At 35.9% G+C, this 144,179-nt stretch overlaps 1 protein-coding gene and 2 long non-coding RNA genes across 3 annotated transcripts in view; 1 reads left to right on the top strand and 2 right to left on the bottom strand.

Moving 5' to 3' along the window:
• Positions 1-34,101: 34,101 nt before the first annotated feature.
• On the bottom strand, positions 34,102-36,034 carry LOC147833340 (uncharacterized). The gene is made up of 2 exons (XR_015511371.1): positions 35,440-36,034; positions 34,102-35,367 (listed from the first exon to the last, which is right to left on the bottom strand). It is a non-coding gene; the product is annotated as an uncharacterized LOC147833340 (long non-coding RNA).
• efna4 (ephrin A4) lies at positions 35,333-137,263 on the top strand. The gene is made up of 5 exons (XM_087286967.1): positions 35,333-35,927; positions 90,324-90,619; positions 102,218-102,286; positions 132,230-132,256; positions 134,746-137,263. The coding sequence occupies exons 1-5, from the start codon at positions 35,809-35,811 to the stop codon at positions 134,841-134,843; spliced, it is 609 nt and encodes a 202-aa protein (XP_087143093.1). The 5' UTR covers positions 35,333-35,808; the 3' UTR covers positions 134,844-137,263.
• Positions 137,264-144,100: 6,837 nt separating this feature from the next.
• Positions 144,101-144,179, bottom strand: part of LOC147840269 (uncharacterized) — a 2,308-nt gene continuing 2,229 nt past the window's right edge. Inside the window, exon 7 of the long non-coding RNA XR_015511359.1 lies at positions 144,101-144,179. This exon is cut by the window's right edge and continues 59 nt beyond it. This is a non-coding gene — a long non-coding RNA (uncharacterized LOC147840269).

The following is a 144,179-nucleotide window of genomic DNA, read 5'->3' as shown; positions in this document are numbered from 1 at the left end:
GTGATTTTATTATATCCGATATTTGTAATTCTTTAAATAATTTCAATATAGCTTAGGCTATATTATCTGGATATGACACTATTGTTTTGAGCCTACAAAAGTGGACACGAAATTTGTAAAGTTTAATGTCTTTCTGTTGTATTTATATAGTGTATTATCTTCAAAATAAATAAAAACAGTAAAAAAGAAAAGAAAAAAGCCGCTCTATGAAGGGAGCGCTCTTTTCCTCGGTCACACACACACACATACAGGCATCTAAACATGCACACACACCTTTTAAACTTGACAAAAATTCTCGAAAATCTTTACTGTCTATTGTGTCTTTAATATGGTGTAAAGATTATTATGCGTCATTGAAACATCAAGGAGGACGTAGCAAAGAAAAGTCACTTATAAATTAAAACTATTTTATTATTTTATGCAACAGCCTTACATTTAAAAGAGAAACATAAGGGCGATCCAACGCAAAAAGACCCCAGCCTATAATTTGTTCCAGATGTTTTCTTTCCCTTATTTATTTGTTTGGCGCATGTACTCATGTGCAATTGGAAAACTGTCCCGCCTCTCCTTTCACTCCGCCCCGAAGCCTGGCTGGCCCTCTTTGGCCCAAGGTATTCGGCGGGCCGAAAAAGGCCGGCCGCTGGCCCCAAGAAAGCCCCGATTTGGCCCGATTAGGCCCCGGAAGTGACAGTGGAAACGCGACTGGCCTTGGCTTGCTCGCTTTAGGCGCTATAGTGGAAACGCGGCTAATGCCACAACCTACCTGAGTATTGTTGCTGACCATGTCCATGCTTTTATGACCACAGTGTAATCATGGCTACTACCAGCAGGATAAGGCATCATGTCATAAAGAGTGAACCATCTCAAACTGGTTTCTTGAACATGACAATGAGTTCACTCAATCCAATAGAGCACCTTTGGGATGTAATGGAATAGGAGATTCACATCATGGATGTGGAGCCGACAAATCTGCAGCAACTGCATGATGCTATCATGTCAATATGGACCAAAATCTTTGAGGAATATTTCCAGTACCTTTTTGAATCTGTGCCATGAAGGATTATGGCAGTTCTGAAGGCAGAAGTGGGTGCAACCCAGCATTAGTAAGTTATATATATACATACTCCGGCCACTTTTATATATAATATTTGAACAAACAAACATGTATACACTTTATAATACATGTAATATATAAAATTTAAATATTAAAACAATTTAATATCGTTTTTACTCTAGTTCTAATTCAAATTCTGTTTAAACCAAAAGCAATTAATTTCAAATCAATGATATGGTCAGATATATTATGCACTTGCAGTGATGTATTATATATTACATTATGACACCACAATTTACTTTTATTATTCATCATACACCCGTACAAGCAAGTACTTAAATGCTTTGGCAATATTGCAATCCCCTAAAATAATTCCAATTAAACTTTATTGATACTGAGAGAGAACAAGTGTGTGTGTTTTTGTGTGCATGAATGTGTGTGTGTGAGTGAGAGAGAGAGAGAGGTGGAGGTACAGTAAAGCAGATCCTCCTCCAGGTAGGACGCAGCCAGTCGGCGTTATTTTTAAGAGAGCAATGGGAGAGACGGAGAGAGCGAGGGATAGAATGAGAGAGAGGAGGGAGGTGAAGATGAATGTAGTTAATTAAGATGAGCAGGCAGTGAAGACAGTGCAGAATTACACAAACACTAATTAGAGTCTTCGTTAGGGGGCACAAAATGAGAGCAGCGCATCCATCATCTCCCCTCTCCTCTCGCTTTCCTCCCTCATTCCACCCTTTCTCTCCTCCATCTTTCCTCTGGTTCCTTTATTCTGTTTCTTTTTAACATTTTATCATCCTGGTGTCTCAGTTTGTGCTTTGTGTTTGTGGCTTTACAGTGAGATGATGACAGGACCACAGTATCACTCCCTCATCATCATAGTCATCCTCCTCCTCCTCCTCCTCATTTTCACCTTTGCTCTCTCTGATCTTCTCTTCTTTTATGATGGACACAGAACTCAGTGTCAGCACAATTTTTATTGTTTCCCTCGTTCTCTCCTAGCCTGATAGTTTACTGTCTCTCATTCTATCTCTATCAATTTATCCATCTATTTTCCATTCATTCATCCGTCTATCCTTCTGTCCATCCATCTGTGCATTGTTCATTCATTTATCTATCAGTTTATCCATCCATCCATCCATTCTTCCATCCATCCATCCATCCATCCATCCATCCTTCATGTCTTCTTCTATCAGTTCATCCATCCATTCATCCATCCATCCTTCTGTCCATTTATCTGCCCATTGTCCATCCATCCATCCATTATCTATTTATTGTTCTTTTCTTTATCTATCAGTTTACCCATTAATTCATCCATCTATTATTCTGTCCATTCATCTGTCCAACAATGGATGGATGGATGAATAGATGGACATATTGATGAACATCCATCCATTCATCTATCCATCCATCCATTGTTCATTAATTTATTTATCAGTTTATCCATCCATCCATCCATCCATCCATCCATCCATCCATCCATCCATCCATCCATCCATCCATCCATTGTTCATGCCTTCTTCTATCAGTTTATCCATTCATTAATCTATATATCCTTCTGTCCATTCATCTGTCCATTACTCATTTATTAATCTATAAGTTTCTCTATCAATTTATATCTATTCTTCTGTCCATTTATCTGTCCAACTTTTTATCCATCCATCCATCCATCCATCTAAAAAAGTTACCTTGCTCTATTTATACAGAAAAGTTTAAGTGTATTTCTATACTTTAATAAAGTTTTATAGAGTCAAATGTTTAAATCAAAATATATAAAAATTAAAGCAATGGATAATAATAATAATGATAATAATAATAATAATAATAATAATAATAATAATAATAATAATAATAATAATAATAATAATAATAATAATAATAATAATAATAATAATAATAATAATAATAGGTTACAGGAAAACAGGGTTATAGGATGTAAACCTATATATATTTCCAGCTTTAAATTGCTTTTTTAAATCTGAGTGACAGGGTAATTTAACCCTTTAATGAAAAATCAATTTAAGACATAAATGAATGTGATGTCACAATGCAATACATATGCAATTTCAAGGATTTGTTGATGGATCTCCCTAAGTGAGAGAAATGGATATAAACGATCAAAGTACAGCCAGAGGGGGACGTTATGATGTAACTCAGTGAGCTAGATCTGAAAATATAGATCTCATTTATGACTAATGTCAGAAATATGGAACAAATGTGAGATATTATAGTTTTATAACCTCCAGCATTCGCAGGCTGATCAGCACCAGCTGGGTGACAGAAATTACAAATCAAATCTGACTGTCTGAACAAGCCGTCTGAGGGGGGGTTGAAGCAGGACTCAAATGACATAACAGTGCATGTGTGGTTTTATAAGTGCAGGACTTTTAACTTTTTGGAAAAATAAAAAAATATATGTTTTATTCAGAAAAGCAACCGAAAGTGTATGAACCAATAGCAAGATAAAGTAAAAATAAAGAGACAAATAAAATAAAATAACATATGTTAGCTAATTTATAGTGTGGCATTACAAATGTTAATAAAATAAAAAATTCTAATCAGAAAAGAAAATTAACACAGTCATATGGTATTTTTTTTTTACCTCTTCATGTTTTTTTTATTTTTTTATTTTTTGCACCATGATTAGTGTTTACAAGTGTTTTTCAACAAAGCTTAGGTAAAAGATACGTGCATAACTAAATTTCAGAGAGATAAAGTTCTTGCTGACATTTTGTTGTTCACGTATCTTTCATCTTTTATCCTTTATCCTAACTTTAACTTATTATTGCCTAAGAATTGTAAGGTTCTATCTGACGTTTTTGTCAAAATTTAGTTAAAAATGACAACTTATTTACATTACATGTTTTTTTTATAAGTTGCTTAAAATTTGAGACTTTTTATTTAAAAAACAAAAAAGGTTTTATCTATAAATGTGAACTCTATAGCTTGACTCTATAAGGTTCTTTCTATCAAATCAAATCAAATCACTTTTTATAGTCACATCATAAGTCATCAGTTTTCTTTGTCATTTTGCCAGACTGCTTTGTTGACAGTGGGAAAGCCAAAAAAAAAAAAAAAAAAACTAATAAAGTAAACTAATAAAGATGTGTAAATGTGATGATTTAAAAGCATTTTTTGACATTGAGATAAAATGTTATAATTTACATTGTTTAAAAATGTTTTATTAAAAAACATTAAATTAAATTACATTTATTAATAAAATATCTTATTAAACGTAAAATATTTTCATTTGTGTCTATATAGTCACATTTTTTTTTGTATTTATTAAACTCATTTGCTCATTGTTTTCTTTTAAAGTCTTTAAATTTAAATTAATTTTTTTAATTTTAAGCCTTGAAGGGCAAATAATTAATTTAATTTTTTCATATTCAATAAATATTCAATAGTTTATATAAAGCAGAAAATTCAACAAATATTACCATATTAAAAATTAACAGCTGTACTGGACAAAATCTTAGCACAGCCTTGTATGTTTAATTTGAACAAGAAATAATATTCATCCTAAAACGTTAAATAAATGTTATAGAAAGCAAAAAATGATCTCAAACACTAATATATTGTTACAACACCAATTTTAGCAGATAGAATATTGTAATTCCAAGCGAAAATGGGCTTTTTAGAATTAGAAGCTTCTATCCGCATTTGCCCTGTCTTTTTTTGTTTACTCCAATTTGCAAATGTAAGAGAATTTTGATAATTTACATTTAAAATACATTTAGGGTCTCTGTCATGTAAATGTATGAAAGAGAACTGTCAGACATATTGTTTGTTATATGGAATGCATAAACTGTGAAGCTCAATCTCTTAAAATCATTTAGAACACAGATAGAACCTTCTAGTTCCAGTGTGACGTTATCTTAAGTTCTAAATCTTTTTAGTTAATCTTCAATTTTGGTCACACTTTATTTTGATGATCCGTTTGTTGTATTTTAGTTACATTGCATCTACATGCCAACTAATTAGATTAATTAGATTAGTTTATAAGTACATTGTTAGGTTGAGCCTGAGGTTAGAGTTAGTGTAAGTACTGTTGAGGGAGCAGTATCAACAGATATTAAACATACAGTCTACTAATACTCTAAATGGATCATCAAAATAAAGTGTTACCTTATTTTTAACTATCTTTAGTCTTTGACAACTTTATGTATTTGTGGTTGTGTGTGTGAGTTTACATTCAGTACAGTACAGTACATATTGGGCTGTTTTATTTAGAGCATTATTTACTCAATTATTTGTTAAAAAGTTAAACTTAATAATTCAGAAAATTAGTGAGGTTTTGTTACTTGCCACTGTTGCCACTGGCTTGCTTGGTTTAGGACTTGTGGAGCTGCAAAATAATGGATTTGCTATTCAGTGTTTGGACTTTCAGCAGTAAAAATTAAACTCTGAACTGAACTAAACTGAACTTCACCTCTGAAAACTGGACAAACACAGTTTCAGTTTACTAGAACTTCTTTGTTAGCTGCTTTGATGCAATCTACATTGTAAAAGCACTATAGATATAAACACTAATTGAGTTGATTTCTAAATAAGCTAAAGGTTTATTATATTTAAACAAAATCTTTTTAAAATAAAGCATTAGACATTTTCCATCTGTTCAATGCAAAATGATAAATTAATAGCCTTAAAAAATACAAATTTCCTAAGAATTATTTTAGACAAAGTAGATTTCTAAAATATTAAGTAAATTTATAGGTAAAAAATCTATGCATAAATTAACATAAATATTAATGTACAGTAATAATACAGTATGACCTGATCCAATGATGCCAGCAATTTTTTTTATGTTTAAATAATATTGTTGTTTAAATGTATTCAACCACATGCAGTTAGAGAAAAACTCATGTATAAAAAAAACTGTTACTTCCATTAACACAGTTGCCATTATAGATCTGTTTAATCTACATATTTAATTTTCTTTAATTACAGTATCCGATTTTCCTAATATGTAATTAGAGAAGTGGCTCTTTCGCAGTTGTTGCCATGGTTTTGGATTTCTGTTCTGCTGGGTCATTAGCTGCTTTAATAGTATTCTTCCTGAAATAGATAAAAACCTCTCTCCTTCGAGACATTGCATACGCTCAAAGAAATAATGTCTCATCTCTCTTACGACACTGCGCTAATGTTATGTCTAGACAATTTCTGCTTCTCTCCAGGCGCTTTACCAAGAAATGACGGGAAGCTTGATTAAGTCACACGGTGGGTTTTAGTGGTAATGTGCCCGCAGTGCCATGCTTTAGTCAAATGTTTCTCTTCTTTACTCTTTCTCAAAGCACCAGGAGGTTTAGTGTGATATTTGCAAACGCGGCGGTGTTCCCTGATGGTGAATTGTGCGTGTATGTCAGAGGCATTTGAAAGTCCTCAAACACCGTCACGAGGTTAAATCACGTTTATCGGAGCTGTACGAGCATCTCGGCTCATTTCAACTGCGATTAACTTCGATAAAATCAATAAACTGTGTCTGTGAGATTCAACATTTTGCCAAACACAAAACGTAAAGCTTGTTACTGCTGCTAGTTTCAATAGTATGTCAGTTCTTCCTCTCAGAAACAAGCTGCCTAGTTTTTTCAAAGGGCAAACTAACTTGTTGATGTTTGAGCTCATGGAATAAATTCACACTTACCTGAAAGACCCTTTCTGTTAAATGGTTAATTGTATCGAAAAAAATGTCATTTCATGTCAGTAATTCATGTGATCTGCTGTCATTTTGGTGCCAGAAAATTTTTTTTTATATAAAAAAACCTATTTGTAAAAGATATTGTTTTTAGCAAAAATATATTTTTGTTGTGGTTACTAAGTCATACCGTATGTGTGGTCAAAACTATTTTGTATTAATATTGAACAACTCAAATATAACTTTTCTTTAAACAAAAGTTGTACATTGTTACTTCTACAAGATTATTTGCCAGATTTACTGGGTTGATATTCATTCATTTTCTTGTCGACTCCCTTTATTAACCCGGAGTCGCCACAGCGGAATGAACCGCCAGCTTATCCAGCACATTTTTACACAGTGGATGCCCTTCCAGCCGCAACCCATCTCTGGAAAATGGCTTAATATTATTTATTTTAAATATATCTGACTACAACCTTGTTAATGTTCACTGCAAACATAGTTAGTCTTTTATTTTTGCAAAAACAATATTAAACTGCATTTTCATTTAAAATTTCAGTTCCTACAAATGTTTCAAAAGCAAATTCAACAATGCAAAATGTTACAATTTCCTACTATTTTTGAATATTTTTTTTATTCTTTTTGGCAATTTGCATTCACTTTGTGAAACATATTAATCAAAACACTGCAAACTTTAAAGTGGAAACAAAAAATAAATATGAATATTAGCAGTGGTATATAAAGAACAGTGTTACTTTCTCCCCACACTGTAAAACCTAACAGTCAAAAATGAAATAAAATGAAACAGTCACTAAATGAAATAAGTTAGTTTAACTTATAATTTAAAAAAAAGTTAATTTGACTCAATGAAAAAGTTATCGTTACTCATGCACTGAATATATTAAGCAGAACTCTAATCGAATGAGTTATGAATGTATTAATTATATTTTTGTTTTAATTGAACTCCAAATGAATACCAAACCATCTGTATAAAGTTGTTTTGGACTTAATTCATTTAAGTTCTCTGAACAAATTGTAATTGATAACTGAACTTAAAATGCTACTAATACTCTAATAGTTTGATGATATCAACACAGATGAAACATGTGTTTGTGACGCATTATATAAGTTTACAGAACTCAAACCATTTTGTTTCAAAACTTAAATGGTTTGCTGCAATCAGATTCCTCAAACAGTTTGAGTTAACGTGTCGCATTTTACAGTGCAGGAACTCTTGCTATTTAAACCTGATTTACTTTTAAACTGAAACTAAAACATTTCAAAGTCAAGGATGCATTATTGCACTAAGGTTGTTCATTACAGCGATGGATGAAAATAGAAACACATCTTGTTATAAGGAAAAAACAACCGCTTTAGTAATTTACTTTCTGCACTTAAATCTTTTAGACTATGGATGTTGTGGATATGTATGTATCCCAATGAATGTCTTGCTCTATGTATCTGTCACTGAATAAAGATAGGGAAATGGGAAGTGAGATGAATACAAAAAGAGACATCAAAAGAGACAGCAGCTTAAGCTGAGAGTAAACTATTTAACCATTTCACCCAGCTTTGCTCTGCCTGTCAGGTCTGGCTGACTCTGATTGAGTATATGTGTCTGTGTTTACATTAGCAGAGTCACAAAAAACTAAGCAATACAATAGTGCATTCTGTAAAGCACTACTTGAAACACTGGTTGATTTAGATTTGACTAAATTGATTTTTAGTATTGCAGTGAACACTTTTGGTTTCATTCTCTCTCCTCTCTTCCACCAATCCATCCATTCTCCAAGGCCTTGCTCTCAGATCTGCTTCTTCTCATTCTGCCTTTTTCTCTCTCTATTTCCCTGTCTCTCTCTCTCTCCCAGGATCTTTAGCTTGATTTATTGCTTCTTGTTGGAAAGGTTGGCGTTTTAATAACTCAAGTCCTCCACACCAGAACGAGAGAAAATCAAAAATCAAAAAAACTTCTCTAAGCACAAAATAAACATGTGGAAAACTGGCTCTGTTTTTAAGTTGTCCTGTTTTTCCTTCTTGTCTTTTGGTATTTTTTGCCACTATTATTTGAAATGCTTAACCATTTTGATAAGGGAATTAAAAATGATTTAGGTCTAAGAAAAATCTAAGAAAAGATAAGGTCTAAGAAAATAAAACTTTTGCAGTTACAAAAAACAATATATAAAAATATATACATAAAATTATACATATAAATACAATATAAATAATACAATATATCACTTTTTTAAACACACATGACTACATAAACATATGAATGTTATAGTCATTATGTTGAAACACCTCAACTTACTTTAATAAGTTAAAAATATTATAATATTTTGCAATGTATTTGCATTTTGGCTTCATCTCAATATTTGATCATATAAAAACACAGTAATAACATAAATTAATGACTTAAAACAATGTATTTTGTAATTTTATTTTTAGTTAAAAAAAAAGAAAAATCCTTAAAATATTTAAATATATAATATAAAAACTGTAAAATTTGCACTAGAACTTGTCACAGAACCTACTGGACCCTACTCAAAAGACATAGTATCAATCCCTCCTTTAGCCCTATCTGTGATAAATGTCCTGACCAGGAACTCGGATGTTTTTTCATACGATGTGGGATTCTGGACAAGTACAAAAAGTTTGGATTGAGGAGAGTGTTATCTTATCTAAAATGATTTAATATCCTGTAACAGTAAATCATTCCATAATGATTATTCTATGTTGAATGTTACCATGCTACAAAAAAAAAAAAAAAAAAAAATTAGCTGGCCGTCTTAACTTGCTAAAAAAAATTGCTAGCCCAACATTGGCTTCCTTCACATAATTTGGACATGTACAAGTGGTTGGTACAACTTCAAGACATTATAATGATGGAATTATCCACAGCTTGAGTGAACTTGGTACTTTAAAGATCTGCTGACAAAATCTCCATGGTTATTGCACAAAGCAATGATCAGGATCCAGAATGAATGCCTTATTTTGTATAATTGTTTTCAATTGACCTTCCATTCTTGACCCGGAACTTTTTAAGGCTTTTCTGTTAACTTCTATTCATTGGATACCCCAGTTTAAAGATACCCTTAGAGGAGGGGGAGGGGGTAGTTGAATTGATATACAGTTGAAGTCAGAATTATTAGCCCCCCATTTAATTTTTTTTTTCTTTTTTAAATATTTTCCAAATGAACAAGGAAATTTTCACAGTATGTCTGATATGAATGTTTTTTTTTTTCTTTAGGAGAAAGTCTTATTTGTTTTATTTCAGCTAGAATAAAAGCAGTTTTTAATTTTTTACAACCTATTTTAAGGTAAAAAATTATTAGCCCCCTTAAGCTATATTTTTTGATAGTCTACAAAACAAACCATCATTATACAATAACTTGCCTAATTACCATAACCTGCCTAGTTAATCTAAGTAACCTAGTTTAGGCTTTAAATGTCACATTAAGCTGTATAGAATTGTCTTGAAAAATATCTAGTCAAATATTATTTACTGTCATCACGGCAAGGATAAAATAAATTGGTTATTAGAAATGAGTTAATAAAACTATTATGTTCAGAAATGTGTTGAAAAAAAATCTTCTCTTTTTTAAGTATGAATTGGGGAAAAATAAAAAGGGGGGCTAATAATTCTGACTTCAACTGTTTGTGTGTGTGTGTGTGTGTGTGTGTGTGTGTGTGTGTGTGTGTGTGTGTGTGTGTGTGTGTGTGTGTGTGTGTGTGTGTGTACTGCAAAAGGCGTTTTAAGTGTAACTCATCATTTCAGAAAGGCTTGAATAAACTCCATCACAAATACATTAAATAAACTTACTTGGGATTTTTGACTATTTACCTGTATTTTAGCTTCATCCGAGTCTGTTTCTGTCACTGTGCTGTTTATCTGTCCTAAAGCATGATGAGAAGCAGACATGCACATGAGAATGGTGGGCGATAGAAGCAACTCATTTGGATTTAAAGCTACGGGCTACAAAAACAGCTACAATGTATTCAGACACCAAAATGGGCAGATTCTGAGGCTATAATAAATTATCTGATGAGTATTTTTGAGCTGAAATTTACAGACATATTCTGGAGACACCAAAAGCTTATCTTACATCTTGTTGAAGGGGTAAAATAGGTACCTTTTAAGTAGAAATCACATCCAAAAACTAAACGTGTGGTTTCACAGAGAAGCCCCTGCAAACGTGTGGGTGCATGTGATCTTTCATGTTTGTATTTAATTATTTTTCCAAATCCCCGATCACTATTAAACAGCATGAAAGCCTATGAAAGGAGAACCGTCCTAATAAAGGGCTAATGGATAAGAAGAGGAAATAATGAAAGGACAGAGTGGGAGAAAAGCGAGAGTGATTTCCAACACTAAAGGAAGACTTTATATAGAGGCCGATTATTCACACTGATCATTAGAGAGAGATATCACTTTCACTCATTTACTGAAAAGAGCGAGAGAGTGGGGAAGAGGAGAAAAGGGTAATCATTAGAATGATATCACTTTCCCTCTGTCTCTAATGAGCGACGGAGCGAAAGAGAACGAGAGAGAGATTGAGAAAGCAGACAGACAAATAGAAAGAAAAACAGCCTGGCTGAATGGATGGACGAACAAATGGATGGACAGAGTACAAACCGAAACTACTGCCTGCATCGAAATCTGTTTGAGTTGATGGATGTATATATTGTCTGCATCATGACACGTAAACAAATAAGTGGAGTCATGTTATTATGTATCAGGCCATTATCCCAATCAACCGCCTTCATGACAGCATAATAATATTCCCTCTGCCCACACATTGCTGTGCGTTAACCAAAATGGAAATGCATTTTAAAGACACGCACGCGAATACAGACACAATCAAACATCGTGATTATACACATAAGCCTAAATCAATCCCACTGCCTCGCATATTTACATATGCGTGAGCAATTAACAAAGCTTGAGGAGACAGACTTAATTACAATACATAAACTGGGATTAACAGAAACACAGTGAATTAGAGTTTTAATTAAACAAATTTATTATTTATTTTGCAAACACGGGACCGGGAACAAGTACGAAATGAGGGAGAGAGAAATCTGCACCATCATCTCAAGCCTATATCCAGTCCTCCGGCTCTGCATGTGCCCTCAGGGAACAATTAACTTTTACTTCCCATCAGCACGAGCCGCCCATGCTCCCTAAACCCACTTTAATACATCCAGCCACACCTACAAAAGATGTCTATCGCACCCTAACCATCCAAAATTATGTCTTCTATAAACATGCGCCTTATTCAAATCTCACAAGACCACAAATCCAGTCGTTATGCAGTCTAATATATGTCCACCCTTAAAACCTTGGCCCTGGTAAAGCCCTAAACCCTCGGCGGACCACTCATTTTCAGAGAAGACAGAGCGAGATGAAAGAAGAGTCTAAATTAATTGCCTGAGCACTACACTGGACTATGTGCTGACAATGCTTCCCAGCACTGCATGAACAGGATAGGGGTGAGAAAGACATTGAGTAGTTACTCTGTAGGAATCAAAGGCTCCTGGGTAATAAACATTATGCTGGGCCTCCATATATATATATACACACACGCACATACACACAGCCGGGATGCTAACACACACACTACAAAGGGTCGAGGATCTCAACTGGTGGGTGGTGGATGTGTTCTGGGAATTGCAGAGCACAGGGGAAACAGTGCTAAAATGCAATAAAAGTATAACTGAATACATAATCACTTGAAAGGTTGAAGGTACCCATGCTTTTTGTTGTCGTCAAAGAGAACAAATGCTGCCAAATTGCAGTTATTTGGTAATGTGGCCCTGTGTGTATGGCTGGTACAAAACATTTTGTATTCCGTTGCGCCATTCTTTAATTGGTTTATGTAAACATAATCCCCTCGTTTGTACTTGCCCTCTTCCGAGAGGGATTACAGTTGACCATTCTGGAATGGAAGGCAGGCGCCAAAACAAGAAACCTAAAAATGACACAGTCTTTACTGTCATTAGCTAGTAATTTTCTTGTGGCTAAAGGCGTGTGGTTTGCCTACGTGATCTTCCTAACTAGCCTCTGTTACAACCTCCTATTTAGGTCATGGCACCATTGTTTGCTCTTTGGTTTTATTCACCCTTTGCATAGCAGGATGCGATCCTGAATTTCTCAACGTAGGCTCATTCTGAAAACTTAGCCCTACTGTATATATGTTTCTGGAGATTGCAGATTATGTAGCCAGAGCTATGTATGGCTGCATTTCATCTTTAAAACAAATGATATGAAGCCGTTCCTTTTCTCACTAACCGGCTGACTGCTTACCTGCATGTGGACAGCTTTTACCAGTTTATCAGGTAGCTTGACACGTACACTGGGGCACTTGACATGCAGAGTGGAGTTTAACACAATGACAGGGTTCAAATCCGGTAAAGAACATTTCCAGAAAGCAGATATGACAAAAACAGAAGCCAATAAACAAGTAAATAACATGGTGAGAATGTGGTAAAATCTGAAAACCTGGTAAAAATCAGGAAGTTCTTCTTTTTTTCTGGATTGCTTTCAGTTGTTTAGGGAAGAGGGTGACCAGGTCAATCAGAGCTTTTCAAAATACTATTGGTTGGGTTTAAGGAAGGGGGAGGGTGGAGGGATCAGTTGGACGGTCAGTCAGTCAGTCAGTTAGTCAAGAGTTAGTCTCTAGCATGAGAGGCAGGTAGGGTAAAAATATAACAAGCTAGTGCACCACTTGATGGCAGGTGAGGGAAGTTGGGGGGTGTGCTTACATTCACACCCACCAAACCTCACTCCCATCTGGGTCACGGCACCAGTCTATCTCTTTAGTTTTACTCAGCCCACTCTAAATGGGAACATTAACTTTCTTAAACCTCCTATTTAGGTCATAGCACCAGTGTTATTGCCACTTTAGGTTTTACTAACCCTTTGCTGAGCGGGATGCTATCTTAAATTTCTAGAATGGGAGGCAGGCAGGGTAACAAGATAACAAGCTAGTGCACCTCTTGATGGCAGGAGAGTAAAGTTCTCACTAGTTAGCTTACATTCACCACCCAAACCTCACTCCCATCTGGGTCACGGCATCAGTCTATCTCTTTAGTTTTACTCAGCCCAACTCTAAATGGGAACATTAACTTTCTTAAACCTCCTATTTAGGTCATAGCACCAGTGTTATTGCCACTTTAGGTTTTACTAACCCTTTGCTGAGCGGGATGCTATCTAAAATTTCTAGAATGGGAAACAGGCAGGGTAACAAGATAACAAGCTAGTGCACCACTTGATGGCAGGAGAGTAAAGTTCTCACTAGTTAGCTTACATTCACCACCCAAACTTTTCTCCCATCTGAGTCACGGCACCAGTCTATCTCATTAGTTTTACTTTGCCTACTCTAAATGGCATTTGAGCCACTGTTTTAATAGAAGACTGGCAGACTAACAACAAAAAAGGCAGCATATAATGCACATCTTGAAGCCAGAGAATGATGTTTACCCTCAAAGTTCTTTCTAGCCAGCCTCTGTAACACTCTCACCCTCCATAAATGTCAAATCCATCTGGATCATGGCAACAATCTAACTCTCTTGTTCTACTCACCCCACTACATATGAGATTTACACCAGTGTTTTCAGCAAGGAAGATGGCACACATTAACAAGAAAATTAAGGCAGCATATAATGCACATCTTGACGTCAGGGGATGATGTTTACTCATAAAGTTCTTTCTATCTAGACTCTGTTATACCCAAAAGGTATAAGCTGGGTCACAACACTACCCTCCAGTTCTTTATGCCACACTCTTGAACTGGCATAGAAGGTGGGTGCATCAACAGGTATGCCAATGAACGCAGTGTCTGGTATCAGTTGCTATAGAGCATCTTTCCAAGTCAAAGAGTTCACTCGCTAGCCTCCATTACATGTTCACTTTTAAACTTTACTCCCACTCAGGTCACAGCACCAATGCAACACATCCATTTCTACTTGCCTATCTCTCCAAGCAGGACTCAAAGCAGGGTTTCTGGTGTAGGAGGCAGGTATGCTAATAAAGATTTTAAGAACCTCAGCTTGTGATCTTATTAATGCCTGGGAAATTAGATTTTTACTATGGAAGATTGGGGAACCAACAAGCATACCAAAGAGTATAGACATAGAATCAGTCACTAGTGTGCTACTTCATGTCAGGGAAGTGAGGTTTCCTGCACAGCTTTATTAGCTAGGCTTTGTTATGCTGGGTACACACCACAAGATAATTTAGCTTATTTTGAGCTGTTTTCTACCTTTCCAACAACAATAGATAATGTCTTGATTATCTTGGTTGACCTAACGATTATTGTATCAGATTTTTCCTGTGGTGTAAGATGTGTTAAGCATGACATACAAAAGAAAGACATAAAAAAAATCCAATTAGAAAGCAAGCTGACAGAGGACAGAAGCATAGCACTCATGCTGCGTCAAGTGATCTGCGTGACCCAAGGCGCAAGCAATGCGCGTAGTCATACATTTATACTTCTGCGTTTCTGTTACTCTGCAATAACACTTCCGAAATCCTACCTGGCAGTGAGGTGTTTATGTTTCTCTGTATCAAGTTTCATCGCTGGTGTTTTGTTTTTTTCTAAACGTTACCTTAATGTACAAGTGGCTTAAACTAGCTTTTTTTGAGGTTGGAACCGATGGACGTGCAACAACTTGAATCATAAGGTAAATACAAACCAACAGTCTCCATCCGGAGTTCCTTCAGGGGACTCCACACTTGTAAACACTCGCTGCATCGATCTTGCGTGGCTCTCACCTTTGTGGCTCTCACCACATTTGTCAGCGCTACTAAGCCGACCAATCACAGAGCTTGCACTACACGTTGATGCGACGTGTAGTTACATTTTTTTGAGAGGTGCCGGCACCAGCGCCGGTGGCCATAGCAAGGGCTATGCGTCCATGCGTAGGCTGTGCCGTAGCATACTCGTGCATTTGACGCAGAAGTATAAATAATCCTTTAGACAACAGAGATGGTGGTTCAGCTTGTCAATTTGTAGTAATAGAACAAACGTTTTTTTCTTTCACTTATTTATTTGTCTGCCATGTTTATTCACAAATCTTGAGAGATTTGGTGAGATTTCCTGTATTCAATTTTTTTTTTTTTTTTTTTTTTTTGGTGTGTACCATATTCTGGCACACCACACAGAGAGGGAGCCCCCATAAAAATGAAAGTTTCCCACACACATGCATCACCCTACTTCCCCCTGCTCTCAACTTATCGATCCCCCTCTCTGCTCTCTCTCTCTCTCTTAAACTTTCTTGGTTATTCTTATTGGTAACATTGTGAGCTTTGAATGAACTTCCAAGTTCTGTTGTTATTACATTGACAGTAAGTCATTAATTTACTGTACCTCAATTTAATGCATATAGCACATCCTGGAGAGTTCTTGGCAATCTTATAAACTACAAGATTCAACAGTGGAGTTACAGTATGAATTCCAGTGAATTTGAAATACACTATGAAGTCATTAAATTACCAAAAGTAATTACAGTGGGGGAAATAAGTATTGAGGGGCGACACGGTGGTGCAGTAGGTAGTGCTGTCGCCTCACAGCAAGAAGGTCACTGCTTTGAGCCTCGGCTGGGTCAGTTGGTGTTTCTGTGTGGCGTTTGCATGTTTTCCCTGCGTTTGCATGGGTTTCCTCCAGGTGCTCTGGTTTTCCCCACAATCAAAAGACATGCGGTACAGGTAAATTGGGTAGACTAAATTGTCCGTAGTGTATGTGTGTGAATGAGTGTGTGTGGATGTTTCCCTGAGATGGGTTGCAGCTGCAGGGGCATCCGCTGCGTAAAACATGTGCTGGATAAGTTGGCGGTTCATTCCGCTGTGGCGAATAATATTCCCGCCTGGGCATATTATTTCTAAATGAGCTGTTGACATGGAATTAAACCAGGTTTTGGTAAAAACCCAAACAATACAAACATAAAAATATAACAAAACAAAATAACAACAACAAAATCTGAAAAATTAGTTATGTGTAATAACAATGGAACGACTGAACAACTGACTGGACTAGTGAAACATATTAAATTACATAAAACACTTTTTGGCAGCTTAAAGATACTGTACCTGTCAGGGTATGGGGGTGGATGGAGAGGAGGCGAGGACAAAAATGCAGGAAATGAAGGATTTATTAAAAAAATAAAACAAAAACAAAACTCAAATCTCAAAAAACACAACATTATACTACACACTCAACTAGACTTGATCTGGATCTTGGCATGACACACTACTTTAAACCACTGTTGTAGATCAGATACCAGCAGACCTCATACAACAGCGAAGGGAAACAATCAACAACAGACCAGCACAGAACAGAGCACACTAGGAGAATAAACAGGAAAGACAAATCAATAAACAGACAGGCGGACAGGTGAAAATAATAATTACAAACAGGATAACAAGGTGGGCGGGACAAGACGCTAGACAAAAGAACAACCATGTGCTTACGTACAAACAGGACTAGATCACGCAGCCAATGAGAGAGCTCATTGACTGCATGCTCACATAAAACAAGATACACGTGGTTACGATGTAAACATAAAACCACGTGCTACACAAGAGAACACAAGACACAAGCAACGATACATAAGGTACCCACACTGCGCTCACATATGCGACGTGAATGTTCCCTCCCAGCGACATCTGAAACCGAAACCAACTGAGATGCTGAGAATGAACATCACGCCGAAGACAAAACAAAACACGAGGACAAGAGTGTGCACCCATACTACGTACGGACCTCGTGTGCCAGCATCAAGCCGGAGCGCGCATGGTCCGACCGTAACCGAGAGGTACTCGACCCAAGGAAACTCCAGCCGAGAACCACAAATAACATATGACGTGAGTAGTGGCAGAATCCTGACAGTACCTCTCATATGAAAAATAAAGTCACATGCATTGCTCAGGTGTGAATTTTTTTCTGAGATTTATAAAAAAGGGTGTAGAACTCTTGATGGTTTTGTGGGTCTCGTCTATCAAATCTGAGCTTTAATTGATATTTTCTATTGGATTCAAGTCAGGTTATTGGCTGGGCCATTCTACAGCTTGATTTTGTTTCTCTGAAAGCATTTATGAGTCTCCTCGACTGTGATTTGGATCATTGTCTCGCTAAAATGTCCACTTTAGTTTCATCTTCATCATACTGATAATATAGATGTTGGACTGAAGTATCTAATATTAATTTTTCAATAACAAAGAGCAGAGGGTTGCTGAATACCTACTGAGAGGTTTCAGCTGCTGTCTGGGCTTTCACTGCTTTTTTACAGCTCCCTTTCTTCATGTGTTCAATATTTTTTTCCTGCGTCATTTTATGTTATTACACATGAATTAATTCGCAAACTATTTTTTTTATTTGCATATATCGATTTATTTGGTTGTTACCAACATCCAGTAAAAAAATCAAGTCAACAGCACCTTCAGAAATATATTGTCTGAGAAAAATGATGTTCAATAATTATTTTCCCCACTGTATATATTTCAAAGCTCCAATGCAGTTGTAGCCACATTATTTGTTAACTTAATTTATGATGCATAGAACTGTACATCTCATGATATGCTCTATTAATTTTTAACAAAATAAATTCTGGGTAATCATCTGATGTCTTGTAAACTTTGCTTCAGATGCTGTACTTGTACTTGTGTGAATCATAAACATTCTCTCCCAGGTTGTATACTGTATTCTCAAGCTGTCATGATGATGTACTTTTATTGTCTAAGCGCTGTCATATTTGAACAGCTCTGGCAGAAGTCGATCCCTGTCTGAAAAGTGAATGCCCAAAGAGGTAGCGAGAGAGAGATGAGAGTAGATCGCCAAGGCAGCTAAGAGGAGCGATGAGAAGGAACTTAACAAGGAAAAGAAAGCAAGAAACATCCTCTGAATACACTGGGCATCACTAGGAGGTTGCCAATAACAAGTGTGGGAAAGACAAGTGTGTGTAACCAGGAAACACAAGCAGAGAATGGAAGACTCGAGTATGGACAAGATAAGATGTGCAAGTAACATGGTAATGAGTTTAATTGCCAGGGAAAATACACTGCAACTTTGAGGTTTACTTTATTATTAATAATTTTACCATATACCATAATGTGGTAAAGTATGTTTAGAGTAAGAATTGTTTTATATTAAGATATACAGTACTTTTCAGGGATCCTATAGAGAAGTATAGCTCCAAATTTGTTATTAATTATTATTCACAATATTTATTATTCTACACTGTGTTTAAAACCAGATTTTAAACAATTGTCAAAAATTAGTTAATAATTTTATAATATAATAAATATAATATTATTTATTAATTCAAAACCAATTTTGGTGAAAATATTTTTACATAGACCTGTAATATAAATAAACAAGAAAATAAATGTGTTCTGATTTCAGTAAATAAAAAACATTGTTTAATATAAAATTAATAATTCATAAATTAAGCAATTAATACTTAAAATTATGTACTATATCCAGTTTACCAAACAAGCCAGTTTTCACATCACATTCATTCATTTTCCTTCAGCTTAAGGCTGATTTATACTTCTGCGTCGAGTGATCGTTGTGACCCACGGCATCTGCTTTGCGCGTAGTCATCCATTTATACTTTTGCATGCTGTTTGTGTTGCTCTGCAATAACACTTTCAAAACACAAGCTGGCAGTAGGCTTTTATTTTTATAACACTCCCATTTTTCCTGAGAGTCTCTTGTATTTCAGATCCAATTTCGGCTCCCTCCCGCTTTATCGGAAAACTCCCATAATTTCACCATACACCCCCACCTCCCTGGTCATTAGCTTTTTGCTACACCCCTGGGTCGCAGACTTTGGTATAGTATCCGATCGCAGCTGACACCTGAAACCCGTTGCACAATACAGTTATTCTGACACCTCCCCCCGATACCAAGATACCAGCCACCACCACCCCCTGGTCTCCAGGATTTTCAGAGACAAATGTTGACAGGTGGTTTTATGTTCCTCTGTGTCGTGTTTCTTTGCAGGTTTTTATTTTTTATTTTTCTAAATGCTACATCAGTGTACAAGTGGCTAAAAGCAGAAGAATAAATCAGCCTTTAGTCCCTAATTTATCACCACAATGGATTGAAACGCCAACTATTCTGGCATATGTTTTATGCAGGGGATGCCCTTTCAGCCACAACTCAGTACTGGGAAACACCCATGCACTCCCTCATTTACAGATACACTCATACACTATGACCAAATTAGTTTATTCAATTCACCTATACCGCATGTCTTTAGACTGTGGGGGAAACCGAAGCACCTGGAGGAAAGGCACACGAACACGGGGAGAACATGCAAGCTCCACACAGAAATGCCAACTGACCCAAATATTATTTGACATATTTTACATGTTTTTTTTAAATATATTTTATTTTGACACATTTTCTGTTCACCATTTCATCATCGATATAGCAAGTCACACAACACAAATGACACTGTCCCTTCTTCAACTTTAATATCAACTAAATGCATAAATATAATATTACAACGGCTCTGCATTATGAAATCTGAATTTTCATATTATGATGAGAACATATGAACAGAAATATGTTGATTTACTGTTATTAAAAAAAGGCCATTCATCATTTCTGTCATACGCAGACAGCTGTTCATTTAATTTCCAATATTTGGTGTTGTGATGTGCAGGTGTGTGTTGTGTGTGTACTGGGGGACAGAGACAGCAGGAAATAAGCGGCCACGCGGATGAAGGCATCAGTCAGTACATGAGGAGACACACTGAGTTTCAGACAGGATAGAGCGAGTGGCAGAAAATTGAAGGGGAAAACGGAGCGAGTGAAGGCAGAGGGGGAGAGGAAAGAAAGCGGCAAAAAGAACATTTTGTAAACAGGTCTCTATAGTAACCAGTGCATAATTTGCTTGGTGGGAGAGAAAAAGGAAAAGAGAAGCGTTTACCGGCTCGGCTTGAGCGCACCACTGTAATTACCCCTCAGAGAGAAGGAGAGAGAGAGAGAGAGAGAGAGAGAGAGAGAGAGAGACAGAGACAGAGACAGAGAGACAGAGAAACAGCTCAACCTGTATGCTGGAGAGTGAGTGTCGTCCTGCTCTTTCACATGGTTTGGATTGGCAGGGCAGTATATTTTTTTCTTGCTTGGTGCTTTTCTTCATTTACCTTGACAAAAGCTCACACACTATTTTCTTAAACAAAAAGCCTTAATGTAGCAACAACTGACAGAGGCAGATGACCATAAATATTAGTTTTGAAATTCATTCATCAATTTTCCTTTGGTTAACCGCCAAGTATTCCATTGTATGTTTTTCGCAGCAGATGCCCTTCCAGCAGCAACAACCATACACTCTCACATTCACACAGTCACTCATACAGCCAATTTAGCTTATCCAATTCACCTAGCACGTGTTTGGACTTGTGGAGGAAACCGGTGGAAACCCACGCAAACATGGGGAGAACATGCAAACTCCACAAGGAAAAGCCTTGCTGTGAGGCGACAGTGCTAACCACTGAGTCACTGTGCCGCCTAGTTTTGTAATTGTACTTTTTAAAAAGATCTTTAACATTATCCAATTATTATTATTTTATTAACAGTAGCAGTAGTAGTAGTAGTGGTAATATAGAAGTAGTAGTAGTATTAGTAAAACATATTTTAAACATGCAGTTTAACTTATTTTATAGTCATAAACCGTTTTTATATTTACAATCTGATTAAATCAAGTTGAAAAACATTTATTGATGAAAATCACAATTGATAAATATTGAACTTTAAAGAATTTTATAATAAGAACAATATAAAATACCTCTATTATTAGCGTTGAAAATAATAATAAAAATAATTTAAAAATAATAATAATAATAATAATAATAACAACAACAAAAACAACTCAAAAACTTTGTATATTATTTTATAAATTAATTTAATAATACAGTAATCAACACACTGCTTCACTTTCAGCTTAGTCACCAATACATTTATTATAAATATAAAGATTACTATATTCTTACTACATTCCTACATTCTTCTTCTTCTTATTATTATTAGTAGTAGTAGTAGTGTTAGTATTAATAATAATAAATTCTTCAAAATGCATTATTTAAGGAATAGAAAATATTTTATTAACTCAATTATAAGTCAGATATAAAAATACAAAATTAAAATGACTATATATTACAGTTAAAGTCTTTTTTAAATGTTTCACTATTTTACTTTGTTTTACTAATAAATATTTATTGATGAAAAACACAAAAAATAAATATTAAACTTTTAAAAAATACTTCTATTTTTATTGTTATTATTATTATTATTATTATTATTATTATTGTTAATATTGTTAAAACGTTTTATAATATTTATAAAATTAATATACTAAATTAATCAGCACACTGCTTAAATTTTAGCTAAGTCCCCATAATTAATAGCTTTATTATAAATATAATGATTACAACATTCTAAATGCATTCCTACATTCTTCTTCTTATTATCATTTATTCGTTCATTTTCTTTTCAGCTTAGTCCCTTTATAAATCTGGGGTCACAACAGCAGAACTCCACACAGAAATGCCAACTGACCAAGCTGAGGCTCAAACCAGTGACCTTCTTACTGTAAGGCGACAGCACTACCTACTAATTGAAATATATTATAATTTAATAATAATAAAAAATAATAATAACAATAATAATAAAAAATAAGAAAAAGAAGGTGTGGCCACACCTTATTATTAATTACTAACATTGTTGTTATTATTATTAAATTCTAATACAATACAATATTTCTTGATATTGTAATCGCTAGTACAATATTTATTGATTGAAATGTTTTTATTAACTTGATTATAAATCAGATTATAAAAATACTAAATTAAAATGGTTATTACAGTTACACTCTGTTTAAAAATGTTTTACTACATGTTTTACTACTACAAATAATAATAATAATAATAATAATAATAATAATAATAATAAGATGATGATGATGAAAATTCTTCTTTATTTTATTATTATTATTATTATTATTATCATTAATAATAATATTATTATTATTATTATTATCAAACTTGGGGTGACATAGGGCGCCGTGTGTAGCGACTTGGCCTCACAACAAGAAGGTCACTGGTTCGAGCCCCGGCTGGGCCAGTTGGTGTTTCTGTATGGAGTTTGCATGTGCTCCCCGTGTTTGTGTGGGTTCCCCTGGGTGCTCCGAGGTGTTTCTCAATGTTTCTCTGTGTTAGGTGTTTCTCAATGCTGGGTTGTGGCTGTAAGGGCATCCATTGTGTAAAACACGTTATAAAACTTATTATCATTATTATCAAAATTATTATTTATAATTATTATAATAAAAGCATTCTTTGACATATGATAATGACACATATCACATTCTCAAGCATTGTTAGAATTGACACAAAAGTAACCAGCCAACTGGCGCAACTCGACAGCACAGATTTTTACTCTCATTTGGCACTTTGGCAATTAATTTTCAGCCCTGATAAACAACGTCAGAAAGCAAGAAAACAACACCAACCTTCATAAAAGCTGCATTCAGTTCCATTGTCTGTTAAGAGCCAACATCACACACCATATCAGGCCAAAACCAAAGCCAACCATAAACCCATCAATGCCAGGTCTCATTTGTCCTTGCTATCACACTTTTTTCATTGAATTTGTAAAAGCAACAGGACAGTTTAGAGAGTGTAACGCGAAAGGGAAACCAGTTTCTCTGTTTCTCCCCCTTCGAGTTTGTATGTGGGCAGCCTAATTAATTGAGCAGTGCCTCTGCGAGTCTGTGTGTGTGTTTCACGCCGGCTGAGAGGAAAGTTAATTATAGAGGGCCGAGTGGTGTGTACGGCCTGCTTGATTACAGTACGGTGGATTGGGGAAATGTGTGTTTGTGTGTGTGTGAGAGAGAGAGAGACTGTCAGTCTGCGGCCGTACAGATAACAGGATTAACTCTCCCCTGACAGCTGGAGTACAACAGGGACGGAGAGAGAGAAACAAGAGAGAAATGAGGGAGGCGACTAGGACATAAGTGACACTGATAGGGTTGAGGGATTTATGGAGAGAGAGGGAAAGGCCCACTGCTGTCTTTTCTAAGAACACTTACTACACTCACGCTTCTTATGCTGACTTTATAAAATGAGCTGTTCGGGAAACTTCTAAAAAAAGGAAGGGGAAATTACTTAATTCACTTAATTACTTAATTCAAATGACCTAAAATCCTCAATATTACTATTATTTTGTTTTACAATTAGGGATATTTAAAAAAATGTAACAACAAAGGGTTACAGTGTGGTGCTTGTAATTCAAAACGCTCAGGTTTAAGTTTGGTGAACAGATCACTGTAAAAATGTTGGGTTCCACATAATTCCTTCATGATGTCCCACCAGAAATTGATTAAGTTAACTTAATTGTTTTTTTGCTAATTTAAGTAGATTAAACATAAAAAGTTGACCCCCATTGGCAGATCTAGTTTAAATGGCACCGGGCAAACCATCTCATGTACAAATGTATTTACATACAGTAAAGAATCTGTGCATAACTTGCATAAACTATGAGTGATTTGCTAAGAAATCTATTGCATGAGTATTAAATGACAATTCTATAAAATACAAAAAAAAAAAAAAATGCATATGTAATTATGTTGTCTTAGACCCGACTCATGGCCAACAATTAATGTAATTAGGTCTTACCTCCCTGACTCATTATCCCTTACTTCAGCTTCAGAGACATGCTTAGTCAAAATAACACCATCGTCAAATTATAACTTTAGTTTTGTCGACTTGCAAAACTTACCGTGTGCACCTCTGCATACAGGTAGGGGTGGGGGGTTGCACCGTCTCCCCATGCTGCTCCCCAGTAAAATGTGATCACCCATATTGCCCATGCCGAAATCCACTACTGTTGACCCCAAAAATATAAAAGAATTATGTTGATTCAGCTCGTTTTAATTAAGTACTTTGAACAAGCAGCACATTTTTTTTTTAGAAAAAGCTCCATAAAACAGATAAAACCAGTGCAAAATTGAGGCAAAACTATGTGGTTGCACTTTTCTCCTACATTTGCTTTTTAAAACACACTTGTTTAGGTTTAGGGAAGGGTTTAGGTCAATGATTTGCAAAATGATCTATACAACAAGCCGTATAACTAGCCGTATTAAATTTTATTTATTCTGAGGATATGTATTTTTGATATCAACAATTTAATCCTTGTTATTAACAATCAACATTCTTCTTATCAACAATTCAGTTTTTGATATCAAATAAGGTCATTCCTGAGAATGAAAAAAAGTCAAAACGGCTTGCCATAAGCTCGTATTTTAGTAGATGTACAGCACTCCAAAAATTATTTTTGCTGCATGTTGTACCACTTACATTATTTAAAATGTGCTAAATCAACACAATTCTTGATTTATAATTTTTTGGAGGGACAACAATTGTTTTATGTTCAATCCACTTAAATTTGTAAAGTTAACTTAATTTGTGTTGGAACAACATGAAGGAATTGTGTGTAATGCAGCATTTTTTTTTTTTTTTTTTTACAAAAACCTGTATCTGAATCGTACAAAAAATATACCCTACACTCCACAGTGACAGCAAGAGTTGTCACTGGGGCAGCACCTTTTCAAAAGGTACTTATTTGTACCAGAAGAGTCCATATGTGAAGTTTTTTTCCTAGCAGCTGTTAGCACTATGGTTTGGGATCTGTAGAGCTGCGCATCGATGGATTTGCTCTTCAGTGTTAGGACTATCAGTAGTGATTATTAACTACACTGAACTGAGCTTAACTGAACTGAACTTAAACACTGAAAACTGAACTACACTGTTTTAATTTACTATGATCTTCCATGTGAAGCTGCTTTGACACAATCTACATTGTAAAAGTGCTATACAAATAAAGGTGAATTGAATTGAATATTGGTCCCTCAAAGGTACATATTAGGTGCATTTGGGTACTGATATGTACCTTTGAGGTACTACTAAGGACTCGTTAAGTACAAATATGTACCTTTTAAAAAGGTACTGCCTCTGTGACAACTCTCGTACCTTTATTTCTGAGAGTGAATGTATTTCAGATTTGCAATAATTTAGACAGCGCTCTTTAGAGAATTTGACATCTGAAAAATGTGCAACAAAATGTACTTGGAGCAACATATTTAACTATGCACAAATACATATTTTCAATGAATATGTTTACATGCAATACACCTACTATTTTAATATGATTAAACAATACTCTGATTAAAAGTCTACCACATAAAAATTGATTTTTGATTACCTTAATTTGACTAAAGTCATAATCTAAAATACATGTGGTGTATGCCTACTTTATTTGCTGAAGTGCCGTACAGACATGAACTGTATACCTCAATCAAACTATTAACATTTTGTAATACTTTTCAACAGGATGCACATAGTCAGACATTTGACGATTAGCAAATGAGAATAGCTTTTAGCAAGAGAGCAAATTTTTGGTGCGAGAGAAAATGAGGACTATGCTGAAAATCCTCCTACTAGTCCTTACTGCGTACATTCATCCAGTACTGTACCTCTGAGTTTGCTCTGGAGGTATGAGTGAAAAGTTCATTTCTTGTCGGCTTAGTCCCTTTATTAATCCGGGGTCACACAGCAGAATGAACCGCCAACTTATCCAGCATGTTTTTATGCAGCGGATGCCCTTCCAGCCGCAACCCATCTCTGGGAAACATCCACACATTCACACACACACTCATACACTACGGACAATTTAGCCTACCCAATTCACCTGTACCACATGTATTTAGACTGTGGGGTAAACCCGAGCACCCGGAGGAAACCCACGCGAAGGCAGGGAGAACATGCAAACTCCACACAGAAACGCCAACTGAGCCGAGGTTCGAACCAGCGACCTTCTTGCTGTGAGGTGACAGCACTACCTACTGCGCCACTGCCTCGCCCTGAGTGAAAAGTTTGTGAATGAAATGGCAGAGGTGGCCTGTTGCTTGAGAATTTGTATCCACCATAGTCTGTTTGCATGCTCAGTATGAGAAATGAACTGCAGTTGAACTTGTCGCAAAATCAAAAATTAAGAGCCCAAAAAAAACATATGGTGCCAAGACGAACAAGAACTGTTGTTGTGTGAAAGGCATAAGGAAACTATAGTTGTATGCTAACGTGATGTTTTTTTGTTTTGTTTAGTTTTTTTTGTTTTTTTTTACTTTATATTTTTAAATATTTACTATATTTTACTATCTATTTTAAAAATAAAGACTAATAATAATAATAGTAATAATAATAATAATAATAATAATAATAATAATAATAAGAGACAATAAGACCATAATAAGAGATCAATTGGTTTTTTACAGAAGCGAAATGTTTAAACCTTAGTTTATATAGTTTTCAACTGATGATTTTATTTATTTTCTCCTTGGAAAAATGTATAATCTATATGATTTCATTAACATTTTTTAGATAACAGGTAGACATAATTATGGAATATTCTTATGAACTCACATAATATATCCACCATTTTCACTCAAGAGTGGGCATAGCCATCGCAAATTAAATGTGTCAACACTTCTAGTCTCTTTCACTTCTGTTAATTTCCAGTCATACAAAACAGCTCGCTATGCTGCCTATGGTTGCAAACAACATTATTTTAATTGTAATTTATTGCCATAAATAAATTGGGTTTAAGAGCAAGTAATTTGACCATTAAATTTCTTTGCTGTTCATAGTCTTTTACCCATATCTGCGACTGAATCACAGGTTTTGTGCAATTTCAGAAAAAATTTCACTTACACATTACAAACTAAAGTGGATAAGCCAGCTAGAAATGATCAGATGATGTCACATTTTGGTGAGGTGGTATCTTCAATCTTCTGAAGTACTGTTGCTTTAGTAGTGTAATACACAGTATAATCTGAATATAGTCAGGTAATCGTCATCAAGATGGCGTCGAGCATGGCCGCCGTGTTGCAAGCTCCCAACCAATCCATACTTGAAACAATACTGCCTACTACTATGTGGACACCTAGTCATTGCACATATCGCTGTCAATTTTGCACTGTCGTTGTATTTGCACTGTCGTTGTATTTGTACTGTCTGGAGCCAGCAACTAAGCTTTTCACTCATTATAGCACACGTGCTGCTGATGATGTGACAATAAAAGTTTGGTTTAGAGGATCAATCTTAGTTTTCAAATATAAAATTAGCTGAAGACAGTATAGTTTCATAGGGAACAATTGTTGCTGCATTCTCTACTCTTTTTTGTGTAAAAAACAGGGAAACAGAAACAACAAGTTAAGCAAAGTTATTAAGGCTGCTGATGGAGGGAGATTAAAGAGCTGTATCTATATTGCAACACATAAAACCTTATACTCAATTTGCCAACATTATGCTGTTGTCAGTGTTTAGGCTGTGCAGCAAAAACAGGTAGACCTGTAAAAAAAAAAGCTGTAATGTTTACTAGACTTAACTTTATGGTCATCAATAAAGCTAGAAATGTATACTGTAGCTAAAAACCATTCTCTTAATTCCTTGAGAATGTTCACACACTTGTCATGTTTATAAAACAAAACCACCACAAAACAATCTAAAAAACATTTACAATCCTATCAATGACCAAACTTCCAAAAAAACAAAGCAAATCAAAGAGGTCAAAGTCTGGTGTTTGAAAAAAAGAAAATATTTTGTACAACACTAATTTACATTCTATCATTTGCGAAATATATATATATATATATATATATATATATATATATATATATATATATATATATATATATATATATATATATATATATATATATACATATATGTGTGTGTGCTTTCTGCATTTTTCTAGAAAGTTGGGCCAGGGTTAAAAAAGGAGCAAAACATGCTCAAAAATGTTGAGCTCACTGCAGTCAGAGATGAAAGATTCATGAAATTCTTCTGTCATTCGTCCTTGTGCATTTGCATCATGTCTGGAAAAAAAGACAACAAAAAAAAGGTTTGGTTACTGACTTGCTCAGATGACATCTTTTGTCTCACAGGACTGTCTTCTTCTCTTGGTGGAGCTGGTTGTATCCGCTCTGATAAGGTGATCACAGGAAACCATCATACAGCACAAACCATCAGATTCCTGAAGAACAGCACATATAGAAACTCAGGGTGGAACAAATAAATAAATAAGACCATGTTTCTGCAAATACTTTGGCATCTTATGTTTTCAAAGTCAATGGAGAATCCAAAACAATGCACATTTTAAATATATTTTCTCCATAGACCTCCTGGTTTACCATCAGGCACTCTTGGCTGAAAACCCTAGTTTTAAATTATTAACATACTCCTACCACACACACACAGACATGATCCAGACTAACAACATTTGGTGTGTACTTGGATAATAAAAAGTATAATCAATACATCATAAGATAAACAAGCACTCCTGGTGTATAAAAACAAGAATACTGGCCAAAGGCCCAAACATGCTCACTACAGTATATGATCATTTTGCACTGCACTGCCTCATGGGGTGTTAGATCAGGTTCGTGTCCAAAGACGGCTGGAAGAAACTGTCTGATGATGATTTTCCTCTTACAGTTGGAGAGACTTGGTTAACAGTGAACCAAGATTTTACTAAAGTAAAAAAAGTGAAAGTATTGTAGTAATACATTGTTTTCTTCCTTATTGTAACCATGGTTCAACAAACCACATTTAACCATAGAATTTAAAGTAAATCTGTGTTTATATATACACGTTAAAAGAGAGAAACATTGCAACAATTTAAATAGAGCTGCACAATGTATCGTTTCAGCATTGATATCACAATACACAAATCTGAATCTGTGTTCTATTGTTTTCATATGTGCTTCAATTTGTTCATTTTATTTTGGATATTTTTGTATATTTCTTATATTTATGCTGATGCACCTTACAATTCATACAGAATCATCCCAATCGATGTACAACTATTTATTATTATTTTAAAATTATTTTTACAAGTTCTTCACAAATTGAGTTTTTAATCATCTTGAGAAATTATATTAATATCGCAATATAAATTGCAAAGAGGTTTTTTTTTTTCTCCAATATCATGCAGCTCTAACTTTCACCATACACTGTAAAAAATGCAGGGTTCCACACAATTCATTTATGTTGTCCCAACACAAATTTATTAAGTCAACTTAACACTTAACACTATGTGGATTGAACATAAAAAATAAGTTGTCCCAATTTAATTTTAAGAATTGTGTTGTTTCAGCTCAGTTTAAATAAGTAGTTTGAACGAGCAAAGATAAATATCTTGTTTTGAGTGTAAAATGATTTCACTATGGGCATCTTCAGTACTTTAGGGCCCCTGTCCTGCAGAGCTCTAAACCAAATCAAACACATCAGCCTGAAGTTCTCTAGCTTTCTGCTGATCTTTAAGACATCGATTGGCTGGTTCAGTAGCAAAACTCGGCAGGGCAATGACCCTGATTTTGTCCATTTAATAGTCAGGTGGTCAAAACTGAAAGCTGTTTAAAAATAAACTACATATTTAGAGGAATATTGGAAACTAGTAGCAAGTCACATCCACACAGAAAAAAAAAAAAAAAAATATATATATATATATATATATATATATATATATATATATATATATATATATATATATATATATATATATATATATATATATTTCTATGGAAGATAATGGCTACAAGTTTTCAACATTCTTCAAAATGTCTTCGTGTTCAACAGAAGAAACACAAATCGGTTTGGAACCGGGAGGGTAAAGGATAAATAATGAAGAAGAAAAAAAATCTTAATTTTGAGGTGAACTTTATCTTTAAATTGTCCTATTGTGAAACAATGGTTTCAAAAAATTCTTGCAAAGCAAGTTAGCAAAGATCAGCAGAATGACTGTATTGACACACAAATCCCTGTATGGATTATTGTATATATGCACACTGAACAACCTCTCTAGGAAAAGGTCCACACAATTCACAACACACATGTGTGAACAGGAATTTGTTCTTCCCCGTAATTGTTTTTCCTGTTGATTCATGATTTTACAGCCTTCTCCATACAACCAAACCATTTCTATCTTCATTTTGCAAAGGATTAACCTCACAATCAGCAGCAAACCTATGATCCATTAGTAATGCAAATTCTAAAAATGCCTTGTCATTCAAAGAATCATTGCATGAGCTGTAACACACATTTTCTTTCTTTCCCAGATGAGAACATGATTGCTTATGGTGATTAGTGAGAATGCTCTAGTGCTCTAATGTTAAACATTTTGTATCCCATAAATAGTAATCCTTATTAATTGGTAATATTTTCAACCATTACCATTTCAAGAGTGAATTCCATATTAATAAGGTCATCATTACCAAAATGTTGCATGTGGCTGTTTTTTTTTTTTTTTTTTTTTTTTTTTACCTTAGAGCAGCATAAAAATTTATTCAGATTCTGGATTACAACTTGACTTTTTTTCTTAAAAAAGTGTGAATTTCATGCTAACTATGAGGACATTTCAAAACAGTATTGCTGATTCAGAATATTTCAGACATTTGGACATATTGGATAAGTGGAGCAAAGCCACAGCACACTGAACAACTTGATCTTCCATAGAAAAATGAATCTGATAAAAAGCATGCTACATTTTTGTTAAAGAAAGTGTGTTTTTCATGTGGGAATGTAACTGATTTGCTGATATGCTGCAACAGTTTCTTTTAAATACTTAATGTAGTGAATTTTGATGTTCTCGATGGCAGAGCAGGGAAGGCATACAGCATTGTCGCCAAGGTGGCCAGAGCGAACTTTGATGTTCTCACCGCCTTCAGTGTGAACACACTGTAAGGGTGTAGGGACCCCTTCAGAATGCGGAACACATCCAATAGTTTCTAGAATAAACTACAAAGTCAAACAATTCAACTATTTTAGCGATTCATACCTCGATGTAGAGCTATCTGAATGCAACTGACTGTTTTTGCTTGTTCATCTGACCTAAAAAAGTATAAAGTGCAACAGAAGCTGCAAAGTTTTTTGAAAATTCCGAAGCTTTCGGATAGTAAGCAAACAAAAATACAAACAACAAACAATCTAATCTTTGATGTTTTTTTCACCATTATTTTCTTGATCTACGAATCTTTTTACAGAGCATGTCTGCTGTCTGTCAGCCTGTGCTCTTGTTCAGCTCACTAAAACTACATAAAACAAGAGCAGGGTGAGGCAGCAATGCAAGTTTTGGAACAACACCTGATTACAGGAGCAGGAAACACACATCAGAGCGGCTCCTGGAGGAGCACAAGGTGACTGTTCCCCGTTTAGCCCCGATTCTTAATTACCGCAGCACTGCTGAGACTCCCACACAATAGCCCAGACCCGGCCCGCATGGACCACTGGCACCCAGATCTTCATTTATATAAATCAGAGCTCTGCTGCGCTGCAGATATGACCTCCACAAGGGCTCTCAGCTGTGCTCTACCACCACAAAAGCCTGGAAATATCCTGCTAATTATGAGACAGGACAAATCTGTGGTCAGGAAATGGCACAGTGTCAGATATGAAGGTCCAGGCGAGAATACCGCTCTCTGGTGCATACGTCAGCCATTATCACGCTGTTTTATTAATTAGATAATAACAGAGGAGGCCAATTCGGCCTCTACGGGTGAGACCTTTTGTGTAATTACGAGATCGAGGGAATGAGAAACTTCTGCTTCGATGTCGGGGGACAGTGAATCCTCCAGAGGGACAAATCACACAGGGAGAGACTCCGCCGCACAATCATGTGATATTAATGAGAAGAGGACAGGGGAATTAATAAATTGTGCCATATCGAGGGGAAGACTTGGAAGAATTAGCAAACCGAATATACCCACCACCGCGCTTCCCGACATCACTATCTAAGAGTGATGGGCCCGCCGCGCTGCTGCTCTTACCTGCCTCACATTACTCACAGCATGGGTTGGTAATTTACCACGCACAGATAATAACCTGGGACCACCGACTGCTGGCGCACATGGTGGCCACAGTGATTACCGCCTGAACACGTGCTCTCCTGGGATCTCCATCGTCAGCAAGGTGAATTAATTTTGCCTCTCCCTTACCTATCAACACTTTCACACGTACACAGACAAACAACAAAACATGTCGACTCCCACAGAGACAAGCAGAGACTAGAGCAGAAGTCTCCAGAAGCTGACGTGCACCTCCAAACAACTTCAAAGATACAAACTCAGGCACTTCTGAAGTATGGAAAGATGTCAAGATGATTCTGGGATTCTGAGCAAAGGAAAAACACTCTGAAAATTGGGTTGTTTTAACACAGTTTTAGGTCAAATATTTACAAATCCAACTGTTGGCTTAAATTATTATATTGGGTTTGTCTATATTTGACCTAAGATTGGATTAAAGGGATTGTTCACCACCCAAAAATGTTTAAACTATTTACTCACCATCAAGTTATAAACCTTTAAGAGTTTCTTTCTTCTGTTGAACACAAAAGAAGATAATTTGAAGAAAGCTGAAAAATGTAACCATCAACATCCATAGTAGGAAAATCAAATATGAAATTTAGTGATTACAGATGTCCAACTTCATCAAAATATCTTCTTTTTTGTTCAACAGAAGAACAAAACTCATAAGGGTTTTCAAAAAGTGAGTAAATGGTGACAGAATTTTTACCTTAAACTATCACTATCACTTTAAATAAAAATGCAGAAAAACAGAAACAACACATTGGGCAGGACTAAAAATAAGAGCTTGAATTGGACTAATGCTGGTAAACACTAAACACGTGTAAGACATTCCCAGTGGTGAAGGAAAACAGCCTTTTTTCCCCTTTCGTGAATAACCAGTTTCTGAGGAGGAGAATTAAGGTGTGTAATAACTGTGAATAATTCTCTGCCAAACAAATGTCCTCATTCTGTGGGTTCTGCTTAAATGGTACTGAGCTAGTTATACTGGTTAATAAGCAGCCCATTGTTTGGTGACATGGCAATAGCTTAACAACATATTACTCATGAGAAGCAAAAATAAGCATTTCAATTTAGCTGCTAATAACAATAGTACTTGTAGATGCAATGGAAAAAATAAATAAATAAGAGACTGCTTAAATTCCCAGTTTGTCTGGTTTTATGATTTATAGTGTAGTTTATGTGTTTGAATAAAACGTGTTGTTAGTTTTATTCTGTAAGCAACTGGTTACAATTCTTTTTCCAAAACTCAAATAAACATTGTCATTAAGAGTCTTAATTCATATAAATGCATAAAATAATAATACAAAGGTGCCATCTTTTCAGATATTGTTGTATTCAGATGAAAGAATAGCAATGTTTTAACTTCAGAAGAGCTAATAAATCAAAAAGTGGTGGAATAACCCTGATTTTCAATCACAAAAAATGGAACCATTTGTTATTATATAATGTTTAAAGTTGAAAACATTTATTATTGGTCAAACATTTTATTTAAAAAACTTTCTATCATGGGAAAGCTAAATATGTATCCAGTCTTAGTGTCACAAGACCATTTAGATATAATTTTAATGCTGATTTTCTGCACAAGAAACTGTTATTATTATGAATGTTAAAATAAGTTCTCCTGTTTACTATTTAGTTTGTTGTTGTTATTTTTTAACTGTGTTTCCTTCAAAATACAGTTATTTCAGTTATTTGGGCAAAATATGGATAAACCCAGATCACTGGGGAAGGTGGTAACAACAGCCAGTAAGTTGGGAATAAAATTAAAGAGCATTGATAGTTTTAAATAAGGTTATCATGATAGTCTATGATTAGAGACATCCTTTATCATACAACTTCTAATTATTACCATCAGGATGCGGATATTGAGTTCCCAGATGCAAAAACAATAGGATAAAATGATCATTTATACCGCAAGCAATTAAGCTTTTAAATTTCTCATCTCTCGGTTGCAGTTGATGGCTAGTAGACTGAATTATTTATTTAGAGGCACCATATTTTTTAAATGATTTATTTATATAAATGCCAAATGTGAATCGTCAGATGTATCTATAAGTGTATGCTGCAAATGAAATTTCCCTACGGGGACAAATAAAGTTAACTAACTAATTAAACACCATCCGAACAATAACTTTATATAAACCATTGGGTTTTTCCATATTTTACTCAAATTGGGTTTGAAACAACTTAACATTTTTAAAGTAGAAATAGGAAGTTAAAATAAAAATAGCATTTATATTAAATCTAAATATTTTGCAGAATAATAAACATCTTTATTGTTATTATTATTTAAAATTATTTAATTCGCCCATGATGAATAATACTAAATATTCTCTTATAATTGAATATAAAATTATATGTTACTCTTCATATGCCAAGAATGGAGAACTGGATGCTGCACGGTTCATTTATAATCATGTTACAACATAGTTCACCGTGTTGTTTTTATGACCATGTTTCTCCTTTATAAAACTATATTTTTTCTATCACAACAACAGTGTAAATTAAATCAAACAAAAAGGACTGCCCGTGGCAAAAAGTTCACGAGGAAGAAACTTTTGTGCCACATTCAGCGAAAGTGGAGCTGTCAGAGCACTGCCCAGCACACCTTTAAAAACTATGGAATGTTGGCTCCGCCTCCTCGATCGCCGATTGGCTCAAAGTTTGAATGGCACGCCCTGGTGTCCTCCGCCCTGCCCAGAAACGCTCTCCAGTCACTCCTAATCACTGTCAACTATCAACGGCCGTGATTGAGCGCGTCCTGCGGATACAAACAATGGTCAACTAATCCCTTCACTAGAAGTTTGGAGTTGTTGTCAAACTTGGAACTTACAGACAAACACTGGATTTACATTTGAAGATAAAGAAGTTCTTCTTATTTCAGCGTAAAGTGGAATACTTCTCTTCAAAAGGAAATACCAAGCGTCCCAAAGAATCTCAAGAATGTTTCTATATGAACTTATCTCACACGTCAATATATGTTTTGTAACTTGCTAAACATGCAATCCTTTAGTTGCATTTAGTAAGCAGAAAATGCATCTGTTTCTTAGTAAGCGCCTTCCGAGTTCCTAACGCCTCGGGATCAGTGTTTCTACTCTAGCTGAATGAAGTTTTGCTGCTGATTTTGACTCCAAACTGAGTCTCCGACAGTTTTCAAAACTCGTTTCATCATCTGCCCACAAGGGCTTGGTCGACTTCAGTCATGAACACGCCAAGGTGCTCTGGAGTTTGCGCGATGATGAGACTTCTGGCGCTGTTTATACACGTTTTGTCAACGACTGCAAAGAGGCACGTTGTATACTGGAACTCTACAAATACACGGTAGGAACACAGTTATTTTAATTCGCACTCATCCTGTTGACTGTTTCCAATTAACCTCATTACGCAGGATTGCGGTTGCGGTCCCTGTGCGTAACGCAGCGCGCGGTGCTTTTCAGGAGCTCAGCCCCAGTGAATGTGAGGTGACTAAGCCCAAAAACGCTCCCAGATTTGTGTTGCTTCATGCCTGCAACCTAAAACACACCTGCGCCTATTAAAGGGTTTAAGTGTGGTAACGTGTCCTTCCATGTCTCACTGTTTCCACCAGGCAAACTTTGATCTGTTTATCCTTAAAGGCACAGGCAGTCATTTTTCATGATTACAGTTCTATGCACAAAGAAATCAATTAATAACATTTTTTATAAGTATAATGTTCAGGCAAAATAATTTGTGATCAAAACTAGCTGGGGTTTCATTGTAGGCATTGTAGGCACCTTTCCAAGGTGCTGCCATTTTTAAATCACATGACTATGCATCTGAATAATTATAACTAATTACAAGTGTGGCTAGTTGGCTTTAATTAGCCTTTCAGTGAGCCTTCAAACTTTTATATTGTGTCTGTCAAAGGGATATCATTTACTCACTGTGTACTTGTTCCAAACCTGTTTGACTTTCTTCTGTTGAACTAAAAAGAATATATAATATATATAAAGCTGTTAACCTGTAACCATTGACTTCTATTATATCTGTTCTTCCTACTATGGGAGTCAATGGTTACAGGTTTTAAGCTTTTTCAAACACTTATTTTGTGTTCAACAGATTAAAGAAACTTGATAAATGTTTGAAAGCACTTGATGGTGAGGAAATAGAGTACATTTATTTCTTATTGAACTATCACCTCAATAATTGCTGCAGCATTACACATAAAAGTAACTCTAAGTCAGTGGTCACCAAACTTGTTCCTGGAGGGCCGGTGTCCTGCAGATTTTAGCTCCAACCCTAATCAAACACACCTGAACAAGCTAATCAAGGTCTTTCTAGGTATATTTGAAACATCCAGGCAGGTGTGTTGAGGCAAGTTGGAGCTAAACCCTGCAGGGACACCGGCCCTCCAGGACTGAGATTGTCTTTAATATAATGAGCAAAAACCAGTATGTTTAGTAGTTTTGATTACTTGGTATATCGAAATGTATATGCCAAAAATGACCACAGTCATACAGATTCTGAATTGTGAGAATGAATAACATTAATAATCATTAATTCATTGATTAATTCATTAATTTGTTCATTAATTTTTCTTCGACGTAGTCCCGTATATTCATCAGGGGTCACCACAGCGGAGTGAACCTCCAACTTATCCAGCATATGTTTTACAAAGTGGATACCTTTCCAGCTGCAACTCAGCACTGGGAAACATCCATACACACTCATCCACACACATACACTGTTTCCAATTTAGTTTATTCAATTCACCTGTACCGCATGTATTTGGACTATGGGGGAAACCGAAGCAACAGCAATTCAACTGATGCTATATATCTATTGGTGGATGCAGTAACATGTATGTTTTTACTTCATGCATGCTGTTTTTTTCAATGGGAAAAAGTGTATGAAATGCAAGTGCACTTGCAGCGCACACTTTCTAAAACTGGTTTTGCTAAAGGGATAATTTCCAAAGTATACTGAAATATACAATTGAAGTTAATGGCTGTTGGAAACATTTGGTCTTCTTTTGTGTACAACAGAAGAAACTGAAACTGGTTTAGCACAAGTAAAATCAAAATATTATTAAACTGGTATAAAAGTATATCAATAACATCAACAATGGCTATTTCAGACTATGCAAATTAGATCAAATCTGAGAATATCCATTAAATGGGTGTTTACGGAATGGGACTGAGGAAAACAAACAAAGAGGATCAAAACAAAAACAGTTTCCGTGTGAAGCGGCAGCAGTTAGTAATTATCGTGTGTATCTGTGTTCCAATTTCATTAATTGGGATCAAGGGTCAGAGCTTTTGTATCTGTTGAAAGGGAGAATCTACTATATGCTGTAAAATCCAATGCCCTCCAGCTCCTTACAGTCTGGTGAACAATTTCTCTAGGTTTGATCAATTAGTGCTGAATGTAGCACTAATTAAATAAATCGATGTTAATGATGTGTGTACATCGGCTCTCTTCCTGTAGTGCCACAGATCTGTCCCCTGTCTTACTCTCTAATGGTTTAATTGGTGTCATTTGTCAGTCTGATGACATGCTCACCTGCCACTCCAGGTGTTATCTGCGTCTGGATTGGCTGTGTGTGTTTTTAGGACAGCCTGGAGGGCCAGCTGTGCTCCGCCCCTGTCAGAAACACTTGGAGATGGGATGCTGTCCAGATGGACTTGCTTCAGCAACATGTCTCATGTAGTGACACGCAGATAGATGTTGTCATCATTTACTCGCCCTCATGTCAATCTAAAAGTCTTTCGTTAATTTTCAAGAATACGATTGAAAATATTTTTAGTAATGAATTAATTTAATGTAATTAATGTTAGATAATTTGTTTATTACTAACATGAACAAACGATGAACAATACATTCATTCATTCATTCATTCATTTTCATTTCGTCTTAGTCCCTTCATTAATCAGGGGTTGCCACAGCAGAATGAACCGCCAACTTATTCCACCATATGTTATAATATGTTAGTAAATACATATCCCATATTGTATTGTAAAGATTTACCAATATGTTTAAGATTTCTGGTTTCCCCCTGAAAGTCTGTTCATTCAAAACCCTAATGTTTCAGTAACAAAATCCCAAACAAATCCATATCAGTTTAGCAGTTTATCCCAGACTTTTTTTTTACCCAAATTAATGTGTTTTCAGTTATTTTTATTTTCTTTTTTTAGTGGACAGTTGAAATGCATAACTGTTTCCACCTCGTATTAACTTGCTTTCAAATACATCTCTTGGGACCACTCAAGCTGGATTATTTTCTCACTTTTGCAGAAGTGATCAGAGCAATGAACTTGTACAATTAAATGAAAAAAAAAACAAATTCACCTGGTCTCACTTGAGATCCAACTACGAGGATCCATTATTTATGTAGTGATTTTAAAATATCTAAATAAATGTGGTTTAACTCGACAAAGTTTAAATCCCATTTAAAAAGTGTGCTCCCAGTTTTGCTTTCCAGCAATACGTCACCAATAATAACATGTTCGCTCAGTAGGCAGAGAGAATGTGGTGTTTAGTGGCTCTTCGAACACATTCCACTACTTGTTCATTAAATATTGTAAAAGCAGTCTGTTTGAATGTGTTTTCAACTACCTTCAAATTTGGTAGAAAGTGGACATGCTCAAAACGTTTTACACCCCGTCCTGTATTTAGTGTTGTCTCCTTTTGATCAGATCAACAAAAACACAATTAAGGTATGTACAGGGCCAAAGTGAGCTGGAAAGCAAGTCAATGAAAAGGATTTAGAAGGCAACTTTGATCGTAAACTATGTGTATAATGCATTGAAATTTGAATACCTTGATTGAATAACTTGTTTAGCACATACTAAGTCAGTAGGCCGAAAGTCAATCTGATCAAATGCATTTTATATTTGTTTTGTGGAAGTGGTCTGCCTGGTGACTCTAGCTTCCTTGCTAAATGGCCAACATAGATTTTTATTGTGAGATTAGTTGTGTTTATGTGCTTAAGGAAGGCTGAAAAACAGCACATACATGTTCGGCGCCATGTCTGAGTCTACTAGATCCATTTAGAGGTGCACCCAGCTCTTCGAGTTCATCAACTCCTCCAGAAACTCTACCTGGATGATTGAGACTTTCAGTGGTGCTTGTGACTAAAGGCTACTTCTGTGTCAAGCGCATGCGTATGCTCCGGTGCAGCCTTCTCGTGGTCGCATAGTCCTTGCTGTGGCTGACGCTGACGCTGACGTGCACCTCTCAAAAAAACCAACTACTCGTCGCAACAACGCATAGCACAAGCTCTGTGATTGGTCGGCTTGATAGCTGTGACCAGTGTGGATGGACCGAGAGCAGTGCCAATCCATTGGAGCAAGTGTTTACAAGTGTTGAGTTTGTAAAGTAGCTCTATATGGAAATTGTTGTTATGCGTTTATTAGGGATGTAACGGTATCAGAATTTCACGGTACGGTAATACCTCGGTATGAATGTCACGGTACGGTATTTATTGAATCATTTACAGGAAAAAACAAAACTTATGAAAATACTCCAAAAAAGTGCCAAAAGTGTCAATGACATACAAATTAGCCATCTATCTGTAAGCTTTGAAACAGGAACTTCAATTTTAATAACAAAAAAATATTAAACCATGTAAAAAAATAAAGTTTCAATTTAGTATTGTTGAAAACTCATCACATTCAACATTTAATCACACTCAGCCCATCTACCCAGATGAGAGCTCTGCTAGTCGGACTTCTCATCAAGCATCTCCCGCTGGATCTAATCTCACTATATTTATTAAACGGGATATTTCATTTATCTTGTTGTCTTTATCTAACGACATATTCCCTGACTTTGGGCATTGGAATCTATTACTTGTTCTCAGGTAACGTGTTTTGGCTGAGCGCAAAGATAAGTTAATGATTAATGTAACCACGTACATTCTGTATATTGACTGATCGCCTTTATTTCCTATAATGTAAAAACTTATTGTATGTTATACTTTTAAAATGGCCATTATCGATTCTTAAATCTGATACTCAGCAAAAGAGAGGCTGTGTTTCGTATTTTCACTGAAATTGAAAGGAGGCAGTTGTTATCGGCTCCGTTTTGTTATAAATATCCACACAGTGAAGATGACGCTCATCTTATGCAGCACGACGCCTCAACATGTCTGCTGTCTAAGTTGCTAATATTAAAATGAAAATCGGCAGTTCCTTAAATCATGTTTACAATTTATTGTTGAGAAAGTGAAACAACAAAGCCAGGGTGATGTGAATGAAGTTATAAAGTACACTGTTCCCTTTGAAGATTTACCCGTGTCCTCGGTATAGTCTGCTTTTCCATATCAAACTGAGAAGAAGAGACTGCAGCCTTGATCAAACTTGCGAAGTCTGAACTTACACGGAGAGAATGCAGGACTTAACTGTGCGTGTTAGGCTACTTAATATTCAGGAAAAGCCCCAATCAGAGAGGCAAACGTCTGCAGCCCCGCCTCAGTTTTCAGATGTCTCCGTTTTCCATCATCCACAATGACACGGAGCAGCAGCGTTTCAAGAATGAAAACGGCCTCTCCAGCGTTTTCGAAACGCTCCGTTTTCGGCGCTCGAGAACTCCGGCGTAGTGTGGACGGATGGCATAACCGTAGCAAAACTTATGCGTTTTCAAACTAAAACGCATTAGTGTAAACGGGGCCTTAGAGTTTTCCAGCTCTTTTCATCCCCGCTTCTAGCAGCACACTCCATTTCCGCATTACTGGATCTGTAGCGACAACAGACCGCAAGGGATGATGGTCAAGCATGGGCTGATGGGTATTGTAGTTTTTGCTACCTCCCGTTCGCTTCATTCGCCTGAGCAAATTTTCTCAGAAGACCTATAGTTTTACCGAGTCATGCGACTTCGGTAATATCGAAAAAAAATAATATTGCGGTATGACGGTATTTACAATACCGTTACATCCCTAGTGTTTATCTTATGATTAATGTCGATGCACGTCCGCCGTCTCCAGCTTCTGAATGAGGGAGTTTTAGCTATGGGTACACTAAGGTAGCGTTCAGAAAAATAAAAAACGCCTGCGAAGAAACTCAACACAAAGCAACATAAAACCCACAGCCAGCTAGCGTTTCAGAAGTGTTATTGCAGAGCAACACAAACAGCACACAAAAGTATAAATACACGACTACGTGCAAGGCAGACGCCATGGGTCACACTGATAAATCAGCCCTGAGTCAAGTCCAGCTTGATGTCCCACACACTGAAAAATATCAGTAATATCCAGTTCGTGTGTGACTTTGTAGACAGGTTTCCACGAGTCTACAACTATAAAAATCATGGCTTGACCAACTGCAATAAAACATGTTAGAGCTATCAAACATGGTAAACAATGAAAGCACGGCACTTGTTGACTGATAAAGATATCAAAACCAGCACTGTAGACCTGAGTAGCTCAGTTAGATAAGTCAGTTGCTTCTCGCGCAGAACCTTTTAACTTGGGTTCGAATCCCGTTGATGACATGTCAATTATTATAATTTCTTTACATTAACTTTAGTTTTGTACTGTTTTGTCACAAATATTCAAATCAATAATGTTTACAATAACACTGACACCAAGTAATAAGAATATTTATTCAGTAAGGGCATGTTTTGTTTCTGTGAAAAAGTGACGAATATGCCAATCTGTAAACGTGAATAGTTTACATCTGGAAAGGGTCTCAGTTAACACGGACACCAGTTAAACCGTGACACCGGCTTCATTCAGTTTACTGTTAAGAGTCCTCAAGCAGAGGTTTAAACCGTGTAGACTTGACATTATGTCTATGATTACAGCGTACAAATGGCCCTCGTTAAAATATTGAACACATTGATGCAGTATGCCTGGTGTTTCCGTCTGGTCCGCGACCTTTATAAACTCCAAACACCGACCACACGTAAAGCTAATCTGCGTTAAGCTGCTCATGTGTTCGCCACAAAACGGGCAAAACAACCCTCGACTGCTGTCCATGTTCGGTCACCATAAACTTTGTTTATGCCATGTACTCCACAACACGAATTTACCGCACTCACCAACAACAACAACTTTCCACCGCGTCACTCCCGGTGTGGTACATTCCCTTTCCGTAAGGAATCTGTAATTGTAAATTTGTTTCGGGACTTGTAAAAGTGTTTTGCATCTTGTTAATTTTTTTCTAAAATGTAAATTTGTTTCGTCCTTCGTAAAATAGTTTTTCCTATGTAATTGTGTCTGTTGATAGGTAAAAATGTTTTTCAAAATGTAAATTTGTTTCGAGCTTTGTAAAAGTGTTTCACACTTTGTAATGTTGTTTTGCACTTCCCGGCCATCGTAGCCATTCACACAGAGCGCACATTTGCGTTAAAATTTCTCGAGAATATTTTTTTAAAAGTCCTTTTAACTTGACTCCATGTGTAATAACATGCACTTATGTGCATTGTGCTTTAATAGACATGAGCATAACAGTCATGGACATCAATTAATCCTGTGTTTATATTAAAAAACAATGGAAAAGTAGCTAATTTAAAAATAAAGGATCTTTACTGACATTAATGGTTCCATAAAGATCCTTAACAGCCATAGTTTTTTCATAGTATTTTCGTTCAACAGTCGGTTCTTTGCAATGTTTAAAATTTTAATGACAAATATATATGTGTTCTTTGACGAACTTCTCACTTAAACATATTTAAAGAACTAAAAATAGTTTTTCTAATGGTTCTTCGGAAAAAAAAACTGCCTTTTAAAATTGTAATTTTTTTGAAGTGTGAAGGTGAGTAGATTTAGAATTTAATGAGTAGATTAGGCGAGTAGAATTTTAGCCTTGTAATATGCTTGGAAGTAGTTATTTTTTTCATAGCTTCTCAGAAAAAGAGGGCTTTTGTGGTTTTACAGATGTGTGGTTTGACATTCAGTTTAGTTTTAATTTGATAAGGACTTTAATTTTCCCTTACCTCGTGGGCTCATTGATTTATTTTTTTTTAATTCTAGCACAAGCATAAACTGACATTTGCATTCAGGGTTGGTGTGTCTTCATGTTTAGTCTTGTTATGCAGTGTTGTGGTTTATTAACACAGATTTAGGCAACGGCATCTGCAGACTAAACATCAACTCCTTTGCTTCACGATTCACACCAGTGCTGGAAACTATGAACGCAGACATTGATTTGATGTTTACACCAAATGCTGCAGTATAACCTGATTAATGAGGCTCGCTTTTAGATACATGAGTGCTGCGAGGTAGACACGTCTCACCACACACTTTTGCTTTCTGTCTAGTGCTGTGTATGTGAGATATTTTTCCTCCTTCGTAATCTCCACTCCTGCCTTTCAGTTGTAACCAAACTGTGAACTGCTGTGAGAAACTTGTTGCTGTTCGTTTATCAGCTGACGTTTTAGATGGCCTGTCAGGTGGATAAAGCTTATAATATGTGCTTTGCTCTTATCTGTCACGGTCTCTCAGCTCAGCCATTTATTTCCTCATGTTTTCTTATGATTTGAACTAAAAGTTTGAAACCTGATGCAATGGCTTTGTGTGGACATACTGTCTTAACTCACAGTCAAAGATTTGTTTTTTTTTTTACTCAAACATTTTTAATTCACACACTGCTGGCTTTGGAAAAAGATACTTTAAAGACTTTGCTGTTTATTTTTATCTGTGTTATGAATAGTGACTAAAGTTTCCAAAAAGGCATTAGGCCTATTTAGGGTTTAAATTATGTGTGACATCCAACTTTTTCAGTCATGGGTTAGCTTTGTGTAAATTTTTAGTTGTTCATTACAATGTTTTTAGTTAAAGGTGCTATATGTAAGATTTGACTCTTCTAAAGCATAAAAATACCATAATATGTTTGCAGATATTTAAGAAACATGCTAAGTGAACATATGTTTATCTGAAAAACAATACTGAAGTGAAATATTCTGCTTTGAAAATGTGCGTTACTGTACGTGCCTGAACAGCTGTCTTTGTTTTGGGTTTTTTAACCCGGCCACTGCCACTGTAGCCAGTAATATTTCTGCACCCCAGGTTGCCTAGGTGGAACACCATGGCTGCGTCCGAAAGCGCATACTTCCATGCTATATAGTATGCTAAAATCACAGAGTTCAAAAATCAGTATGCGAAAAGTACCCGGATGACTTACTACTTCCCCCAAGACTGGGGAGTGTGCATCCCATGCATGCTGCGCTATCCCATAACGCCCCGCGAGATAATTCATGAATGGAAGTGAAGCAGCGCAACTGACCCAGGTAGGTCATGTGACCGTGACAAAATGGTGGATGTAGTACGTCCGAATTCCATTCATAATTTTCACATTCATACTGTATAGAACGAACTTTTCTAACGGCCGAGTAGTACGTTTAAATTCAAATGCAGTCTACTGAGTAGTAGGCGGTTTCTGGCGCAGCCCATATGTTTTATTCATTTAATCAGGAGGGCTCTTAAAGTATGCATCTGTGACCTCCGGTGAACAGTAGCAGACTCCGAAATAAAATGCAGAGTGACATGAGGTTATTTATTAGCAAACTATATAAATATATTACAAATGTAAACATTAGGTTAGCAGGTTATATTGTAACCCCGTGTCCTAACAACATGGTATGTAATGAGTAATAAGCAATTTAGCTGTTTTCACCAGACAAAACATGTTACAAATTTAAATACAGCCATTCAGAAGCACAGCATAGTGCACTTACTGCACTTAATCAAAATGGCAAGGTTTATAATCAAAGTAATACATATTTAACCTCTTTAACATTATTAAATGTACATGCTGAATCACTATGTGTTGGCTTGCATTATTTCACAGTTCTAAAGTTCCATTTTGTTTTATTTACAAGATCTGAGGTGAACTATTTGCTGCTGCTTTCAGTAGTATGGCAATAAATTTCACATAAAATGGCATTCAAACTCACATTATTAGCATTTATATTGCACATGAGGTGTATTTGGGGTAATAAGTTTATCCTGTTGTGAATGCTGTTCAGCTGTGAAGAAGCCGTTTATAAAATAGAAATTCAAGGCGTTGGTTAGGTCAAACTCCTTCTAGTATGAAAAATATTTAATCTATCGTGTGCCATTGCTTTTAACTAGAAAACAGTTTAAATCAGCCATAAATCAATCTGGCAACCTGCACTTGCATGGACTCATCAAAGGGGGAGCCAAGTTAAAAAAATGTGTTTTGACTCTGGAGTTCAATTCCTAGTTTCTTAGCAAATCATTTTGGTCATTGAAATCAGGTGTAAACATGCGACAGGAAAGCTGTAGTTTGTTTAATAAAGCTATACGGAAATCCAGTGAGATGTGTTTTACTTTTTTCCAGATGTCAGTTTGCTTTATCCATCCAAAATATTCTGGAAATTCAATCTTCACTCATCATATCGCACTGTTTTTAAATACCTATTTACTACAACTTCAAATCACTTCAAAAGCAAAAGCACCCTACCTAATCCATTATGTTTGTTGTGAATAAACTCCAGACTCTCAAAATTATCATAACTTATGTTAAAGTTGCAGTTGTTATGTATGTTAATAATTATTTTGTTTTAAATTATTCAAATTAAATTATTATTATGAAATAACTATTTTTTTAAAGATTTTGAATTACTCCATGTCTTAATATTGACAGTCCTAAAAATAATGAAACTGTTAAAACTTAAATGAAATAATTCAAAATGTAAATAAAAGCTAATAAAAATGTATATTAATAATCAATATTACAGCACCACTGAGTCATTGACAATCTTGCCGTTTGGTGGCCCATTAATTATTGTGACAGTTACTGAGTTGAGCTTAAGGACTGTGAATGAATCATAGAGACGGATTTTGTGAACTAGATCAGCTAATTCATCAAAAAGATCCAGCTAAAAGAAAAGAACATTCTTGTGCCAAGAAGAATTAGCTCTGATGAGATTTTCGTATATTATGTACCATTCAGTATGATTGACTTTGTTGCGTAGGCATATTCATTTATACATAAGTTCTGAAATTATTCTGCTGCCTGGATGCTTCCTAATATACTCATTGTGACTGCTTGGAACAGAGATACAAGTGCATTCTTCAATATATCTTCAGGACAGAATGTTTTAATTAAATGATTAGAGAATCTGCATTTTTGAGGGTATGAGCTGAACCCTACAGGCACACATCTGTGATTTATTAAACTTCTACTTTGACCAATTTCAACTTTACCTTTAATATCTGTGCGTGTGTGTGTGTTCATCTCTTGTGTGTGATTCACTTGCTCAACAAGTTTGGACACATTTCTAATACTTTCGAAATACCAAGTCTTCTCAGCACCTCCCTTTAATCTCTTACGGCTATGTGTTTCAATGTGGGGTGCAAAAAAAACAACAATTTTTTAAAAATTGCTCATTCCAAAATACACCAACAATTAATACCCAAGGAACTCTGAATAATTTCAATTGCTTTTTTGCATAATGTGTGTTGGCATGAGTGTGAATTCATGCGTTTTAACACATCAACCCCCCATACACACACCCCAAATACAGCGTAGTATGTTTTGTGCTTGTTTCAGTAGCAAGAGGCGGGATCGGACCTCTCAGGCAGCACGGGGGCGAACGCACCCATGCGCATGCAAATTTAAATTAAAGCTTGAAGATCATCTGTAATTTTGCTCAATCAGGGCTGTCATGATTGGACCCCTATGCACGGCTCGTGCTTGGCGAGGACTTCCACAATTTTCGGATAATCTCCCTACTACTTCTATAAATCATTAGCTACGAGAACCTGTGAACTGTAATCAACAAAACTACTCAGAAATAATCACACTCAGGCTCGCATTCAAAAGGAAGTAAGAAAGTGAACTCCCTGCTGCTCTCGCTCGCTCTCTGGTTATTATGTGGTTGACTGTAAAGCTTAATGCATCGTAGTGGGTTGTGTAATTATCCATATGAATGGGGCTATATTTACTTCATGTTTGTTTTCGTCTGTCTTGCCCATAGTCTGCCCGTAACCTTCAGCAATCTGCAGCGCATTATCATCAACAGCATTTCCCGATAATGCAGGATGACCTAAGACATAGTTGGGCTAAATAAATCAAAAGAAAGTGTTGCAAAACAGGAAATATTCCTCAACCTTGTACTCGACAGCTTCAACTATGTCCTTATCACATTTTTCCCTGCTGTGTAATTCTGAAATATTTTCCGAGAAACATATCCTCGATATAGTCTCTGCTATTTTTTATTTGATGGCACGTTTTCCTTTCTTTGTATTGCAATATTTTCTTTGGCTTGACACATTTGAGGGAAACTTGCTTTCAAAATGACTCCATCCCTAACTCTGCATCTTTCCTCAGTGGTTTCCTATCAGTCTGTACTGTAAAGGCCACCTGTCCCAGTAGGCATGACGAGATTTTGGAGGTTCATAAAGAGACTTTACAGGTAGACTCTGTCCTATGGCTTGTTCCTGATTCGCCAAGGTCCAATCGGTCTCTTTGAAGAAGTCCCAGCTGATATAAGTTGATGGACTAAGCATGAAACGGATATAATCTCATAAAAGGGGTCTTGAGCAGTGGAATTTGGCCAGACCTGGTCAGGGATAACCTTTCAGTCTACCTTGGAGAAAGTCATATTCGGTGGCCTGTTTAATATTGTAATTTGGTGATTATATGAGTTTCAGATTTCTCTGTGTGATTGTGCAGGACCGGCTTCCCAGTCATCCCGCTGCACACGGTGAAGAGAGAGTTCCCACATTTTCTGCCTTGCCTGGATATTTGGCTAATACCCACCGTACAGATGTTATCAGCAAGTACACTCCATTATCTCACACCTCCACATTGGCCAATAGCGCTTCCCTCAGCGTGACCACATCAATATCACTCACCAGTTCCCTATCCTTTGCGTGCCTGGTTTTGTGAGCATGTGCATGTGCATGCATTCACCATTCTCTTATTAGAAACTGAGTATGTTGCCAGTCTGTATGCCAGCCAGTGGCCTGAATGTGTCTTTTGGGAGATAAAATGAAGTTTTAAGTGCAATGTGTAAATGCATTTTCCTGGAGCTCGAAGAAATAGGTTGATATTTGTTAAAGGATTTTTGGAGCCACAGTGCCTGTGTACCTGTGCCAAGACCAAGCAGCTACTGGCTCTGAAAATGAAACATTTTGGAGCTAAATTGCTGTTTTTTTTTTAGTTGGCAATTACAGAATGACTTGACATACAAGGTTGTTCAAAAACACTTCAGCTCATCGAGCGCCTCTTACTTGAATCCAAACAATAGTTTTTAGCTTACAATAACAGTAGTCAGTGTTAAAGGGATAGTTCACCCAGAAATCAAAATTCTGCCACTTTTTACTCTGCAATTAATTATTCAAACACTTTTTGAGTTTGTTTCTTCTTTTGAAAACAAATTGGGGAAAAAATTTAGGGCTGCATAATATGTCATTTCAGCATTGCTATATTGCAGTGTGTGTGTCTGCAATAGTCACATCACAGGATGTTGAGTTGAGATTGCAGTCGATCAACAATTGAGAATACATGAGATTTGTAGAGTCATTGCAAAGTATAACCACAACACAGTGAAACTTTATCATTTGCATGTGTTTTAAAGGCATTTCAAGAGAGTGTAACACATTTGGGCACAATAATGTACAACATTTGTAACTTTAATGAAGAATAAATTTTACTAAATTATTAATACAACGAAGACAGTGTTATTTTAAGTTACGTTATTATATTTCTGTCTGTTTATACTAAGGCTGTGCGATTAATTGAAATCGAATTGCAATCACAATTTGAAACATTGCAATTAGTTACTCGGAAGAGGCTGGATATATATATATATATATATATATATATATATATATATATATATATATATATATATATATATATATATATATATATATATATATATAATTTAATTTCTGCAGCCCAGAGCAAATGTGTGAGTGCCGGTGTACTGACATTTTATCCTACCCATCAGATTATGCTATACCAACACTGTATTTGAATGGTTCTAAGGTAAGAGTTAGGTGTTAGGAAGGTTAGTGTAATAGTACAGCTTCATATCACACTAATCCACATTACAATTTACACTGATAGCAAAATCTGATGGGTAGCATATTGCATCATCAAAATGTTTACCATAGTTTTGAGAGGTAGGACAATCTGACAATGTTGGACAAAAAATTTTAAGAGCTATTACAGAATTGTTGCCACGGCTTGCAGATTATTGAGCTAAAGCTTGACTACAAAATGTAATCGTAAATCAAGTAGCAATTGCAATATCTGTTAAAAAAATCGCAATAAGATATTTACCATCGTTATACAATAACTTGCCTAATTACCCTAACCTGCCTAGTTTAGCTAATTAAGCCTTAAATGTCACTTTAAGCTGTATAAAGTGTCTTAAAAAAGTCTAGAAAAATTGGTATTAAAAATTATTTACTGTCATCAAAAATAAATTAAATCAGTTATTAGAAACTAGTAATTAAAATTATTATGTTTAGAAATGTGTTGAAAAATTCTCCCCATTAAACAGAAACTGGGGAAAAAAATAAACAGGGGTGCTAAGAGGGGCGTTACGCAATGTTGATCACCTTTGTTTTGCTCCCCCTTCAGCTGTAGAATTTGTGTACCAGATGCAGAAACCCAGCAAACAATTTTGTGGTAAATAGACGTCTAATAGACATCTTAACGTAGACAGCTTGGCTAAAACAAGGCTAAACTTGGGCTGTCAGTGAAAATCTAATAGACATCTAAGAATAGGCCAAAACTAGACTAGTCATCAAATAAATGGATTAGACAAACTTTAAAAGTGTAGTCATTCATTTCTGTTTATTTGATATTCTAGTTTTGGCCTATTCTTAGATGTCTATTACATTTTCACTGACAGCCCAAATTTAGCCTTGTTTTAGCCAAGACGAAAAAATGAAAAAAAAAAAATTGCTCGCTGGGAGGCACTGCGCTATATACTGTAACCCACGTGTCGACCAAATCTTAGAATGGAGCGCACACCACTGTTCAAAATAGCTGAATATTCTGTTCTATTTTATCTGCTTATGGACGAACCACACATGGACAGAACATTTCTAGTGTGCTTCTTGCAATAGCGTACTCTGCTGATTGGTACCAGCAACCAGCATTCTTCAAATTAACTTATTTTGTGTTCAGCAGAAGAAAGGAACTCATAAAGTTTAAAATCCACACGGGGGGAGAGTAAATGATGAGGTCATTTTCATTTCTGAATGAACTTTCTCTTTAAGTGCTTGAAGGGCGTTAGTAATATAAAACCAGATAGACTATAATAATTAGTGTTCCAGCAGTTGTATTCAGGATTTTTTTTTTACCTTAATAGCATCAAACTGAGAATCCTGATTGCACATTGTATGTCATAATATTTATAAAACCGAATCATAAAGATTCACTTTTTTGCAAATCACTCTGTTTATTGTTGCACTCAGAAAATACTGGCATTTACAGGATTATGTGAGTCACCGAGTTCCTTTTTATGCTCATAAATGTTTGTTTTTTTGTTGCATTTATGACCATTTTGTTTCCATTCTGGAACTCTGACAAAAGCAATCTCCTTTTTATGGGCCCAAAAATATATTTTATTATCTACAGTAAGCAGCTCAACTGATTCACCTCCCTAATGCTATTGAAGCATAAAGACACAGCATGTGGTAATTGCACTGCATGCACATTTTCACTAGGCCAGGTTTTTTTTTATATATTTATATATTTCTGTAGTTTTTTCTGGTGGGGAGTTGTTCACACCGGTTAATGTTTGATGAGGAATGCAGGGGTGGATGTGGCAGTGGTTGAGGTTTCATAACTGAAAACAGAGTTTTCTTCTTTTCTACTGGACTTAACCTCAGGGTGCCCTCTTGGAAATACCTCCAACTCAGTACCTACGCCAACACTTCAACGGGCAAACCAAATTATAGCGGGATATGGGGGTTTTACTGTTTGTGCAATCGTATTAGCCTGGCTGGGAGATATTGCATTTCTAGCGTCGCCTGTTGTGAGCCTTCAAATGTGGACCGGAAATCTTATTGTTTTGGCTTTCAATATTACACATGCAGAATTGTTTAAAGGAAAAGCTACTTTCTTCAGGGACACACTTGTGCAGCTTTCTTTCCTGTGGGGGATGTAAAGTATGGCCTTTCTCTTTGAGACTTTGATCAAATGTGTCGTCCTCTTTTTTTTTTTTTTTTTTTTTTTGCTGCTAGTAATGGACATGTATTATCTGGGATACAGAGCAGTGGCCTGGCCTGACATTGTTTGAACCAGAACTGTGTTTCAGACAGTGTTTCCCACAGGTTTGAAATATTGCTAGATTGAAACGCATCCTTTACCCACGGCACATAAATCGTTAACTACATGTGACAAAATAATGTGGTTTTTAATAATACTTTTCTTTATTATGAAACTGTTATATACTTTTCAGTGGATTAAAGTTTTGAAAAAGGCTGTTGAAATAAAAAAAAAATCACAATTTCTCTTATTTATTTGCTATTTCAGAGCTATGTGCACAAAGTTCAAGTTGGTTTTTTGGCATGCCATTTAGTACAGTATTACAAAAGCATTTTAGATATGTATAAAATATGTAATATATCAACATCATCAAATTAATAACATATACAACAAATGAGAAATAAATCACAGGGAAAATGAATAAAAACAGACAATATCTCTAAAATGGATGTTTATTGATAATTAATTAATTAATTAATTAATTCATTCATTCATTCATTCATTCATTCATTCATTCATTCATTTATTCATTCATTCATTCATTATTATTTAAATAAGGAAAATGAGTTGACAGACTGTTTCTTACAATGTATATATTAGCCAGTTTAGATGTAAATTTGTTCTTTCCGAGTATACAGTTTTTGATGATAGAATCTGTTATTTAGGCTACTTGTTCTCTCGATCTTACTGCTGTGCGTGCTATAAGCTGTGAAGCCAATCGGAAAGTAGTATTTAATAAAAGAGTAATGAAAAAACATAAAAACTTTATAAAGCGAATACAAAAGTTGACGCCCAGATATTAAAGGAGATTTAGAAACACTGGCCGGACACATTTTTAAGCCCTAAAAAGACGCATATTTGGGTCTCTGCAGAGCATGTAAGTTTGAAAAAGTTTTGTTGACAGTTTTTGTGCAAACACAATGAGTAGTACGAAATGTGTAGGGCAAGAGAAGATTTTTCACTGGTTAATCGAACACAGATGTTTGTTTATCTTAGGCGGATTAAAAAAAAAAAAAAGTGTAAAAGGATGATAATAAAAAAAACTGTCAACCGCCCAAGTAAGGTATACAGTATATGGGAAGCACTGCTTTATATAAACCCGTGTTGGCAGAATTGATACACTTTCTACCCTTTTATTTTCCTCCTCCTCTCCTATTCAGAGACTTTTTATTACTCATTCCCATTTTGTGTCTAATATGTTGCTCTAATTGGGTGTGTGTGAGCATATCTAAGTTCCACATTATAATTTCTAGAGTTCGGTAGATTTGTATTGAAAGAAAAACAAAAGACATTTGTATTCCACAAAGATGCATTAAAATGATCAAATGTGACCTAAAGAGTTTTACATTGTTACAAATCATTTCTGTTTCATACAAATGATGTTCTTTTAAATTTTTTATTCATCAGAGGCTCGTGGAAAAATGTATTGTGGGTTTTCACAAAAATATTCATGATGATAATAGTTAAAGTTTTTTAACAGAAAATTAGCATATTAGTATAAGTTTTTAAGAAAATAAATGTGGCACTAAAGACTAGAGTAATGATGCTGATAATTACACCAATGCACATTATATTTGATTTTACTGTATTTTAGAAATAAAGTATTCTTTCTTTCTTTCTTTCTTTCTTTCTTTCTTATGATTTCATGTGGCAAACCTTTGTAACAAGAATTATATTATGCATATTTTCTTCTACACATTTATATTTTATAATAACAAATGATTTATTGTCTGCAAGAAGCATTATTTGATATTTATATTGTGCAAATAAAGGGCAATAGTCATTTACAAGATGTATTTTAGACTTCTTATAAAATACCCTATTAGGAGTGGAAAAGTTAATCATACACCAGCCAATAGTCCAGCATTTGAATTGGCCATTCTACCTAGTTATTCATTAGCAAAAAAAGCTAATTATGTCACTATTTCATTAGCTGTTGTTATTTTGTCACAATATACCTGGGTAGCTCAATGTGTGCTGTAATATGCTGATGTCAAAGGACAAGAAATTGTTTAATTCAACCTACAATAATTAATTACATTTTTGTTTGTGAATAAACCTAGTAGACCTCAAGTTATTATGTTAATAATTTGTATGTTTTTGGCCCTGTCTATCCGTATATTTTACATTTTTATAATACCCATATAGTATAAAAAAAGGCCATTTAAATGTCCGTGAACACATTAATATTTGGTTTGACTGAAGGGTAGCAGTGTGTGCATTTGTGTGTGTGCATAATGGGCGTATGTTGATTTGTGGTTCAGACTCTTATCTTTCTGTCAAACCACTTCTTTATTCTTATCAATATTGTTTGATTTTCTCTACACTATATCTTGCGACTTGAAAAGTAGCAATTTGCTTATCTGATTCCAGCATCACCCCTTTAAAGTCAACATGAAATCAGAACTGACCCTATTTTCTTAATCAATGCATGTTCTTGGTTCTATTTTGAATGATTCATCTGTGCACAATTTTTCATAGAAAAACACACTCTCTGTCAACTTTATTAGGTATTCAGCACTGCCGTAGTTTTTTTCTGACTTTGATTTAGCATGTTGCTACATTCCTTAAAGATTTTGGACTATACTGACATGTTAGTAGTACCACATAACTGCTGAAGATTTGTTGGATGAACCATGTTGTGAATCTACCATCTGGAACATCTGAAAGGTGCTCTATTGTTCTGAGATCTGAAGACTGTAAAGGGCAATTGAGTTTAGTGACCTCTCTGTCATGGTCAAGAAACCAGTCTAAAGGGATTTAATCTTTGTAACATTATGTGTTGCATGGTATGTCATATGAAGCTCCACAAACACTTTTGTGCACAAAAAAAAAATTGTAAAAATGACTTGCAGCGGGGGAAATCACCAATTTTCTCAGAAAACATATTTATACAGGTGCTGTTGACCTTACATTTTTCACAGGATGTTGGTAACAATCCATATGCAAAGTTTACAAATTAAGTCATGTGTAATAAAATTAAATGACACAGGGAAAAGTATTAAACACATGAAGAAAGGGAGCTGTAGAAAGGTAGTGAAAGCCCAGACAGCAGCTGAAATCTCTCAGTAGTTATTCAGCAACCCTCTGCTCTTTATTATTGAAAACTAATATTAGCTGCTTCAGTCCAACATCTACGTTATGAAGATGAAACCAGAGTGGATATTTAAGCAAGACAATAATCCAAAACATAGGCAGGGAAACTCTCAAATGCTTCCAGAGAAAGAAAATTCCAGCCAATCATCTGTTCAGATTTGGTAGACGAGACCAAGAGAACCGGTAAGATTTTTATTGTTTAAGGACAATGTTCCTTTATGGAGGATGAGGGAGCTCTCAGATGTCATCTAAATTATTTTAATTTGTGTTTCGAATAAAAACTTGGGTCTCAGGGGGATGAAAATGTGTACTTAATGAAGTGACCGATGACTAATATTTCTTCAAAAATTCTAAAGTTTTTTTCTGAGAAAAGTTAACCAGCAGCCAAAACATTTGTCATAGGCTATATCATATATCAGCATATATAGGCATATATCCGTTTTCTGGATCCAATCAGTTGCCAAAGGATTAGGAAGTATTACTTGTTTTAATCTTATTGCAAAGTGTAAGAAATTACAGAATATGGCTTGCGAACACCTCACACTGACGTAAAACCTTCGATGATGCATCGTTGACTCATGTTTTATTCTGCAATTCATCAATGTTTGCTCCTTTTAATAATCCACAAACTGGCAGAACATCCTGACAGTCCATCCTCTTCCCTGCATCATTTCTGCTTCCCTTTTCCTTTCACTCTCTCTCTCTCTCTCTCTCTCTCTCTCTCTCTCTCTCTCTCTCTCTCTGCTGAGAAGGAAACACATTTATGGCCGTTCTGAAGGAGCTGAAAGAAGGCGAGCACATTGTTTGGGAATGGCAGGAGGAGAATCAACAGTTTTGAGAGCCCCTCTGGGGAAGAAGAGGAGAGCGGGAGACGGGGAGGAAGAGACGTCGGCTGCTATTACTATCACTGTCACTGCGCAGTCGTGGAGAGAAACACCCGCGTCACGCTTGCTTACCCTAAAGCAAGGACATTTGGGGAATAGTGTGTATCAAAATTACCATATTGCCAGTTTGGTTTGGATTGTTTGTATGATTTGTGTGTGAATTTCCAATATTTTATTTTCCACACTGTTTGTCTTTCTGTAAGTTTGTGGGAATACGAGTAGATGTAGTTGTAGACGTTGTTTACCTTATTTTTGTCTGTAAAGCTGATGAACATGATTTATTATTATACTTTTATGCTTTCTACATGTGGATCTTTTAATTTTGAAACCCATTTATTTATTTATTTATTTATTTATTTATTTATTTATTTGTGTCCAGTGAAGTTAATTCAAATTGTATTTTTTTATAATTAACAATAGTATAATGATTAAAAATATGCATTTATTGTAAAATATAATATGTAAATGTAATAATAAATAATTTAATATTTAACAATTATTTTAAAAAAAATATTGCAAAAAAATTACTTGTCAGAAGAATTACATACATTTTTATTTATTTATTTATTTATTTATTTATTTATTTATTTATTTATTTATTTATTTATTTGTTTAACCCGGGATGTACTATTGTGTTCCAATATCTCTTCTACCAGGGAGTCCTGGTCAAGACAGGCAGCAAAGGCAAAGGTTACAAAAAATACATATCAGAACAAGTAGACACACACAAAACTAGTATAAACCATAATCAATTTTTAAAACGTGCACTGTTCTAAATTGACAGTCTAAAATATTTTTTAAATATAGTAATAGAGGGTACGGATTTCATATGTAGTATATCTTGAAGCTCATTGAAAAAACACTTCATGGTCTTTGATGATAATACTAAATACCACAAAGACATTACACTGTTGCCACTGATTATTAAAGCACAGAATAGGTATTGGGTTCTGAAGTCAGTATTTTAATGTGTAGTAAACATTTTGCATGTGCACACATTGGGTCAAAAGCTTGGGATGTTTCTTAATGTGTAACGTTTTTGAAAGTCTGTTATGCTCAACAAATGATCACAAATACTACAATTTAAAATAAATATTTTCTACACAAATACATTTTGAAGTGGAATTTATTCCCATTATCCAAAGTTGAAGTTTTCAGCACCATTGCCTCAGTTTTCATGACCCTTCAGAAATCACTGTAGGAAAGAGATTAATAACTTTATTTTTGTGCTCAGATATTACTGATGTTCTTTAGATGATCTGTGTCACTTTTTTTTTCCTCTCAAACGTGACACATTTGATTTGTCAGGATTATCTGGTGGACAGAATGTAAATAAAAAATAAATAACATAAAACTTTTGAAATGTACATTTAGATGCGAAAACTGGGTATTGAATGTTTTTGTAGTATTTCTGTTATTATAGTACTAAAAATGTCAATAACAGTCAGTTTGTTAAACTACAAACTTAAATTTTCAACATCATACTTTGTAAGCAATGACAAATCTCTCGCAATGCAATCTGAAAGTGTAATTAAAATGTCAATGTATTTTTATTATTTTCAATGCCTTTTGAACTTGTACTGATTTCATATTACATTTGTTACTCATTCCCGTTTTTTATGCAGGTTTGTGGCATATAGGCATGAACCTGTTGTATGTTGGAATAGGATGGTGTATTTTAATGTGTTGTTGTATCTGCCTCGTCTCTTGTTTGTGGCTTTAGTTGATGTACCTGTTCAGGCTGTGTAGAGGAATGCATGCTATGCTTGTAATGCCGCTGGTCTCTTTTGTGTTGTTTGTAATGGAGTCTTGTGAGCTCCTGCAGGTCTGTGTTCCTCTGATGGACGAGTTGTGATAACTGTTGCAGCTCTTTAAAGCGGCAGCTCACGATTCTCCGCTTATTAAACAGATTTGTCCTCTCTGTGTGGAATAAGCAGAGCGCAATCAAAACAGCCGCGCTGATGATGAAAACTGACCTCTGTTCATCAGGCCGATCTGCTGGTTTACTGTGTCCAATCACTCAACAGATTTCCTGATCCGCCGCTCATGTGCTGGACTGGTCTGCCAACACCAAGATCAGATGCTCTCGTTTGTTCTGAAATTACATTTATAGATCTGTCTATGGCATCTAGACTATGCTGGAAGATCTAGCCTGTTAAACGGGTTCAAATTGCTAGGTTGTTTCAGCCTAATTTTGAGTCAAACATAACCAAACCCGCCATTTGTTAATTTTTGGTTACATTTTTAACCCAACAGTTAGATTTGTTCATATTTGACCCATTTTTTGGGTCGAAACAACACCATTTTTTTGTAGATAGTACTATAAAAACAATGTAATTTCTAAAATTAAAAAAGTTCAGTCTAGGTAAAAATAATTTCTTTAAAAGTATTCTCAAGTTTGTAGAAATAAAATTCTGAACTTAAGGGCGTACTTGGAATTATTTGTTTGGGATAATTCTTTTAAAAAGTAGCATAATAACATTTGAAGCCAGAATTGCACTGCGATTCTGGCCAGGATGTGGTTGTCTGAGACAAATTTTGGAAGTACAAAAAAAAATTCCATAAATTCCAGTATAAAATCTGTAGTCTTTCATGATTGTTGATTTGACGTGTTCATCAATTTTTCTGATACTTTTCTGCAGTTTGAATTCAGCTACCAAGACCGTCACACTAAGCTCCAATAGAACGCAGACTAGGGCTGCATGATAAATCGCATGTGAAATGATGTGCATTTTGTCAGCAAACCCAGTTGTGTAATCAGCACTACATCTCCAGCATGTGAGATGATGGAGCAGCATTTATCACACTGAGCCATAGCTTACCATGTTTAGCTAGTGTGAATGTGTCTTCTGAACTCGGGTGCACACCAACGAACCGTACCCAAGTTCCCCCTAAAGAGGTGGTCTGGGGTACGTTTCCCGCGAACTCTGGTTCAGTTCACTTCTGGTATAAATGCAATCATACCAAATAACGGAAGTGAACCGCCAACAATACAACAAACTTTTGTTTTCATAATGTTCACTTGTGTGTGTGTGCATGTGTGCGTGTGTGTGTGTGTGTATCACGTACTGTATTTTGCTGACAATGAGCATGGGCAAGCACAGTGATAATGTCTGCTTATCTCCTCCAAAAACAGCTTATTTTTGCGGTAGATCTGAGATGGACGCGAGTCGCTTTCTGTATTTTCAAAAAAGGTTCAGTAAAAGTGAAACTGTGATGTGCGGACGTCTTTCGATTTTTGCGCTTTACTTTTGTATCCGTTAACTGGTAACAGCTGTACACAAAACAGAGGCTTGATGACGCAAGGGTACTGGTGTTCAGAAAGAAAAAAGACAGTGTGAACACAAACCAACCGAGAAGGTGGCAAAAGGGGAACAATTGAACTTGGGTACAGTCCAGGCATTTGAACCAAGTGTGAAAGCACTCTTAGTCATGTAATATTTTATAGTTTTAATGACGAGGGCATTATGCATTATTGAAAACATTTATCATCAGGAAAATAGAGAAATCAAATGATGTAATAATCATGTTGAATCAATGCAAGCAGTTCAAACCACCTCAGGGGAAATGACGAAATTGGTTGGGATGTGTGATGATATGTTTTTATCATTGTGACTTCCTATGGCATAGAGGGTCTATCTGGGTAGGATTGAGGGTTGGATCCACCTTAATCTTAATTGTAACAGGAAATGCCGGCTATTGATTTATATGGTCCCTTTACAAATCTTATGGCTGGCGTTTTAAGGAGGCTGCTGCTTTGGACTGGACTTTTTGTTTTGGTTGTTATATCTAATTATTTTGCACGTCCAACATTGCTACACTACATTAAATATTCATGCATACACCTACATCCAAAACACCACTGATTCCTGACTACTTTCCTGAAGTTAAAATAGGATCCAAACCCCTTCCATTTTGAGACCCACCGCAACTTGACATGGGAGTGCGGTTTCCCCGCCCCTGAATTGATTAACAGCCACATATTAACATGTCTCTGTAGTAACGTGTATAATCATATCCACAAGACAGGACGTGTGCAAAGCAACTGGGATTAAAAGATCTGTTCAGCTCTCAGGCATGTGGGAACAGTGGGCGGAGAGAACTAGCATTAAAGGCACAGGCCACTAAAACAGCTACATTGTGTTGAAAGCAAAATAATCCAACATTCTAAAAGGTATATTGAATAATCTGATGGGTGTTTTGAACTGAGACTTTACAGACACATTCTGGATACACAAAAGACTTATCTTAAATCTTGAAAAAGGGGTAAAATGCCTTTAAAAGGTGCCTTAAATTTGGTTAAAACTGTTTCCATAATAAATTGTTATAAAATATGTTTTAATAATATCGGCCTTTCATGGGTCTCTCTCTTCTTTTCTTACTGTACTTCCTTGTGAGCCATGGGGCATAACAATCATCAAGGAATGTTATGAGTTAAATGAAGACCACATATTGTTTATGTTGCTCTGTATGAGGTGTCATTTCAGAATGTGGGTTACAGAACGCTGATGATGGATTGATGACGTCAAACTCCAGACGAGGCTTGTGTGTGTGTCTTTGTTTGGGGCTACAATCTGACAAGCTAAACTTCCAAATTAAAAATGACTCAACAGTGTTACTCACATATGTTAACTAGTTAAGCATTTTTTTCTTCATCCAATACATGAAAACGCACGAAAGTAAAAATTGCATACCTTTTACACATATATTTTGGGTTATTTCAACCCGAATTTTGAAAAAATATAAACAAACCTTAAAAATGGGTTAAATTTGAGCTATAAATTTAATAACCAATTTTGGCTGTATTGTACAAAAGTTTAGGAAATAATTTTTTTAATAATACAGCTTGCTTAGATATTTCATTGCAAGTTTGAGCAGATTTGCAAGTGATACAAAAACATTTATCTCCAAGCATCATTTTTGTAAGATGATGGATTCATATGAATGAGTGTGTCTCAGTCTGCATCTGAAGGGACAGCTGGACTTGTGTTAGAGATGTAATGTCATCTGAACAGACGCCAGCGGAGCCTCCCATTGTTCTAGCAAGAGCTGCTTGTCTGTAATCCTAAATTAAGTGGATAATTCGCTCTCTGCATGGGGCAGGGGGAAGCCGGGGCTACACAACATGTGTCCTGCTTGAACCCACACCGACTCTGTTGTTCAGAATTTTGTGGCAGTTTTGAGAGTTTTGTGCTTGAAGTGCGTCCTCAATGTTTATTGGCCTCTGCTAATGGTGGCTTCACTGCAACTAGAGCTGATTCTCATATACTGGCATAATGAGATTGTATTATTTGTTTGATTTAAAGTTTAATGTATATTTTTATTGGAATATAAATAGAAAAAACATTTCATTTGATGTCTTATGTCTGCTGTATTGTACTGTATTGTATTGTTTTGTATTGTATTAATTATTTAACTGATCAAATTTTATCTTTATAAATGTAGAAATAACAATAACAATTATGGCAATTTAATTAAAGTCATAGTAGTATTAGGCGACGCAGTGGCACAGTAGGTAGGGCGGTCTTCTCACAGCAAGAAGGTCACATTTTGCTTTATTTAGTTATTGCTTTTATATTTGTATTTTTAATGGAATTATACCTGTAGTAGCTGTAGTATTAGCAGTATTTTTTAATATATTATTTAGTTAATATTTATGATTTTTTCTATTTGTGAGTTTCATTTTCACTTTGTATTTAAATTTTGAATATTTTTTAAATATCTAACAAGCATTTAATGTACAGTTATTATATATTTATTCATATTTTTTATAATATATGTAATTTTTATTTTATATAAAAGTTTTAGATGCTATATTATTAATTTGTATTTGACTTTATATTAAATATATAATTGTATTTTGTTTTTTATTTTTATTAACTTCTATTAGTGTTATTTGAAATATTTTTATAAATTGTTTGGGTAAAATTTTATATTTTATCTTGTGTATTTGTTTTGTGCTTTTATTCGATACATTTTATTCATTTATTAAATTTAAAAACATTTTTATTATATTTGTAATTTTTTATATAATGGTTAAAGTATTTTAAATTATTTAATATTTATTTTTATTTTCTTTTTTAATTAATTTTATTTTCAGTAAAACATTTGTTTTATTATTGTCATTTAAATTATTCCTAAACTCTTTTCTCAAATCTTAAGTCTTTTATGATATATAATCTAGGCATGGGCCAGTACAAGATTCTGATCATGGTTTCACGGTATTACTGCTCTAAAATATATTCATTTTAAATGTCTGGGTAAAAACTTTTTTCCCCTTTAAACACAATGTATTTTATTTTCAGAAATATTTTTTGTAACAGGTGTCAGGATAAATAATTCAAATGAATCATTGACTTCTGCTGTCTTCATTTGTTTACAAAAAAAATGGTTTCTCTACAATTTAAAAAGGCATCTTTGGATATTTTTTCTGCTGAAGATACTGTTGACCTAAAAAAAAAAAAAAAAGTTAAGTAAATAAAAAATCTTACATATACCATAGGAATGGTATAGCAAAACATTTTGATGGTTTTAAAACCACAGTATGCCTTGAAAACGGTTATAGTCCCATGCCTTTTATAATCACACTTCATAGGACAAGCATTTCTACAATTGTTTTTCATTTTGCAATACAGAATGTCTGATTCCCTGGTTAGTTAATGTCTGGTTCTCTTGTAGTCTTTTGAGCAGAGTGCCTATAATGCAGTCTGTGGATGCTGCTTTTCCCCCTCTTTTTTCTTCTTTTTTTTTGTCTGGGCTGAGTTGTGCTCTTTGTGACCTGTGCTTGTTCAGAGGTGCTCGACTCTCCTCCGGCTGGCAGAGCTCAAGTCTGCCAAACACCAGCACTCTTTCATGCCCTTTCAGCTCAGGAAAAACCAATGTGAATTTGAATTTGAAGCGGTCTGACAGAGGAAGATGGCGAGGAGGGGCTGCCGGAGAGATAGAGAAGCTTTCCAGGAGAGAACGGGATGAGAGCGAGTGTAAAAGAGAAAGGCCAGTTTTGTCCCATGAGATTACAATGCAGTGACCGTGAAAGTGCTTAAATAAACAGTGTGCGAGAGAGGAAGAGCTGCAGGAAAAGAAGAGACGACGCTGGGAAACAGAGGAAGTATAGACACTGGAAACTGTTGACAGGGAAGTGGAGGGTGAAGATTAAATGACTTAAAAGTTTATCAAAAAGCTACAGTTAATACAAGTGAGGGAAAGAAGGAGAGAAATGAAAAGAGAAATGGAGATTGTGTGCATGCGTGTGTGTTCACAGTTGTAGTTTGGATGTTTTGGTTTGTTTGGTCTGGACCAAAAAGTAGTGATGCACAGATCTTGATTTTTAATGACCATTTTTGTTTGGATTGGCCTATTCTGAGACAGATTTTCCACATTTTTTTTACGCTTGATTCAACACTAGATTTTAAAATAAGGACATACATTGCTTTTATCACTAATTTAACACAATAGCTTGGGCTGGACATAATTTAACCACCTCTATCACATGGGAATTCTTTTCTTTTTTTTTTTACTAGTGGCAAATTTGTATTAATTTGTAAATCTAATTTTTATATTTTAGTATAATTTCATTTTAGTATAATTTGCTTTTAGTATAATTTGACATCAGGGGTGGGGTTTGGGGGCATGCATCCTTTTAAATATCATATGTTTTCATACATGTATTTGCCTCTTTTCTGACAATATATAAAATAGTTACATCATAGATTTCTATAGTAGTTTAGTAGTTAAAGATTTCTAGAACTAAAAAAATTATTTTAAAGAATATCTCTTGGATTTACTAAAATTTTTGTTTTTTAGTTTTCTTTTTATTTGTTTGTTTAGTTTAGTGGTTATAAACCATGAATTTGAGCTGAATATAAACAAATTAGGTTGAACATTATTCAATTTAATTTGCTTAAATTCAACACAAATTGTTTGCAACAATTTTGCAGAAATCATTCCTTCAGTGTTAAATTAGGTATAATTTAAAATATGAAGTTAAAATTAACAATCTGACTTAGTCTTTATCTTTGTCTTATACTTAACTATAACTATGTACAAAACAAAAATCAACAGACAGGCTAAATAAAAATGTTCATTTCCTGCTGTAGTTGGCTTTATGGGTGTATAAAGAATCAGAACATTTTGAATCAAAATCCTGTTTTTGTTGTATTTGAAAATATTTAGCATATTAGGTCTTCAAGAACTTTTAAAAGACTATTAAAATAAAATTTTAAACATTTTTAAAAGTTTTTTTCAAACGTTTAAGAGATGAATATTTATTTACTATATTTAGCAGTGTCCATAAAAACTATATTTGGTAAATGTCTATATATTTGAGTTGGTTTGGACGTGGACTGAGATCTTTTCAGGGTTCTCAAGCTGCTACTTGTATTTTTACTGTTAGAACAAATTCTGAAATGTGTTTTCTATTTAGATATTTAAACATTAAATTGGGATGGTATTGGTGTAGAAAAAAGGAACATATTAGCATAAAATAATTCTGCAATAAAAGCTATTACCTTTACACCACACTTCAAACATGAGTTGAATAATATTTTAATTGAATGAGTTGAATGCTACAACATGCATTTTTTGTCTCTAGCAGTTAATACGTCAATAAAACTGCATGCTTCTGTTTATGGTTATAACGAGTGACATATACTGAGCTTTACTCTAATGCTGAGACTGCCCTGACATATTGAAATGGGTGCCAATAAAAACACTTAATAAAGGTGCAATAGAGTTTTTTAGGTGAGGCAAAAACATGTTTATATTGTACAAAAATGTGACATTTAAATGTAATTTAGAATTGTAGGATCAGGATGTACCGTAAACTAAAATTATTTAACTTGCTCTCTAACCACTTAGCCATTCATCAAGGGCAGGAAGGACATTCTGTACCAGTAGAGCTACAACTCAGTGTTCATGTATGCAAGTACTTGCATGACAAGAAAGATTGCAAAATTAGTATTGTTTCAGAAGAAAGTATGACTGCTTATTACTCTTACTAGAGTCACAGCAGTGATGCAAAGCCATTTTCAATTAAGTTCAACTGTATTTGTAGAGCTCTTTTCACAATAATTATCATTCCAATGCAGCTTTACAAGGCTATCTATTTGCAATGGCTTTGCAATGTGGTGTTTACTTCAACCAGAATCTGTGGACTGGTGTGGCGTCATTTTATTCAAAACCAGGCCAAAATGAAGCTTGTTTCTGACCATCATTGGTGCGTAGCAATGAAGTAAAGTAATTGGTGGGTGTGGCTCCAAGGCTCCACCTTCTTTGCCATGTAAATTTCCAGTTCATTGTCTCTGTTCAGTTTTGTCGAGAGAACACAGTGAAAACATTAACCCACTAGAGAGCTGCTTCTACCAAATTAAAGTTGCTATTTGAGTTGAAAATGAAATGACACTATTTCTTATGTTTAATGCTTTAAAGCAATATCAGTTGCAGGTGATATAGTGAATTTATAAAGCTCACATGACTTGATCGGAGCGCCGAAATGTAAGGCAATGGCAAGCATCCAAGTTGCTAATATTAGATGGTTTCTTAACTGCTGTTTGTCTGTTTATATTGTTTTACCTGTAAGACAAATGCACGTATTTCAGGCCAGGCTCTTTGAAAATACGTTTCTCCAAGTATGTTTTGTCGCACATTCCAGATTAAAAATCCACTAGAGGACACTTCCTATGTTTTTGCAGATCTGAAATACTGAAATACGTTTTGCTGTACACAGGGCCGGAGCAAGCTGAACTGCTGCTCTAGGCAGAGGACGATCACGCCGCCCTCAACCCCAATGTGAAAATGAAAGTGACCGATTATGCAAATAAAGTGAGATGTCACAGACCTCTATTCTGCCGCCCCATGCACGGATATACTGAGGACACACGGGTGCTGATGGAGGTGTTGCTAACGCTGCCCTCTCTATTCTGTCGGCTATGCGCGAATATAACTGAGGACGCAGGGTGGTGAGGGAGGTGTCGCGGGCATAACTGAGGATGCGGGTGGTAAGGGAGGTGTCGCGGACGCCGCCCTCTCTATACTGCCACCCTAGACAGCTGCCTAGGTCTCCTCTATTGACGCGCCGGTGCTGGTTGTACATTTTAGATGCAGATCCACGTAAATTGATCTCAGCAAATGAGCCTATATGAAGAGTTCAGCTGCCATCTAGGCGCCGTCTGAAATTTTCTCAGCCTCCTTTGTTTATGTTGAGTTGTTTTTATTCAGGTAGTGTGGTGGTGCAGTGTGTAGCGCTGTCGCATCACAGCTATAAGGTTGCTGGTTCGAGCCTCGGCTGGGTCAGTTGGCTTTTCTGTGTGAGTTCTCACATGTTCTCAATGTGTTCGCATGGGTTTCCTTCGAGTTCTCCGGTATTTTTTCTCCGAGTAAAAATAGTCTGTAATCTACAGTATGTGTGTGAATGGGAGTGATGGGTTACAGTTGGAAAGGCATCCGTTGCGTAAAAAATATACTGGACAAGTTGGTGGTTCATTCCGCTGTGGTGACCCCTGATTAATAAAGGGACTAAGCCTGAAAGTAAATGGATGAATGAATGTTTTAATTTAAAGACAATGAAAATAACTTATTCTTTGTCATAAAAGTGAAATTACTGAACCTACACACAGGAGAATGATAAACATGCTCATTTTAGAAGAAAATTTCAGATGGCTTTTGAAGCATTTAGAGAACTCTTCGTTTAGAGATTTACAGGTGATGCAAACACTTTTAATTGCAAATCATAAACACTGTTTATATACTGTTTTTATAGACACACAGATGTAATTCATGTTGTGCAATGAACAGCACAAAAATAATAGTTTTTTATCAATGATATGTCTATCGTTTACAGCTGGAACACATATTTCCAATGAGCAACATTACTCGAGCATTAAATGATGCTTCATAAATCATTCTAATATGCTGATTTAATGATCATAAAACATTTCCTATTATCAACAATGGTAAAAACACCTGTTCTACTACTTAAAAAACAAGATTTTTTTTTTCGTAAAAACTATGACATTTTATTTGATCATTTTCACTCAATAGAAAGTTCAGAAGAAACTTTTAAACACTATATTTGGAAAATCAAATATAGCAAAGTTAAATAAAATTTATAAATAAAATTGCATAAGGTTAAAGTCAGGCAAAAGAAATTTCCTGCTTTCACAAGTGGATGGCTAGTAAGCAAATGGACTAGGAAGAGAAAAGAGACCAAACATGCAGCGCTAAAAAAGGGAGAGAGAGAGGCAAGACTTCCTAGCCTATCAAAAGTGTGACCCACTTTCGCAATGATGGATGCCCAAAGCCAGTTCAGATTTATCGTTATTGCTTATTTGCTTAGCAGGCGCCCTTTTCAGCGCCGAGCGGGGTTGAACACTGGAGCGCGTATAACTTCGGTGGCTGCTCGCCTTAACCCACTTTACCGAAGACATCTGGGCCTGCAGACCACAGCCGCAGTCCTACAGGCAGACACCTGTCTCTCAATGCACTTTCCATTGTTTGCGCTTTCCTTTCTTCATGCCTGCCGTCATCTTTCCAGACCTTTTAAAGGCCCCCTCACTGCAGAGAACGGTAGCTTAAGGAGGAAGTAGTATTTAAAGCGAAGGTTTTTAAAACAGCCTAAACCATCATTAGTTTGAGGTTTGGAAGTGGTGATGGAGGAAAGGGTGGAGCGCAGAGGGTCTGGCGCTGCTCCCGGATCCAGATTGGATGAGTCCCAGGCCACTGCACCTCTGGCCTTACATACCCCCTGGACACCCACATGCACAGATCCACATATGTTCATGTGTCCATTATAACAAATAGATTACTGCTTTCATTGAGGGTGCGGCGAAGAAGGTCAAATCCAGTCACACAAATCTGCTTTATTTGGAAAAATTTGGAGTAATGAATTAAAAGTAGGGGCGCACAGGCAAGATAAGGCAAAGTGATTTTATTTACTGTATATAGTACATTTCATACTCAGTGTTTATTTAAAGTGATTGAACAGGGAAAAAAAGATACAAGTGTAAGGAAATTTAAAAACAATAATGAAAGTGATTAAAACAGATAAAAACAGATTAAAATGTGTTAAAATAGGTTTTAAAGGAATGAAATAGTAAAGAAAAACATAATAGTGTGATCTGTGGGATGTAGCACAGTGCTTATTCAGTAGGCACAGCTAAACACACGTATTTTCATTCTTGATTTGAACGTGCCTAATGTTGGAGCACATCTGATCATTTCTGGAAGCTGATGGAGCAGGGGGCATAATAAGAGCGGATTCACCCTTCTAGTTTATTTGATCTGAGTGATCTGTTAGGGGTGACGCAGTATCACAGTAGGTAGTGCTGTTGCCTCACAGCAAGAAGGTCGCTGGGTCGCTGGTTCGAACTGCGGCTCAGTTGGCGTTTATGTGTGGAGTTTGCATGTTCTCGCTGCATTCGCGTGGGTTTTCTCCGGGTGCTCCGGTTTCCCCCACAGTCAGACATGCGGTACAGGTGAATTGGGTAGGCTAAATTGTCCGTTGTGTGTGTGTGTGTGGATGTGTCCCAGAGATGGGTCGCGGCAGCCGCTGCGTAAAAACGTGCTGTATAAGTTGGCGGTTCATTCCTCTGTGGCGACCCTGGAATAATAAAGGGACTAAGCCAACAAGAAAATGAATAAAAGAATGAATGATCTGTTAGGTTTTCTTTTCAGCGAGCATATCTGTAATGTATTAGGGACCTAGGCCATTTAGTGCTTTATAAACAAGTAATTCTTTAAAATCTATTCTATTAATGTAACTGGGAATATAAAATCTATGAATGTAACTGGGAGCCAGTGTGAAGACCTGAGGACCAGGGGCGTTGCTAGGGTCGATAGAGACCCTAGGGACCCCCAACGCCCAAAAAAGGGACAACCCCCCTAATTCTGAATAATTTGCATATATTTACATTATGATGCATATATTATTGATTACAGTTTTTTATTACACTAAAACTTAATATTAAATTAAGTTAATAATTAAATTATTAATAAAACAAATATTAAGCTTCATCAGTAGTTAGAATTATTCAGTTTCGTGAAACAGTAGCATTATTACCTCATCAGCTTCAGCTCCTCAAAATAATGAACGAAATATGGGATTTTTTTAAAAACTTGTCGTGTGACAACAGTCTCACTCCCACCTGCCGGTAGAAACAGGTCCTGCTAAACAGCTGACTATTTAAATATCCAGCACAAAAGCTGCGTTAAGTGTAATGCGTTGTGGTGATTGTGGTAATTTTAAGTACTTTGATAATAACAAAATAAATGTTATACAACCTATTTTTTTAAGTGCAACATATTCTAAATGATCAGGGGCTTTTGCCAATATATCAGGGGCTTAATGTCCTTCAGGTTTTCTGGTTCTATTCAGAATCCTAGCTGCAGTGTTCTGGATGAGCTGCAACTTAAAAGCATGAACAAGTTTCTCTTAGTATGTTTTTGAGATGATAGCTGACTTAGTTACTTCTTTAACATGACTACTGAAACTCATATCTGACCCCAAAATAACACCAAGATTCTTGACCCTATTTTTTGTATAATCTATGTTCCTAAATGCAATCATATCTCTTTGTTTAACTGAAGAAAGTTTTGGCACATCCAACTTCATTTCATGAATGCATTGGCAGAGGGTGTCAATAGGGCTAAATTCATTAGTCAGTAAGGCTAAGTAGATCTGAGTGTCATCAGCATAGCTTTTAAATTAAAAATAGAGGTTCACATCTCACCAGACTGTGCTATAGACTAATGTCTGGGAATAATAAGATGCAAAAAAAAACAAACTTTGAAGCGAGAGGAGGCTAGTACTAGCTTGGTAAATGCATGAACGCACACAGCAAGAGCAGTCTACAAAACGACATGACTGGAAACTGCAAACAATGCTTTCATCAGATCTCATTTACTGCTGAGACAATTAAAGGTAGATATATTATTTATGTTTGTTATTATTCAATTCAATTCAATTCAATTCAATTCAATATTAGCATTATCAATATTATGGTGGATATATTATTTATGTTTGTTATTATTCAATTCAATTCAATTCAATTCAATATTAGCAGCCAATGTAAGCATGTAGATAATTTTGTAAGGTATACAAATTTCAATCACTTTACTTAATTACAAAATTGCATCAAGATGTCATTTTTCAGGCTCTGTGGGTCATGCAGATTAGTGTGGAAAAGCAAAAGCAGTGTTAAATATGGCCAAATGTGATGTTTTTATTAAAATGTAAAAAAAATAATAATAATAATAATAAACTAGAACCGTGTTGTGTACTTTGTTCAGTTGAGTGCTCACAACATCTCGAATGTTTCCAACTATTTGTAAATAAAGAGAAAATAATCTTAACCAAGGATACAAACCGTGTCCTGCAGTTGCCTGGGAATTGCGTCTTGTTTGTGCATCAAAAAAATGTAGGTATACACATTCACTCATCGATCACTCATTTATTAAACGGCTTCAGAACTGTCTGGATATTCATTCATTCAGATTTATTCATGTATTTGCTTACTCTTGATTTATTTTAATTATATGTACTTGACTTTCCTTACAATAAAAGTCAACGATGTTCTGGGTTGCTTTGGACCCTGCTGACTTCATTACATAAACAAAAGTCAGGTTTGAAGCGATGTGAAGGAGTGTAAATGATGCCATTGTCAGTATTTTTATGTGAACCATCCTTTTTATTCTGCACCTTCCCAAAATATACTCTCTAGTTGCATCTCCATTGTTGTTTTATTAGTATATAATGAACAAAACAAATCCCTTTTCTTGCTCTTGGGGTTTCTTTCACAGCCTAAAGTCGGACCTAAGTTTCTTTCATGGTATTAAATGGCTGAAAAAGCCCATAAAAGAGCTTTAAAATGCTTAAGGTTATTCACTGAAAAGCTATTATTTTATATAGGTATTAGCTTTATCTGTATTCAGCAAGAAAAGCAGCCAGTGTCCACTTCAATAGTAGAGCATCAGCAGCAAGGTTTGCATCGAGAAGGCCATTTGCTAATCTTCCTCTTTCAGATCCTGACTTATGCACACACACACATGCTCGCACACACCCCATGTTAAAGTCATCCCCTCCTGTTCTTTGTAGTGCTGCGGGTCCTGCTGACTCTCGGTGAAAGGGCCGCTGTGCTAACAGGCAGAAAATAGAGCCGGCTCTCTGTTTGAGTTCTGGCCTCGAGAGCCCCGGGCCGCACCGTTGCCCAGTGATAAACGCATTTCAAAACAGGGGGCACACAAAGTCTTCCGGTGCTTGGCGAAATGCTAAAACACCCCCCTCATTCATACGCATTCCTTTTCAGGCGACTTTACAAACGTATCTCCTGCAGCTTTAGCAGAGGAGCAGCCAAACCTCCATGGCTGAGCTTCTGCTTGGCCTTTCACACTCGTTTACACCGCTGTATGGTGATTACAGGAGCATGTAGGTCACTCTTCAGCGTCTGTGAGGAGTGTATCAGCCTGAATGGGTGAACGAACAAGCCTAATGAACGAATTAATGAATTCAATTAGGGAACAATGGGTCTCGTTTGCTAAGCATGCATACTTGGGTTTTCAAGCGGGAAGCTTGTATATAGGGATGTTTTTATGCAGGAAATCAAGACTGAAGCTTGCTTTCATTCGTTAACTCTATATAATATTTATATACACACACACACACACACACACACACACATATATATATATATATATATATTAGACTTGTATATATCGAATTGAACTGAATCGATGGTATGATAATCGTAACCGAACCGTGAGACAAGGGTAGGTTCTATATGAGGTAGAAAGACCTGTACACCTATATATAGGTGTAATATATACACCTATATGAGGTGTATATATTACACCTCATATATATATATATATATGAGGTGTAATCCTACCCTGGTCTCACGGTTCGGTGTATATATATATAAATATATATACGTGCGAATTGAACATTGAGACGTACACTGTTCAATTCGGTTACGATTATCATACCATTGATTCAGTTCAATTGGATATCACGGTTTATCACGGTGCACTGATGATGCTTTCCATAAACCATTTGCTATTTTACTTAGGAACACAATAATTATTGTATTCAAATTTGTATTTTATGTATTATTTGCAATACAATTTTGCACTTTAATGCAAGCTGTATCTTTATTTTTACCTGCTCAAAAAAAGCACTCTTTGAACTTATTAAACTAAAACTAAAGTACATGGAAAGAACAACATGAGCATTTATCCTGCTTGCTTTTTGAGCATTGTCAAGCGAGTTGTTAACGGTCTATGATTGGTTTCACGCTCAACAAAAAGCGGTCTGCTCCCTTGCCATAGTAAACTATTTCAATATATTGTATATGAGATAAATGACGTCAGTATATAATGCAAAAATAGCTTTCACAGAACTATGGGCAGATTCGTTTTTTAACTGCTTTTTTGGGTAGCAACAGAATAAAAATAGTAATAGTTGTTAAACTCAAAATATTTTTTAACTTACTTAAAAATAATTTAAAATAGTACTGCGTTGTCACAGTGGCACAGTGAGTAGCACGATCGCCTCACAGCTAGAAGATTGCTGGTTTGAGCCACGGCTGGGTCAGTTGGCATTTCTGTGTGGAGTTTGCATTCTCTCCCCGTGTTCACGTGGGTTTTATCTGGGTGCTGCGCAAGAATGCAAGAGTGTAAGGAAATTTCCCAGTGTTGGGTTGCCACTAGAAGGGCATCCGCTGCAGTGTAAACATATGCTGAATAAGTTGTTGGTTCATTCCACTGTGGCAACCCCTGATGAATAAAAGGACTAAGCTGAAAAGAAAATGATTGAATGAATAAATTAATAATACTGCAAATACAACCCTATAAATAGCTCGTTTTGTCTAATGTCTCCAGGTTCCAAACATTACGTTCTATTTTAATTCATTACTAAAGCAAAATTTGAACCTTACTAATCTGAATCTACTAAAAAAGAACAGATTTTTTTCACTTTATAGAAATGAGTCTTTGTGAACACGTGCAATCATTAGCAACCAGAATAATGGCATTTCTAGCATCACTTTTTCAATGACCAAAAGAAATTCCCTTGTGTTAGTTTTTATAAAATGCCACAGACAAACGAATCCAGCTTAGCTCAGTCACTTGCGTTTGTCTTTGTCAAGTTCTCCTCAGCACAACCATACAAATTAATTTTCTAGGCTGTACTTACAGCCTTCCATGCCACAAAAGGCTTGTCCTGAAAAATGTTGAAATCAATATCTCGAATTGCTGCACCTGCAGAACAACCTTGTTCTGTCCTCGCAAACTAAACTCAGTGCTGTTTTGTTCTTGATGCTACTCCCTTATCTCACTCTCAAAATCATGCAATTTCAAGCGAAAAATACATTCTTGGCATAAACTTATGTTGTTTAGTACTTTGTGGAGAGCCAGCACCTCACAGGAAACAAACTAAGCCCCAAACCACATGTGGCCCCACACCTGGCGTCTTTGGAGAGATAGAAAGAGGCACGCAAAATGTTGGCACCAAAACGGAAGCTTAAGGTCAGGAGTCCTGTTTGTTTTTGCGTGTGTGTGCTTCCTTCACTACACTTTGGAATAACATCCATTAACAAAGGCTTTGGATCCTGCTTCCCAATGCTTTTAGGAAAGAGAGGGAGGGAACGAGACCTGAAGGAGACCAAGTCAAAAGCTTAAGAAGGTCACATGCCTCAGAAAAACGGTCATAGAAAGAGTGAGATAATTAAAATGTTAGTTAAATTGTTGAAAATTGTTATCATGCACTCAACCTCATATAAGTCTAAACCAGTTAGGATTTTGTTCATGATCTGAAGACAAGTGTATATACCTGTACATTTTGAATCCAAGAAATTTCTGTCCCTCCATTTCAAGTTAATTTAACACAAAACATAGTTTAAAAAAATAATCCACTTGACTTGAGTGGTTTATTTTTATTTGATTTGATGATGTAAAGAAGTTTGAGGCTTGTGACCTGTAGAAGACTCTTTGTCCTCTTCGTATGCACCAGGTACTTTCTTATAAACACTTCATCTTCTGGAAAACATTGTGCAATACTGAGTGTGCTTTACACAGGTTAGTGGGTTTGACAGACCACCTGTACTAGACTAGCTCACTTCTCTCCCTCTTTCATTTGTAAATATTCATTTGCGCAGTTATAGCTGTTGCTGGAACAATGACCCACCGTCATATTTTTAGAGAAGTCTATGGTGAATGCCTATGATCTATGTTCTATGAGGTCTATATCTGTATTAATGTGGACACTTAAATGCATAGCAGCATTGTTCATTTCATCAATGGAAATATGGGCAAAAAAAGTAACTGGCTTTGGATAATATTAGCCAGCATGGATATTATTAGATGCTAACGGTGACTTTACATTGTACGATTAAGCCAATACTCTGATTAAGATTCTACCATGTAAACAGCGATTTCTGATTAATTTTATCCAATTAAGGGAGTAAGAGTTTAGTCGCTTTATTGAAGTGCAGAACAGATATGTAAACATCTTCATCCAACTATTACTGTTGTGTAGGATTTTTGCCACATTTTGCAACACGATAGTCTTTACACACACGGCTGTTACACTATTTTCTGCATCTACCGAGTCAGTGAAGGACCACAGACAGCTGCATCGTGAAATGCGAAAGTTTTTTTTTTCTTTTCCATATGGCGTGCGATACCAAATTCCAGAACAACACTCTTCCAGAAGGTCATGCTCTTATGCAACATCTCATTTGTCATGGGGGCATGCATGAAATGTTCCTAAATAAAAGTGAAAGTAACAAACTGCAGTTGAGTTTACAAATTAAAAATGAAATGCCCGAAGTTACATGAAATTCCGGAGAAAATGTGAATAACGTGGTGACGCAATGACATTAATCAAATTATGTGCATGTAAAAGGGATCATGAAAGAAACATTCAAAAAGCAACTTATGTAAACACCTTAATCATATTATTGTCCTATTCAGATTAAGTCAAATAATTTGATTACTGATGTCCACGTAAATGTAGTCCGTGACTACATCAGCACGCAATAGCATTGATGAAAAGAAGATTACATTAAAAGCCACATAGCCAATATTTCCAGACAAAACACCTCTTGTTGGCCATATGGCATTAATGGAGCAAAGCATTTTTTTTTTCAATTGTTTTCAATGAAAGTGCTGGATTTTTGTATTGAATGCCAACAGCATGGTGAACTGCTGAGCATCTGTTTTACACACAGTACTGAACACCCCTTTTTAAATGGTCCCACAGTTGAAATGCTTCCTGCTGTTTGTTTTTAGAAGAGCGCTGGAGTTTTTTGAAGAATGCTGGAGTTTTCAGCTGCGCAAAAACCCTTCTTTGGACATGTGCCCTAATTGTGCCTGGCTACTTTTTTATTTACATGTTTGGCCTTGTTTTGTTGTTTTTGGCCTTGTTTTGGCATGTTTTTGTTTTTCACATGGTTTCATTAAAAACTGGCTGACCAGTGAGATTGCCGCTTTTCTTCACATGGATTGAGCTGCTGAAATCAGTAGTTTTGCCACGACTTGATGGCTCTAAAGCCTGGTTTATACTTCTGCTTCAAGTGACCGGCGTAACCATCGGCACATGCAACGCCCGTAGCTGTGCATTTATACATCTGCGCGCTGTCTCTGTTGGTCTGCATTACACTTCCGAAACGCTAGTTGGCAGTGGGGTGTTAATGTTCCTCTGTGTCGAGTTTCTTCGCTGCTGTTTTGCTTTTCCTGAACACTTCCTGGATGTACAAGTGGCTCAAACTCGCTCATTTTGAGGTAGGAACCAGTTGACATGCAACAACTTTAACTATGAGGTAAACTCAAAACAAAACTTTCCATCCGGAGCACCTTCACGGGACACACGGGACACTTGTAAACAATCGCTCCATTGGGCTAGCGCCTTTCGCGTGGCTCTTGGTCCCGTCCAGACTCGTCAGCGCTACCAAGCCGACCAATCGCAGAGCTTGCTCTACTCGTCGTTGCTCCGTGTAGTTACATTTTTTGAGAGGTGCACGTCAGTGACGCCGACAGCCACAGCGAAGGGCTATGCATCAACGCCAAAGCAAACGCGTGCGTTTGACGCAGAAGTATAAATCAGCCTTAAAGCTCAACAGAGTCTGAACTCATGGATATTGCAGGTCTTATTGGATTCGATGGTTAGTTTATTCAAGCTTACACATGAACCAGTGAAGTTTGATCTCTGTTGTTATGGTTGAGCTTCTCTTTCTATTCACTGAACAATTTTGTTATTTGAATAAAGTCCTTGATCTGTTGTTTTTCTATTTAAAATAATTGTATTAAACCACTTTATTTTTATGCTTCAATTTTTATCTCTTTATGGACGTTTTTAAGCATTAGACTTTGTGGAGAATCTCAGATTTGGTTAAAATATCGGTGTTCTGAGGATATAAAAAATTCTTTGGGTTTGAAACAACATGAAAATGAGAAGAATGTTGCCATAATTTAGAATTTAGCAGGTAAAATAGCCATCTAAAGGGGTAAATACAGGGTACCAGATGGCCAAAGTGGGAGGCCAAGTAGGTGTTTGTCTGAAGTGCCTTAATAGTCAGGTTAGACACAACATGGCTGAATGAACAAACACACATGCGGTCTGAAACGGTCGAGCACATCAGAGCCACATGAGGAGCTTAGCGCCTGTTGGGTTAGCGCTTGGGCTAACATGAGGTTTGGGGATGCGCCACATGCTGGAGCTTAGGTGGGTTTATCGCAGGAGGGGGCAGAAGAGAAGGACATATTTGTGGCAGAGGGTTGTTTTTTTTTTTTTTTTCGTGAAGATGTTTGAATGTGTTTTCGGATTTGTGATGGTTATGCAGGCTGTGCACGGCTGCCTTCATGTGGCTGACATTCCCTAAAGTCTTCCTGCTTTTCTCTGCATAACTTTGTATTTAGTGTTTGCTAATCCAAAAATACAAAATGCAGCATGAATAATTTGGGTTATAAAAAAGTGTTTACAACTCTTTCACAGTTCTCAATTTCTGTTGTTAAATCACATTATGGAAAACTTGAAATGATTAATTATTCACTGGTGTGGGATTTAGTGATGTCAAGTAGAAAACAAAGTGTGATTATATTAAGACATGTTAATTCAGCATCAAATCTTAGCACATTAGAAAGATTTTTGAAACTGTAGACTGGAGTAATGATGTTAAAAACTCTTGTTATTACAGGAATAAATTGTACAAAATGTGTATTGAAATAGTAGGACAGTTTGTTTATATATTTGTTTTCTGCGACATATGATGAACATTCTTTCAAAAATACAGACCCCAATTGGTTTTGTGTAATGTGTACTCATACATATGTATATATCAGACCCTGTTTATCATGGTGTATCAAAGCATTAAGATAGCTACAGTACATATGTGGGAGCATCTGTGACTTCACTGGTCTTGAATATTGTGGTGCAGTGGTGCATAACTGGCTTTGCTTCAGGACCAGAATATTTATTGGGCATCATTTGGCAACCCACCATAACACCAAAATTGTTCATTATACAAAATTGAGTTTTAATAGTCTTATGCTTTCGGCAGCCAATAATTCATTGCACCGAACTCATTGTGGTTGTCACAAATCATGTTACATGTAGCCTGGATCATATTTTATTTATTGTGTAGTTTTGTTCATGCATTCGGAAAATAAGGGTGTGTCACGCAATCTGTGCATGTTGGCAGTCATCATAATTGGAGTAACTTTCACTGTGTGATATTGCATTTCATCAAAGTTTAAATGTATGCACAATCTTTGACAGCATCAAAAAACAAAGTGATTTCTGTTGGAAATAAAATGATCATACTGCTTTAATTTATCATTCGTATCCAGCATCATTTTTCTCCCCTGCTCATGCGTGTGCCAATCAGAACAGACCTGCACCCGTGGTGTCTCTGTGAACCCTTCAATGTGGTAATGTTGCACAGTTGCGTGATTTTTGAGTTCTTCACTGTTGGTTTTGAAGCCCTGTTTCAAACGGGCTCTAACAGGGCTGCATCTGCAGCGTGGCTGTCAAACCCCAGAGACTAACGTGACCTGATGAGAGAGAGAAAGAGAGCTCCAGATTGGTGGAGAGAAGGCGAAGAGAGAACATGCAAGGTTGAGGGTTAATGGTGAATATGAGGATGACTTTGATACAGGTCATATGCGCGCCACATGAAATATTCCTGAGTGGAAAAGCAGGTGGCAGCTGAAGGAAGATGGAGCAACTGGATGAAAGAGCGCTGTCAATATTGATCAAGGAAAAAAAAAAATCTCCCAAAATAAAAATTCTGTGTTTTTGATTGAAATCACCTCATTTGCTCTTCCTCTCGTGACTCGTGTGTGATGGAGGGATGAACCACTGACTGAAAGTGCAGTGGAGCGTTGAAACCCCTTTGGGGAATGAGTACCCTCTTTTTTTCTTTTGTTCTCTCTTACTCGTTCTCTTTCTCACCCCCTCAACTCCCCTCAGATGCCTCGCCTGTTGCCAAGGCCTCAAACTGTTTTTTTTTTTCACTCTTTCCTTTGCTCTGCATGCTTCATTCCCATGCTGGTGTCCTCCTTGGAAGAGTTCAGCTTGGCGAAGCGTGCCAGCCCACCTCGGGTCTTTACCCCTCAAACAAATCCTCCATCCTTCCTAACTTTCTCTCAGTTCTTTGTCTTCGCTATCTATTATCTTCTCAAAACTTTCCAAGACCTTGTCTTCATGTATTTTTGCCATTCTTTTATCAAAAGTTCTCAGATAAACATACTATTGGCTGCCTCAGGCAGCTCCACATAAATATGCCCTTTTCCTCAATGTTTGGCTTTGGAGTTCTTACAAGGTTCCTTCATGGTTAAGTCCATCAGGACCCCCAACTCTTACCTTTACCAGTGCTAAAGCTTGGGGAGCCAATCAGCTCACCTCCAACTTGACCCGCCCTATACCTCTCTTTCCTTTCCCAGCATGATTTTTTCATGGATAGCCAAGCGTTTTCTAAACACTGGCAGCATAACTTACCATGCCTTTTACACTCAGTGTTGAATGTTGCCAATTTATTAAAAGCTCTGACTATTGAAGCGCTTGCAGCTTGGTGCATCATGGACTGGGTTCGCGTTCCTGTAGTGCAAAAAATGCATCAGTGGACATGCATCCTAAAAGTGCAGTGGAGCATTGGAATTTCGCACTCTGTATTGTGGCTGAATAACCAATAAGAGTGATTTTCTTTTGCCTGATGGTAGATGCTGATTCTAGTTATAAGCTGAAATGGGCCAATTGCTTCAACGTTAACCCGATGAGAGATGACATGTGGAAAAAACAAAACAAACTAGCCTAACTAATGCTGACTAATGGCCCGACACTGCCCAATGTACGAACATTGGCTTGTGATCCTAGCCTGTATGGTCAAGCCATCAAGAACTCTCACCTTCATCAGTCCTGAAGATCGAGAAACCAAATTTTGGTTGCAATTCATATGCATGAAACTTGAAATATTACTAAGTGGAAAAGGTTGAGGCTGATTATGGTGCAGGGAATAGGGTGTTGATCAGAAAAATTTGTTTAAGTAAAATTGTTTTCACTCAAATGACCTTGTTTGCTCTTCCTTCCATCATTTGGGATAAACAGTGGAGCTCTGGATCCCCCTTGACAACGAGTACCCTCATTTTTGTTCTCTCAACTGTTTTCTTTTCCACTTCTTACAAAGTTACTTTATGGCCAAGTCCATCAAGCCCCTGGACTTTCAGCTTCACCCGTCCTGAAGCTCAATTAGCCAATCAGCTGCATCTCAACCCAACCCACCACCACCGCCCTTTCTTTTCCCAGCAGTTTTTTGTATTTTTCTGTGGACAGTCTAGCATTGTTGATCAATTATCAGGTCCATTGAGCAATTATGTTGCAGCGTAAAGTAAGACTGAAGCGAGATTGCGTAGCTCACTTGGTATGCGTGCCTTGTCGAGGCTGTTCTGTATTCCTCCGCCGTGGTTGTGAAATTGTTCGTGTTTTAATTATTCTCTTTTATAAAGGGATCAAAGGTGCTGCTGCCAGGGTCGGGCCCTATTTTCATTCATGTTTGCGCTCAGGCGTATACTCCCACACATGATTTTTTTTTAGATTTACTATGAATATGTTCTATTATTAAAACCGTGAAGCGCCTGCTGTAATGGTATAATGACTTCAGTTTGGCTCCAGCACTGCAGGATTTAATCAGACACATTATATGTTGTAGACATTATATGGATCTTGTAGGATAATCTTCTGTGTCTGTATTTAATCACTTAATGATTTAATCATGCAAGATCTCATGCCTCTTTAGTCTTTGCTCATGCATAGCAGGTCTGTGGAAAAAAAACATGCTAATTAATTAGAGTTTATCCAAAAAAAGAAAAAAAAAACTTAATGTTGCTTCAAACTAGCTTGACCTAATTTATTTTATATATTTCAAATGTTTTGAAGAATGTTGGAGCATTTTCATTAACATTGACCTTCATCTGTGTAAAAACACAGAGATTTTTTTCATTGTCTTGTATTTTACAGAAGAAATTATGTTAGTTTAAGTAGTTTGAATGGCATAAGGATAAACAGGTTTTACATTTGAAGGTGACCTTCATTCTTGCTTTCTTTTCTTTCAGATAATCAAATTGAGTCATTTATATTTAGTCATTTGCATTGTTGATTGTTCAGCTCTGAAAATAAATTAGGGGATCACCTCGAATTTATTGTCAGTCCTCCTAAATTAGGCATTAACATACACGTCTTGAGTAAAATGTTTTCAGAAAACATTTTATCTCAGAAACTAGTGATAATGTTTCTTTGGGATTTCATTTAGATCATTCCTGTGCAGAATATGACAATAGGTCAATATAAAATATAATTTCCACATGGAGGCGGCAAGGTGGCTCAGTGGTTGGCTCTGTCGCCTCACAGCAAGAAAGTCGCTGGTTCGAGTCCCACTGGGCCAGTTGGCATTTTTATGTGGAGTTTGCATGTTCTCCCCATGTTTATGTAAGTTTCCTCCAAGTGCTCCGGTTTCACCCACAATCCAAAGATATCCACTATAGGTGAAATGAATAAACCAAATTGGCTATAGTGTATGAGTGTGTGTGAATTAGTGTGTTTGTGTGTTTCCCAGTACTGGGTTGCAGCTGGAAGGGCATCCACTGTGTACAACATATGCTGGAATAGTTAGTGGTTCATTCCGCTGTGGCGACCTCTGAGATAGAGGCCAAAGGAAATATATAAATATTCATTCATTCATTTTATCTTCGGCGTAGTCTCTTTATTAATCAGGAGTCGCCACAGCGGAATGAACCGCCAACTTATCAAGCATATGTTTTATGGATGGAATGCCCTTCCAGGTACAACCCAACACTGGGAAACACCCATACACACTTGCAATCACACACATGCACTACGGTCAATTTAGCTTATTCGATTCACCTATAGCGCATATCTTTAAGCTGTAGGGAAACCGGAGTACGTGGAAAAATCCTAGAACATGCAAACTCCATACAGAAATGCCAACTGACCCAGCTGGGGCTCGAACAGCAACTATCTTACTGTGAGGCGATGGTGCTGCCCACTGTGCCACCGTGACTCCCCAAACAATATAAATATCATAGTATACACTTATTTTTTTTATCGCTGCTCTTATTGTATTGTAATTAATTACACAGAATTGGCATGTGTCTATGACGGAGCTATTATTCTTTTTCTTTAGTAAACTAAGAATTATCCTTCATCATTCATTATTCAATCAGTGCATGAGTTGAAGCGTCTCAAGTCCAAGTCCAGCTCCGTCACTCCACCATTGGAGAGAAGCATTCGCATTATCATTGTGCTGAATATGATCATGATTACCACATGGTTTACAGACCCCCACCCCCTTAAACTCAGACCATTTTCATTTTTCAGCCATCCTGACAGATCCTGACACTTTAACCTCTCTGCTGATTGCTTTATGTCTCCTGTCCTTTATATCTCCATTTTTTTCTCTCTCTCTCTGGCTCCCTCACCTTTAAACTGTCAGTAACCCTCTAGTATGTAATATGCTTAATTTTAGTTGTCACCTAATTAAAGCTCGTATTTACCTGCGTGTGTTTGTGAGAATGTGGGAGTGTTAATTGAGATGTTTTATGCAGCTCGGGGTGTTAAACGCAGCACAAAATTGATCAGAAGGCCTTGTGCGAGTTACATTTGACTGATTCCTGATCGATTCGGTCTGTCACAGAGATTGATCACCAATACTCAGTCACGGCTATTGATCAGCTGGTGTCATCGCTGTGTGAAGAAGAGGAGAGAGGGAAGTAAATACACTTCCTTCACCTCTTTAATGCATTTTCATCTCTGCCACACTGTAAAAGAGATGCATACAGAGACTGGAAGATTAGCTACATGTACTTATTGGTGCCTGTGAATTATAGTTACTGTAGGTCGACTATTTTAACGAGTGTGTAATGCTGGCTGACACTGTCAAAGTTCAGCATTGGGATTCACTCAAAATTATCTTATTATGTGATGTAGTTTTGATGACCTTTTTTGTGCTGAATGTTTAAATATACAGTTCTGTTTTGAATGTTTTCTGTTTTGCAAATCACTTGATTAATTGACAGCTGGTTTTATCATTAAATGTTTCTATTATGTGGTTAAACTTTCTTGTTTAGACTTAATGAACACTGCTTTACAGTATACATTTTTATGTTCTTTTTTTACTCCTTTTTAAAATATATTTGAATGCTATTATATTCACTATTTATAAATTTTTAAAATTCTGTTTATTTCATATGTTGTTGCTCAGTTAAAAAAAATGGTTAAACAAAAAAAATACTTCTAATATTCTCTGGTAGAGAATTTTATTTTATTTTATTAATATTTACCCCATTTATTGTTTAATGCTTGTTAGTATGTTTTATTTAAATAGATTGTTAACTGTTAAACAACAAAAAAAAGAAACCAAAGCCAAAAAAGAAAACGTGTTATTGATTTACTCACCCTGAGGCCATCAAAGATGTTAGCTGAACTTATATTCACTTGAAAATTAAAGAATAATTTTATGCTTAATGTTTAACCCTTTAGTAATTTTATAATGTGCAAGTCAACAGCTATAGGCACATTTAGAGAAAAAAAAAACATACAAAAAGTAATTAATACATGACTTTTAGGTTTACATGGACATCAATAATCAAATGATTGGCCTTAATCTGAATAAGGCAAGAATATGATTAAAGGGCCATGAAACCCCGTTTCAGCAGGGTGTTTTCATACCTCTAGTTTGGAAAAAGTCAGAAAAGTGGGTGTGTCTAGCTCTGTTTAGGTAGGAGTGTCAGGAGAGAAAAAAGGGGCAGGGTTTGAATAAAAATGGGAGTTTTCATTTGGCCATGCGCTGATTTTTACAGAGGAAAAACAAACACACACACACAGGGGAGAAAGACTGTGTTTAATGATGGTGGAATGTTTGATACCGCACGTTGTATAAGAGAAAAAAACCTCTGCATTTCTCGATAACTCAGATGCACTCAGTAGGTCAAAAAGCCGTGTGTGTGTAGACTATCCTGTCACAAAATGCGGCGAAAATTAAACACGACGGTCGGAAATAGTTTGCTTGCAGTGTTTACATGTTTATACTCGGAGAGCAGCAGATCTTTCAGTCTAGAATATTGTAGTGATGTTAAAGTAAACTAAGTAACTTAGAAATCATTTTGACTAAGGTCTGTTTTTAAATCCTAAAAGAGTACTGCTGACGATACGAACTATAACTTTGCCATCTGAATGAACAAAGAAATGGCACTGATTGCACACACTTACCATATCTGTAGAGACAGGACAATCAACACATACTAGAGCAGGAGACAAGCAGCAAATCCGGATCTCACAATTTACAGATGCGAAAAGCTCTCAAGTAAAAAATGTTCCGTACAAACGTATTTCTGCCGCGTGTCGCGTGCACTGATCCATGCGTGAGTCCAGTTGTGCTCTCATAGAGGGAAATTGAAAACAAAACCTTCGTTGCAGCACATTATAAAAGCAACACTGACGACCCATATCTTCAAACAATTCTTATTCTTTTCCCACTTCTTCTGACAACACTCTTGTCTCTCTGCCGTCTGAACACTGTTTCAGGTACAGTCTTCGAAGCTATCATGCATATTAATGAAGGTGCACGCATACACATTAGAGCGCGCTGATGGGTTTGAACCAAGTCTTACTCATGAATTACTGAACACTTAGAGACGCAATACAGTACTCCCAGGTATACGTTGATTAACGTAATTGCATCACCACACTATCCACGTTCCTCGGAAGTTTCATTTAATTTCGGGTGTTTCATTTTTAATTTTTCAACTTTTATTGAGGAACATTTTATTCATTCATAGCTGTTTACATGATAGACTCCGAATCCGAGTGTTTTCTCAATTGCATTAAAATCAGAATATTGGTGTCCATGTAAACATACTCTCTGAAAATGTTAACACTGTTAATCTAAATACAGTTTAGAGTTAGCCTTAATATAATTTAGATCTGCAGTAAACTTTTTATTGCCATTGAAACAACATAGAAGCGAGCATGTAATAAACATATCAAGACATTGAGATCATGAAGTAAAATGAGTATGCTTGGAAGAGACTGAACATTATTGACAGCATAATTAACTCTTCATCAGCAATCCTAAATAATGTCAGGTCTGCAAATAAATCTTTTTTTTTTTTTTTTATCTTGGAAGAACTTGTTAGTAAATTAGCAGAAAATGTTAAATTCATAGAGATTTCTCTTGAAGTTTGTACTTTTATAAATGTAAAACAAGCTTTGCTTCATCTGAAAGTATATTTAACAATGTATTATGTGAGACAAAAGTGAATTACCCCCACAAGTATTTTTTTTTCTCTTTTTTCCAGTAGAAATTATATATAGAAAAAAAGAAAACAAAAACAAAACAATTACACTTCTACTTAGCCAAGTTATAATAAAAACCCATATTGCTAGCGGTGAGAGCCACCTTAAACAAATATCTAATATCCATTGTCATCTCTAATGCAATTAAACATGAAAACTGATCCTGAAATGAGATTGTAAATGTATCATCCTGTGAAAAACAAGGGGAAAGGTCAAACAAACTCCATTTATTCTGCTCCAGCGTTCATTTATTCAACTGTGACACCGCAAGCGTTCACAACATGAGATGGTGTTCCCTTCTGATGGGCCTGATTGATGAAAATTACATTTGCTTGACAGCTAATTAGCAACTTATGGATGTCTCACCACTGGCCGAGCTTGCAGTATTTGAAAATATGACATTTGCTGTCAAAGCTTGGATGGACTGCAGCATGATCACTTGATGAAGAGCTGATCTTTATTTTCATTGCAAATCACTGCTAATTAGGGGTAAGCGACATCTTATCATTTGCAATATATTGGAAAAATTTCATTATGAGAATTACTGTGATTTAATAATGATTAAACCTACCATTTTAAATTGCTTTTGTCAGGACTGTACAGCATAATAAAATCGGCGCACGACAAATCTAAATGTACTGTAGTACTTGTGCATTCTTGTTTTGTTCAAGTTTAACGACATACTTTTCCTTTAAATCCATTTTCTGTTGGAAATACCTTTTTTTATTTAAAAAATGAAGGAGAAATGTTACTATCTAAACAACAGTAATCAGTAGATAAAAATGACACATCCACGTTGCAACTCCAACCAGCTCCAACTCACATCTGCTTAATAGTTTCTAGTCTTGCACAGATTGATTAATTGTATCATGTGTGTTTCGCTTAGGTTAAAGCAAAATTGTGTTTGAAAAAATCCAGTTTGAGACCTACTGTATGCCCTAAAGGGACATGCTGGTGGAAAATACATGCGAGTCCAAAGAAAAATATTTGGCAAATATTTAACATTCTCTCTCAAAGTTTTAGCATACCCAGGAAACTTTGCATTTGTTTTGCATCAAAAAACTTTTGTTTTTCCTTGCAAATATGTTTGCTTTGCCTGGCAAATAGTATTTGTTTTCTCTTGCAAATCTTTTGCATCTCCTTGCAAATGCAGTAGCATTCTCTTGCAAAATCTGTTTAGACAAACACTTTGTTCTTTTGCATCTTGCAGTAGTTGAGAAAGCTCTGTGCATTCATTAAGGACAAGTTTATAGAGTTTTAAAAGCATTAGAGATGTACTCTTCTAATAAAAAACTAAATCTGTAGATATTTTATTACATAAATATTTCTGTTTTATTCTATTTATCTATTTTCACATAAATGGCCAAAAACCAAACTTGATCGAGGGTTGTAGGCTGATATAGCAACTTTATAGCAACATTAAAGTTGCCATGGGCACATTCGTAATTGATTTGCTGATATTTTAAAATAACTATGAAACATTGCTTTGTAATAACTAATGCAGTATTATTTAAAAAGTTTACAATTACCATATTACAGTAAAAATGATCACAAACACCCTCAATGGTGAGCATTGTACAATTCATTATTATCTATAAAACTTGGGGATCTGCAATGGATAATTTTTCATGGTGCTGTTGAAATTAATACTTTTATTTCTGTTTTAAATCCTGCCGTTGGTCATGACTGCCCTTTCTGCTCGCAGAGAGAAACTGTTTTTCATGCGTTTTATGAAATTTTCTAGACTTAAGGCTTTGTTTAGTGTTTTACAGATTTTTTTGTGTTTTTTGGAGGAACATTTTCCACAAAAAAAGAATATTTGTGAGTTTACATATGTTCAGAGGAAGCATTTAAAATGTCAACTTCTTAATTTTTTATTAGGACAAGCTAAAATTGTGCTATACAGTAATATATAGCAAACAGAAATTAAGGGAATGTGAGTTACAACTTGTTGGAATTTTTTTATTATTATTATTCTGTCAAAACAAGAATTCTTGATTAGACAGAAGTTTTTTTTTTTTTTTTTTTACTTCTAAAAATAATTATAATAACAATTCCTTGCATTTTATATAACGCTTTTTTGGACACTCAAATCGCTTTACACATTTTTTGGGGGGGGAATCTCCTCATCAACCACCAGTGTGCAGCATCCCCCTAAATGACATGACGGAAGCCATATTGCACCAAACCGCACACCAGCTGATTGGTGGAGAGGAGACAAGAGTGATGAAGCCAATTATTATGTGAGAAAGTTAGGAGGCCAGGATGCCGGGGTTAAACCATCCCAGTATGTCTTTTTCGAAGGACATTCTGTGATTTTTAACAACCACAGAGAGTCAGGTCTCATCCAAATGATGGCGTTCACTGAACAGTAGATTCCCAATCCATATACTGGGGATGGACCAGGTGCAGCCCTGCTTAGCTTCAGTGGGTGACAACTGTGTGAGTTGCAGAGATCTAGCTGCCGGATAACAGACTTCTGTACACTATGGACTTTATGCCCTCTAGCTTCCAGTATGAATGACACATAATAGTTTAGTTTGTGCTCCCAAATCCCTATTTTTTGGTTTAAAAAAGGGAAAGATAATACTTTTTTTCTCTAAAGATGCAACTTTTTATCTTAGTGCATGAATTATCATCATTGATAATATCTCAAGAAATATAGAAAATATCATGAAAGGTCCTCATCTTATCCATCTGTAATCTCAGCTCTGTGTTCTAGCTGTGAGTTTTCACCACAGATTTAAAGGTAATTTCGTAACTAGGCCAGAGATTATGGGTCAGGTACCTAGTTTACTCTCTAACTTTTTTTTTCTGTTTCTCCATCTGTTGGGCTCCCTCGCTCTTTCTGTCTCTGGACTGGAGTCATTCATTAGCCTTTTTCCGTCGTCTCTCCGTCCACCCACTTGACCCAGGATAACCCTCCTCCTTCTCTTTCCTCCCCTTCTCTCCTCCTCAGACTTCCTCCGGCTCCTTCGCTCTGTCGCTTCTCCACAAAAGAGTCCCGGTGACAGACCTGGACCGGCCAGCTCGCTCTCACATCCTGTCTTTTCTTCTTCTCCTCCGTGGCCACCTCTCATCCCGCGCTCGCTTTGGTTCTCTGGCACGTTTGCGGTGAAGAAAGACCAATTAAAATCCATCTTGTCTTCTTGCTGTCTCCCACCAAACTCTCTCTAGGGCCACTAATTAAAAGTGAGCCCTTTCTTTACCTCCCTCCATGTGTCTGTCTCTCCGCTCTCTAACTCTTCCTTCTTCTCTTCCTTCTCTCTCTCCATTCAACTCTCTTCTGTCTCGCTTCATCTGCACTGCTCCTGTGCTCTGCTTCTCACCTGCTTTGCCACAGTCTGGAGTTCATCAGCACTTCTTAAGTACCTGTGAACTTCACTGCAAACTTTCTTTCTCTTGTCCGTTCTTTATTTTGGATCCATCTTCCTTACTTTACTTTACTTTACTTTACTTTACTTTACTTTACTTTACTACTTACTTACCTACTTCCTTACTTACTTATTTACCTACTTATGTACTTACGTACTTACTTACCAGTTGATTTGAATGTTATCACTCAATTGAATGAGCATTATCAGTGGTTATCAGCTGATAGATATTGGGTAGTAGGGGCCTTCTGTACCTACTAGTAGTCTCAGAAGGCTGTTATCATCCATCCACATTGTTAATCAGCAACAGATCACATACAGTTGTGACCAGAAGTTTATGAAATTTATTTATCAAATTTCCCATTAATTGTTTTTATTAACGTCTACCCCAACCCTAAACCCAACCGGCACATTAATGTAAAAACAGATCTGAATCTGGAGTCTTCTCTATTAGTATAGCTGATTAGCCATGTGGATGGATGATAACAGCCTCCTGAGCCTACTAGTAGGGTTAGAAGGCCCCTACTGGGCCATATCTATCAGCTGATAATCACTGATAAAGCCCATTCAATCCAGTGATAACATTCAAAGCGGGTATACTTACTTCACTTCTTTCTTTCTTTCTTTCTTTCTTTCTTTCTTTCTTTCTTTCTTTCTTTCTTTCTTTCTTTCTTTCCTTCTTTCTTTCTTTCTTTCTTTCTTTCTTTCTTTCTTTCTCTGTTATTTTTCTGCCTAATTTTATTTGCTTATTTGCTATATAATTCATTTTTTTCAATCTTCATCCTTTTGTTTTATATCTAAATTGTTCCTTGTTTTTGTTCAAACTTTTTCCTCTTTCATTTGTATTTTTCTTTTTCACTTACTTTTGTTAACTATTTTTTTTTGTAATAAGCTTGATGTTCTCTCTTTCTCTTTTTGTATTTTATTTATTTTTTAGTTGTTTCATTTTTCTGTCTTTTATTCACACTTTTGTCTCTTGTTTTTATATTTTTCCTTTGATAAGGTCCTTCATTTGTTAATTTTATTTGCTTTCATTTCATGAGTTTCTTTTTTTCTTTCTTTGTTTTTTTCTTTTCTTTCTTCTTTTTTCTTTCTTTCTTTCTTTCTTTCTTTCTTTCTTACTTTCTTTCTGTCTGTCTGTCTGTCTGTTTCTTTCTTTCTATCTTTCTTTCTTTTTTCTTTCTTTCACTTTGTAATTTGTTCTTTCTTCTTTCGTTTGCTTGTTTGCTATATTATTAATACTTTTCATTTGATCTTCTTCCTTTTGTTTTATCTCTATAAATTGTTCCCTGTTTCCTTTTTTAATATTTCATATGTATAATTACTTTTATTAACTTTTTCTATATTTTTGTGCCTGTTATTTCTTTTTATTTTGTATATTTTTTCTGTCTCTTTCAGTTATTTCATTTTTTTTCTGGGTTTTTTTACACCTTTGTCTTTTTTTATATTTTTCTTTTCATAAGTTCCTTCGTTTGTTCCTTTTATTTGCTTTCATTTCATGTGTTTCTTTCTTTCTTTCTTTCTTTCTTTCTTTCTTTCTTTCTTTCTTTTTGTATGCTTGTTTATACATGTCACTGTTCATTTGTTTCATTCTGCCTCTTCATCTTTTCTTTTATTTAGTGTTTCTCCTTGTTGTTTATCATTTTTCTTATTTCCTTCTGTCAAACCTGTTTATTGTCATCTACTTTCTGTCTTTCTTTTCTCCCTCTCATTTTATTGACGGCATCTTGTACACGCTTCCTTTTCAAGTCAGCCGTGTGTAAACAAACGGGAGTGTGAATTTATTTACCAAGCCACTAAGGGCCATTCTATGCTAATTTCTCCCCTATTAGTGCAACTTGACTTTTGACTTTGTGTGTGTGGAAGGAGAAGAATGAAACTCTCCCTAATTAGCATGAAGCTGTTATTGAGAGCCATGGTCCGTATCTGGAGCTGCGCGAGTCTTTTGACCTTACTCAAATCCTCCGGGCTTCTCTTTTCCTTTTCAGCGGCACTTTGCAGTGTCACTTGGGTAACATAAAACCTGCTTAATTTAGCTTGGCTAACTTTAATCGTAATTTTACAGTCACACACTGTCGTCGCATCCTTCGACGTGTGTGTGTTGCCAGGTACTAACTAATCCTCTGTCATGTCCAAGCATTTGTTTCTCAGCTGTGACTGATCGCTAACTCTTAATATTATTCCACAGTGCGGCCAAGTGAACGCCAGCAAACGTGATTCAGTGCTGACGCATCCGAAATCTGTTCTGTGCACTTGGAAAAATGCCATTTTTAATGATTGTGGCCATGAATTTCTCTCATGATAGAAATACACCCTCTAATATACCTCTCTCTCTTTCTCTCTGTTGCTCCCAGGTTAACTGGAGATGATTACTCTGTCCAGGTCAATCTGAGTGATTATCTGGATATACTGTGTCCTCACTATCCCGGCGACCACCCGTCCGGCGCTTCAGTGGAGACTTTGGCTCTGTATCTGGTGGCGGAGAGCCAGTTTAGGGGCTGCGTGGACACTAAAGAGGCCATTAAGAGATGGGAGTGCAATCAGCCGTTTGCTCCCTTCGGCCCTGTCAGGTTCTCTGAAAAGATCCAGCGCTTCACACCCTTCTCTTTAGGCTTTGAGTTCCTGCCCGGACACCATTACTACTATAGCTGTAAGTGAGCGTTTGTGTGGGAGAACATACGCAGACATGTGAAGTGCTGACAGGTGTGTGTGATATTCAGTGTTGGGAAAGCTCAAACTTTAGCTTAATGAGCTGCAGTCTTTGTAAGTTAAAGAAGTTTTAGCTTAAGTCAAACTAGTATGATTGTGAGATCAAAAGCCCCTTTCACACAGTGATTTCTGGAACGACTTTTAAATTCATAAAAAAGGTGTTTATACGGGCAAGGACCTACTGAATGTTTTCCAGAGAAGACCATTGAAACTTCCATTCCAAGATACCGGTAAATTCTGACATCATTAACCAGAAATGACCTATAAACGGCAACGCTTGTATTTGTAAACATAGAATGGGTCTGCCTTTTCTTGATGGTTTCACTTTTATTTAAAGCATTCTGCAGCTGCTGTTTTCCGAGACATTCAAAGGCAGAAATGCGAACCACAGCTAAATGTTTACACACTTGACTACATTACAAATTCTGTGGATGGATAATTATTGTGAACAACATATGGAGGAACACTTTCCTATGTCAAGATGTACATAATATGTGTGTGCTGGCGCTCACCGGCACCTTCAAGTGCACACACGTCAAGCATCTGAAGCAGAGCTTGAAGGTAAACTAACAGCGGTTTATCGTAAGCATTTTAGTAATCATGGTTTACACAGTTGGCATTAAGAAGGAACATAGAAAAGTTATCTGACTAACATCTAGCAGTTAAATGTGACTTCCTGTGAGGACAGAGGTGTCACATGAATATACTGAATATTGAAATAAGTTAATTTAATTTAAAGGGTATAAATGTTTATCTATTCGTTTATTTATTTTGATTTGAGTTTTATGCATTCATTCAATTCTCATATTTTTGTGTAATGTCTTTTGCTTATTTGTTTATGATTTAATTTACTTTATATTGTCTCTTTAAGCGCACAAGAGAAAAGCTGGTACCTCCAAACTTTCTATTAGCTTGAGTGCACACAACGAATGACAAATAATAGGAGTTTAACTGTTTATTTTCCATGATTGATGTACAAATAAAAATCGCAGACTTCCTCAAATTGCCCGCTCCACAGAAAATATGCATTTATTTAATGCCCCGCTGTACTTATTATAAATCACAAAACCTTTTTACATTTTTTATTAAAATCATTATTTTAAAGAATATGTCCTGATATAGCCATGGTTTCCTCTCTCTCCCTCGCAGTTCAAGTGTGCGCGCTACTTGTTGAAAAAACAACAACAACGCATATGTTGACGTTTTGTAAACAGTTTTGTTGTTTAAATAGGATATTGCATTAATGTGCATACATGCTGTATAAGCTATAAAATAAAAGGTAAAGCCTATTTGTTGCGTTGATGACGCAGATCCAGGTCAACATAAGCGCTGGTTTAGCATCAACATGTCTGTTAAACAGCAATATTCAGCAATATTTCATTTTGCCTCTTTGTCAAATGTGTCTGTAGGCACGGGTTATACGTTATCGTCCCGCAAGTTAAATATGTCTTGCAGTTGAACAAGGGGCCGAAAATAAGGCGCATCTCACTGCCTTTATGTTGACAAGGAAAAAAGAAGAGAAGAAGCGCGGTCCTCTTATGAAACGACTGAATCAGCTTGGTATCGATTATGCAAAAGTGTTGCTGTCTGTGTTGTTACAATTGTAATATTTAATAATATCATGATATTCAAGATTTGTTCTTTCATACAGCTCTGGATAACTTAAAACAGCGATTAGAACTTCAGAGCGGTGTTAATGCGTCCTGAAGTAAAGCGAAACGGCTATAAACTCCAGCAAGATAGAGTCATTATATACAGAGCCATATACCTTTATCTATAAATAAAGTATAACTATGGAAACTGTGTTCATCTTAACTGAAAGCTTTGTCGAGTTTGCTGGCCTCACGCATCGCGCACCTGTCAGTCAGTCAGTCAGCACGTAACGCCAAAGGGTTAAACAGATCAACAGGGGAGAGCCTAGGTGCACCGGTCACTGAATCCAGCATACGGGCCACACGTTCTGTCTTTATATTCTGCTCTGTGTTTGTCATAAAGTCATCTGAGCTCAATGATCAGGTTTGTATCAATATCTGAGGGCAAATCTGCGCCCTCACAGCGGTTTATCATAAACTTTTCATCGATCATTTTCCCCGCGATTGACAGCAAGAACGAACACAGAAGCGTTGATACTACATGTGTTCAAAAGAATCTAAAACGCCAAATAGGATGAATTTGTCGCATTTTAAAAATAATACATTCTGTATCTAGCTTATCACTTGTACTGTGGCTCTGAACTGTCAAAACACCTTTAAAAAAGGCTTTTTCGGACATGACATATTTGTACACATGTACATTACTGTAACCCGTTTTATTCAAGAACATATGAGCTGGTTTTAGTCCTTAGCTCTTTAATTTTCATCTTATTTAAAATATATTTGACTTGCTTGTTAATTAAATCCCATTTTGTTATTTAACTTTTTTAATTTTATGCAACAGTCAATTTGCATGTTAATTTGCTATGAAGAAAATGAAATAATGTATTTTTTGCATGTTAATTTGTGTGAAATCGTGAATATAGGTTATATATAATTGAATATATAATTTTGAAATCATAGCTTTTTTGCTTTGAGTATAGGCTATTCAGTTCAAAAGAGCGGAGTTTCAGCTTTTATGAAGTTTGCTGTATAAAAATATAACATTTTAAGATTTATAATTATCGGCCTATATATATCGGCTATCGGCCTCCTAGTCTGAAGAATTATCGGTTATCGGTATCGGCCAAAAAATCCATATCGTTGCATCCCTAATTTGAACACAATACATGTATAGCATATTATTTATTTGTTTTATATGATTTTTGAACTTATTTATGCATGTTAAGGACCCCCTCTAAGTTTCAAAGTTGTGTGCTGATTATTTTTAGGGCCGGGTTTTGGTTTGTGTTTTTATTTAGCTGAGTTTTGGTCGGAGACCATATAACATCTGCGACCCAAAAACTTTATTTTCGTTACATTTAATAATTGTTTAATAAAAAAGAAATATGACCAAGTGGTTATTTTTTTATTAGCAATCTTCAATAGTAGAATTCTCACACTTCCTTAGTTTGAAAAAGGTACAAGACATCCAGGATAAAACATCAGACACGACAATATTGACAATGAGAAGAAACTGTTGCAGTCATTATTTTTTAAGTAAAGTCAGCAACCTTGCTGTCTATGAAGGATGAGGGAGCTCTCAGTTTTCACATAAAATATTTTAAATTTTGTTGAGAAGATAAACAGTAAACTGTTGCTGAAAGATGCGCGTCTAAAACCTAACCTGCCTAACTCACTTAATAACTCCAGTGCTAATATTCTGAGAAAACAGCACTCCTGTTTGTGAGATAGCATGTCTTCTAAATATAATGATCAAAACCTATATAGGGATTTATTTATTTTACTTATATATATATATATATATATATATATATATATATATATATATATATATATATATATATATATATATATATATACACATATACATATACATATATACATATATACATATACATATATATGCTTAGATAAAATAAATTATAGGGTTATTTAATCTGCATTCTAATAGGCTTCATCATGCATTGAATTCCTTCAGACTCGTAAGACTTGTTTTTGTTTGTGAGATGAGTAATGTCAGTAATGTCTTATTTTAATAAGCTTGCTTACTGTTACAACAGCAATTAAAATATGATAGTAGATGATAAATGTTGCACACCCCAATTGTTAAGGCATAGACTTGAACAGACTTACATAGGCTAAAAACAACTTAAAGTAGCCTTAATTTCACTCGCTCGTGAAAAATACATAAGCTTTGTTTACACTAATACGTCTTAATTTTAAACTGGTATTTTAGAACTAAAACGATCCACATCCAAATTGGCGTTTTTATCTAGCATTTCTGAAAAGCCCTCCTTCCACACTATACTGCTAAAAATGCACGTCACGTGAGCACACACACACACAGACTTTGTCATGCTGCAGCGTATATGCACGTCTGAGCTTCTGCAGTCAGCGGGTGCTTTAAGCACAAAACCACAGAGAGCAGTGCATGCCTGACAGTTTGTCAAGTATGTACCACTGGATCACACCTCACTATAGTTGTTAAACATGATATTTAATTAATTTTGTCTCTATCTAACGACTCTTCTGTCAGGTAACATGTCACAGCATCAGAACAGTGATTTAATCTTTCGCTTTGCGCTTGTACTTAGTAATTTTAGGGAAATCCTCATATACTGTTGGTTGGTTGCTGTGGGTTGTACCCCTTTTTTTACCAAAGTTTGTCGATGCCGTTTTAACGACGCAGATCCCTCTGCCAGAGTCACGCAGAAAAAGTGATTGACAGGTGGTCATTTTTGTCTAACTTCTGTTTATTTATTTATGATTATGGGTAAAACAAAGACCATGCGGGTCAGGTAGTTGAAATGGTAGGCTACAAATAATTAATTTGTTATTTATTAATTAATTATTCATAAATGATTAATTCAGCACCGCCTACGAAGACGATGAATTCATCATCCATCATGATGTTTCACATTAGACATCGTACAATGCTAAATTGGTCGACATTGCCCAACACTACTTCTGGCCACGACCCAACAGTGGGAAACTGTTCCTAAATATTAACCCCAAATGTGAAACTAAACCTGTTTTGATTCATAGCTTTTTCTGAATTTGACTAAAACATATTGTGAAATTGTTATTACAGTTGAAGACAGAATTATTACATTATTAGCCCCCCTGAATTATTAGCCCCCGTGTTTAATTTTTTCCCCAATTTCTGTTTAATGGAGAGCAGATTTCTTCAACACATTTCTAAACAATTGTTTTAATAACTCATCTCTAATAACTGAATCATATTGTTTTTGCCATCATGACAGTAAATAATATTTGACTAGATTTTTTTTCAAAACGCTTCTATACAGCTTAAAGTGACATTTAAAGGCTTAACTAGGTTTATTTGTTTAACTATGCAGGTTAGAATAATTAGGCAAGGGAATGTATAACAATGGTTTGTTCTGTAGACGATCAAAAAACTATTTAGCTTAAAGGGGCTAATAATTTTGTCCTTAAAATTGTGTTAAAATATTAACTGCTTTTATTCATGTCAAAATAAAACAAATAAGACTTTCTTCAGAAGAAAAAAATATTATTAGACATTATTAGTGAAAATTTCCTTGCTCTGTTAAACATAATTTGGGAAATATTTAAAAAAGAAAATAAATCAAGGGGGGAGGCTAATATATATATATATATATATATATATATATATATATATATATATATATATATATATATATATATATATATATATATATATATATATATATATATAATATATATATATATATATATATATATATATATATATATATTAATATATATATATATATATATATATTAATATATATATATATTAAAAATTTGCCCACACCTGATGCAGTTTAGCATTTTAAATGTTCCAAATCTAGACAAGCAGTTCTGAAATCTTGAAGGACATCAGGAAGGAGCCAGTAATAGAATTAGAGTAAAGGAAAGCGTGGCTTGGCCAATGGAGGGGTTAAAGCAAAAGAACAGCAAAGAGTCTCCTTGAAAGGAAGAATAGGACAACAAAAGGCCAAAAGAGGCTGGGAAAAAGAGCAGGAGACAAAGTATCTTTACATAAATTACAGCAGTGCTGAGTGGGACAATAGAGCATTGTTCAAGCAGAAGTGTGTGTGTGTGTGTGTGTGTGTGTGTGTGCGTGCGTGTGTGTGTGTTTATTGTTTCACTTCAAAGAAAGCGTAACAATGTGTCTGTCTGTTTAATTGTTTAAGCTCAATCCTGTTGCTGAGAACAAGGGATCAGTGTGTCCGATCTAAATCTAAGCTGGATTGCCAGTGTGTGAAAAACCATGATTGTTTTTATGTGATGTTCAAGTTGTGAAATATCATGTAGTGAAAGGCGCCAAAACTTAATGCTGTTCAAATCTTTTTGTTAGTTTGTCATTTTGTTTTGTTTTTTGTATTTTTTTTTGTTTTTATTTTTGTTGATATGACCAAATACAGCAGCAATGTGAATATCAAATGTGTTGTTTGAAATTTGTTTCAAGTGACTTAAAATAAACTTTTTTTAACTTCTAGAAAACTAATATTGCACTATTTTTGGTTGAGATTATGGGTCATATTATGTTAACACTTTATTTTGATGGTCCATTTGAGAGTAATGACCAGTTTTCACTGACTGGTACAGTACGGTACGGGTCAATACGGGTCACCTTTATCAGGCTTGCGTTTCCACTGCTAAAAGCGTACCAATGCTACTCTTTTGTTGGCCGTAGTGTACGACAGAAACTTTCAGTCAACATCATTCTTGCTCGAGAAAATGTCAAAGTAAGCTGTAGGGGTCATTCTCATATCTTATAAGAAGCACTTCTCACAAAAAAATGCTTTAAACACATATATACTCGTATAAATGTTCATTACTAACATTACTATGAACATGATTTGATTATAACTGCAGATCAATAGCCGCATTTCCTCTGTCGGGCCAGTGCGAGCCAGGTCTTTTATGGGGCCGGGCCAATCACCCAGGAGGCTGAGCAGTGAGGCCGAAATCTTGTCACGTTTCCACTGTCGGGCTAGTAGCTCGCAGTCTCACTTTGCATTGAACTCTGAGCTCTTGCATTCAGAGATGTTGTTTATGTTCACACAGCTGCATTACAAATAAAGCTTAAAATATGATGTTGCACCACCCTTTAAATTAGATTTCTGTTGTTGTTGTTGTTGTTGTTGTTGTTGTTGTTGTTGACGCCATTTATAAAAAAAATATTTTTAATAAAACAACCAACAAGTTCTGTGCTGGTAATATTTTTACACAAAAATGCATTTAAACACAAACAAACAAAAACTTTTATTAGTAGTCTGAGACTTTTGCTTTGAAATCTCCACTGCCTCAGATGCCATAAACAAACCTATAAGGCACAGCATAAATGCATATGGGCTTCAGAGAACCAAAACACACACTCACAGCACACACACACACACACACACACACACACACACACACACTGGAGTCAGTCATTCTCATTATCGTCAATGTGAAATTACTGCTCATGCTAAATGGCCGTGTGTGTGGTTGTTAGACGCGAGGTTAAAAGCCTCTGCTGGCTGAAAATGGCCGCTGCTGTGGTGTGTGTTACTCAAATGGCTCTTATGGATTTATGGTTATGATTAAATGTGGAGCCACTCAGGGCTGAACGTAAGACCTGCAGCTCAGATTCTGGGAAGAGAGTCATGATAGCTTTACAATGCTAATAACATGGCCTGATGCTAATGAGGAATCTTTGCGCACGTGTGTGTAAATGACTGCCATTATAGGGCAAATGCAGGGCTTTATTTTGTGTAATTGTACATAATTCTGTTTGTTGTGGGGAAGTATGATTTTGGACTTAGCCTTGACTTGAACATAGCATGCTAAAACACCATTAGCAAGCCCTAGCTAGAAGAGTAATTCATTTAAAGACACAGTGAGTCATGTCCTAAGGCTTTTATGTAGAAATTACTGACATTTGTTGCAAAGTACGCTGTGCACATGTGAAATAAATTAAAAAAAACTATATAATGAAGCATTTTATATATTGACGGAATTGTTTGTGTTGTGGCATTTGTTGAGAACAAGGAACAAGGACTGTGATTTGATATATATATATATATATATATATATATATATATATATATATATATATATATATATATATATATATATACATACACACATATATATGCTCAGCACACCCATCAGTACACCCCTCACAAATCTATCTTTTAAGTTCATAATTTCAATAGGAAGTTATACAATATTTTATTTGTTCATATACATTATATTAGTCAGTACTGAAGCCACATCTGGAGCTTATCTTACAAAATAACTTACAATAACAGTCCATACTCCCAAATGTAAAATTTGTTGAAAAATATTAAATACAAACTTAAAAACAGGAAAAATTAAGAGAAACAAAAAGATTGGATATAAGATTAAACATTTAATTAAATTTTTGTAGTTTTTTTTATATATTTTGCTTGAATTCAATTGTATTTTCTTTCAATTTCTACATATGTTTAGTGAATAAAATACTATTAAAATGAATCATTTTCAAAATGGGGTGTTTTTCATTCATGAATTTACAATTACATAGATACATTTTAATTTTAAAAGACAACATATTCTACATTATGAATAAAGAAAAAAATAATAATATATTTTGTTACAAATAAACTACTGTTCATAATGTAGTGTAATATAACATAATGTGTTTACAAAAAAATTTTATTATTATTTATTATATGGCATCATTTGATTTGTTGTTGTTATTATTATTATTATTATTATTATTATTATTATTATTATTATTATTATTATTATTATTATCATCATCATTTTAATATGATAATAATATTTATAATTATTATTAGTAGTAGTTATACTAGTAACAATATTAATATTAATATCCATATTAATATTAACATTGATATTAATATTAATATTGACATTTTTATTCTTATTATTATTATTATTACCGTTTTTATTAATACTATTATTATTATTATTATTATTATTATTTTGCAATAAAATATGTCAGAATTATGTTTCACTTTATGTACAGTATATGTATATATAAATACAGGCGAATTAATTGAGTTTCTGTTCAAAAGTGGTGTAATGCTGCCACCCCGATTACATTCTTGATAAATTGCTGTTTAATTCAAATAAATGCACTAAAAGTATATTAAGTAGCTGCATAGTGTAACATTGTAAAATGACATCACGAGTTAAACTGGGTCTCCCTTATGATTTGTCCATCAGGTTCAGCTCAACTATACAGATTTGTTGAAAACTGTGTGGAAAGTGACATTAAATGACTCTAAATTCAATCCTAAAACTTTGAGGCCTTTCTTCTCTGATTCAGTGTTTCCTACATGCTGCAGTTTGAACTACTCTTTTAAAAAGCTTCTTTGACTGCAGTCGAACCGCTTTAAACGAGCGACTTGACAAGCTGCAGTTTCAGGATTGCTCTAAATGAACATCATTATATGCCATAAACCAAAAAGACTTCCTAAAGACTCAGACAACCTTTAATTTGCAGTACAGAACAAAGTGTAAGTGTAGCGTAATGTCAATTATACACATATTATCAGCACTATCCAAATGGTTCATAATCAGAGCTCGAGTTTAATTCGGTTTTTTTTTTTTTTTTTTTTTTTTTTTTTCTTTTTCAATGGAGGAATGTGTTGAGCGGATTAATGGCAATGTGCTGACAAATTGTTCAAAACAAATGCAGTCTTTTTCAAAATGATTGCTCCCTTGGTAAATATAAACAGAATGCTGTTAAAATAAATAAAACAGGAGAATATCACAAATTCTTTAAGAGGAAGGTGTAAATTATTAAATCAAATTTGGATTTGATTTATGATATAAAAAAGTACCTCATAATTTTTTGATTTGACTAGATACATTTTTTTTTTCATTGGCTTATACTGTATACTGTATATTTATTTACTTAAATTTTATTAATTTATTAATTTATTAAACTGTTTTGGTAACACTGTAATAACTACACACTATGAATCATTTATTAAGCATTAGAAAATAGTTAATTTGTTATCTGTTAAGCACTAACTCTACATTAATAGACATTAGTAAGCAGTTTATAAATATAGCTACACATGCTGTGTTCTTGACTTATAACCATATTTATAATGTGCTAATGATTGTGTTTTCATACTTTACTACTTATTAGTTGTAAATTCTGTATTGCATTATTTACAAATCAATTGTATTTAAGGGTAGTTGGTGGCTTTTAGAATCATTCTAAATGAGTAAGTAAATGATTAATAAACTATTTAAATCAACATTTGTATATTTTATGATTGAGGCATACAGTAATGGTTACTATCTATGTTAATAAATGCTTTATTTACTCAACTTCATGCAGTTGTGTGACCAAATCTACCGTGAGAACTATTTATGCTTCATAAATAGCAACCAAAGGTTCAGTATCAAATGACCAATAAATCTTTGCAATCCTTTAAAAAAAATAAAATTACTGCAAACTTCTAACATTGCTGAATAACAAGTGTTAAAATACAATTAGAAAAAAAACTATTAAATAAAATTGCATTTCTGTGTGGAGTTTGCATGTTCTCTCTGTGTTCGTGTGGGTTTTCACATGTGGTACAGGTGAATTGAATAAGCTTAACTGGCCATAGGGTATGTGTGTTAAGGAGTGTGTGGGTTTTTCTTAGTGTTGGGTTGCAGCTAGAATGGCATCCACCGTGTAAAATATGTGCTGGGAAAGTTGGCGGTTCATTCCGCTGTGGGACTAAGTTAGATTTGTTTTCGCCAAAACACATCATAATTATTGGCACTTTTTTTTTTTTTTTAATACATTTTGCAACTTCTATTTGCCCAGATAATAGCTCTGAGTGTCTCTTGTAAAGCCTGATGAGGTTGAAGAAATCAAAGAGCATTTTCCATTCAAAACCTCTTTAGGTCCTTTAAGTTTTCTGGTCAATGTTGGTGCTCTTTCCGCATTTTCCATAGGATTCAGGCTAGGCTATAGGTTAGGATTCAGGTTGTTGTGATGGATTTGGTGTTTGATTTGGATCATTGTTTTTAAGGAAGATCAAATCATAAGACTTTTATCAAAGGCTGCCTTCTAGACTAGAGTACATGTGTTCCTTGGATTAATACTTCTGTGAAACAAACAAACAAACAAACCAAAAAAAAAATACTCACTCTAAAAGTATTAACATATAAATAAACATTCTTCAGAGCTATTTCATAAGAATCCCAAAAGAGTTTTAGGGGTGCTAATAATTTTGCCCACTATATGTTGAAGAAAATCATTGATTTTATATTGACATTCATTCATTCATTCATTTATTTTCCTTCGGGTTAGGTCCTTTATTCATCAGGGGTCACCACAACAGGATAAGTGGCAACTTATCCAGTAAATGTTTCATACAGCGAATGCCCTTCCAGCTGCAACCCAGTACTGCGAAACATCTATACATACTCGTACACTACAGCCTTCTTTCTGTGAGGCGACAGTGCTAACCACTGAGCCCCTGTGTCGCTCTTCATATTGATGTTTCCCCCCAAATTCCAATTGCTTCAATGGTTAGGTTTTGTGTCTCTCTCTTTTTTTAAATTATATAGATTAAAAAAGCACAAACCAATCAGATTTATTTGTGCAGCGTTGTTTGCTTGTGTTTACCAAGGGCGCCTATAATTTTGAACACGGCTGTACAGTATTTGAGCTAAAATGAGATCTACGGACATATAAATAATGTAGCAATTGTACATTCATGCACGTTTATGATGTGTAAATATCCGTTATGTTTGGAGCAGCTTACGGCGTTGTTTTCAGCGAATGGATTAGAGGAGCAACAACCGCCTTTTTATGGCCTTCTGTGCGTATATATGTATTTGTGCAAGCAGTCTAAAGCATTGATTGTGGCCGCAGCAAATGTCTTCAGTCTGCCTGCTGTTTGACTGTGTCTCTGTGTGTTTTCTTCCAGCTCTGTCCACAGACGACGGTCCTCCCCTCCCCTGCATGAAGCTGCGGGTCACTGTTTGCTGTCCGCCGAGTGAGTTCCTCCTCTCTCCATTTTCATCCACACTTTTTTTTTTCCTTTAAAAAAAAGCAGCCCCTGTCACCCCCCACACACCCCCTCTCACGCAATCAGCCGTGGCTCTTTCTCCGCACGCAAGCACTCACTCACTCTTTCTTTCTCTCTCTCTCACTCACTCGCTCTGTAGACTCGTCCTCATCTTCTCGTTCGCCCTCTCCTGCTAATGCATTTCCCCTTTACCAGCTCTTTATGCTGTTTTTCATCCATTTCTTCTCTCTCTGTCACTGGAGCTTACATGTAGATTAAAGTCGACAAATTATGGTTTAAAATGTAATAAATGGTCAACAATAACCTGCTGTTGTGTTGTTGAAAAACAATGCATTTATATTGAGATTTTGTTTGTTATTATACAAGTTGATGTTATTATACGAGACATTTTTACATTTTATCATTTATTTTCTATGTTAATTATATTGATACAGTATATACACAATGTATTGTATGTACAGTAGTAGTAGTAGCAGCAGCAGTAGTAGTAAAAAGCATATATAAGTACAGCCCTCACAAATCTATCTTTTAAATTCATATTTTTTTAATAGGAAGCTATACAATATTATATTTGTGCATATACATTAGATTAGTCAGTACTGAAGCCAAATTTAGAGCTCATCTAAATAACTTGTGATAACGGTCCAAAACCTAGTACAGACAAATGTATATGTTACAGAAAAATATTTAATACAAATAAAAAAAGGAAAAGTCAAGAGAAACAGAAAAAAAATAAAAACATTTAAAAACATTTTTTAAATTTTGTAGATTATCATTTGTTTTTGCAAAATTAAATTGTATTATCTTTCCATTTATAAGTATGTTCGGTGACTAAAATATTATTTTAATATATTGATCCGTTTAATAAATCTGTTTAAATGCACAAAAATGCATTGCCTATATTTACTGAGAAATGCATAAAAATATTTATTTTCAATATGGGCTGTACTCAGTTATGCTGAGCACTGTACATTGTGTGTTAATAAATGATGATAACAGATTTTAAATATTTGTCATATTTATGATTTTGTTTAATTAGTAGACACTATACAACTTAAAGTGACATTTAAATAATTAACTAGGTTAATTAGGTTAGGCAGTTATGGTATAATGACAGTTTGATCTGTAGACTATTGAAAAAATAGCTTAAAGTGGCTAATAATTTTGAATTATTTTAAATATTAAAAACTGCATTTATTCTAGATAAAATAAAACAAGTAAGACTTTCTCCAGAAGAAAAGTGTGTGTGTGTGTGTTTGTGTTTGTGTGTGTGTGTGTGTGTGTGTGTGTGTGTGTGTGTGTGTGTGTGTGTGTGTGTGTGTGTGTGTGTGTGTGTGTGTGTGTGTGTGTGTGTGTGTGTTTGTTGTGTGTGTGTGTGTGTGTGTGTGTGTGTGTGTGTGTGTGTGTGTGTGTGTAAGTGTGTGTAGATATTGTGTTTTTATAGGTAATAAATCATTCTTCAATTTAAAGTCTTAAATTGTATTCGACATTTTTTGTTGCTAAATGATAGAGCCAAATGCAGCTAAATTACTTTAAATTATTACAATTTAATCAGCCTTTTTTTTTTTACAACAAATAAAAAATAAAATATACTGTAGTCATTGTCCATGTTCCTGGAAAACAACAGCTTTATTTTTTTATATTGTCTATTTATTTAATTTTATTTATTTATTATTGTATTTTATTATCAATCCATAATTAATAATTACAATTATGCAATTATCCAATTATACAGTTATGCGTTAATACAGATTGTTTTACAAAACAATAATACATTTATTTTATTATTGTAGATAATGCATAATTATTCAACAAGGATGTCAAAATCAAATGAACTAATAAACTGTGAAGAGCTTTTTAAAAAAAAAAAAATCTATAATAATTTATAATTTTTCAGAATTTATGCCAGTTAAATACAAAAAAAAAGGTCCCACTTTATATTAAGTGTCCCTAACTACTATGTACTTACATCAAAAAAATAAATACAATGTACTTACTGTGTTTATAATGTATTTGAGAACACTTGTGGAGCTTTTGAGTTGGAAAAGAGGTTGGGTTATGGACAGGTTTGGTGGCATGGGTAGGTTTAAGGGTAGGTTAAGGTGGAAGGGATGGTCAACAGTGTATTTACAAATGTAATTACAAAAGTTAATTACAGATGTATTTACATACATGTATTTAATCAAGCATAAGTACACAGTAAATACATGTATTTACACAATAAGTACATTATAACAAACTATTAATTCCTGTGTAGGTATATTAGTTAAGGCCACTTAATATAAAGTGGGACAAAAAATAAATAAATAAATAAATTAAAAAAAAAAAATATATATATATATATATATATATATATATATATATATATATATATATATATATATATATATATATATATATATATATATATATATTTATATATATATATATATATTTATATATATATATATATATATATATATATATATATATATATATATATATGTGTGTGTGTGTGTGTGTGTATATACAGACATGCTGTGAGTATTACTATGTGTGTGTGCGCGCATTTGTGTGTGCGTTTCACTGGCTCTCAGACCCCTGCAGTTGTGTTGACCTTCCGCTCGGCTTGGCTGATGTGGGATCAGCAGGGAATGTCGGACAGTACGAATGGGAATGGCAGTCCAGTCCGTAAACCGTCCGACCCAATTCCACCTCCCACTTTACACACACACGCACATGAACTCAGACAATGTCCAATCCCATATCTGCATCCTGTCCTGCCCCCAAAACCTGCCTTCTGGCCTCTGCAGTCTCACAGACTCCATACTACAGCGCTTCACCTTTATCACAGGCTATATTGACTGCATGATGTTGTGCTTAAATAGATATTTTACCAGAAATAATTGAATTCTGTCATAATTTAAATGGTTGAAACCAGTAGCTGTTTATTTCCGATAATTAAAGTCAATGGCAGTTACATTTTTTATTGATTATTATTATTCATTCTTTTGTGTTCAACATCATACATCCACTAAAAGATATAGAAAAATACTTTATTACAAATAATCTAGAAATGTGCATATTATTCATGAACATTATTGAAATATCTGAATAAAAAAAGCTGAATAAATGTATACATTTCAACTCATTTGCATAAGCGAATGATGAGATTTCTGTGGATTTCTGAAGGCAAATATTCCACGTGGAATCCCCCTCACATACTGTATGCACCTTAATATTCAATTACTGCGCATGACTGTTTTGCAAAACATTCATTCTCTGCTGGATTTTGCACACCAGTTTTTAACATTTATACAAACCTTTTTTGGTGAAACTTTACCATAAGGTTTCATTAGTATTTACTTACATGAACTAATAATGAACAATCCTTGTACTGCATTTATTAATTATAGTTCAACATTTCACTCATGAATTGTTAAAAACCGAATTCATGTTTGTTATTATCATGCACTAATGAACTAACACTGAACAACTTTATTTTCATTAACAAACATGAAAAAATACTGTAATAAATGTACTGCTCATTGTTTGTTCACGTTGGTAAGTGCATTAACAACATTAACTAATACAACCTTATTGTTACGCCTTTATTTATTTTTTACTTGTTTATTTATATTTATTTAACCATATGACAGTAAACACTTTGAATCCTGAATGTGAGCCTGGTTATATGTTATTTAAAGATCAGTTATAGCCTTTTCTCACCTCAGCTGGAATATCATTTCTTTTTTTTTTTTTCTTTTTTTGTAGTTCAACTTTTAGAAGTCACTTTAAAGTACAACTTTAACTGTTATTTCCACAGTTTGATGTCTTTGTTTGTTTGATCATTAGATTTAATCACCATCATTTTTCTTGGTTGCCAGCAAACATGATTTTTTTTGTTTACCGTAGATGATCATTTTTAACGGTCAAACTTTCAAGACATCCCATTTGTGATTTTCTTACTTAAGGGTTGTAGTGTTTGTTTTACCTAGAGTTTTTGTCTTGTTTCTAGTTAGGCTTTTCAGAATAGTCAATTAATTGTCTTCTCGCACAAACCCGTGGACATGACCTTAACCATTTTTGATGATTCAATATATATCGTCCATACATAAAAACAATTCTAGCAACATTTTAACTGATTATGCAACATCTCTATCTCTATTGGAGGCGTCAGCGTCAGTATGCTTAAAAAACATTTTAGTATTTAAGGTTAATTACTATAGACCAGTGTATCACAATTCAAAGATGACGAAGGAACCCAAGTGCAAGTGACAGTTTTATTAACGCACACAAAGATAACACAGAGAGACTGGGTGGCTGGAAGTCGAAGGTCATAGAAGCAAATAATCACAGTAAACAGAGAATCAAGAGTTCATCAGGAAGAACCTCAATCTCCGTCAACAGAGCGTATCAAAAGTTCATCGGGGAGCACTCCAATCTCCGTCAACAGAGCGAATCAAAAGATCATCGGAGGAGAAACTTCAACCAGCACACTAACCAGCGAACTCAACGGGGAGAGCCTGACAAAGGACACAGAGACAAGTGAGGACAACGAACTGACAAGGTGAGACAGGAACGCTGAACATTTATAGCCACAGTAAATGCGCTACACCTGGAGCGCAATAATCAGCTGAGCGGTGCTAGGCGACCGATGACCATGATCATGTGACCGCCCAGCTGATAACATGAAAACAACAACAACACCGACAGCCACGCGACTCACACAAACACAGAGACAAACGCAGACACACACCGCAAACACAAACAAATCGCACCACGCAGACACATCATAGAAGAGCAGATAGATCCACAACCGTGACATTACCCTCTCCCCTAGGGACGCCTCCTGGCGTCCCCAGACGAGCCTACCTGGCGATTGTAATCATCGATAAGAGAGTGATCCAGTATGTCCCCGGCCGGAACCCAACTTCTCTCCTCAGGACCGTAACCTTCCCAATCCACCAAGTACTGAAATCCTCGTCCCCTCCGTCTAGAGTCCAGAATGCGCTTAACCGAATAAGCAGTCTCCCCATCTACGAGGCGCGGCGGGGGGGGGAACTGGTGTGTGCGGATTAATTGCCGTATGAAAAACGGGCTTTATTTTAGATACATGAAACACGGGATGAATTCTCCTGTACGCTGGAGGTAATTTGAGGCGGACTGCCACAGGATTAATGATTTTAGTGACAGTAAAAGGGCCAATAAATTTAGGAGCTAACTTATTACAAACGGTGCGGAGAGGAATGTTTTTAGATGAAAGCCACACTTTTTGACCGACAACGTAAACGGGAGGCTTAGACCGGTGGCGATCGGCTTTAGCCTTAGTGCGCTCCCCCACCTGGAGGAGGGTCTGTCTGGCCCTGTTCCAGGTGCGGCGGCACCTCTGGACAAAGGCGTGAACGGAGGGGACCGCGACTTCGGATTCCAGACTGGGAAAAACTGGTGGCTGGTAACCTAGACTACACTGAAACGGAGAGAGGCCCGTAGCAGACACTGGTAACGAATTATGTGCGTACTCCACCCACGAAAGTTGCTGACTCCAAGAGGAAGGATTCTGCGAAACCAAACATCGCAATGTGCGCTCAAGATCCTGATTGGCTCTCTCGGTCTGACCGTTACTCTGGGGATGAAAACCAGAAGAAAGACTAACAGTAGCCCCCAATAAACGACAGAATTCTCTCCAAAATTTAGAGACAAACTGAGGCCCCCTGTCAGAAACCACGTCTGTCGGGAGGCCATGAATGCGAAAGACGTGATCAATGACAGCAACCGCTGTCTCTCTGGCTGAAGGTAATTTGGGCAGAGGAACAAAATGAGCAGCCTTCGAGAACCTGTCCACCACGGTTAAAACCACCGTGTTGCCGTTAGAAGATGGAAGACCCGTAACAAAATCTAGCGAGATGTGTGACCAGGGTCTCGAAGGTACTGACAGCGGTTGAAGGAGTCCAGCAGGTGGGCGATTGGAAGTCTTAGAAGCGGCACAGACAGAGCAAGCCAAAACAAAATCGCGCACATCACGAGCCATTACTGGCCACCAGAATCTTTGTTTAATAACAAATAATGTGCGACTCACCCCCGGATGACAGGCTACCTTGGAGGAATGACCCCACCGGATAACGTCGGACCGAAGATCCTCTGGCACAAATAATCGACTCGGCGGGCATCCGATCGGGGGCGTTACCCCATCCAGGGCTGTGCGAACCCGCGACTCGATCTCCCAAGAAATATTCGCCACAAAAACCCTCTGCGGAAGCACCGGATCTGGAGATGACGTACGATCCGAGCGATCAAAAAGACGAGATAACGCATCAGGTTTGATGTTCTTAGAACCAGGTCTGTACGAGATTGAAAAATTAAATCGTCCGAAAAATAATGCCCACCGAGCCTGCCTAGAGTTTAGTCTCTTGGCAGCTTTGATGTACTCAAGATTCTTATGATCGGTCCAAACGATAAAAGGCACCCCAGAACCTTCCAACCAATGTCGCCACTCCTCCAACGCAAGCTTGACGGCCAGCAACTCTCGATTACCAATGTCGTAATTTCTTTCTGCAGCAGATAAACGATGTGAGAAATACGCGCAGGGATGAATCTTGCCGTCCAAGGCAGAGCGCTGGGACAGGATGGCTCCGACCCCTACCTCGGACGCATCGACCTCCACCACAAACTGCCGAGAAGGATCAGGGGCTATGAGAATCGGGGCTGAAACGAAGCAACCCTTCAGTTTTGAAAATGCAGCCTCGGCTGCGTTAGACCACCTGAACGGTGTTTTGGAGGAGGTCAAATTAGTCAGAGGTGCGGCGAGCTGGCTGAAATTGCGAATAAAACGCCGGTAAAAATTGGCAAAGCCCAGGAACCTCTGCAGGGCCTTACGGGAATCTGGGGTTGGCCAATTTACCACAGCCTGAATCTTCTCTGGATCCATGCGCATCCCCTCGACCGACACGATATGCCCCAAAAACTGAACCGACTGTGCATGAAAAACGCATTTCTCCGCCTTGACTTAAAGCCCATTCTCTAACAGCCTCTGCAACACTCGCCTGACGTGCTGAACATGTTCCTGGAGAGAGTGAGAAAAAATCAGAATGTCATCCAGGTAGACATAGATAAACTGATCTATCATATCTCTCAACACATCATTGACGAGTGCCTGGAAAACCGCCGGAGCGTTAGAAAGGCCGAAGGGCAGAACGCAGTACTCAAAATGCCCTCTAGGGGTGTTAAACGCGGTCTTCCACTCATCCCCGGGTCTTATGCGAACCAAATGATAAGCATTGCGGAGATCTAATTTTGTGAAAAAGTTCGCCCCCTGCAGGCGCTCGAAGGCTGAAGACATCAATGGCAAAGGATACGTATTCTTAACCGTGATGCTGTTCAGCCCTCGATAGTCAATGCACGGACGAAGAGAACCATCCTTCTTTTTCACAAAAAAAAATCCCGCCCCCGCCGGGGAAGAAGACGGGCGGATGATCTTGGCTGCTAGAGAATCAGAAATATATTTCTCCATAGCCTCCCTCTCTGGAACAGACAGCGAATATAACTTGCCCTTAGGCGGAGACGTACCTGGCAATAAATCTATAGCACAGTCATAGGGACGGTGAGGAGGTAGAGAAGCAGCCCGAGACTTACTGAACACTCTCTTCAGGTCGTGGTACTCACGAGGCACGTTTGACAGATCCACCTGCTCCTCCTGAAACACAGAACAAGGAACATTAGGACAGGCAGACAATAAACAAGATTCATGACAGCTCTCACTCCAGGAAAAAACTGCATTATGACCCCAATTAATGTGAGGTTTATGTAAGACTAACCACGGATGTCCCAAAATAACAGAAGTATCAATGGTGTCAGTGAGAAAAAATGTAATGAGTTCAGTGTGATTTCCAGAAGTAATGAGTCTTATGGGAGCAGTAATGTGTGTGATGGTCGGAAGAGACAATCCACTAAGAGCGTGCACCGCTATTGGAGAGGAAAGAGGAAAAATAGGGATCTTCAGACTGTTCGCTAATTTAGAATCAATAAAATTCCCCTCGGCTCCGGAGTCGATGAGGGCGTGGCATGTGTGAGAAGTGGAGTTAAAACACAGTTTGATAGGTAAGGAAGTCATATTAGCAGAGTTCTTTTTAGGCATAATTTCACCCACCAATAAACTCTTACCCATAGATGGCTTATCATTCTTGGCCGGACAAAAAGCCACAAAATGACCCCCAACTCCACAGTACATACACAAACCCCCAGAACGGCGACGACGTCTCTCCTCAGCAGAAAGACGAAACCTTCCCATCTGCATGGGTTCGGGCTCCGATTCAGGGGGCGTTGCCTCTTGAAAACAGGTCTGCGAAGCCAGGCGCTGAAGACGGGGCTCCTTGTGAAGATGTCTGCGTTGGAGACGATTGTCCACTCTAACAGCCAGATTAATGAGACCTTCGAGTGTTTTCGGCAACTCCAGCGCGTAGATCTCGTCCTTGATGTGCTCCGCTAATCCATGAAAAAACATGTCCCACTGCGCCTCGCTGTTCCAGCCACACTCCGCTGCCAACGTACGAAACTCAATTGAATAGTCCACAACGCTCTGATCTCCCTGACGGAGCTCTGCCAGCTTTCTGGACGCCTCTCTGCCCGAAGCCGCTTGATCAAACACCACTTTAAGTTCTTCTGAAAAGGCTTTGAAGGTGTTACAACAGGGATTCTTGTTCTCCCAAACCGTAGTTCCCCATAATGCCGCTTTACCTGTTAGCAGATTGATCAAAAAGGCTACTTTGCTCTGCTCGCTGGGAAAAGACGAGGGCTGGAGAGCGATGTATAGCGAACATTTTGCCAGGAAGCTCGACATAAATGGGGTTCGCCCGCGTAACTCTGCGGCGGAGGTAGTCGTGGTTCGGTGGAGCGGGTTTCGATAACAGCTGGGCTGGCTGGTGGATTAACAGGAGGAGGTGGCTGAGCGGATCCGGCAGCGAGACCCGTGCTGAGACGCTGGACTTGAGTGGTGAGTTCGGAGACCTGGTTAACAAGCGCTTGAATGGCCTGACTGGTTACCTTCATCTGTTGGTCTTGATGGTCTAGGCGAGCGATGCTGCGAGACAGGATCTCCTGAACTTCCGATGTACTTGCTGGGTCCATAGTGGTCAGTTCGTTCTATCACAATTCAAAGATGACGAAGGAACCCAAGTGCAAGTGACAGTTTTATTAACGCACACAAAGATAACACAGAGAGACTGGGTGGCTGGAAGTCGAAGGTCATAGAAGCAAATAATCACAGTAAACAGAGAATCAAGAGTTCATCAGGAAGAACCTCAATCTCCGTCAACAGAGCGTATCAAAAGTTCATCGGGGAGCACTCCAATCTCCGTCAACAGAGCGAATCAAAAGATCATCGGAGGAGAAACTTCAACCAGCACACTAACCAGCGAACTCAACGGGGAGAGCCTGACAAAGGACACAGAGACAAGTGAGGACAACGAACTGACAAGGTGAGACAGGAACGCTGAACATTTATAGCCACAGTAAATGCGCTACACCTGGAGCGCAATCATCAGCTGAGCGGTGCTAGGCGACCGATGACCATGATCATGTGACCGCCCAGCTGATAACATGAAAACAACAACAACACCGACAGCCACGCGACTCACACAAACACAGAGACAAACGCAGACACACACCGCAAACACAAACAAATCGCACCACGCAGACACATCATAGAAGAGCAGATAGATCCACAACCGTGACATTACCCTCTCCCCTAGGGACGCCTCCTGGCGTCCCCAGACGAGCCTACCTGGCGATTGTAATCATCGATAAGAGAGTGATCCAGTATGTCCCCGGCCGGAACCCAACTTCTCTCCTCAGGACCGTAACCTTCCCAATCCACCAAGTACTGAAATCCTCGTCCCCTCCGTCTAGAGTCCAGAATGCGCTTAACCGAATAAGCAGTCTCCCCATCTACGAGGCGCGGCGGGGGGGGAACTGGTGTGTGCGGATTAATTGCCGTATGAAAAACGGGCTTTATTTTAGATACATGAAACACGGGATGAATTCTCCTGTACGCTGGAGGTAATTTGAGGCGGACTGCCACAGGATTAATGATTTTAGTGACAGTAAAAGGGCCAATAAATTTAGGAGCTAACTTATTACAAACGGTGCGGAGAGGAATGTTTTTAGATGAAAGCCACACTTTTTGACCGACAACGTAAACGGGAGGCTTAGACCGGTGGCGATCGGCTTTAGCCTTAGTGCGCTCCCCCACCTGGAGGAGGGTCTGTCTGGCCCTGTTCCAGGTGCGGCGGCACCTCTGGACAAAGGCGTGAACGGAGGGGACCGCGACTTCGGATTCCAGACTGGGAAAAACTGGTGGCTGGTAACCTAGACTACACTGAAACGGAGAGAGGCCCGTAGCAGACACTGGTAACGAATTATGTGCGTACTCCACCCACGAAAGTTGCTGACTCCAAGAGGAAGGATTCTGCGAAACCAAACATCGCAATGTGCGCTCAAGATCCTGATTGGCTCTCTCGGTCTGACCGTTACTCTGGGGATGAAAACCAGAAGAAAGACTAACAGTAGCCCCCAATAAACGACAGAATTCTCTCCAAAATTTAGAGACAAACTGAGGCCCCCTGTCAGAAACCACGTCTGTCGGGAGGCCATGAATGCGAAAGACGTGATCAATGACAGCAACCGCTGTCTCTCTGGCTGAAGGTAATTTGGGCAGAGGAACAAAATGAGCAGCCTTCGAGAACCTGTCCACCACGGTTAAAACCACCGTGTTGCCGTTAGAAGATGGAAGACCCGTAACAAAATCTAGCGAGATGTGTGACCAGGGTCTCGAAGGTACTGACAGCGGTTGAAGGAGTCCAGCAGGTGGGCGATTGGAAGTCTTAGAAGCGGCACAGACAGAGCAAGCCAAAACAAAATCGCGCACATCACGAGCCATTACTGGCCACCAGAATCTTTGTTTAATAACAAATAATGTGCGACTCACCCCCGGATGACAGGCTACCTTGGAGGAATGACCCCACCGGATAACGTCGGACCGAAGATCCTCTGGCACAAATAATCGACTCGGCGGGCATCCGATCGGGGGCGTTACCCCATCCAGGGCTGTGCGAACCCGCGACTCGATCTCCCAAGAAATATTCGCCACAAAAACCCTCTGCGGAAGCACCGGATCTGGAGATGACGTACGATCCGAGCGATCAAAAAGACGAGATAACGCATCAGGTTTGATGTTCTTAGAACCAGGTCTGTACGAGATTGAAAAATTAAATCGTCCGAAAAATAATGCCCACCGAGCCTGCCTAGAGTTTAGTCTCTTGGCAGCTTTGATGTACTCAAGATTCTTATGATCGGTCCAAACGATAAAAGGCACCCCAGAACCTTCCAACCAATGTCGCCACTCCTCCAACGCAAGCTTGACGGCCAGCAACTCTCGATTACCAATGTCGTAATTTCTTTCTGCAGCAGATAAACGATGTGAGAAATACGCGCAGGGATGAATCTTGCCGTCCAAGGCAGAGCGCTGGGACAGGATGGCTCCGACCCCTACCTCGGACGCATCGACCTCCACCACAAACTGCCGAGAAGGATCAGGGGCTATGAGAATCGGGGCTGAAACGAAGCAACCCTTCAGTTTTGAAAATGCAGCCTCGGCTGCGTTAGACCACCTGAACGGTGTTTTGGAGGAGGTCAAATTAGTCAGAGGTGCGGCGAGCTGGCTGAAATTGCGAATAAAACGCCGGTAAAAATTGGCAAAGCCCAGGAACCTCTGCAGGGCCTTACGGGAATCTGGGGTTGGCCAATTTACCACAGCCTGAATCTTCTCTGGATCCATGCGCATCCCCTCGACCGACACGATATGCCCCAAAAACTGAACCGACTGTGCATGAAAAACGCATTTCTCCGCCTTGACATAAAGCCCATTCTCTAACAGCCTCTGCAACACTCGCCTGACGTGCTGAACATGTTCCTGGAGAGAGTGAGAAAAAATCAGAATGTCATCCAGGTAGACATAGATAAACTGATCTATCATATCTCTCAACACATCATTGACGAGTGCCTGGAAAACCGCCGGAGCGTTAGAAAGGCCGAAGGGCAGAACGCAGTACTCAAAATGCCCTCTAGGGGTGTTAAACGCGGTCTTCCACTCATCCCCGGGTCTTATGCGAACCAAATGATAAGCATTGCGGAGATCTAATTTTGTGAAAAAGTTCGCCCCCTGCAGGCGCTCGAAGGCTGAAGACATCAACGGCAAAGGATACGTATTCTTAACCGTGATGCTGTTCAGCCCTCGATAGTCAATGCACGGACGAAGAGAACCATCCTTCTTTTTCACAAAAAAAAATCCCGCCCCCGCCGGTGAAGAAGACGGGCGGATGATCTTGGCTGCTAGAGAATCAGAAATATATTTCTCCATAGCCTCCCTCTCTGGAACAGACAGCGAATATAACTTGCCCTTAGGCGGAGACGTACCTGGCAATAAATCTATAGCACAGTCATAGGGACGGTGAGGAGGTAGAGAAGCAGCCCGAGACTTACTGAACACTCTCTTCAGGTCGTGGTACTCACGAGGCACGTTTGACAGATCCACCTGCTCCTCCTGAAACACAGAACAAGGAACATTAGGACAGGCAGACAATAAACAAGATTCATGACAGCTCTCACTCCAGGAAAAAACTGCATTATGACCCCAATTAATGTGAGGTTTATGTAAGACTAACCACGGATGTCCCAAAATAACAGAAGTATCAATGGTGTCAGTGAGAAAAAATGTAATGAGTTCAGTGTGATTTCCAGAAGTAATGAGTCTTATGGGAGCAGTAATGTGTGTGATGGTCGGAAGAGACAATCCACTAAGAGCGTGCACCGCTATTGGAGAGGAAAGAGGAAAAATAGGGATCTTCAGACTGTTCGCTAATTTAGAATCAATAAAATTCCCCTCGGCTCCGGAGTCGATGAGGGCGTGGCATGTGTGAGAAGTGGAGTTAAAACACAGTTTGATAGGTAAGGAAGTCATATTAGCAGAGTTCTTTTTAGGCATAATTTCACCCACCAATAAACTCTTACCCATAGATGGCTTATCATTCTTGGCCGGACAAAAAGCCACAAAATGACCCCCAACTCCACAGTACATACACAAACCCCCAGAACGGCGACGACGTCTCTCCTCAGCAGAAAGACGAAACCTTCCCATCTGCATGGGTTCGGGCTCCGATTCAGGGGGCGTTGCCTCTTGAAAACAGGTCTGCGAAGCCAGGCGCTGAAGACGGGGCTCCTTGTGAAGATGTCTGCGTTGGAGACGATTGTCCACTCTAACAGCCAGATTAATGAGACCTTCGAGTGTTTTCGGCAACTCCAGCGCGTAGATCTCGTCCTTGATGTGCTCCGCTAATCCATGAAAAAACATGTCCCACTGCGCCTCGCTGTTCCAGCCACACTCCGCTGCCAACGTACGAAACTCAATTGAATAGTCCACAACGCTCTGATCTCCCTGACGGAGCTCTGCCAGCTTTCTGGACGCCTCTCTGCCCGAAGCCGCTTGATCAAACACCACTTTAAGTTCTTCTGAAAAGGCTTTGAAGGTGTTACAACAGGGATTCTTGTTCTCCCAAACCGTAGTTCCCCATAATGCCGCTTTACCTGTTAGCAGATTGATCAAAAAGGCTACTTTGCTCTGCTCGCTGGGAAAAGACGAGGGCTGGAGAGCGATGTATAGCGAACATTTTGCCAGGAAGGCTCGACATAAATGGGGTTCGCCCGCGTAACTCTGCGGCGGAGGTAGTCGTGGTTCGGTGGAGCGGGTTTCGATAACAGCTGGGCTGGCTGGTGGATTAACAGGAGGAGGTGGCTGAGCGGATCCGGCAGCGAGACCCGTGCTGAGACGCTGGACTTGAGTGGTGAGTTCGGAGACCTGGTTAACAAGCGCTTGAATGGCCTGACTGGTTACCTTCATCTGTTGGTCTTGATGGTCTAGGCGAGCGATGCTGCGAGACAGGATCTCCTGAACTTCCGATGTACTTGCTGGGTCCATAGTGGTCAGTTCGTTCTATCACAATTCAAAGATGACGAAGGAACCCAAGTGCAAGTGACAGTTTTATTAACGCACACAAAGATAACACAGAGAGACTGGGTGGCTGGAAGTCGAAGGTCATAGAAGCAAATAATCACAGTAAACAGAGAATCAAGAGTTCATCAGGAAGAACCTCAATCTCCGTCAACAGAGCGTATCAAAAGTTCATCGGGGAGCACTCCAATCTCCGTCAACAGAGCGAATCAAAAGATCATCGGAGGAGAAACTTCAACCAGCACACTAACCAGCGAACTCAACGGGGAGAGCCTGACAAAGGACACAGAGACAAGTGAGGACAACGAACTGACAAGGTGAGACAGGAACGCTGAACATTTATAGCCACAGTAAATGCGCTACACCTGGAGCGCAATAATCAGCTGAGCGGTGCTAGGCGACCGATGACCATGATCATGTGACCGCCCAGCTGATAACATGAAAACAACAACAACACCGACAGCCACGCGACTCACACAAACACAGAGACAAACGCAGACACACACCGCAAACACAAACAAATCGCACCACGCAGACACATCATAGAAGAGCAGATAGATCCACAACCGTGACACAGTGGTTCTTAAAGTTTTTTCACCAAGTACCACCTCAGAAAGAAAAATTCTCTCCAAGTACCACCATAATGACTGGTATTGAATATACGTAGTAAGCCTAATTAAGAGGCGTCAGCTCTGCACAGTTCACAAAAGTGGCAGATTTATTCCTATTATTATGAATATTTATTATTGTCAGCCACTTTAAACATAATAAAAAGTTAGAACAATAGCACACAGTTAAAAAAAGATAAATAAAATGTCAACATCTAAATTAAAATGTGATTGTAATAGTTTATTAGAAACGGCACTGTTCTTAAAAAGTTAAAAGAAAACTGCTGTACTTAAATGTATAGTGTTATCATAAAATATATTCATCAAAACCTGCAAATGTTTCTTGGACCTGATAAATATAGGTTATAGCGAATGTCATAATAATTATATATAACTCTGTTTGATAAATTTTGAAATATATGTTGCATGTATATATGACTTAGTTGTATATCTTTGAAATATAAACGTTAACCTGTATTCTAAATATATGAATTGGATTTACATATTTAAATTAGAAATGAGATCTGTTTGCCGCCTGTTAGAGCAGGCTATGCGTGTCAGAGAAGCAAATGATTAAACTATACCTGTCAACATTCGATATAAAAATACGAGATACGCCCCCAACAACCGTTACGAGTATGGGGAGGAAAATAACCTCAAATGATAGAATACATAATAAACATTAGAAAAATGAAAATAAAATCAAATGTTTAGCCTATTAAATCTATCAATCTAACCTATCAATTTCCTGATCACTTCGTTGTGATCGTACACGTCAAAGGGTTAAAAGCGTGATCATTGTTTTACTTGAATACTCCGCGTACCACTAGAAGGAAGCCTGCGTACCATTTGGTACATGTACCACAGTTTGGGAACCATTGCTATAGACCATTTTGTGGGGTATAAACAAAAACAATGGTCCCAACGCATTTCCTGTTTTACGTTTCTATAGCTTCCGAGAATCCAAAAAAAGCCACATACTGATAAATTATGATAGCTGTTTTAACATGAATTTATTATTGATGTCCCTCTTGTTACAGTTATGAAATAATTTGATAAAAAGCAGGAAATGTTCATGGGCCAATGACATCACCACACTGAAATGGTTGAATGTATGTTTTCATGTGGGTGAGTGACGGCTGAAAATAGCAGATCTAAAAATCGCAGCCTTTTTCTTTTAACATGCACTTGTTTGTTAGCATCTATTATTATTTATTTGTTTAGGACATTCATTTTCACATTCTTATTTCAATTCCTAATTATTCAACTGTTAAACTGACTATAATTAAATTTAATATTCTTAAGAAAAAAATATTATGTATTCTTTGGAGGAGTGTACTTGCATTATGATGCTATTATATTGTAATTTTGGCATTATATAATGAGAGACATAAAATGGTCTTAAAATGGCAATTTTATCGTTTATCGCAATATTCTTTGGTGAAATATATTGAACAACCAAAAATAGATATCATGACAGGCCTACTTCTGGTTCAAATTTCTGAAACATGTTAAATCGAAGCATTTTCTAGACACACAAAAAAAATTGTCTTTTTTCAAGAAATAATATGTCAAAGTTAAGTGAAAAACCAAAGTAATATAATCTGCCTATGGGGTTAGCCAAATAATATTATGTCAAAACAAAAAAACAAGATTATTTTGCTTACCCCATTAGCAAATTAGTTTGGACTAGAAACGACAAGAATAAAAACCAAGTTAGAAATACATTTTTACAGTGCATCCAGATGACAGCCACACACAAAACCTAAAAACATCAGATTTATCCACAACCCACAGAAAGGTGATCGTTCTACAAATAACGAGGCAAAACCTATGCACTGCAGCCTTAGTTATCGCAGTTTTTGAGTTGGAAAAGTGCTAAAACGTCATATTTGTTCCCCGCCGAGCGAATCAAACAGAAACTCTGTTGTGAAATCAAATTCTTGAAGCCTTTAAGGAGGTGTTTTGCTCAAGTGTTGTGAAATATTTCGTTTCTAGTTTGCAGTTGGAGCAGAAAATCCTTGCTCAATTGATTATAAATGTTTGTATGTGAAACATCTGTAGCTGAGAGTGATCTGAGGTGGACGTTGTTTATTTTAGGAGGGCCTGTTTGATAAGAGGAGATGGAGTTTTGTGTTGGGTTCCAGGAGAAAAAGGCTCCTTCATTCAGTCTTACTTAATCCATGCTGGACGCTCTAATGAATGCGTGGAATGACAACTTTTCTTCCTCGTCTTTGCACATTTTCCTCTTCTCATGCTCCCGCTTCAGATGCACCATCTCTTTTTTCCGTCTCTTTCTCTTTTTTCCCTTCCTCTCTATCTTTTTCCCTCTTTTTCTGTTCTCTGACCGAGACTAATCCCGACTAAACTGTAGCATCCCTGCGTCTCCCTCCCTCCTTTTCTCTTTCTCCTCCTCGTGTTTAGTCGTTCCTGGAGTGGCACTAATCTCCCCCACTCTGTTTCTTTTAGTCTTTTCCTCCCCTCCCTCATTTTTATGATCTTTCGTTACCAGAGCAAAACTAATCAGAGTCTTATCCACTGCACTTTCTTTGAGTCTCTTCAAACCTCCGCCATTTCTGGATTGACGCGCAAATTCCATCTCTTCCTGGTATCATGTTCTTGAATAGTTTTAGACAAATCCATTTAAATTTATACTTGATTTCAGGCATTGAAATGGTAAAAGTGTTACACAGCTTTTGAATGTAGGTTTTTTTCTCGGTACATTAAAATGTTATCTATCTATCTATCTATCTATCTATCTGTCTGTCTGTCTGTCTGTCTGTCTGTCTGTCTGTCTGTCTGTCTGTCTGTCTGTCTTTCTGTCTGTCTGTCTGTCTGTCTGTCCGTCCGTCCGTCCGTCCGTCCGTCCGTCCGTCCGTCCGTCCGTCCGTCCGTCCATCCATCCATCTATCTATCTATCTATCTATCTATCTATCTATCTATCTATCTATCTATCTATCTATCTATCTTCTATCTATCTATCTATCTATCTATCTATCTATCTATCTATCTATCTATCTATCTATCTATCTATCTATCTATCTTCTATCTATCTATCTATCTATCTATCTATCTATCTATCTATCTATCTTCTATCTATCTATCTATCTATCTATCTATCTATCTATCTTCTATCTATCTATCTATCTATCTATCTATCTATCTATCTATCTATCTATCTATCTATCTATCTATCTATCTATCCATCTATCTATCTATCTACCTTGAGCACAAATACTGATATATATAATTTTAGCATGATTTACTGAAGACACGCACTAAAATGTCGTTTACTGTAACAATACAATAGTGTTTATATAGCATCTTGGCGGTCATTATTACAAGGATCACTTGTAGGCATATTCAAATCTTTATGGACCATTTTCACAAGCCTGTTATGATGCATTTAATGGTCATCTTAATTTTAAATCCTTGAAAGTTTTTCATATTTAGATTCTTTTTTAAATGTATGAACATTTATATGTATGTATGTATATATTATATCATCTTTGCTTCAAATTACAAAAAACGAAGTACTGCTTGTGCGAGGCGTTACTAATGCAGCTTCTATGGAGCAGGACAGTAAATATGACATTATTCTCTCTTCTGCCTGCCATTTTTAGTCTTACACAATTTTTAATTTTTTTTTTTGTCTTGATAAGACAATCGTGGAGTTTTTCTTTTATTATTTCCGGAAATAAGATTGTAAAAATATTATTTGTTGAACTCACTCACTGCCCTTTAACTCACCCATTCACTGTTTCCCATCCACTATCATATTTAAAATTATATCTTAATTTAATCTAATTAAATAATTTATTTATATCATTATATATCTTTATATAATCATTGTAAAAAATTTCCTAATGTTAAAACACGACCCAAATCCCATTTGAGGCCCACCACAACATGACGTAGGAGTGCGGTTTTCCCTGCCCACTGAATTGATTGACAGCCACCATGTTTCAATAATAACGTGTATACATACACCTGTCCAAGGAACATTTTTTTAAATAAACTAGGATAAAAATATTTGTTAAAACTCTCTGTGATTTTTAGAAGTTTTCTAAATGCTTTTTTTTTTAAAAACAGAGTATGTTTGTAATAAAGATAGTAAAATCCATACGTAATTATTAACCGCTACAATCACCATGGCCACATGGTGTCAGTAAACCCTAATATGTGTGTGTGCTGCAAATGGCATTTATGTGAGACTCATTTCAGAAAGGCTTGAATAAACACCACAAGTCCATTAAATAAACTTATTTGGGATTTTGACTATTGAGCTGTATTTCAGCTTCATTCGAGTCTGTCTATGTCCCTGTGGTGTTTATCTGACGTAAAGCATGATGAGAAGCAGAAACGCACATGGGAACAGTGGGCGGGTAGAAGCAGCTCATTTGTATTTAAAGCTACAGGCTACAAAAACAGCTACAGTATTCTCAGACAACAAAATGAGCAGAATCTGGAGGCTATAATAAATTATCTGATGGGTATTTTGAGCTGAAATTTACAGACATATCCTGGAGACACCAAAGGCTTATCTTACATCTTTAAAAAAAGGTCAAATAGATGCCCTTTAAAGGTACAAAAGTATACCCTATATGTACAAAAATGTTTCTTTAAGGTACCAATGTGCACCTGTAAGGTACCAAATGTACTTTTTAAAAAGGTACTGCACCAGTGACAGCTTTTGTACCTTTATTTATTAGTGTGTATGAGGCGAAAAAATCTATAATGTGAATAATAACCCCATACAGTATGTTGATATTTAACTACTCAGCACTTAAATATAAAGTTACACTGTTGCAAAGAACCCTCAAGATAAAGTGTAAGCCCTTTTAAGTCAGATTTTATACTGCATTCATGTTTTCACTTCTAATCAAAATACTTTATTTATGTTTATATTTTAGTTCAAGTTTTTAGCACACATTTTTTTCATAATTACCCATAACAAAATAATTATCTGCTAATCATGCTTATTTTTAGCAACCAGATCTTCAAATTCCAGTCTATCCACAAAAACTTGACATTATTTGCAATCGGTGACGTTTATTTATTAACTTATTTTGAGAGGAGCACGTGCTTATGATTGATCACGGCTGGTCCTGCATTAGCTAATGCGTGATCCACCAATCAGACGATTCCTAACTCACTATAAATAACCAGAGTTTCTTACTTTAGTTATCTTAGCCTTAAAGAATCCCCCTTCCACCCCGCACAGCGACCTAGTGGTTAGCACTGTTGCCTCACAGCAAGAACATAACTGGATCAAATCCTTAACAAGACAGTTGACGTTTCTGTGCAGAGTTTACATGTTCTCCCCATACCTGTGTGGGTTCCCCTGGGTTTTCCTATTTCCTCCCACAGTCCAAAGACATTCGTCATAAATGAACTGACCAATCTAAATTGGCACTATAGTTAAGCTCTTAACCAGCAGCAAATCTCTATATAGCAATTTCGAAATCGTCATTAGTCCTAAATAAGGGGAGAATTTAAGAGACCTACCTGAGCTCAAACTCCCCTATCATCCTGCAAACACAAGGAAGCCCTGGGCTTAAGGATCTTATGAGATCAGGGCTCTCTTCAAGGACAGCATGTCAAACTCGCTTTTTTAATCAATCATCAGCGAAGTGTGAATTCTTGAATTATTTGATATTTTTTATTATCTGCCACAGCTCAGTCTTCCTGACAACAGTAAATGTATTAGGCCAGTGGTCCTCAAACTTTTTTCACAAAGAACCACCTCAGACAAAATTGTCTCTCCAAGTACCACCATAATGACTGGTATTGAAATACATGGGAGGGCTAATTAAGCGGCTACAGCTCTGCATAGTTCACAAACGTGATAGATGAATTCTTATTATTATGAACATTTATTGTTGTCAGCCATTTTTAACACAATAAACAGTTTAAATAATTACACACATTTAAACAAAAGACAAATAAAACGTCAACGTTTAAATTAAAATGTGATTTTAAAAGTTAATTAAAAATGGCAATGTTCCTAAAAAGTTAAAAGAAAACTGCTGTACTTAAATGTAAAGTATTATCATAAATAATAATACTGGCCAGCCCAGGTGCACCCCATGCAGGCCAGTTCAGGTGGGGCCCACGCGGGCTAGCCAAGGTGGGGCCCACGAGGGGCTGCCCAGGTGAGTCCTACACGGGCCATGCCAGATGGGTTCCACATTGACCATCCCATATTGGTGGATTCAGAGCACATGCCCCAGTAAAAGTCTCTAGTGCCCCAGTTAATACTTTGAGGTACAATTTACTTTATATGCAAGTGTATTTATTAAGAGTGGTAATCCCAGAATAAAGATGTTATTAACCTATGTGCAACAAACCAACTTTGATGAAAGCAATATAGTTTTAATCAAAAAGCAAACTGAGCATGTGCGCAGAAAAAAACATACCCACCATATGATGGTGATCTTGTTTAGACTAAGCATGCCTCCTGATAGATTTTTTTTGCATGAAGCTAAAAAGAGGGATGATGAGTCAGGGAGGACAGACTTAAACCTAATTTTCGGCCATGAGTTGGGTCTAAGACAACACAACAGATAATTCTATAAAACACTTTTTTTTTACAATTTTTCCTATAGAATTGTCTATTGGCTTTCTTTTCCAAAAGCCTAAAAACCACATTTAACTTGAACACCTGCACTAATTATCCTCATTTGCTCGACACGTCTCTGCATTCTCCTCCACATTACTCTTTCATCCGCTCCATCTTTACCGCATACAGTATCTTCTTGCACCACCTTTACAGCATGTTTCCTGCACTGTTATCCCTCTGATCACTGCTATGTAAAAACGAATGAAAGGGTAGGTGTGTGACAGGACTTTGCGCCTGGGCATGTTTTGCACAGCTGGTGTTTGTTCCTCCTGGTCGTGCCATAAACCGATGCTTGTTCCTTCCTGTGGCGCCTCTTTTATCTGACAGTTCGTGTTCAAGTGAAGGTCCTGTCAGAGCTGGCAGCTTCAGCCTCGCAACTAGAGAAACAACACCAGCACAGCTAAACCTCAGTCACGCGGCAGTTAAAGTTTAATTAAGTCGAGCTTGTTTCACTCCGTCATTTGAGCCTTAATGGCCAGACTCGTGGGACATGGCACAAGCGAAGGACAGCACACCAGAGGGAATCGCAGACAAAACAAACTGTCTTTCAGAAAGTTGGTTAATGTGAAATAAGCTTGCAGTGTGTTGAGCTGCAGAATACACCGAGAATAGCCGAATGCAGCTCATTATCCACCTTCTTCTTACAGATGATGCCATGATGCTTTGATTCAATCATGAAAGTAACTTTTGTAAAACTGTAAGCAGCGAGTTAGAGACTGCCAATTAACTGGTTCACTCTTGGAAGGCAATAATTTACCAGTAAATTCAACAGTATTCTCTTTCATTTATCACACATTGAACAGCTCAAACTAAGTTCAAAGAGTAACAGTATGGAAGATTTTTATTGGGAGACCATACATAACAAATAAAAGCAGAGACACACCAAAGCCATTATCAAAGTACTAGCAATGACAAAAATTGACTGTATTGTCATGTCTCGTCGGTTGCGTCTGGTCCCAATTAGAACAAAATGCTATGCATGAACACCTCAAACAGACGCCTTAAAAATAAATTGTACATTTGGCATCTGCATAAGAGGATGTATCTTTCCATACCCACAGATGGCAGTAATCTGTATTGTCATTTTGTCAAAAGAGAACCATAACAAGTGCTGCACACACATAGGGCCCTATCATACACCCCGCACAATGTGGCACAAGGCACGGCGCAATGTGGCGCAAGGCACGGCGCAATAGTCTTTGGCTAGTTTCAGCTTGGCGCAAGAGTCGTTTTGAGGCGTTGCGCTACGCTGTTTAAATAGCAAATGCATTAGCGCTCATATGTGCGCCCATAGGTGTTCTGGTCTAAAAATTAAGGCGTTCTGAGGTGTTCAAGCTTAGATTTGCCCACCTGTCAGGTTTTAAGACCATTTGGGGCAGAGCATTTGTATTAGGATATAACTCAGGTTTTTGAGCACACTTCGTTATTATTGTTCATTTATTCGTTTGCTGGAAATTAGAACTGAATTTAGAAATAGTCTTGAAACTAATATTTACACAAATAAACACAATTATTTATTTATAGACTAATTGATGTCTGTGCGTAACAGTTTCCCTATCCAAAAGTGAAAGTAGATCCATTATCTCTCATTTTCACTCAGTAGATGCTCTGTTTAACAGTTTTCTGTTAAAAAAACTGTTAACTGTTAACTGTTTGTGAACTGTCTTGTGAAATGCTCAGTTTTTCCACTTAGACTTACTTTACGTCCTGTAAATAGCGAATGCACTTATGGCGCGACGCAGCTGGCTCTTAAAGGGAATGGGAGATGAGACTCTAATTGGTTTATTCTCAAAACACATCTATAATTCATTAGGAAAATAAATTCAACCCTTTTAGACCATGCGCCACGGCGCAAAGCGGATTTTTCCGTCCTTAAATTAGCAAAAATGAGTTCTGACACGCCCTGAAAGCATTTGCGCCCTGCGTTTTGCGCTCTGCGCATGGACCGTCAAAATAGAGCCCATAATGTTGGCTGTTTCTCAATTCCAAGAACGCAGAAAACGGACTTGCGTTCTAGTGAAGTCCGGTCTTGCTAGGTTACCTCAGAAGAACAAACTTCTGAGAGCACGGGAACAGAGAACTTGTCCTCTGAGAAATGAGATATTGCGTTTTTCCTGATGGTCACATGACCTTCACGCGTTTTTAATGGAAAATGATTTAAACATTACAGCATTCATACAACAATTTATTGTTTTTCCCTTTTTAAAAATATACTCTACATAAAGACCTTACAAATATACTTTGCACAATATAAATAAAACAGATTTTTATATGAATTTCAGCAAATAAACACAGTTAATGTGTTTATTCCTTTATTAAGACTTTTATTGTAATGCTTACTTTCACAGTTTCATTTAGGGAAACTGCTGAGGTCAATAAGTTATATTTCTGAACTTTAATAATAAATCTACTGTATATAAAATGCTGCGCTTCCCACCACCAGTCGCAATGACTTCTGGAACTTCTAGAGCTACTTTGATGCTCAAGTCTGCATGCATGCGTCCTTGATATCAAGAACACATCAGGGAAGTTTTATGCATCCTCCGTTCTTGTGTTCTTTAGTATTGGAATTAAACTTTTGTAACTGATGATGACGTTACACGAGAACATGAGGACGCAAGATCGCTAAAGAACACATATTGAAAACCAGCCACGATTTAGATTTTAGGCTACTGTCCGTTAGTTCTGTCTTTTAGATGAGATGTTAAACCGAGGTCTTGACTCTCTGTAGTTTTTAAAAATCCCATGGCACTTCCTGTAAAAAGTATGTAACCCTGGTGTCCTGACCAAATTCACTCCACCGGCCCTTACCGATCATGACCTCCCAATCATCCCATCCACCGAACTGGCTCTATCAATCTCTCTTCACTCTACCAATAGCTAGTGTGTGGTGAGCACATTGGCGCCTTTGTCCTGCGGGTGCCGTCGCATCAAACAAGTGGATGCTGCACACTAGTGATGGTGTGGAGAGACCGCTTCATTATAGTGAAGCACTTTGGGTGCATGGACATACTTGATAAATGCACTATATAAATATACATTACTTACTTACTTGCACACTGATTTGTAGCAAAACACCATATTTAAGCATTCTTTTTCCCCGACAGTCGAAGGCAACTATGCTGAATCAGGCGAACTCTTTCCAATAGGACCCAAAGGAAAGGCAATGTGTGAAACACACCAAACAAACTAGCCTGATAGATGCTCAACAGTGGCCTAGTGCTGCCCAACAGCCGACCATTGGCTTGGTGTTTTCCTGAATTCATGTGAGCAAAAGCTGAGCAGGTCTTTCAGAAGCAATGGAGCATCAGTTAGCAGTTTGCATTAAGTTTTGTTTAATAGATTTTTGGTGAAAAACTAGATTTCCCATGATGCTGTGTGTACATTTCACCAATCATTATCACTGTGATTAAAGTGCACAAATATAGACCCTTAGCTTCACTCATTCCTTTAAAACACAGCAAAGTACACCAAGTAGCTCACATTTTTATTTCCATGTTCTATTCATTCTGATTACCTGCTTGATGCTTACACACTAATGCTTGGACAGAACTTTAGCATCACTTTTTAGTATACAGAATACCCCTTTAGCTTTTACTTCATTGTTTTAGCTAGAAACCATTGTCGATATGCAGACTTTGAGCATGGTAATTTCATTATGTCAGCTTAGATTATGAAATAGCATTGGCTTATTGTTATTTTATAGTTGTTTTTAGAATTATTTTACAAATATATTTTTGTAATAAATACCAATGAATGTACATTATGGTGGCCGTACATTACATGTTTTATATAAGTGGTTATATTTGGAGAAGTGTTTTGGGGTGGGGGGGGTATATGAGATTTTGTTGCATGAAAGACTATGAATGGCAGATTAACCCACTACTTCTCTCAAATATGGTAGGAAATACAATGTAAAAGAAATGTAGAGACATAATTGATGATCGACAAAACGGTGACACATCTAAACAGGCAAACTGGGACACAGCAACATTCTTTGCAACTAGTATTTTTTATTTATGTACTACTTTTTTGATTCTGGGTTTCGAATGTTGTGGTTCTTCTCGTAGCTGGTTGGTTTGGTTTATAGCTTAAGCTGTAACAAAGACTTTTTGAAATAACCTTATGGGAAAAATAAATGGTTAAAATACTTCCGGAAAGAACGCTGCTGTAAAAGTGGGCAGACACTAATGCACTCTTTATAATGGACATGATAAATATTACTGTATAGTCTATATAACGTTATGTGCATGTTGCGCTAATAAAACAATTGCATCATAAACTACAACACTGATGGATATTTTAAAGTGCTTTCCCTCATTTCAACACAAATGATTCAGTAAACTGCTTGTGACATTAGAAGTAAAAAGGGGGAACGATTACATTTTAAAGTGCTGTGTGGAAAAAGCAAGGGACAGATGTGAGTGATTTGGATAAAGAAAAAGCAAAACCACGAATAGACAAAAATACAGATTACAGAAAGATACGGAGTGTAGAAACAACATTTACCACAGATATTCTTGTTAAACCAATAAAATATAAAAGAATACAAAGCTTTAACTTACTTTGTTTACTAATAAAAATACAATATGATGGAAAACATTCACCTGCATTTATAGATGTAGTTTATTTGTAGTCTAATCATGATTTATTTTTATTTATTTATTTAATTATTTTGACTGGAAGTTCCCTGCAGCAGAATTTCCATCCATAATTTAAAACGCAGTAGACCGATTCAGATGAAGATGGACAATCTGTGATAGATTGTGCTGTTTTTGTAGTGTAACAGTGAAATGGTTCCCCAGAACAGCAGCAGGATCCCCGAAATCTGTTGGTGTGTTGCAGTTAAATTCTTCCCCTCCAAATGAATCATAAAAAACGATTTACGCTCTCTAAAGCTGAATTTTGAGCGATCAAAATCACAAACCAGCCCAATTTTCGGGGCGCCTTAAGGAAGCAGCGTTTGGGGAAATGTCTCTGGACTGCCCTCGTCTTTCATCCCATTCACTTCCTCAGGGCTGCTTGTCAAAACATTAATTCTGCTGTTGTTTTTTTCCTCCTCTCCCTCATTCAGCGTCTTACTCAGTCCTTCTCTCTCCCGCTGTGAAAAGCCATTTCAGTCAGTTCTACTTTCTCTCTAATTGATCCCTGTCTTTTTCTCCTCTTTTTAACTCACTCGCTCCTGCTGTGCGCACACCATTTCCTTTTCCAGTTTCTGTCCATTTCTCCATCCTTTTAATTGTTTTAAAACCTTAAAATCTGTCCGCTTTTTCCTTTTGCCCACCTCAGCGGATGCCTCGTCCTCCCCCTTTTATTCACCTCTCTCGGCTTGTTAGTTTTGTCATTCAGCAGAGCGTTTTTCCAAAGTGCAAAGAAAAAAACTATTTCAGTGTGGTTTTTCCCTGCAGTGCGCAATCTTTCGAAAAAAATATATATTTAAGCGAAAAAAATCTTGTTGCGGCTTTTTTTTTTTTTTTTGGAAAGTCGGTTCGTTTTTTTCGTTAAGTCAGAGCAAAAAATGTGTAAAATAGCAGAAATGAGAGAAGCTTTGGTCTTTTTCTCCCTCTTGTCTTGTTCGTCTCTCATGTCCTCTTCCAGTCGTTCTCTGCATCAGATCATGGCTGCCATGTTTTATGCAAGTAAAGCGCAACTGCAGCCATTTTGTGCTCAAAAATAAATACTGCCATTTTGTTGTTGCAAACATTTAAATATATTTTAAAAAGAAGAAGATTTTATTTTGTTTTATTTATTTATTTATTTATTTTTTTGGTCTAAATTTTATTTTTCAAGAATACATTTCTCATTTTTTTTCTTCTGTTTAAACATCAGGTGCTTGTTCTGTTGAAAAACAAGAGCATAAAATGTTTTTGTCACAATACCTTATGTTTTTTAAGTTAATTATTTAGTAAAGGAAATATTCATTCTACACTGAAAAAATTATGTCTGCAAAGTTGTAGCAAATAATGTATGTGTTAAATTTAAACAAACTAACTAATTTGAGTATTGTTCAACTTAAATTGTTTGTTTAAATTCAGCCCACATAAATTGTTTACAACCACTTAACTCAAAAGAGTAAATCCAAGGAATCATTTATGAACAATTTTTTTTTGGTGTAGTTTTATTACGTGCCTGTTTTTATGTTTGGATTGTTTAACTATGGTTGAACTTATCGTTTTCTTTTCAAATTAATGATTATTTTGTATTTAACATAAGTTTGCTTGTTTTATTTTTACATTTAAAGATTTTGCTTAGTCTTGCAAAATCACTGTTCAGTTTTTTATCATGGTTTTTAAACTGATGTTAATCAAATTTATAGATTCTTCTTAAACTCCAGCAAGTTTTATCCTTGCACCTTTAGGAATTTGTAATTTAAACTAGTTTAGTACTCAATTTACAAGCTCATTTAGTACTCATTTATTTGTGGAAAGATACATCTGGACAAAGTGCAATTAAAAATGACACACGTTTGTGATTAATTCAAATTTTGAGTTGTTATTCATGAATGCATTTTTAAATACATTACCTAAGGTTTGATTCTGTTTTGTTTTTCCCTGTTTCTTTCTTTCTTTTTTATTTATTTATTTATTTTTTTAGTTAATGTTTAAAAATAATTATGCAAAAATTTTTATAGATGCAACTCCTAACTACACGTGAATATTTTTCCATGATATTTAAATAGATTTTCCAGTAATCCTGTTTCAGGGATTAAAATTAAGAAAGGAGAAAACAATTACACTACCGAAAGTCAAACGTTTGGGGTCAGTAGGATTTTTAAATGTCTTAAAATAAGCTTCTCCTGCTCACCAAGTCTGCATTTATTTGATCAAAAATACAGTAATTGTAAAATTATGAAATGTTTTTTTTTTTTTTTTACAATTTTCAGTCTTCAGTCTCGTGATCCTTCAGAAATCTCTCTAATATTATTATTATAGTAATAGTAATAAAAGCAAAAATGACTGAAGTAATAATTTCATTTAAAAATTATACAATAAGAAAGCAGTTATTTTAAATTGTAATAAATATGTAATATATATGTAATATATAATTAATAATCACAAGGAACAGAACACAGACAGAGGAGCAAAAGAGAGATTTTGTAACATTGTAAAACAATTATATGTTTGACTGTAAAAAAAAAAAATGAATTATTTAAAAACTTTACTTACAATTTACTGTGCTTTGATTTTGGTTTGTGGTTGTTCATTCACAAGGCAGTGTTTTTCAACCTGCAGCCCTTTTCTGTCATTTCTTAGTGATTTAATTTGACAAAAAGGCAGTGCTTTTTCTCAAAGGAAGGTCATGGTGTTAATGATGGGTTAAACTAACTTGAACTAACGTGTGCTCGCTAATTTTTTTTTACGATAAGCCAATTAGTCTGTGGACAATTGACATGACATGATTTTCCTAAATATTTTATAATTATTCCACACTCATTTTTGTAAGAGCACATGAAGTGGAATAAGTGTACTTAAAAATACTTTCAATAATCTAAAAGTATTATAAAAGTATAAAGGAAAAAAATAAAACAAAAATCTAAATATTAAACCGTGTACAGACATGGAATCTTCTGTTACATGAAATCAAAATGAACAGACTTTTTAAGAAGATTTTAAGATTTTACTCTACAAAAGTAAAATGTGAAAGATTTTTTCTTGCTTTTTAAAGTATTGCTGAATAATTAATTGTTAAAAAGACAAAATTATACCTAATTTGAACCTGCTCTTCTTCCAGTATTCCCATTATTTTGTATATGTAAAATAGCATGTTTAATTAAAACAGTACCTTGTTTGCAAATTTAAACATAGCATTTTAGAAAAATTGTAATAAAATATATACACATTTAAAAAGGGGTTATTAATAAATCAATTGGGGAAGTATGTCAATAAATGTAACTTCATTTAGTTCCCAATCGACTTCATGAAATCGTCTTAAAGGTTGTGATAGTGTGAGAGCTTCACTGTTTTAATCTTTCTGGCACAGTTTAACCCAACACATTTCTCCGCTTGTATGGTCTACTACAGTACTATCTGCATTATTTCTGGATCTCTCCGTCTCTCCATTCATCTTTTCTCTGTTGTTTGTCAGTCTGAGCTCCTGTTGAGAGAACCACACTCAGACACAAATTCTTTCTTTCTTTCTTTCCCCCATCTGACCTTCTTTCAAACTCTCTGTTCTCCCTCTGCTTTTCTCACACTCTTCTTTTCTCTTCCTTGTCTTCTCCCGTGTTTCGCTCCATCACTCCATCTTTGTTGGCTTTTGTTGCCCTTCTCTGTTCAGTCTTGTATCTCTTGCTCTTATTTCCCACCCTCTAAATCTTTCCTTTTTTTTTGTCTCTTGAAGAATCTTTCATCTCCTTCCACCTTCATTTTTTTTCCTTCTCCGCCATCTTTCTGTGCTCGACCTTTAAGAGAATTTGCATTGAGGATGTATTTTGGGTTTGCGCAGCCGTTAGTAATTTTTCAGTGTGTTTCTGCCTGAGTAATGGTGAAGAGCTCTCTGTGTACGTTTCTCTCCCCATTTGTTCTCACGAATGATGCTCCAAGTTTGTAGTTCTTTTCAAAAATAAAATAGTAGATGGAGAAAAAATAAAGCTTGCATTTCACATCTCTCTCTCTCTTTCTCCCTCTCTTTATATCCTGTAGCAACAGCTGGATCATCTAGACAAGAAGGTAGGTGTTTACTGCCATACACTTCCCTTAATTCAACATTATGCATTTTTTAAATCTGTATATTGTTGAAATCAGTATTATTAGCCCCCCTGAATTATTACCCCCTGTTTTTCCCCCAATTTAACAGGGTGAATATTTTTTCAACACATTTCTAAACATTACAGTTTTAATAACTCATCTCAAATAACTGATTTATTTTATCTTTGCTATGATGACAGTAAATAATATTTAAATAGATGTTTTTCAAGACACTTCTATACAGCCTAAAGTGATATTTAAAGACTTAACTAGGTTAAATAGGTCAACTATGCAGGTTAGGATAATTAGGCAAGTTAATGTATAATGATGGTTTGTTCTGTAGACTATCGAATACAAATATAGCTTAAAGGGCCTAATAATGCTTTTATTCTAGCTGAAATGAAACAAATTTTCTCAAGAAGAAAAAAAATATTATTGGACATACTGTGAAAATGTCCTTGCTCTGTTAAACATTTGGGTGATAAAAACAGAAAAAAAAAGTTCAAAGTGGGCTAATAATTCTGACTTTAACTGTACATGTTATTAGTTCTTCTGTGAAATTTTAATACTTTTTAAAATATTTCCAAAATGCTATTTTATGGAGATTTAATAAATTAATTCTAATACCTATTTTTTTCTATTTTTGGTATCAATACAGTGCACAATAAAATTTTAACTCAATATTTCAGCTAAAAGTATGATGCAAAGGATTAACTAGGTTAATTGGGTAAACTAGGCAAATCATTAGGTTAGGTTTGTTCTGCATTTGGCCAGCTGAAAACTAAATAAAAACTTCTAAAAATATTGACCATAAATATGCTTTTTTAACAGCCAAACTAAGACTTATTGGAAATATTATTGAAAATATTGTGTATATAATATTTAATATATACTAATTAATTTTATTAATAACAATTTTATAAATATACAGTTGTAGTCAGAATTTCTAGCTCCCCTTTGAGGTTTTTTTTTTTTTTTTGTAATTATGTTTAAGGGAGCAAGGGAATTTTCACAGTATGTCTGATGATATTTTTTCAATTGGAGAAAGTCTTATTTGTTTTATTTCAGCTAGAATAAAAGCAGTTTTTAATTTTTAAAAAAACATTAATTTTAAGGTCAAAATTATTAGCCCCTTTAAGCTTTTTTTTTTTCAAAAGTCTACAGAACAAACCATCATTATACAATAACTTGCCTAATTACTCTATCGTGCCTAGTTAAGCTAATTAACCTAGTTAAGCTTTTAAATGTCTTAAAAAGTATCCATTAAAAATTCATGTACTGTCATCATGGCATGGTTATTAGAAATGAGTTATTAAAACTATTATGTTTAGAAATGTGTTGAAAAAATCTGCTCTCTGTTAAACAGAAATTAAGGAAAAAGTAAACAGGGGGTCTAATAATTCAGGGGGGCTAATAATTCTGACTTCAACTGTATAAACAGTACACTATTGGTCAAAAGTTTGGGGTCATATGGATTTTTAAATGTTTTAGAATAAGCGTATCCTGCTCACCAAAGCTGCACTTATTTCATAAAAATATAGTACAAATTGTAAAATTGTGAAATGTTTTTGCACTATAAAATCAGCAGTAGTTTATCATTTTAATTTAATTATATTTTTCCAGTGATTTTAATGTTGATATTTCAGCCACATTACTTCAGTCGTCAGAGTCACATGATCCTTCAGAAATCACTGTAATATTTATTATTATTATTATTATTATTATTAATAATAATAATAATGGTAGTAGTAATAAAAGCAATAATCATTTAATTTGAAGCTACATACAATAAGAAAGCAGTTTTTACATTTAACAAATGCCGGCTTGATGAACAGAATAATTTTCTTTCAAAAAACTTGAAATAAATAAAACTTACCCCAAACTTTTAATTGGTTGTGTGTGTGTATATACATATATAAAATACATATAAAATAGTAGCATCTAATTGTTATTAATGAAATTAAAGATGGTAATAAAACCTTTTGATATAAAAAAAGCTTTAAAATAGGTCATATGTGTTCTTTTTATGTATCTAATTTTACTTTATGTACATTATATTTATATAATTAAAAGTATATATTTTGTGTTGCTTTTATATAAAACATCCACATGGTTATTTGAAATAAATAGTCTACATTCAAAACACAAATACCCTTTATTTAATGAATAACTTTTTTTGGCAGTAACCATAGTAGGGTTGTTTCTATAAATAATTATGATATTATTATTATTTTAAAATGTGATGATTTGTGCATATATAATTTCGAATATTTTGTTTAATTGTATACAGAATTTGGGCTAGTAGACATAAAAACTGATTCCTGAATAATCTGAACAAATGAGATTACAAAAACTCAAATATATAATTGTGATATTATGTATCCCAACTCTGTGTGTGCGTGCGTGCATGCATGTGTGCGTGCGTGTGTGTTCATTATATTTATTTATTTTCTTTCTTTTTACTTTTCCAGCCACAGAAACACCATCACACAGCACCACTTTCCAAAATATGACCTTGACACAACTTTTTCTTCTCCTCATCCCCTTCTTATTGTCTTATTTTCTTTAACATTTCTTCTCAAAGCATAAAAGCTAAACACAGGTTGCAGCATACATTCTTCCATAATCATCTGCATCTGTTACAGTAAATGTTTGCGGGATCACAGACTCTCTCTCTCTCTCTAAGTTTCTCCTTTGCTCCATCATGTTTGTCCTCCTCTAATCTCCATTCGCCGCTGTCTGCTCTGATAAAAGTTCACTCTGTAACAGAGTGACACTAATCTACCTTCAAAGAGCTGATCTTACTGTTCCTTTGCTTTTTAATCCATCTGTCCTTAAGAGTCTGACATTTCTTCACAAGCCGTCTGCTTCCCTTCTGTGCTACTGTACAACAAACTGAGCCAAAGACCATGAGAAGCGCTTTTACTACTGAGAGAAAGAGCAGGAACACACGTCTGATCACTGACATGAGGATCGAAGGTGGAAAAATACAACTTTTCCTTTTTTTTTTTTTTGGACATATTTGCTTCATAAGAAGAAGAAACAACAAGTTGAAGCCAAATTCAGATCGCAGCAGTTGAACTTATTTTGCTGCATTGACTTTATGGAGGCTGGCAGAACTCTGGAAAAATCCTGGAGAACACACGGAAGAGAAAGAATTACTTCCTGTTTATTGTTTGTTTGTTCGTTTTTTTTTTTTTAACAAGCATCTCCAAGTGTGGACACTTCTGATTGGTTCTTAAAAGGATAGTTCACCCAATATATATTTATATACTGTCATTTACTTTTCCTGGTTAAAAACCTGAATGCGATTTTATTTATTAAAAGTGATTAGTTACTTTACTTTAAAAAGTCCAGTAAACATTATTAGCCACAATTTTTTATATAATTATGCAAATGTTTGGTTTACTTAACAAATTATAGGCAATGGATCTATTCATTTGTTTTTTTTTAAATAAAGTCAATGAACTGCTTTATACAGTGTGTTGAAAAAAGGTACTTTGAAGAACGTTGCAAACTGCTACTTACACTCAGAAACAAAAGTACGAGAGCTGTCACTGTGTGGTACCTTTTCAAATGCTACACATTTGTACCTAAAGGATCCATATTAGTACCTAAAAAGTACCTTTTAAAACTTTGGGTGCAAATATATGCTTTTGAGGTGCCAATATGGACCCTTCAAGAACAAATGTGTATCTTTTGGAAAGGTAGCACCCAATGACACCTGTCATACCTTTATTTCTGATAGTGACTAATTAAAATGACGTTGGTTGTTTGTTCAAATAACTTGTTTCAGACGTATGAGCTGAAACCACTAAATTCTTAAGGGTTTTTTGCAGACAACCAAATTGTTTATGTTAAATCCACATAAATCTGTCAAAATAATAATAGTTAATTCCTTTATGTTGTCCCAACACAAATTGATTGTGTTGATTTTACAGTGTATTCAAGATCCATGTTTAGAAGTATACTGAAATCCTGGATAACTATCAATATAAAAACATTTCTGAAGATCTAAAAATGTTTATCAATTCAATGCAAGTTCTTTTTTTTTATAGACATTAACGACTCAATTATTTTCCTATATGTATAGCTTCAATTGCTAATTCCAAATTAACTCTCAATGGCTACTAGTTTTCAACATTCTTCAAAATATCTTCTTTTGTGTTCAACAGATCAAATGAAACTCAAAGGTTTGAGGATGAGTAAATGATGAGTACATTTTTTGGGGTGAACTTAGCAATTTACTTTGGTGTAGAGTCGATTTGTTTATTAAGCACTTAATCAGGTTCAGAGAGCATGAGTTTCATCATCATGATTTTCCTTTTATTTGTTCGGTCTCATATTATTTTATGAGAAAGTAAATTACATGCAACAAAAGTGTTCGCTTTAACAATGAGAGAAGATGCAAAGTATTTCATGATTAATAATCATAAACAATCATATTGCTTTCAGTTAGTCTGAAATGATGCATTGAAAAAGGAGAAAAAAACGAAATGCTGAATATTTTGTAAGCATTTTATTATTTTTTATGACATTATTATACAATACTTTATTTAGCAGTAAAGTCAAAGAATATTGTTTAGATGCTTAACAGTATTGGTAAAGAGATAATAAGGAAAAAGCTCAGAACATGAATAAAAGTGGAAATGTTTTTATTTAAATTTTATTTGTTCATTTGTGAAAAAAAAGTTTGCTCTGTTCAGTTCTTACAATAATGATTTTGTCAAGTTTTTTAATCTGTTGGCCCTTTTTAAATTCTTTTTCTTAAGTTTCTGTTGTACTCTTTTATTTTTAGATTTTCAGATGCATATGATGATCGCCAAAACAGAACAATCAGGGTTTTGTTTTTTTAATACATACATGGTTTTTAGGAGTATAGTTTTTTCTTCTTCTTTTTTTCACATTTTTGTGAAGTGGTCAGCATCTTCTGTGAAGAAATATTTTGTTTTTCTAAAATGACCTGCAGAAATAAATTTTTAAGATGTATTGTCTGGTCTGTCTAGTTTCATGTGTTTGTTTTTAACTGTGAATCTATGACATAAAATTCACTGTCTGTATGTCACTTAACTGCTCATTTATACGCAACATTGTGTTGTGGAATCGCAGGATATGTGTTTGCGTGTGTGAGTATTTAAAATATCCTCTTCATTTACACTATTTACATGAACAAAGCATGAATGTCAAATTTAAAGAAAAATAATATTATGTGTGCTCTTATTTGTTCATGCAAAAATATTTAGAAATATTATTACATAATTTACATTACCCATTATGTACCTTTTCAATAACATAAATGGTTTTCATTTTATTTAAAACAGACATTATTTAAGAGGTAATTTTAAGGTGTTTGATTCAAATCACACAAAAAACTTTAGAAGTGTTGCCTCAACACAACAGAATGTAGGGATAACGGAAGTAAAAAGAGAATAGAAAATATTGTTATACAATTAAGTCTTGCAAAATGCAAAGGAGGGCTATTGGAGGGTTATTTATCTTTTTTAAATAGTAATTAAAATGGAATCAGTTTTTTAAATGCGGCATGTGATTGTCACTTTCTCCTCTAGATGGCGTCTATACCTCACTGTTTAACCCAATGTTTTAACCTAAGTGTGCCACACGCAGGAAGTCAATGAAATCTACTTAAAAATTATACATAAAATATATCCAGATAACCAGTTTCTCAAGAGAAATAAAGTTTAATTTTCTGAATTTTTTACAGAATATGCATTTGTTTTTCTATTGTATGTTAAATATTTCTGGTTTGATGTTCTTTTTCTTTTTTAATATACTGAGTGGTCATAGAATTTATATAAAGAAAAGAGATGCCATATTTTATGTAGATTAAAAGATATAGATAATATCCTGTTTATGTTAAATATTTTGATATTATTAGGCAAGTTTCAAATACAAGTGTAAATGGTCGGAGAGGAAGCCTAACATCTCCCATTTCAGGGCTGATTTAACAATTTATTTTGAAACTCTTAAAGGACTTTTAAGTCGTAAAGCAACCAGAACTATGATCCAAAAACTGTTGATTCTTATTACCCGTTCTTTATTTTTTTCTCTCTTTCATTCTTTCTTTTTGTTATTTTGCTTACAGGTGTTAATTATGAATATCTTATTTTGTAAGATTTGTTATGCATTTGATTGGAAATGTTCAGCAAATACAATATATAAAAATCTTGTGAACCTCCTACTAATTTATGACCACATGATTCTAGGGATACATAAAGAATAGCTACTTCAGTTTTTAAATTTTAGTGTTAGATTTAATACAGAGGTCGCAGAATACAAAACCAATAAACAGAAAAGAATACAATGCACACATTAATATAAATGAAAATTAACACAAATTGCACAAATCCTGAATAATCTACTTAAATTGACAGCGTATCTTTCTATTCTATGTTGAATTAAAAAAAAAGAAAGTGTGTGTGCCTTTTGCTTTTCACATAATATTGACTTTGAATATTCTTTCAGTCTGAGTTGTATAATTTGTTAATTAAAGTTTCTACACCCCTTCTAAAATATAGGCCTACTATTTCTGAGAGCGATGAAATAACTGATCTTGTTTAAAATAATATGCAGTGGTGGATCCTTTGTGTTAAGTTCCTTACTTTTCCGAAGTTTATACCAAATTTGAATAGCTTAACTCAACAAAATGTTTTATATGTAATATACTCAATACAATTTATTTCATAATCTGTTGTAAAATAAATAAATAAATAAATAAATAAAAAATGTAAACATCCTTTTCAAAAATCTCGCCAAAAAACATTTTCTTTGTCTGAAATAAAAAAAAAAGTACAATACATATGACTTAAAACTAATTTCAAACTAACTAAAAATAAATTAATAATAAGCAACATTAATGATCATTTGCAGAAATAATAAGCACTAAATTGATTGAAGAAAGTCTGACCTGTTTAGAGGTATGTGGATGGTGCTTTTTTTTAGCTAAATTCAAGAAAGAAAGTGAAAGCATGACTATATACAAAAACAAACATCTTTTGTATAAAAAAAGTGTTCTAAATTTTCTTCATTTGGTAAAATAATAATCATCACAACATAAGCTTTGCAAACATTAAACTTACCTATTATGTATTTTTGTATAAAACTTTTCAATAACATAAATAGTTTTCATTTTGTTTAAAACAGACATTATTAAAGAGGTAATTATAATGTATTTTAGTCAAATCACAAAAAAAGTTTTATAGCCCCAACACAAAAGAATGTAGGGATAACATAAAAGTGAAGGCATGACTATATACAAAAACATTTTTATATAAAGTGTGTTCTAAATTTTCTTCATTTGGCAAAAAGCAAAAAAATAAATAAATAAATCATAATATTTTTTTTTTTTTATTAGTTTAAGCCAGATTTACATGATTTTTTTTTCAGTGTCTATTCAAGCATTTAAAACTATTCAAACATTCTTTTAAGATGTTCATACAACATCACAACATTAGCCTGTGCAAACATTAAACCTTGGCTCTGGTTAACACTGGCTCTGTCACACTAGAAATTCTAAAATCAAAATTTATTAGCCTGTATAAAATCTAAATAGAAAACAAAATAAAAACGAAACTAAAACAAAACAGTTAATGAAACTAAACCAAATTTAAAAACAGAATTACAATTAAAACATCATTTACATATAAAAAAACAGTAATAACCTTGTTGTAGAACTATTTCATTTTAAATATCATCCCTCAAACCTTCATAAACCTTCACATGATTGAGAAAAACAAATGACATTAAATTTTTAGGTCATGTGAATTTAACATGTGTGAAGAAAATACATGTGAAGTTATGAAAAATTGTGAAAGCAATAATACATGTAGCAACTCAGAATGCATGCAGTAAATAGTGATTAATCAATTAAAAACTTTTTTGTGTGAAGTAAAAGTTTCAATTATTATTGATCCATGTCATTAAAATCCTGAAAAAGCATCAATATATCTAAAGATTTCTGAGTAGCCTGTATAAAATCATCCATAAATTCAAGTTCATTTATGTTCGATTAACTACTGAAGTATGTTCAAATTATTACATCTAATTGCTTTTAAATTAAGATAATTTTTATTGAACATAATTATTAACAATAGCAGACTATTGACTATTATATATAGTTGATGTAATTTTTTTTTTTAATAAACAGATTATGTCAACTCATTCAACTGTAAATGAATGAAATCTAAATTTATGCCAGAGATGATGTTGGCATGAGAAGGAAAAGTCTTGGAAATGTATGTTGAAGCAAATTTTGTTGAATAATTTGTCAGAAAGTCTTTTTTATTTTTAAAAGCAGAACAGCCAAAGCAGATGAATATCCATTTACAATGCAAATAAATGAAAATCCTGGATGGCTTACAAAACCAACTATCTACTGTGTTTAAAAGCATATGTGGTAAATGTTATATATATATATATATATATATATATATATATATATATATATATATATATATATATATATATATATATATATATATATATATATATATACACACACACACACACACACACACACACACACACACACACACACACACACACACACACACACACACACACACACATATAAAGGTTCTTGAGACAAAGAACTTTTTACAAACAAAAAAGGCTATTTGAGAGCTGTTTTCTGGAAGGTTCTAGAAGAATACCAAAATAGTTCTTTTATGACATCCCTTGGAAAACTATTTTGTAACTTTTACTTCAAGTGTGGATGGAGATGTTCATGCATCTTTTGTTTAAACTGCAGCTTTGGTGGCCTTAATGTTTTTCACAATACTGTATATAAACCCATATTTACCCGTGTGCTCTTCTTTCAAATATTGCATTACATATAAATATAGCATATTTTGATGAATTGAAGAAAACAAATATCTTGGCTTAATAATTGTGTATTATTTGTTTGCCTTGGCATAAAGAAAGGCTGCTCAGTTGTTCATGTTGAGCTGTGTTTTTCAGAGAAATGTCAATTGAGCAGTATTTGTATGTATTTGCATTGTCCCTGATCCTTTAGACAAGTCTAACTTGTTTGCATCGGACAAGATTTGTTTTCAAGTCAAACCATTTTGCTTTAGGCTATATACAGTGGGGGCAATAAGTATTGACACCATCATCGTGTTTTTTTTTCCTGGGAAAATTTCTAAAGGAGCTGTAAAATGATGAAAAATCAGTTATGTGTAATCTGAAAAATGAGTTATGTGTAATAACAACAGAATGACAAATATTTAATACTTTGTGTAAAATGTTTTTTTTTTTTTTTTTGTAATGGCAGCTTAAAGACCTCTCTCATGTGTAGAATGAAATCCCATGCATTGCTCGAGTGTGATTTTTTTTCAGACTTTAACAGAGTGTTAAAAATTCTGATGATTCTGTGAATCTCGTCTATCAAATCTGAGCTTTATTTTATATTTTTATTGGATTCAAATCAGGTGATTGGCTTGGCCTTTCTACAGCTTGATTTTCTTTCTCTGACACCATTCAAGAGTTTCCTGGGCTGTGTTTTGGATCACCTTTTTGGAAAAAATCTCTTGTTCTGTTAAACAATATTTGGGAATTATATATATTTAAAAAAAAAATTCAAAGGCGGCTAATAATTCTGACTTCAACTGTATGTAATTTTTTTAAAGTTGTTAAATGCCATACATTTTACTGAGAACAGATCAAATGGATATGCGTAGGGCTTTATTTATACATATATGTTACTCGTGCTTGGAAATAGTTGTATTGATATTGTTACTATTTTTATTATCATTTGAATGGGTGTAATGATAGCAACCATCAAACTATCTCTTAATAAATCAACTAGATAAATGTCTCTTGAAATTCCTGATCTTTATGTGCTGCTCTGATCAGTCAATCATTAACCATTGGTAACACTTCAGATTTCTTTAATGTGAAACTGATTTTTTTATTGTTCCACTGAATGATAAATGAAAGCAGCACTGATTTCAACATTGACACTTAAAAAAAAAAACAGTATTATTGACTTCTAAAGGATCATGTGGCACAGAACAGGACTAATAATACTGAAGACACTTGAATTTAACATAAAATAGCAAAATAAAACATGATTTGACTTACCTTTTGATGGCTGTGAGAAAATCAAGAGTGATTGAAGTTAGATGTCAGCTATTGGCACTAGATAAAGGGAATACATTTAGTCTCATTTTACCTTTACTGAGTTGCTTCTTACAAGCTGGAATGAAATGATGGTATAATAAAGAGTGTTGGCATGATATGTTTGAACATAGACACCTGCTTCAGGGGCGGGGCCAGATATGTTCAAGTGGGTGGGTCTTCATAAAACCGTAGACAAACTTTGCTGTATCAGTAGTTTGTTATATGTTTAACACCTTCATTTTAATTTCACTTTAAACACGAGTTGTACTTTCAACCACGTTTGTGGGAGTCAAGTATTACAACAATATAATCTTTTCTTTGTGTTACTGCAAATTAAATAAACGTAAATAATTCAAACATAACTTGGCATTTAACTTTGATAAAAACAAAACAAATTCACAATTAAAATTTCAGTGTCATAATTGTTTACATGTAATTATTATTAGCAGTAGTAGACCGTTCAAATAATCTATAACCCCTTTACACTGGCTTTACACCTTTTTGGATCTGTAGGTTAGTCCCTAACACCATGGGAACTAACCAAGAACCAGCAACATGTACTTTCCACCATGTTATTTTTTCAGCACTTGTAATGAAATGGGTGCACATTTACCTGTGTATGTAGTTACTTTTCCAAACTTAAATATTCCGTAGCCTATTTTGACAATTATAATGTATCACCAGAGCCAGTGCTACCTAAAAAGCATCTGAAAGATTCAAAATTTTTAAACCTCATATATTGGCAGACATTTAAACGTATTAGTTCAACAAAACAAATTAATTTAATATTAATTTATATTCTCATTTTTGCATGTACACTGTAAAAAATTTGACCTTAAATTCACAGTAAATTACTGGCTAATAATTGCATTACTTTCACAGTAAATTACTGTATGTAAATTCACAGTAAATTATTGTGAGGTAGTTCACAGTAATTTACTGTGGTTTTGTCACATTAAATTATTGTGAAATTACAACCATATATTGTAACTTTACAGTAGATAATAAAGTCTGTTACTGTAATTTCACAGTATTATCTTGTAGAATTAACTATATTTTACTGTGAATTTGCAAAACGATTACTGTGATTTAGCAGTAGGTTGCAGTTTAAATACCTGATTTAACTGTAAAGTTACAATTATATCCCGGATTACTGTAATTTAACAGTTTGGTGCTGTAAAATTTCAAAGCAATTTTAGGTCACACAAAAATGAAAATTCTATCTTGATTTACTCACCCTCAGGTTGTTCCAGCTCTGTTAAAAATGTTTTTTTTTTGTTAAACACAGGAATAAAAATATCAAATATTCCTCTTTGTGTCCAAACAACCTGAGGATGCGTAAATGACGACAGAATCTTCATTTTTGGGTGATCTGAGAAGACTCTAAAATCAAAATAAAAACAAACACACATACATTTTACAGATTTATTTAACAGCTTAATGACATCTGTGTAAACATTTCAGAAAACTTTCAAAAGGTGAAGGTGAAGCCTCAAAAAATACTATAAGAACATATTAATAAAAAAATCTGACATCATATGTAGCATACATATAAAAAGCAGTGCTTCAGAGTGCGCTCTCTCTGTCTCTCATTATATATATATATATATATATATATATATATATATATATATATATATATATATATATATATATATATACACACACACATGAGAGAGAGAGACAAAACTTCTTGCTAAATTAGGCAGTCGTCTATTCAAGGTCAATCATTTTCCTGATAATTTTACACACTTGCTGGTTGATGCGT

This window comes from Danio rerio, chromosome 16, assembly GCF_052040795.2.
Source record: "Danio rerio strain M-AB ecotype USA chromosome 16, GRCz13ab, whole genome shotgun sequence".
NCBI classification, from domain to species: Eukaryota; Metazoa; Chordata; class Actinopteri; order Cypriniformes; family Danionidae; genus Danio; species Danio rerio.
Note: the sequence above shows the minus strand (reverse complement) of the source record. Positions and strands in the feature narration are given on the sequence as shown.

What these genes read in the sequence shown, in the direction of transcription:
- efna4 (XM_087286967.1), top strand. Translation starts at nt 35,809, where the DNA reads ATGAACACGCCAAGGTGCTCTGGAGTTTGCGCGATGATGAGACTTCTG. An exon ending in ACACCATTACTACTATAGCT is followed by an intron (nt 90,620 to 102,217) that starts GTAAGTGAGCGT and finishes GTTTTCTTCCAG; the next exon opens with CTCTGTCCACAGACGACGGT. An exon ending in TGGATCATCTAGACAAGAAG is followed by an intron (nt 132,257 to 134,745) that starts GTAGGTGTTTAC and finishes TTACTTTTCCAG; the next exon opens with CCACAGAAACACCATCACAC.